This window comes from Lissotriton helveticus, chromosome 6 (assembly GCF_964261635.1).
Source record: "Lissotriton helveticus chromosome 6, aLisHel1.1, whole genome shotgun sequence".
In the NCBI taxonomy this organism is placed as follows: Eukaryota; Metazoa; Chordata; class Amphibia; order Caudata; family Salamandridae; genus Lissotriton; species Lissotriton helveticus.
Genome location: NC_136067.1, coordinates 27605150 through 27749328, shown reverse-complemented (window position 1 = coordinate 27749328; position 144179 = coordinate 27605150). Strand labels below are relative to the sequence as shown.

The window sequence follows — 144179 nt, the reverse complement described above, 5'->3', positions numbered from 1 at the left end:
CTGGCTGGTGACTTTAACATGCTCCTCTTCAGCAATGATCAAGACAGCGACCTATTCCAAGAACTGAATGCAGCATGGGGCGTGCCGCCACAAGGCTCAACAAAAAAATTAACTTAACAAAGCACTCGAAAAACTCACTACGTCATCTGGAACAACTCAATTTAAGGGCCATAAATGGTCGCTACGCCTAAGACGACCCCCCGGCAGCCACCTTCCATTCCAACACACAAACTTCGCACCTTGATTACATGTTCATGTCTCTGAATATGTTCTGCTGGGTAACATCATTCAGAATAGATGCGAGCGACTTCAGTGATCATCTACCTCTAGTGGCCGAAATAAGATCCAACTCGAAACTGGAAATCGAACCCTTCATTGGCCCAGACACAGAAGTCAGTTAAAATTTAAGGCGGTTACGTTGCAACCCCAACAACATTGACTCTATCAGCTTCACTGCGAAAATCCTTTTCTCCCAAGCCTCCGGCTCCTCAACTGAGCTGTCGGACGTCTGGCAAAGTTTCATCAATGCCATTAGGGAAAAAATGAGAAGTACTGTGTCTAACAACTTTCGCCAAGTAAAGGGGACCCCAATTAGGAGACATTCATGCCCGGACATGAAAACACAAAAACGATTAATAAACTAAACCCTGAGACGTATGCGAAAGGACCAGGGAAACCACAGCCTGCAAGTAGTTCTGCGGGAAGCGAAAAAACAGCTCAAACGATTGAAATGGGAAAGCCAAAAGCAAAGAAATGAAGATCTTTGGGTAAAACCTCTCTATGAAGGGAAGCAGAAAAACAGCTCTAGGTACTGGCAAATGGTAAAAAGAATACAGCACCCTGACCATTTAAGGCAAAATTCACATATATCAGAGGAAGTATGGACAAAATACTTATTGTCGCACTTCAATAATGATGACATCACAGGAGACACTGCAATAAAGCCTCCTTGCATAAAAACCACAAGGACTGAAAAAGAGGAGAAATTCGATCATCATAAGGGACCACAACTAACATTATGGCACTGTCCCTCCTGATGGCTGCAGCAAAAGCAACCAAGTCACCTTTATTCCTCATTCACGACCGACGACCGACGCCAACGACTCCTTTGCCACAGCCGAACATCTCCATTTCCAGATTCACACCGACCCTAAGACGACCCTCAGAGGCACCCTCATCTACAGACCCCCGGGACCACGCACACAATTCAGCGAAGACATCACAGACTTCATCAGCCCGCACGCCCTCCCCTCCACCGACTACATCCTCCTCGGGGACCTCAACTTCCACCTGGAGAACAACAAGGACCGCAACACCACCGCCCTGCTGGAAAACCTCGCCAACCTCGGACTCAAGCAACTGGTCAACACCCCCACCCACTACGCCGGCCACACGCTTGATCCCGTCTTCTCTTCCAGCAAGTACATCACCTTCAGCCACGCCACCGGACTCCACTGGACCGACCACAGCTGCGTCCACTTCAGCTTCAAAAGATCCACGACCCACCACCACCCGCAACAGGTACCTCACAGGAATTGGAGCAAGATCACCGCAGACCAGCTCACCACCTCCCTCAGCCTGAGCCCACCAGCCAACACAACGGACCCCAACGAAGCAGCCCGCAACTTCACACAGTGGCTGACCGCCTGCGCCGACGACCTCGCGCCACTAAAGAACCCTCCCAGCAGACCCAGAAGCAAGAAGGTATCCTGGTTCACCGACGACCTCAAGGACTCCAAGAAGACTTGCCGCACCCTCGAGAAAGCCTGGCTCCTCGACCGGACCACCGATAACATGCCCACCCTCAAACACGCTACCCGCAAGCACCACCAGCTCATCCGCACCACCAAGAAGAAATCCCTGAAGGAACGACTGGACAGCAACGCCCACGACAGCAAAGAGCTCTTCACTATCGTCAAGGAGTTCTCCAACCCCAGCACCGGCACCAACGGCATCACTCCGTCACAAGACCTCTGCGACTCCCTCGCCTCGTTCTTCCACCGCAAGATCGCCGACATCCACAACAGCTTCGGTGCCCCACCCACGCACCCAACCGTCGAACCAACGCCCCCCACCGCCACCCTTCGCACCTGGACCACGGTGACCACCGAAGACACAGCCCGCACGATGAACACCATCCACTCCGGATCACCGACCGACCCCTGCCCACACCACATCTTCAACAAGGTCGACTCCACCATCGCACCCCAACTCCGGAACAACATCAACGCCTCCTTCAACACCGCCACCTTCCCGGAGAGCTGGAAGCACGCCGAGATCAGCGACCTCCTGAAGAAACCTACAGCGGACCCCACCGATCTCAAAAACTTCCGCCCCATCTCACTCCTCCCTTTTCCTGCTAAAGTCACCGAGAAGATCGTCAACAGACAGCTGACCGCCTTCCTCGAGACGAACGGATCCCTCGACTCCTCGCAGTCCGGCTTCAGAGCCAACCACAGCACCGAGACCGCCCTCATCGCAGCCACCGACGACATCCGGACCCTGCTCGACAAGGGGGTAACAGTGGCCCTCATCCTCCTGGACCTCTCTGCTGCGTTCGACACGGTCTGCCACCGCACCCTAGTCCAGCGCCTCAGCAACAACGGTATCCAAGAGAAGGCACTGGAGTGGATCATCTCGTTCCTCGCCGGAAGAACACAAAGAGTCCGCCTCCCCCCGTTTCGCTCCGAGGCCACCGAAGTCATCTGCGGCGTCCCGCAAGGATCTTCACTCAGCCCCATCCTCTTCAACATCTACATGAAACTTCTCGCAGCCATCGCACGCCAGCACAACCTCAACATCATCTCTTACGCCGACGACACCCAGCTGATCCTCTCCCTCACCAGAGACCCCGACACCGCCAGAACCTGCCTACACGAAGGGATGAAAGACGTCGCCGATCGGATGAAGGACAGCCGCCTGAAACTGAACTCGGACAAGACGGAAGTCCTCATCCTGGGATCTTCGCCCTCCGCCTGGGACGACTCCTGGTGGCCCCCAGCCCTGGGCACCGCACCCAAGCCAATCGACCACGCACGCAACGTGGGCTTCATCCTGGACCCCTCCCTCTCGATGACCAGACAAGTCAACGCCGTCTCCTCATCGTGCTTCAACACCCTGCGTATGCTTCGCAAGATCTTCCGCTGGATCCCGACCGAGACCAGGAAGACTGTCACCCAGGCACTCGTCACCAGCCGACTGGACTACGGAAACGCCCTCTAAGCCGGAACCACAGCCAAGCTACAGAAAAGACTCCAGCGCATCCAGAACGCCTCCGCCCGACTCATCCTGGATGTCCCCCGACGCAGCCACATCTCCAGCCACCTGAGGAACCTGCACTGGCTCCCCGTCGACAAGAGGATCACGTTCCGGCTCCTCACCCACGCACACAAGTCTCTCCACGACCTGGGCCCCAAGTACCTCAATGACCGCCTGACCTTCTACACGCCCACCCGCCAGCTACGGTCCACCAGCCTCGCCCTCGCAGCCGTACCACGCATCCGAAGAGCCACCGCCGGAGGAAGATCCTTCTCTTACCTGGCTGCCAAGACTTGGAACTCCCTCCCCATCCACCTTCGGCTGACCCAGGACCATCTCGCCTTCAGGAAACAACTCAAGACCTGGCTGTTCGAGCAGTAGCATACCCCTCCCCCCAAGCGCCTTGAGACCCTCCCGGGTGAGTAGTGCGCTATACAAATGGCATGATTGATTGATTGATTGATGTTCATCGACTATACTGCTGCCTTCGACCATGTGGACCGCAACAAACTTTGGCAGAAACTATACAATTGGGGTATTCCGAAACGCCTCTTAGATGTCCTAATACTGCTCCACTCCAATACCTGGATTAAAATTAAACTTGGGGCAGGTACACACCTTTCGAAGCCGATTAGGACGACAAAAGGACTAAAACAGGGGTGCCTACTAGCGCCCATCTTATTCAACCTTTTTTTAGCGGATTTACCTGCAGAACTCGATAAATGCCGCAACCATGCACCCAAATTAGGAAAAATCACCCTTTCAAATCTGTTATATGCGGACGATCTGGTGCTGATAAGCTGCTCACCAACAGGCCTTCAGCACCTCTTTAACGCAGCCTACGCCTTCTCAGCAAAGAACGCCCTCCGAATAAACCTTAACAAATCAAAGGTCATGACGGTGAATTACAGGAAAAAAAGGAATCCTTGCTGGCAATTGAATGGAGAAAAACTTGACCGGGTAGCTACATACAAGTATCTGAGTGTTCTCCTGGACTCAAATAATACGTCTAGGGCTCAACTTCATTCCATCCAAAGGAAGGCCACAATGACTTATCTGGCACTAAAATCACTAAAGGCCAAACTCCCCGATCTCACACTCAAACCCTTTCTTGAAGTCCTGCTTTCGAAACTACAACCAACGCTCACATACGGGAGTGAATCTCTTCATGGGAAGGATGCCGCACTGCTGGACACACTCATAGCCAACTCCTATAGGGCTATTTTTAATCTTCCTAAATATGTCTCTCCTGCTCAGATTCGTTTAGAATTTGGCATTCTTAAACAAACATTAGAAAGGCGGAGTGTGTATGTAGCAAGCTGGCGCAAGATCCGCAATGCAGAGGCCGACTCCCTAAATGCCAACGAATGGGAAGAGTTACTCCGGCATCGTATTTCGTTGCCTAGAGACTACTTATTTGAATCAATTGAAGTTCTAGGTTTGTCTGATATCTGGGAAACGTCCATAGATCTCCAGTCCTTCAAAAAATTAGCTAAAAAATCAGCACGTATTATCTCAGCGATTCAAGACAAGAAGGACTTAGCAAACAGAGCGCACAGATGGACAACCATGGGTGATTATGGTAAAACACAGCCACAAGCATACCTCAATACCGTGATGAAAATAAAAGTTAAAGAAAAATTTCTAAAATTACGCCTTGGTGTAATCCCGATACTGCCACACCTGCCCCCATGGTAGAGAACACATGCTTTGCAACAGTGTCATCTGTGTAAGTCCGGCAAGGAGGACATTGTTCATGTGATTTGTATATGCCCCAGACTAAGGGATCTGAGGTATAACCTTTTGCTACCATTCTTTAAATCACATGCTGTTTGGACCTGCAGGCAGGCAGTCAAACTTTGCGTTACCACCAGTAACACCAAACTGAATTGCCAGGTTGTGAAGTTCTTTGACTTAATAAGAAAAAGACTTAATAACGTTTGAAGAACTTTATTATGACCTGAGGCCAACATTGAACTGATCCCAGTAAATCTCGTACCTTTTAAGCTTAATTATAAACAGTTTTTAATGTTTCTATTGGTGTTTTATATTTTTGTAAAGATTTTAATTAATCATGTACAAATAAACAAACATTACATTACATTACATTACGAGTGCAAAGCTGCTGGCAGCTGCATTGAGGGAATTTGTCAGGACATCTAAGAACAATAAATACTCTCCACGCTGTTCTTGAAAAGTAAAAGGTCATTTATTAGGGCAGGTTGTAAAGCAGTAAACCTTAGCCAGAACATCAATTAAAACTCCCCAAACTCAAACATTTCATTCACCTAATCCATTCTCCCCTCACTGTTGCTGTTCACTTCCCATTCCACTCTGTGCCTCTTCCAACTCTCCATTCACATCCTCACTTATCTTTCAACATCCTCTCCTGTATCTCCCGCCAACGCACTCTTGCATCCCACACCTCCATCATCCACCTGTACTCGTGTTTCCGTCCGAGACTCCCCGCCCCTCCAAATGCTGCATAAGCCCATCCTGAACAACCCATCCTAAACTGGCACTCCATACCTACCCCACACCCTGCCCCACCAATTTGTAGGGTGGTATCCATCCCCAGTGATGTTGGGCACAGGAAGAGGTTCAATCACCTCCCCTGGCCCTTATAATCACAACCTAAGACCCCCTTAATCCTACCCCTTCACCCCTCACAGCTTGTACTTCCAGCCTGTCAGTGCGAAAACTGCGGTGGAAGGCTGGTTTGCGACCTGAATCCCTCCAGGGGCCGCATTCGCTAGGCAAGTTTTTCTCTTTTTTTTTAGGTTTTTTGGTCAAGCCTAGTGCAGCGCGCATGTGCTGCTGTATGGGAGTCTTCTTCTGAGCACACTAAACTTATTTGTGTGGGTCCGACTCCTCCCACGCCATGGGTTGGTTGTTGCCTGTGTCATTTACGCTTTGGTAGCCTGAAAATGGCTAAAGGTGGGTGCATGTCCCACCTCTTTATCAAAGGTTAACTCCCACAGAGTTTTGTAGTGAAGCCCATGTTAGATGTCTTCACATCTAACATGGGTTTCGATTGGAATTCCATAGAGCATATTATCAAGCCCATTATCGCCGCTTTATCGGCCGTTTTCGGCCGATAAAACGGCGATAATTTTATCGCACAGGCTTGATAATATGCCCCTGTGAGTGTTGACTGAGAGACTGGTAGGCAGTTGTATTTCTGGCGGGAGTGTGACAACTCTGTTTGCTTAACTAAGCAGGAGTTTTTTTTTCCCAATGCATTTGCTAATGTGTGACCGTGCAATTTGGGCTCAGAGGAAAGTTGTGATAGAGCGCGGTCACCCGACGGTAAATTTACCAAATACTCACCTAGGCCCATATTCAAATAAAATCACAATTTCTTAGATCAGGTAACCTGGACACTGACTATCAGATATTTGTACTTCCTAGGTCTATACCTTTGACTTACACTCCTAGTCACCAGTATCTGTGGACCTATGGGATCAGGGAGTCTAGCATAATGGGTATGGTAGCAATACGACAATATGCACTCATATAATATAAACAGACTCGAGAAGTTTTGAAAACCTTTGTCTAATCTTCATCAAAAGTCATAAGTCAAAGATTAACAGCAAGCAAACTATCAATACTCAGAATCACAAACAGCGTATAACTATGCAAAAGATATATTATGCCAACCATTTAGAATTCTAAAAGGAAGGTAGCAACAAGGAACATACTGAAACGAACTTCTTAGAAATCAGACTTGAAATGATACTTTCTAAAGGACGGGAAAAATAAGGGACATGCTATAAGTCACAGTTTCATCGCTTTCAAGAGGGTGGGTAAGAAGAGGGAACACAAATTATAATGACGTATCTGAATTTACCATGTAACTATAGGGAAGGTAAGAAAATGGAACACGCTAATAATTCAGGATAACCACTTCAGATTTCCTTAAAGGGAGGGTAAAGAAAGGGATCATCTATTTATTCAAAGACGGTACTTAACATCCGATTCTAAGGAAGGGAAAAAATGGAACATGCTAATAAAGGCAAGATTCACGATTTAGTAATTTGTCACAAGGGAAAGGTAAGAGAAAAGAAAATATGCAATTAAGACTTTGGCAAAACTTCAGGGAGGGTGAGAAAAGGACATAATTGATACTATTTGTTTCCCTTACAGATTTATATTTACCTAGAACGGAGTGAAGACCAACCCTGGCCTCAGGTCAGTTAAGGACAGAAACTCCGAAAGTGGCAAACGCCAGTAGGCCAGCAAGTGTAGGTCAGAATCAGGGCAGGAAAGCCAGATTTGGATGAGAACCGGACCACCGAAAGTTGAGACCAGCACCCGCAGTTCAGTTGCAATGCCTGCGCTACTCCCTCTCTGCAGCTATCAGTCAAAACCCTGATTTGGTTATCCAATTCCCCAGCAAAGTACTTCGCCAGCACTTCAGGTCCCAGAACCCCGATTGGGTCAGCGAGTCTTCTGACAGAGTGCTTCGCAGCACCTCTGTTCTCGATGAGATATTGAGTGCGTTGGGTCAGTGACAGGTCAGCTTTTCGGACAAGTCGGACAATTCCTTTAGCTAAACGTAGGCTAGTTATACTATTTTCCAGGTCAGTGTACCACCCCCCAATGTTGCAAGTGTAAGAATCCCCAATTTCGATTGGACAAAAGAAGAGGACAGGTCATCACCCCATCTTAACATTTCGAATTTTCCTGTCTCATATTCAAATTTGCGCTCCCGCCCATCAAATTCAGGTTGACATAACTTCTTTATTTCAAATAACAATGGATGTTCTATTGACAAATACAATGTAATTTTCCAGAGTTCACTAGGTGAGGTTCCCAGGAGCATCTTCTCAGTCAGTCAGCTCCTTGGCTGGATTTCAAAGTTCACTGATATGGAGACTCGCGGATCTCACGCAGACGCAGTTTTAAGCAAGATGGGGTGCAGCATAGGACAATAGGCCATGTTTCAAAGAGCAACATATAATGGAAAAGAAACAGTTTTAGAATACAGAATAAATGAATACACTGTATACCATGGATCTCTACACTATTCCCATTACTTTATAATAAACTATAGCATTAAGATTAAGCAGAACGAACAGCTTAGCAAAAGCAGCAGTGCAAGCTTCTCGCATGTGAGAACACAAAGCAGCCATTTTATCTCTAGTACACCGATGCGAACAGTTTCCCACCAAGACAATGAATACGTCACATGGGTATGACCGACGCATGCGCAGTCCTAATTACCGCGTAGCAGCGGCAATTTTAGATGCAAGCATTTTAGTATTAGTAAACATATAAGCAAGCTTCTCTCGTACACCCAGTATGTACGGGAAAATGTAAGTTTAGTAGGACAAACATGTTGGTTACTTATTAATACTGTTATTCGAGGTTCTTGAATACAAGCAAGTCGCTTTACGTGCGAATCCTTGCTCCATCAGTTGTACTAAAGAAAAATCCAAATCCCAACCTGAGAGTCGAGGGATGTATTTTGTCTGGTTCTTCCCTGAACAATACAGTACTAACTTTTAAGCAATGCGCTACCTAGAACTTTCAGTGTGCAAACCCTCCATCTCGTTTTCCGAGATGGAGGGTTAGCACACAAGCACCCAACAAACGAAAGTGAAACTGCATTCTACATGGTAAAATACTTATATGGTCCCAAAGATGATGCGAGGACCCAATTGAAACCATGTGGGGTGGACAAGCTGCTGTTTACATAGCATTAAGTCAGGCAGCTCCCTGCTAAGGTCCTCAGAATATTGTTTGGCTTGTGCCCAGCTCACTCATGTCCAAGGTCCACCCTGGCCTGGACATAAGGCAGGCATTTAGGTATGGCAGCAGCCCTTCAGATGCTCTATGCCCTTCAATCAATGAATCAATCAGGGTCTCAAGGCATTGAGGGTGGGGGTCCGCAGATCTGCTTAGCCAAAGAATATCGAAGCGTTATGGGAAACAAAGTGCCTCCTCTCTCTTCACATTCTGCGGGAATAAAGGGGGCATCATTTAGTGTTACATCACTGCTAATTTCCATGGTGTCTTCTAGGAGAGACTGCCACATACACTCTTTGATTTACTGCTGCACTAGTGACCAATGTGTCAACATTGGCTCTAGTTTTCCGCTATGAAGGAGCAGACAATGGTAATACCACCCAGGACATTTTTTACCTTGGTTGTGTATTTCTGCTAGGTTTAGAGTGCATGTTTAAATGAGAGATTTAGACACCTGTTACATTGACTGTAACATCCATTCTGTGGGCTGTCAAATCAAACAAGCATTGGCACAGTCAATATATCTCACCCATGGATGAGCTACTATCTTTGGCAATCAGATGGGGTGGCTAACATTGGGGGACGGGGGATGGGGTAAGAAACCAAAATGAGGCAGATGTGAGGAGTATCAGAAACAGGGACAGGATGATAATAAACTGCGCCTGGAGTGCAAGTGGGAAAGGATAAGAAACCAGGGCTTAGGGAATAAGAAACAACTATGGCACTCCTCCTTGTGTGTGTCCCTTGCCAAACCCCAGGTCACTCGGGCCACAACTACTAAAGGTTTAGTAGGAGGGGTAGCCAGTGGCACTACCCATGAGGAGGAAAGTGGTGTAAAGTTGGAGCATAGGCTTGATTCTTTCTCCACCAGTGTACCCCATGAGCAGTGAAGAGTCCTGTTGTGGGGCTCGCCGGAAATTTAGTACAACCAAAATGGGTCAATTTTGTGGTGTTGTACCCCCTATGGATGTGGGTATTCCTCATATGGTTTCAATGCACACAGAAAAGGGAAGGGGAGACTCTAGGGTGGTCTAGTGATCGGGGTGAAAATTGCACTTCTGTGCAAAGTCAAACTATTCCCTATTGACTGCCAGGAAATCTTGGCAATTAATTTTACTTTATACACATGCTTAAAAATGTAACTTTTTATGTATATAATAGTGGACCTGGGTACAGAGGAAACTAGTACTATAGGCATTTTGGATCACATCCTTACTGAATGCATTGGAAATACCCCATTATTGGTAGAGAAGGATTTTAATTTAACTCTTGAACCTCTTGCCCCTGCCCTTTTAGATTTGACTGAGGAGTGGGACAGTTCTTAACTAATTACAGAGTTAGATCTCCCTGTGGTTGGGTGGATAAAGGGAGAACACCAAGTGTTGGCCCTTACATTGCAGCATGCTTTGAAGGCCACAAATGGCAGGATGACATCAGATCCTAATTGTGAAATGACCTTCAATTGACCTGGCTATCCCAGTATAATCAATTACTGTTTGCTTAACCTTAGCCTATGGGCCACTCTGTCCGATATGATAGTGGTTAAAAAATATCACTGTGTCACACCACAGCTGGGACTGCTAAACATCTGGGCAGCGACTGACCTTACTGAAATTGAACAACAGCTGGTGATGCTAGGATACACACTGGTCAAGCGGGAACTGGCAAGAGGGTGGGGGGGGCAACTTCCTCTTCCACTCCGGTATGAGCAAAATAATTAGACAAGTGCATGATAGCGGAGAAGGAAGTATTTATAACCTGAAGGTGCCCCAAAATATGGGAGGGAAATGGACCAAATGGAATGTTTATCGTGGAGACATGTCTATCCCCAATGGTGGAGTTGGAAATGCGCAGAAGCGAGAACAGAGATGTAATCAATTAATGTATATGCTTTGCTTACCCCTGCATAATATTCAAATGTATTAGTAACTGTGCTATCTACAAATCGCTACTATGTGCATGATTGATGTTGAATTCAATAAAAATAATAAAATAATAATAATCTGACAGTGCCCTGAGCCTTTCCCTATTAAATCATGGCGAATGCGAACCTGATATTAGTAGCTAGACGGATGTGGGCAAGATATCCATTACCAATAACCTGAGAACAATTAAATGGAATTGGGTGGAGGAAAACCCAGGGTTTTTGGAAGATGTTAAATCCAAAGTCTTTGAGGAGGTGGAGGTGCTGTCTAAACTTTCAAAATTGGAAATAATATAGAATTTGAGTAACCAGCATAGGATTCTTTATATGCAGATCAGGGAAATCAGTGGCCAATTTAAACAAGCATTGAAAATGCAATCGGTCTCACCTTTGATTAAGTTAAAGCCATTTGCTTTGCTATACAATACCAATAGTTCCCTGTCTTGTGCACTGATGCCCTGCTGGCATGCTCTCTCTCTCTATCAAATGTTAAACATATCGTGAAAATACAAATTTTACCCCAGAACTATCCCTCTTTGATGTACACTGTAGGTTTTCGCAGTTAAACGTGTTGGCTATACAACCGAAAAAAACAAGGTTTCTGTGTACCATTTACAAGTCTTGTCACACAAGCATCATTTCATTCTTTGGTGTGCAGGAGAGACAAGAGAAAGAGACAAAGGGAAAGAAAGGGAAGCAACGGAATTTGTCAAAGTTAAAAGTGGAAAAGTGAAGTAAATGAGAGAAAGGGCTACAAGAGATAGCAAGGAGAGAGGGAATAAAAAAAGATATTGAGAGAGGAGGAACATGAGAAGATGTTATCCTTACCCTTCTCAGGACTCCTTGCAGACTTTCTTCCCATGCTCCCTACAATTAATCACACATGGTGCAGCAGGACATTCGTTTGGCGCACTAACTTTGTGCATACAAAATTCAACATTCCTGGCTTCTAACTTCTTGTCCACAGAAAGAAAAAAAGCATTTCAAATGCAATATGAAGCACTCCGAAAGATTTGGGTTGAGTTTGACGCAAGGAGAAGGGGAATATGAGATGCTATTTCGCATGCCATTACTTTGCATGCTATTACTACATGGTTATTACTTAGCAATAACCGTTACTATCCAAGTTTTTACTCTGCATACACAAAACAAACAAAACACAACACTACAGAAAATACACTACCCTACATATCTAAAACACTAAAACACTACCGAAACACTACACTACCCTACACTACTGAAACAACACAACACATCCCTAAACCCTAAATCACTACCCCCTGAACTAACATACACATTCCCCTACTATGCTCCCTACACTCATTCATTACCCACCACAACCCCCAACACTACACTAAACACTAAAACAATACACTTCACTACACTAGTACTACAACATTACCCTAAACCCCAAAACACTACCCCCATCACGACCCTGCCCCTATCCCCAATCCTGTCCCTACTCCCAAACACTCCCCTGCACAACCCTGACAATACCCTAAACACTAAAACCCTACACATACCCCACAACACTACCCTAAACCCTAAAACAATACCCCCAGCACAACCATGCCCCTAGCCCCTGTTCTGTCCCTACTCCCAAACACTACCCTGTACAACCCCTGACACTACCGTAAACCCTAAAACACTATACTACACTAACCCCACAACACTACCCTAAACCCTAAAACCCTACAGTACACTAACCCCACATCACTACCCTAAACCCTAAAACTGTACCCCCAGTACGACCCTGCCCTTAGCCCCAGTCCTGTCCCTATTTCCAATCACTACCCTGCACAACCAACGGCACTACCCTAAACCCTAAAACACTACTCCATACTATACTAACTCCACAACACTACCCAAAACCCTAAAACACTACCCCCAGCACGGCCCTGCCCCTAGCCCCAGTCCTTTCTCTACTCCTATGCACTACCCTGCACACCCTCGACACTACTCTAAACCTTAAAACACTACCCTACACTATACTAACCCCACAACATTACCCTAAACCCTAACAAACTACCACCAACACAACACTGCCCCAATACCCAGTCCTGTCCCTACTCCTAAACACTACCCTGCCAAACCCTCCAATCGTCTCCCCCTTCTGGCTCCCTCCGTCATGGGCAGGCAGGATATAAGGCTGATTGGGTGCTAGAGGGCAGGCACAGAGAGTGACACTGGGAAAAGCAGCAGCAGACCCCTCACATCCTCACTTGAGCAAATGGCTGCTGTGACGACCTCCAAAAGAGGTGCCAGCCCCCTAAGCATGCGGAGTTACTACACATGCGATGTAACAGCACGCTTACTAAAGGCAATGCGTTGTTACAGCGCATGCGTAGTAACGCTTGCAAAGTAACGGCATGCGCACAAACAGCCACGCACTAATGGCTGTTCACCGGAGAAGGGAGATAGAGATGTGAAATCAGCTCTAAAAAATCTGGGAGGGAAGAAACTGAGAGGAAAGAAAGGAAGGAAAAGGGGCAATGGACATGTGGGTGTTAGGGGGGAGTATCCTCCGATGGCTCTGTGGAAATATTTGCTTGCGTAGGCTCCATCTGCCATCTGCCCTTCTCCCTACAATTAATACCACATGGTGCAGCACGACATTCATTCGGCATACTAACTTTATGCATAAAAAATTCAATGTTCTTGTCTTATCACTTCTCATCCAAAGAAAGAAAACAAGCATTAAAAATGCAATGAGAAGCGCTCTGCCCGTGCTCCCTACAATTAATCACACATGGTGCAGCGGGAGATTTGTTCGGCACACTAACTTTGTACATTCAAAATCCAACTTTCCTGGCTTCCAAGTTCTTGTCCACAGAAAGAAAACAAGAATTAAAAATGCAATGTGAAGCGCTCCAAAAGCTTGGGGTCGAGTTTGCGCTATATAAATGTTAAGAAAAACAAACAAGCCATGTGCACCTTGGAAAGACGCACAAACATGTGGGCGTCCTACCAAAAGAAGCCTGTTAAGAATGGACAAGCGTTCTCAGAGTGCCCAATAAGAGAGCCTGACTGGCTCGTGCACAGCTGCTTGACAAAGCTTCTGATAAGAAACTTCGTCACAACAGCCATAATGCAGGCGTCTGAGCCCTTAGGGGCCGTCCAAAAAAACAAAGGGTGGAAACCAAGAACCCTCCTTTTCAATGGGAAGCCAGCGTTTAACATAAACGCTGACGCTACCCAATGAAAATGAGTGGTGGGGCTCGAGTCCCCTTCTCAAAACTGACTTGTTGACTATTGCTCTCGCAGGCGAGGAGCGCATGTGCGCTCCAACGCCAGGCAAGACCTAAAAAGGAAGCGGTTGGCATGTAAAAAATTGGAGGGAAAAGGCGGGCCCCTATGGCAGACTGGTATAATCAGGAATGTAGAGAAGCCAATGGTAAGCTCCTACAAGCAGTGAAATCTAAGATCCGCTAGATACGGACAGGTATTAGATTATGCAAAAAAACGATGGGAATTTCCCCTATGGCCCCTTTCTTCATAGCGCTCTGGTAGCCAAACACAATAAGTCCTTTTGGAGGAAAGCATCACTATGTCTGGATGGACCTAAGTCTGCTTTGGAGTTTACAGTCTAGCTAGAAGATTTAGTATCCCACTTTGGAGGCCTACATGCTCCAGGAAATAAGGAGGAAGAGGAGACTGTAGGCATGAGAGAGATTGTACCATCTGGCACTGTGGAAGCTCTAGAAATATCCTTTGCGGAAATCTGTGTAGCTATAAGCTCCTGTATCCCAGCCAGAGCTCCAGGCCCTGAGTGAATCCCTACTGACGCATATATAGACGAGGATTTAGAAGTTTGGGTACCATACATTATGTTTCTAACGCCATCCTTTCGGGTATGAACATCTATTTCCTGGAATTCAGCTGAGTTCATACCTATTTATAAGAAAGGAGATAGGGAAACCCTGGCCAGCTAGAGACCTATTAGCTTAATTGACTCTGCAGAACATCTTCTGCAAAGAGTTATTGGCCTGTGTCCAGGACTGGATCTTAGAAAGAAATATCCTGTCCGATTACCAGGCAGGTTTTCACGCCTACATCAGTACCCCGGACTAGCAGCCTGATTCATGAAGGTACCGTTTTGCGAGTCTCTAATAGCGATTCATAGCGAATCGCTATTGAGGACTCGCAAAACGGTATTCATGTAGGAATTGCTAAATAAATAGCGATTCCTACATATTCTCTATTTGCGAGTAGCAAATTGCTAATCGCAAAAAAGGAATAACTCCCCATTCATTCCTATGGGCCAAAAGGCCCATAGGAATGAATGGGGAGTATCCCTTATTTGCGAGTAGCAATTTGCTACTCGCAAATAAGATAGCGATTTTAAGGGTGCCAGGGGTGTCCAAAGGACACCCTGTAGCACCCCTAAAATGCACATTTGAACAGGTGTTGCGCACACACACATGTCCAAGGGACATGTGTGTGCGCAACATGCAACTTAGAAAAATGCTTTTAAAAGCATTTTTCTAAGTTTTTGCTATTTACCGAGAGGTCTGACCTCTCGGTAAATAGCGGCCCAAAATTGCTAATTCGCAATTTTTAAATGTGTCATGAATAGCATTTAAGGAATCTCTAATAGAGATTCCTTAAATGCTAATCCTCGCATATTTGCTAATTCTTTATTAGCGATTTTTGCATTTTGGATTGTGAATCCCAAATGCAAAAATTGCACTCGCAAAGGGCCAGATTCTGAGAATCTGGCCCTTTTGCGAGCGCATTTACCTTCATGAATCAGGCTGTAGGTCTTCTACTTTCTCTGCATTTATTGGAAAGATGTTTTTATAAAGGGGGGGGGGGGGGCTATAAATAGCCTTTGTGGGTTTGTGCATGGCTTTTGACTTAGTCCCTCAATCTAAACTCTAGAAGTCGGTGGCAGAGTTGGGACTCCCTCTCAGTGTATTAGATATTTTTATTTGCACGCAAACTTTTCCTCCAATTCAGATACACGACCCTTCGTACCAAATTGTTCTGGAGCAAGTCGCAAACTAATGTATCCCTTGATGATAAATGTCTGAGCTGTAAAGGTAGCTCTGAATCCTAAGTACATTTGTTATTTTTTTGCACACATTATGAGAACTTGAAGGTCAAGTGGATTATTCCACCGCATAGGCTTATCGGACCTGGCCACTATCTAGATGTGCTAAGAATTCTTGCTACAGTAATAGTCTTCTTTCTAGCAAACTTTTTATTAACTCTATGGATCAGTTACTCAAAGTGTTTTTTTTGTAATAACTTTTTTATTGTTGTTTTTAATTGTATATACAGATTTTACATGCCTCTTATTCTTTAATGATATTTTCAACTGTATTTATAAAATCCCATATTTTTGGGTTTCTTTATAGTCAATCAGGTGTATGTAATTTATACTCGAATGTATTGGGCTGTGATATACTTTGTCAGATCTTTGTGATCGAAATATATAATGATGATGAAACAGCAGGATGCCTATAAGCTGTAGCCTGCATCGAGCAAATCGTCTGCCTTATTTCAGTCTCAGGTCTCCCTGCACTGTACTGCTGTTCTCTCTCCCTTATGTGGCTGTCACTCATCATTTAAACATCATGATGCCATGCCTTATGTTCCCACGCCACTATGTCTGAACTGCCTCCTTCTGAGTTCAGCCAAACGTTTATGAATGAAACCACACAAAATGGCTCTCAACAACTTTCGATAGGACGAGGAGACTTGGCACCAACTTCACAAAATTGCCATCTAGCCAACAGATGAGCCGCACACACCTCCCAAACAAGAAGCCAGACAACCGGTCCTCCTACAAACAAAAGGATTAGAGCAAGAACTCTGAGGCTAACCAGAAGAACTTTCTCTCAGAAAATAAACAACACGTCATCCATTTTTCCATCACCAAATGCATACCCCCCAGTGCATCTGCCCTATAGGTTATGTATACTCATCTAATATTCTGAAAGGCTTCACAGCACTTTTATAAAGTAGCTATTAAAAGCCCATGAATACCACTAGCCTGATTTGCATATGGCTGGCTCCAAACGTGGGATGGCGTAGTGAGGAAAATAAAGATGAATTTAATCCAGCTCTCTTGACTGGGAGTGAATGTTTGATATACTCAGCATTCTTTCCATCTTTTGTTGTTTCTTTTACTTTGCAAAGTCTTCTTTTCTCACATTGTACTCAAGTTTCCTTTTGATTTCGTCATGGGCGCAGGTCTAAAAAGAACGATTTTCTTATTGCATAGTATCATTGTTTCGTTCTTATGTTTAATTGCTGATGCTTTAACACATAACCTTGAAGTACACCCCAATCTGCCCCACTCCGATCTCTGAACTCTAATCTTCCCCACTTCAGTCCCAAACAATCTGTTCCACTTCAATTCAAAACAATCTACTCGACTCTTAAATCTGCCCCACTCTAATCCAAAATGGTTTGACCCACTCCAACCTGACCAATTCCAATCCAAAACAAATTGCCCCACTTCAATCTACCCCACTCAATCCCCATAAACGGCTTCACTCCTATCTGCCCCATTCCAATTCGCTCTACTCCACTCCAATCAGTGTCCATCACCCCAATCCAATCCATCCCCCACCAATCCAGCCCTGTCCAATCTATCCCACACCAATCCACTGAATGTAATCTCCCTCACACAGTCCAAAATCATCCATTTCATTCAAATTCAAAACAATCTGCCCTACTCCAATCCAAAAATGTGTGCCTCACACCACTCCAAAACAATCTGCCCCACTACAATCATCTCCAATCGGAAACAATGTGCAAACTTACATTTGCACCACTCCAGTCTGCCCCGATCAAGCCAAAACAATCTGCCTCTCTCTAACCCAAAACAATCTGCCCCACTCCAATTCAAAACAATTTGCCCCACTCAGCTCCTGTCAGAAACAATGTGCCTACTCAAATCTGCACAACTCTAGTCTGCAAAACTCCAACCCAAAACAATGTGTCCATTCCAATCCAATCCACCTCATCCCAATCCAGTCCACCTCATCCCAATCCAGTCCAGCTACCCCAAATCAAGTCCACCTCACTCAAATCCAGTCCACCTCACTCCAATCCAGTCCACCTCACCACAATCCAACTTCCCCCACCTAGTCCGATCCACCTCAATCCAAAGCACCACATCTGAATCCAGTCTACCCCACCCAATCCACCCAACCACTCAAATCCACCCATGCCAATTCAATTCACCCCATTTAAGTGTAGCCCACTCCAATATAATACACCCAATCCAGTCCACCCGACTCTAATCCATCCCCAGTGCAGTCCCATCCACCCCACCCTACCTCAGTCCACCCCGCCCAGTTCAGTCTACTCCACTCTTCCAATTTTTGCAGCCCTCTCCAATCCAACCCACTCTAGTCCACCACCCTCCACTTTCATTGACATCACTCCAAACAGCCCTACTCTAATCCCATCCACCCCAATCCAATCCACAGCTCTCCAAACCAACCCAATCTATCCCAATCCACCTCACCCCATTTCAATCCAACCCAGTGCAATCCACCCCACCCACTCCACCGATTCCAATCCATCCCACTCAATATAATACACTCTATCCCAATCCAATCTACTCCAATCAATCCACTACCCCAATCTACTCCAAACCACCCTTTTCCACCCGACTCCACTCTATGCCACTCCACTCTGAGGCACTGCACTCTTTGTGACTTCTGCCACTGAACTCTACTCAAATCTACAACACTTTATTCCCCCATGCCCCCATACTCCACTTCCGGACACTCCCCAACACTAAATTCTAGTCATGCTTCCTGAACAGCAAAAGAAACAAGATGATAGACGGAATGTTGCACAATGGCAAAACATTCACCCCAGTCACAGATCTGGGATTAATCCATAGTTATTTTGCTCACCAAGCCACCCCAGTTCATACATGGTTATATGCAAATCAGTCTTGACCCTGTGCCTCATGGGAATAGTCCAGCCAGAACTGCCAAGCCATCTCTTCCCTGCATTTGTCACCCTGAGTGGGACGGGTATGCTCAGACGTGAGTCCTGTGCTCTCCACACCACTGGAGTCAAGCTATCCTGGCTGATGATGGCTGATAGCCAGACACCGGTCCTAGGATGCTTGATTCCGGTCCAGGGAAGACATGGCTTGGCAGTTCAGGCTGGACTGTTCCCATGATGCACAGGGTCAAGGCAAATTTGCATATGGCCATGTCTGAACTGGGGTGGTGTGGAGTGCAAAAAAACAATGTATTTAGGCCCAGATCTCTGTACTGCGGAGAATGTATGACATTGTTCTACATTCTGTCCATCAACTGTTGTTTTTGTATTTTTCACCCCGAGTGGGAGGGGAATGCTCAGACGTGAGTCTCATGCTCTCCACACCACTGGAGTTAAGCTATCCTGGCTGATGACGGCTGATAGCCAGAAACCAGTCCTTGGATGCTTGATTCGGGTCCAGGGAAGATATGGCTTGGGAGTTCGGGCTGGACTGTTCCCATGAGGCACAGGATCAAGGCTGATTTGCATATGGCCATGTCTGAACTGGGGTGGTGTGGAGTGCAAAAAAATGATGGATTTAGGCCTAGATCTCTGTACTGGGGTGAATGTATGACATTGTTCTACATTCTGTCCATCAACTGTTGTTTTGGCATTTGTCACCCCGAGTGGGACGAGTATGCTCAGACGTGAGTCCCTTGCTCTCCACACCACTGGAGTCAAGCTATCCTGGCTGATGACAGATGACAGCCAGAAAACGGTCCTAGGATGCTTGATTCCGGTCCATGGAAGACATGGCTTGGCAGTTTGGGCTGGACTGTTCCCATGCGGCACAGGGACAAGGCTGATTTGCATGTGGCCATGTCTGAACTGGGGTGGTGTGGAGTGCAAAAAAACAATAGATTTAGACCCATATCTCTATACTGGCGTGAATGTATGACATTGTTCTGCACTCTGTCCATCAACTGTTGTTTTTGCATTTGTCACCCCGAGTGGGACAGATATGCTCAGACATGAGTCCCGTGCTCTCCAAACCACTGGAGTCAAGCTATCCTGGCTGAAGAAGGCTGATAGCCAGAAACCAGTCCTCGGATGCTTGATTCCGGTCCAAGGAAGACATGGCTTGGCAGTTCGGGCTGGACTGTTCCAATGAGGCACAGGGTCAAGGCTGATTTGCATATGGCGATGTCTCAACTGGGGTGGTGTGGAGTGCAAAAAAGATAGATTTAGGCCCAGATATCTGTACTGGGATGAATGTATGACATTGTTCTGCATTCTGTCCATCAACTATTGTTTTTGCGGAACAGCAGCTACACTGGTATACAACATGGCAAAAACATATTGCCAAAACCAATAGCTCTTGTATAGGGGAGACCAATTGGCTTTACCAATCTTGTTCCTGCCTATGTCTCATGATTCTGCAAGCAGCAGCACTGACTGTACTTTTAGTCATAGCTTTTAGATCTCGTATTAACCACAGTTGTATTGGGCGATCCTCGCCTTTGGACGAGTTTCCCTCTGCAGCTCTGTCTCTGGATCCCTCCACTTTATTGTCAATGCGGCCACCTGCTGCATTATGGACCATGTCAACTGTTCCTTATGCTAGTGTCCAACAGTGGAACAGTTGAACTGGTGTCCCTGCTCTTGTCCAGCCCTACCAGTCAAGCCGATAGATAACAGAGTCTTGGAAGGACCATGCATATCATTTCTCCAACCATATGGACTGCCCCAGGACAACAAATTGTGATCTGGAAAGTAATCCTATCCCTAATAAATACAGAGAAACCTGCTGTATGATAAGGAAAATGGATATAAAAATACAAGTGTTTTTTCCGGGACACAGTTGATGGTGTATTCTTTACTTCCTTGTCTTCATGTACACTAACTTATCAGTAAGGTCAAGTTGAGTGTAAATAAATCAAAGTGTAGAACACCCACCCTGAGCACTCCCTGGGAAAGTATGCATTTGTTACACTTTATCATTGAACACTGAATCACACCTTTGGTAAAGATTAACATAAATTAACATAGTTCTGTTTTAGACCAAGTAGTAAACCTATCAGCCATTTTTAAACACAGTGAAGGTTACACCGAGGTTTGGGCATTCTATAACTGTGTGCAATGACACAGAAAATGGATTTACAAAGAAAATCTGATCTAGGCACCCTTAGCTGTTATCAATTTAAGCTTGGCTTTCTTTGTTTCATTGCTTTCTTGTGCTATTTTTCTTATTTAATGATAATGATAATGATAATGATAATGACATTTATAAAGCGCACAAATACCAAAAATGGTGTCTCGACGCTAAAAACGAAACCAAGAGTAGAACCTCAAACAACTTATCTCACTGAAACAACCACGTTTTTAAAGATTTCCTAAGATTTAAGAACAATTAGTCGCAATCCCACTGCATTCAAAATTCAGCATCATTCTAAAACAGCCGCGCAAGTGGGCTGTTTATGCAAACATATTATGCATTACATTAAAACATATCTTCCTTGAATGAACAGCTGTAGGCTATTGGTGACAGGGGAAGGAATCACAGATATGTGTTTCATTCTGCAAAACATCTAATGCCACTCCCCCTCACTGCAGATTATTATCAGGCAGTGCCGACTTTATGCAGGGGTTGGGCACCCGCTCTTTTTGTGACCGAGACCGATTTTTCATCACCAAACTTTGAAGCAGAGCTAAAGAGGCCGAAAATGTGCGCTTGAAGGAGGAAGAGAAACCAATTAAATCCTAGAAAAGGGGAGAAACCAGTGGTGACAAACAACTTGTAAAAGTGAGCTACACAAACAGAATTTCTAGGGTAATAGAAGAAAGACGCATGACATGCAGGGTCACTGTAGAAGTTATCTTGTATTGTATTTTAATTGCATTTATATAGCGCTTACTACCTATTTAAGCGAGTAGCACGCTACTCTGGGACCCATAGAGGATTAGTGTTGAATTAGTATAGTGAAACATGCAAGTACATTTTAAGTGGTGGATAGGTTAGTCAGTTATTTGGATTTGAATGATAGCAGAAAGATAGAGGAGGACAAAGGTTTGTATTTATATAGCGCTTTTTACCACTGATGGGGTTTTGCAACACGCTATTCAGGAAGCCCATAAAGGATTAGTGGTGAATTAATATGGTGAAATATGAAAGTAATTTCAGTGGTGGATATTAGTCAGTTATTTGGAGTGAGAAGGATAGCAGAGGGATAGAAGGGGAAGAAAGGTTTGCATTCATACAGCACTTGTTACCACTAATGGATGTAAAGCAGTTTTCTGGTGAGTAGCACGCCACTCCGGAACCCATAAAGGATTAGTGTCGAAAATTAGTACAGCAAAATATGAAGTCATTTGAGTAGTGGATATGTTATTCAGTTATTTGGGTAGAGAAGGGTATGAGGCGGGATAGTGAAGGGAAAGAGGTTTGTATTTATATAGCGCTTCCTACCTATGATGGGGTTTTGAAGCGCAAGTAGCACGCTACTCTGGAACTCATCAGGATTAGTGTTGACTTAGTATGGTGAAGCATGAAAGTAATTTTAGTGGTGGCTATGTTAGTCAGTTTTTTAGATCGAGAAGGGTTGGGGAGGGGTAGAAATGAGGGAAAAGTTTAGAAAGGTTTGTTTTGGGGGATCGGTATAGTAAAAGAGGTGTCAGATGATGCAAGGAGGGGTAAAGCAGGAGAGAGTCTAGAAAGGGTTATTTTAACAATCATAGTAGTGGTATGGGGTTTGGTATAAATGAGAGAGTGGATGTAGAAGATATATTGATAGATGTGTAGGATGAGAGATAGGGTAGTGCATTGTAAAGAGTAGTAGAAAGAAGTTTGAGATGAGTCAGAAGGTTGGGCTAGAAGATATATTGAGCGAAGTATAGGCTGAGAAATAGAGTAGTGCTTTGGAAATGCTAAATTAGAAGAAAGTGGTTACTATATATATCCATATGTAAATTGTAAGTACATAGATGCATAAAGGAGGTATGTATATTGGGCAGCATTTCTGACCCTGGCCCTGGTCAGTCTTGAACAGGCTCAAACAGGCAACTGCCCTTGTTCTCTTCGCCCTTAGCCTCGACGCCAGTGCTGAGATTCCCTAACCCTGGCCTTTTATAGCCCTAGTAATCATGTGAACCTGTCAGCAAATGGGAACCCTAGCCCTATCACTATCCAATCACAACACTAGCCCTAAAAATCTAGAACCAATGAGAGACCAGGACCTTACAGCCAATCTTAGCCCTAGTCCAAGCGCCCAATCAGTTAAAAAACCCTGATCTCGACGTCCATTAGAGGCCTAGCCCTACCAGTAGTCCCAACCCAAGTCAAAGCAACCAATGGCACAGGAGGCCCTAGTCACTACTTCCAATTAAAGGTCGAACCCTAGCCCTAGTCCCACCCTAGTACCAACAACCAATAACACAGGAAACCCTAGTCCCTTCTTCTAATAGAAATCCTAACCCTAGCACTAGTCCCAACCCTACCATGATTGAATCACAGACCCAGAACTCAATCAGAACACTCACATACCCAACCAATGAGGACACTAAACCTAATCCAATAGAAACACCAGATACAACCACCAATCAGTCTATACATGTACCAACCACTAGCAGACCATATAAGGCCCAAGCGACCTCGGACAAGGTTTGCTGGCCAGGGAGTTGGAAGCTGCTTCTCCTTTTCAAAATCTCCTAGGAGACAGACAGGCTCAATCCACACTCTGGACTTCTGCAGGTAAAGGCCTCACAAACTTGAAATCTAACAATACTCTTTGAATAATACTTCACTCCCTCTCGTGGCCAAAAAACAAAGTGCAGAGTCCCTAGTAAACACAGTTTACACAGCTCACAGAAGCACCCTCTGATGTAGAATATCCCTGTTGCTGGGGGGGAGGCAGGTGGGTTGGTTTAACTAGCTTGTGAACACAAAATGGTTGCTGGGGGTGCACTGTTTTAACATACAAGTTTTAGCACAGAGCAAAGGAGAAATTTGGAGGGAAAACTGAATAGTCACCAGAATGAGAGGGAAAAAAACTGCAGAGTTTGGACTGCAAATCCCTCAATTCAACAAGTTAAATGGAAGCAATCATGGTCAGAAAAAAACACGTTTAAAACACAAAACAGGTGATAAAATATGCAATCACAGTCAGCTTAAAACTACAACTTTAAACTGTTACAACCACAAGCAAAGACAGTTATCACAGAAAGGGAAAATCGATTTTTTTTAAACTTTTGTTTTGGGGTAGAGACAGTACTAGTCTGCCTCCTTACCACTTCCTGGACTCTATTCACTGCAAACTGGGGCACAGGTAGGCTACAAATCACAAGATAAGCTCCTGTTCTTCCTCTGATCTCATTGCAGCACCATTTTCTTGTTCAGAACCTTCTCCAAGGAGACAAGAATGTAGTCTCTGCATGTTGCAATGTCATGCCAAGATGGGTGTTGTTTCTGGCCTCAGAGAGCAGGGGTTCCCAGCCCAGGGGCCCAGAAACATGTCTGGTGGTGGCAGCCTGCTTAAAGCTAGCCAGAGACCACACCAGGGTTGGTAATTCTCAAGGGGCACCTCTGAATACATGTTTTAGTTAATCTAACACTGGTACAATGCGGTGGGAGTACATGGGAAGGGAAATACAGTAAAAGAATTAGACTCTTGCCTAAATGCCCAGTTGTCGACTGCAAAGTCGGTAACAGCTCCATCTGTAGTTCTTGTAGGTGATTTTAACTGTCATCTGTGTGTGAACTTAAGACCATTTAATAAGGATTGGTCGCGGTGCACAGTGGAGAAAGGGCCACACTTCCTGCATTCACCGGAAAGAGGGGACTTAGACAAGGTGCTAAAAGGCCACAATTTGGTCCACACCATGGAGCTGATGGGAATGGGTAGTGGCGGGGAGGTTAATCCCACCTTTAAGGGCAGAGGATGTCGATCTTACATTGACTATATCATGGTTTCACCTATACTTAAGGCCTGGGTCAGCAGGGCAGATATAGAAAGAAGCATATTTAGTGACCATAATCCCCTGGTGTTAGAGCTAAAAGGCCCAACTATTAAAAATGTATCACGTGGGGTAGGTTTCGTGGAGACGATATCAGACCAAGGGAGGAGACTTAGATGATCTAAAATAGATGGGGATAGTTTTTACAAAAGCTTAATATCTACAGGGGCAGACGCACTTAATGTATGCCTAGACCCCAATATGGAGGGGGCTGCGGTAGCAAGCCTGGGTGGACCTAAGGGAGGCGGCGGACAGAAGAGACTTGACTGAGTTCTGGAAAATTATAAATAAACCATGTTTCCAGGACTCAAATGCCCCACAGATTTTAAATAATATTTTGCCAGAGCAGTGGTATTCCCACTTTAAAAACTTATATAATCATACAGGTGAAATTAACAATGATGAGGGACAGAGGCTAAAATTGACTGCAAGGCCAGAGATCACCCTGGCAGAAGTGGAAGGGGCCATCCTGGGGCTAACCAAAAATAAGGCGCCTGGCCCGGATGGCATTCCTCCCGACCTATATCTCAGTAAAGTGGAGTTGTGGGCACCCATTCTTACGAGGGTCCTGAACACGGCAGAGGAGGCGGGACTGCCGCGCTCTTGGTCCTCGGCAATAATAGTGCCAATATTTAAAAAAGGAAACCGGGATGACCCCCAATGCTATCGCCCGATATCCTTGATTGATGTTGCCCTAAATTGCCTGACTGAATGGGCAGATACCCACCAGATAATAACGGACACCAAATATGGGTTTAGGGAGGAAAGATCAACCACGGACCAATGTCTGAACCTGTACTTGCTGGTCGCTAAGTATACCATAGCCAGCAAGGAGGCGGTCTACTTGGGATTCATGGATCTCTCTGCGGCTTTTGATCATGTGAACAGGGAGAGGCTATGGGCCCTGATGATAGACCTAGGGGTAGACCGGGATTTAGTCAACATCCTTAAGGCCTTGTACTGGAATACAACTGCGTCTGTCCGTTTTAACCAAAAAGGAAGTAGGACTTCATCATTCCCATGCACTAGTAGAGTGCGGCAGGGCTGCATTTTAGCTCCCTTTTTGTTTTTACTTTATATCAATAACCTAGATAGGGAATTATACAAACTTGGAGTGGACTCTCCTCAAGTAGGCACTCGTCCAGTCCCCGTTCTGCTCTACGCGGACAACGCGGTGTTGCTGGCCCGGACACCGCGGGGGTTAGAGAGGCTGATTGACGGATTTGTAAGTTTTATGTCTACACTTGATTTATCAGCAAACCTGGACAAATCGTATGTCATGCTTGCGAGGGCCAGACCAGATAAGAAATTTTCTTATAAGATAGGAACTCATAAAATCGGCCTGGTCCAGTCCTTTTCCTATTTAGGTGTATTATTTTACGGGCTTTTAAAGTTTAGACTTCTGGTGGACAAACACTGCTCAAAACTGGTGGCTTCATCGGGGGCCATAATGGGTTATGGGAGAAGATTGGAAAGATGATCCCCCGAGCAAGTGTTGAATTTGTATTGATCAAAATGCTGCTCTAAGGCAGCCTACGGGGCTGAAGTTTGGGGTTTTGAGAACTTACAACAGGTCCAGGCAGAGGAAAACAAATTCTTTAGAAGGATACTGAAAGTTCTGCACAGTACATCTGCCTACATTATACATGAAGAATTGGGAGAACCTTATATTGAAGATCAAATCAAGGTCAGGCCGCTTTTGGCCTGGGTGAAGATCTGGTCTAACCCCGAGGCAGGCCTCAGTAGACAAATTATCACAGATTGTCTGAATCGAGACAAAGGGAGCTCTATCCCCTGGTTAAAATATGTAAAGTGCACTTTAGAGGTCATTGGTTGTAAGAACCTCTTCACTGAGCCTGAAGCCCTCACTGCCCAGAAGAAAATGATAGTCAAGAAAATGTTTGGGGAATGGACATCAGCAAGCAGGGCGGCCTCTGAAGAGCGCAAATCCACAGTTGCGGCTTACAGATTATTGAAAATGGAGAGTGGAAGGGAACCCTATCTCTCACTTACCCATAATGCACACGACAGATTTTATATGACCCGTTTTAGGTTTAACCTTTTGCATCATTTATTATCCAACCCCCCCGGTTTTACCTTAACGGTTGAGCAGAAGGGTACCTGCAGCTGCGACAATAGTTCTCCGCAGGATACCCTTCATTTTGTTTTATTATGCTCATTTTATACATTACCTAGGCGCAAGTTCCTAGTGGGAATCTTGAAAAGAGCCAAATTTAAACATGCCTAGGTAGCTTTATTGTTCTTGCAAAAGGCCAATGATGCATATACCCTGTCCTGCATTATGAGTTTTATTAAGATGGCGGTGAGGATAAGGAATTCGAGAGAGATGAGTTGATTTTAATGCCCTGTATATAGGGACTCTGGATAAAATTAAATGAAATGCCATGAATTGAACTGTTTTTTAACGTGTTTTTAATTGGTTTTATGTACTTTTATGGTATCTTTTCAAGTGCCGAATAAAGAAATATTTGATTTGATTTGATTTAATCTAACACTGGCATCTGTTTGGGTTTATTAAGAGGAGTTATTTGGTTACAAACACTTCTGGAGCAATGAAGCAGTCAGGGTGAAGGGGAACTTGAGATGTCAAGTTTCCATCCCATGTACTCTCCAGGGTTTCTCAGGCACCTACAATAATAAGAACAGACCTAAATATTGTAAGGGCACATCTGCACAAGCAGATATGCCCACACCTGTGATAACATGCACCCTGCCTTAGGGCTTGTAAGCCCTGCAAGAGGGGTTACTTCCTCATACCTTAGGTAGTGCAGCTTTGACACGGCACACAGGCAGTGTGACAAATCAACTGTTTTTGTCTGCACCAAGGCATGCAAGCTGCAGTGGAAGTTTGCATGGCCTTGGTGAGGGGTCACTAGGGGATCACCTAATGACTTAGGTACCAGGGGTACCATTTACTAGGAACTTGCTGAGGGGTCTGAAGTTACCATCTGTGGGACCGTTTTATGGAATGAACTCTTGCATAGGGGACTCGGATAACAGGGACACTGTGCACTTTCAATCAAAACCACATTATGTTCCAAGAGAAAAGTGGGGGGCTAACCCTGTCAAAAGAGGCACTTCCTCACAGTGACCCTGAACGAAAGTACTATGAAACCTGAGGAATTGTCTGTGTGGTAGGCAAAATGGAATGTAAAAATATGCATTCTTTAGGTCCAATTCAGTCATGAAGTCTCCTTGTTGGAAAAGTGGTATGACGTCCTAAAGAATGACCATAAGAAAAAGTTTTGAAAGGATGTACCAGTTTAAAGGTCTGAGGTCTAGAATAAGTCTTAGACCTGCATCCATTTTGGGTATAAGGAAATAAAGAGAACAGACTCCTGGCCCTTTTTGTTATAATGGCACATATTTTATAGCTGCTTAGTCCAGTAGAGGCTGAATTTCCGTTTTTAACAGCTTTTGATGATCTGTTGTTGGTGTGAGGTGGAATGATTGAAGTTGTGGAAGTGAACTCTAGATAATAACCATGTGGATAATATCTAACACTCATTGATCGTGTGTGATATTTATCCACAAGGGAAGGAACTGTTGCAGTCCTCCAAGGAAAGGTGTTGTGTGATCATGGGAATGGTGGGTGAGTAAACGCTTGGTGGTAGTGGAGGGTTAGTTAAAATCTCCTTTACCTCTGCCTATTTTATTTCCTCCATAGGATCCTCTATTGTATCCTATAGGAGAAGATGTTTGATTTTGTGTCATCTTATAAGATGTAGATGTGTCTCTGAAGATTGTTTTAGATCTGTAGTGTAGTTCCTATCTTCCCAATAGGCTCTGCGCATTGGAATAATACCTACAGCAGTAAAGGCCTAGGCCAGACGTTAACTAGGTCTACTACTGTCGATACTAGACTTAAAGTTTTGGGTTTGCCAGCTTAGCTCAGAGTTCACTAGAAACTTTCTCGAATGTTCAAGGAGGAATTAACTTCCCTGATTAGACAAGAAGGGATTTAGTTTCTGACAACCATAGAACATGACAACTTTTCTCTCCCCTAATCAAGAGTCAATCTCGAGAGTCGTGTGAACAAAAGGCAAATTATTTTACTCAGTCAGTACGTGCATTCTTAGTCTCATCAGAATGTAGAGAAAAGGAAGAGACGGGCGTGTTCAATAAAAAGGTGTTATTTATTGATCAGTCTCTTTTCTCATACAAGAGAAATGGATCGATATTATTGCAATACTTATAGTTAAGTAAAGTGCATACATTAAAAGCAATAGTATAAAATAATACTGTAAAAACATTGATATGGTTTCTAAGCCATAAGATGTTTTAAAATGAATAAAATATATTACATACACATATACATTTGACTAAACGTACTCAACTGGTGTTTCTAGATACGCCTACCCCGTGTACCTGACCTAAGTCTAATACGTGGGCGGGAATAGATAGTTACAGTTTAAGTTAAGTTTGTTTTTGCCAAGTGAATAACTAAAGAATTCTCTGTGAGGGGTTATTCAGTTCTGTACCTGGAAGTTAGGATGAATGAGGAATGGTATCTCTCTCTCTGGTCTCGATATTCCAGGCTGCCTGCGAGGGCTACCCAGAAACGCCGGTGCTGGATTCTCGGCAGGAGAAAGCAGCGCGTCTCTCAGCGCGTCAGAAAGGCGGGGCTGCTGCCAGCGGGGTCTGCTCTGCTCTTCGCTTCGGCAAGTATGGCTGCTCCGTCTCGTCACCACGCGTGTGTTTGCATATGGCAAGATCGGTAATATTTATACCTTTAAGGTGCCGAGATTGACGTAAGGATGGACATAGATACGTCAATAAGGATGTCATACGCCTTGCTCGTTAGCACATTCTTTTACTAAAGTTCTCGGTGAAATCAAAACAATGGCCGCAGGGTTTTGCCCAGGTTGTCATAGGTTTGATTTGTTATGAGAACTCCGTATGCCTTATCAGGGGCTGGAGGAATATCGCTTGTCTAATTAGATCGCAAGTGTTATGACCTAATCAGATAACACGTTCCTGTGCCGTAGTGTGACTGCGTCAGATAACGGTATCTGCATCATGGGGGGTTTCTGCCTCATGGGCTGACTGCTAGTTAACTTGTTGGTTTGTTTAACTAGAATAGGGTCAGGAATAGGGGGATCGATTCAGAACCTATAGGAATACATGACACCCACTCCACGCTAACTATGGACATATTTACTAATCTAGGCATAGTATAACATAGTACAACATACTATAGAGTAGTGTGTATACCTTACCACCCCAAAATACATAAATGCATTTTGAAATTTTCAAATATACTGAAAAATTGCAGACATATATATATGGTATGCACTCAAGCTGTAGAAAAATGCCAAAGTAATCGCATTTGTATACATTATTGCTTATTTGGTATATGAGAATTACACATGAAATGGTTTCTTAAATACAGAAAAAAGTTTCGAGACCATTCCATCACATAATAAAGTATTTGTGAACATACCTGCGGGCAGCTAATGTCTATAAGCTATGTCTATAAGCTATCTAAAATTTAGAAACCTTAGTTCTTTAAGAATAGTTCTTACTTTAAGCAGAAGATTGTGTCCCGAAAAATATGAAAAAATATTTTGGGGCTGCTGAAAAATTGCTGTCCGTGAACTGGAGGAAAGATTGTTCATGTGACTTTATTTTTAAAGTTGAAGGCCGAATTCAGGGAACGCCGTGTGCGAGCTTGTTCAAAAGTCTCTATTTCTGCTCTGGTGAGAACATCATATCATTTAGGCTTTCGAAGAAACTGTCAACAGCTTCCTGGGAAAGTTCCACTAACTCGGAAATAGGTGTAATCATGCATTCTTGCGCATGATTGTCTCCATTGACATTCTGATTTGCATTACTGACAGAAGGTCGTACCTGTTCGATGCTGCTTTCATCTTGAACTTCACTACCCATCAATCGTAGTGGTGAAGCTTCCACGAATGCCGTCCTCAGGATTGGTAGCCTTTGAGGGCAGCACAAAGCATGAACCTTGATCGGGCTCAACAATGTTTCTGCATCCATCGGCGCATCCGATTGTAGCGTCAGACAGGTGTCTAACACGCATTCTTCTCCGCATAGCAGACACCTCAATACAGGTAAAACACATCTTTGCCACATTGGTCGAAATGATAGAAACCAAGTCATGTTCAGGTCTCTAAGCCGGGAGAGTCCCAGGATTTTTGATATCCGGTCCCGGTATCCAATGGCTAGGATTGTTTCTTCCCTTGTCGCAAGAGTTTTGTCTGTGACATGGGTTGCCATAACGAAAAATAAGGACTAAGAATAGGATTCCTGCAATTAGTCCCAGGATCAGGGGAAGTCCGCCAAAAATCGAATGGACGAAATCTGGAAAAATACCCAGTATGGCTTTGAATGGTGTTAATGCCATCGAAAATACTGTCTTAAATACCTTTGAGACCCCATTGGTATCAGAAATATTTAAGATTTCATTCAGGATTTCCGCGAAATGTACGGGGGAATTAGTTGATAATAATGTATGTATCTCTGCAGTCGTCCTGGCGACTTGTAGATCATACGTTTCTTTTGATGACCAGAGCCTGGTAGGCGTCTGAAGAAGGACTGTTTTCATTCTGCTTAAAGTATCTATTCGAATAGAAGTAATTTTCAAATCGGGCCATGCCCTTGCCTCCCTGTCTGGGAAGAAGCTGGGGAACAATGAGCGTCCACAGCACTTGACCTTCGCAGTAGTAGTTACTAGATAAGGAGTCCCGGGCATAAGACTACAACATCTACGGTCTACAATAAGAATGTAACTCCCATTATAGAGTCTTTGAAAGAATGGTTCTATTTCTGTTGCAGGTGCGCCTTGCTGGTGACATGAAAGGTTGTATGAATTCCCTTCACAGGCTCCATGCAAACTAATTCCGTTACACAGAAGTGTGCCACTTAGTGACATCGCACAATTGTTGCCACTAAGAAACACTTTCTGTCCTTTATTACTGACACATGCATGTGAATAGGGCAGGTTCCATGTTGTTTTAAGGTACCCCTTTCCCAATTTCTCGTACATGCCAGCCTGTATATATTTTTGGCAGTATTGAAACCTGAAGGTTGAGATTGGAATATTTATTATCCCATGTATTATCCATTCACTGACAGGTCGTTCTGACATTGTCATTGGTAATCTTTCTAGTTTTTCAATGCTCAAGATTGTATAATCAGCACCCTTTTGCGCCATACTGATTTGTCTATCAGTAAGGTTAAAGATTTGGAATAATGACGTTGTGTTGATTAGACGCCAAGGCACATAGCCTGAACGCAGATTTTGTAACGTCCAGCCAAGCTGTACAATAGAACGCAATTGTGACTGACCGTGTTGTAATAACAGTAAGTCCTGCGATAATATATCGATTGCTGACGACACAATGCTGTCCAAAGAAAAAATTCTGGAGGACAGAGTCATTAACCCATTGTCCACTACAGAAAGTGATTTTTCCAAATTAATACGGTCAATTTCCCGTATTCTCTCTGCTGTTTCAATTTGAGTAACCTTCCAGGCCTCATTGTATGCTGCATATACAGAGGCTGCTATGAAACGCTTTTGACGCTGTTTGCGTGGTCCCAAAGTGAAATCACGCAAGTCAGCACCATCAGTAAGTAAAGTTAGGTGTTGCTTAATTTCTGCCAGTGTGGAAGTTTGTAGCCATTGAAGGCATAATTTGCCCACACTGTAGGTGGTTATTATCCCTGGGTGATGTCTTTGAGGATATCTAGGGTCTGGCCTGGTCATTTTGAACCCCTGTGTTTTGTTCAGGAATCTATCTTGACAGTTATTAGTATCTGTGGGCCAGATCAACCACTGTTTCCAATCAGGATGTGTTCTGTTTTGGTTTAATATATGGTTTACGTCTATCTCTTCATCTGTATCAGAGTTATTGCTAAACATTGTTGGCTTTGGAATAGACGGTTTATTTAAATCTTTGATTTTGGCTAAGCCAAGACAGGTGGTCTGTTGAACAGTGTCATTTAAAAATATCATTTGTTCTGGGATCATGCAGGCTCTAAACAATGCTTCTATACCCTGTACTTGCCATTCTTTTGTACCCCAAACACTTTTCAATTCAACATTTTTGTCCCAATAATCAAATCCAAAAGTATTCATTTGTTCAAAAAATGAGTCTGAATATAACAATTTTGTGTTGGTTATCATGGTTTTGGTTCCTGTCTTGTTCGACAATTTAAAATAAAATGCTTCAGCATTACTTGTGTTAAAACCTGAAAAATATGAATATTTGTCGTAAACGGTTCTTGAGCTCCCTTTTGGAGGTGTTGCACAATGTTCCCATTGATTATAATTTAAAACATTTCTAGGTTGTGCAGATCTATGTAAAAAGTGGTTACCATAGTGGTTATAGCAATACATACTGTCATAATTTGTAGAACCCTGCAAATAATCATGTTTGGTAAATTTAGCAGACATTACTAAGTCAGACATCATATTATTAATGCTTTCGAAGTCCCAATCATCAGCAAATGAGTTTGGTTTTGCAAAGTCACTCAATGAGATCTTAATTTGGTGTGGATATTTCAGGATCTCGACCGGACCATAAATTTCATAGTCAGTGTTGTCCCAGGCTACCCCACCAGGTATCGGATTGGCTGTGAAGTTGGCTGAAGAAAGTTCTCTTTTCTCGACGTGTGAAGATGTGTGTGGTTTGAGGATCAAGTTGATTTTCTGACTTGCTGTGTCCATTTTAGCATATTTTCCCTCAATGAAGCGTCCCAAAGTTAGTATCATGATGAGCCAAAGTATGAGAATAAATGCACCAAAACCCACCCAAAATTCAATCCATGGGGAAATCAGATATGTTTCTTTCAGTTGTCTCAAAAGTTCCTTAGCTTTGTCTTTAAAGGTTTTTGATGATGGCTGTGTCTTTGATTCGCTGAATCCCTCGGAGGAATCATCGAAGTTTATGAAGTAGCCGGATGCAGTTCTGTCAATTATTCCAATTGGTTCAGGATTTCTGTTTCTTGCATTTTCACTTGGTACTTCATTATAGATTGGTGTGTCTCTGCTAAATGTTTTTATTTGGGTTTTCAGAGGTCTTAGTTCTATTGCATTGTTGCATAGTCCTTGTTGTTCTTCTGTAGGCGTTTCGAATGTGATGAGCCTCTTCGTTAGGACCTCTGTACTGGTAGCAAACCTTGGTGTTCTGCTACTTATTGGGAGTCCACTTGGCCTACTGTTTGTTATCGGCCACATGTTGTGGTTTTACCAGGTCGATTGATACAACTCGGTTCTCCTTTTTTCCAGCAAGTGGCGGTAGTACAACTGATCTTGTCCCGTTGACAGACAAGACAGGAACTGTTTTTCTGTAAGAAGGCCCAAATTCCTTCTTTACCGCGATCTTTTCCCTGACTAGATCCCCGACTTTTGGAATCCAGACAGGTCTTGCTGGGACAGGTGGTGGTTCTTCAGTGGTTGTTGGCTGTTGTTTCAACTTTATGTTGCTCAGGTCTTTTCTTGTTTTGTTTAAGTCCTGCAAAATAGCCAAACGGTCTTTGATATCAAGGCTTTTTTCTTTCACCACTGAAGTCTGACTATCAATGTCAGAGATCATCATCCTAGTTCCAAATAATAATTCGTACGCACTGAATCCCTTCAGAGAATTTCTTGGCAAGTTATTGAGACTACGTTGGACACTTATTAGATGTTTGACCCACCCAGCTCCTGAACCTAATACCTTTGCCGTTATAGATTGCTTTATGTCACGGTTTTTTCTTTCAACAATTCCGTTCCCCTCAGGGTGAAATGGACAAGAGTACCGCAATTGCACGCCCATGCTGACCATGGCCTCCTTATAAGCCCGAGAGCTAAAAGCAGGACCATTGTCCGAATGCAGCATGCCAATTGCGTATGTGCCGATAAAGACTCTCAAATCTTTTATAACAGTTCTGGCGTCAGCCGTTCGCTGGGGCCACATCCATATGAATCTCGTGCATGAATCCACTGCGACCAAGATATATTTATAGTTACCATCCCTTTGTAAGGGACCGCAGTGGTCTAGATAAACACATGCTAATGGTTTATCCGAGATCAGAAGGGGTGTCTGAGCTGGACGTCTCACCGTTGATACTTTCATTCTTTGACATATTTCACATTCTAGAACATAGTTCCTTGTTTGTCTTCTCATTTGTGGCCACCAGTATCTCTGTTTTAATAATGATACTGTGGCTGAGACGCCAGCATGTATAGAAGCAAGCCCTTCGTGTGCCGCTATTATTAGTCCTAACCTATGTTCCATGTTTGGAATTGCCCTATCCCCCACTCCAGGGATTCGAGCAAAAGGAACATTGTTTGCATCAGTTATGTATGAGTATTTTACTGGAAAGCCTTTAGGGAGTGGTTCTATCGAATCCTTTTCTGAAGCGCTGACAGCTTGTAATATTTCGCTGTCTATTTTTGTTTTTGACCGGGTGACGGCAGCTACGGAAGCCGTTTGCACAGCTGCCTTCGCGGCCTCATCAGCCAATGAATTCCCTGCAACGTGAACGCCATCACGTTGATGACTCAGTGTATGTATCACGTGAGTCTTTGGTAGTTCTTTTTGTAAAAGAACTACTTGTTCCCAGAGCATTTTATGCTTGATTGTGCCACCTTTCGCATCCTTGAAACCAATCTGAAGCCAGATCTGCAAGTATTCATTGTAAGATTGAACGCAATAATACGAATCGCACACTATGAGTGTGGGGAATTCTCGATCGGTATTTTCAAGCGCCATCTTGAACGCCAGTAGTTCAGCTCGCTGAGCTGTACAATCTCCTAAAGATTGTGTTTTAGTGATTGCTGGTTTAAATTTTCCTTCGTGCCAGCGACCTTTAACGATCGCGCACGCAGCACTGTAAGCTTGCTTACCCCCCACTGCGGGTTGTGCTGATCCGTCTGTATATATTATACAGCCGTAGTGGTCTAGAGGCAGAATTTCGGTTGGCGGAGGACATTCAAATTCATATTGGAGAAATTCTTGTGTTTTTAAGTAAGGATCAAATTCGTACACCACGTCTGTTGCAGCAAGAGAATTAGCCAATTGTATCCATCTCGGATGGAGTGCTTTAGCATTTGGAATGCTTGCCTTTGTTACCGCCTCTAGGGCTGGTATTGGTGTCACGATTATTATTCGTTTACCTTGTGCCAGGGCTCGTTCTTTTGCTATAGCTGTCTGTGTTGCTGTAAGAATTTTTTCCGTTGAGCTAAATTTCATTTCAGCCTTAGTGTACAAATGTGATTTGAATGCAATTGGTACCTTTTCCCCCTCATTAGAGGTCAGGTATGTGAATCCGCATCTCCCTGGGATGACTCGAATCACAAGATTGCGTGTGTTATCACGTGTTTCTAATTTTGTTTTAATTAGCATGTCTGTTTGTAAGGATCTCAAAATTTCTGTGTGTATTTGAGTCCAATTGGATCTTTTAAAATCTGGTTTAATTAGATCATAAAGGGGTTTGACCCTTTCTGCGTAATTTGCAATGTATGTTCTTCCGAAATTTAGGAAGCCTAGAATCGACTGTAAGTTTTTTAGTGTTCTAGGTGCTTGGAGTACGGCACATTTCTCTAGGAAATTGTCAGCCAGGCTTTTGCCTTCGCTTGATAATTCATATCCTAAGAACAGGACTGTCAGATGGGCAATTCTGGATTTTTTAAAGTTGAATTTGTAACCCTCTGCAGCGAACCCAAGTATTATGGTGTTCACTCTTTTCAAGTGAGTCTCCAAGTCATCATCTGTTAAGTAAATGTCATCGACATAAGATAATGCTTCATCATCATATAGTTGAAGTAATTCTGTTACTCTCGCTGAGAATACCCCCGGGCTGTTCTTGTACCCCTGGGCTAACCGACAGAATTGTTTTTGAGTGCCATTTACTGAGAATGCAGTTAAATATCTGCTCTCTGGTGCTATGTTTTGACAAAAGAATCCATTAGAGATGTCTAATGTTGTTTTGTATTTTTTGCGCACTATGTTATTCATTAGTGCAGCACTGTGTGAGTTTTGCACTGCAAAAGTTTTGCAACATGTGTTAAGGTGTCGGTAATCCAAAACTAGACGATATGAATTGTCCGGTTTGGAGACCGGAAACAAAGGATTGTTCATTTGTGAGGTGCAAGTTTCAATCACCCCCTGGTATTCTAGCTGATCTAGTATTTCATTTACCTGTTTTTTAGCTTCTTGCTTAATTGGGTACTGCCTTTGTGCAGTAGGTTGTGATTTTAACTGGATTTTGTGAGGAGGAGAATCCTCATCCCATCCCACGTGATTTTTATATAAAGCAGGTGCTAGAGCCACTGCCCACTTTCTAGCAAGTGTGTATTTTTTATGAATTGGAATTTGATTTGAGAAGGCAGGCATAATTACTTCTTCGCCATGAGGGCACTCCCTGACAAACTCTGGTGGCCAGTCTTTTTCAGCTAGAAGGATGTCATAACCCTTGGAGAGGTTATCCCAAAATAGTCCCCTTATTTTCCTAGTCTTATCTCCCTCTATACGTAATGTTATCTCGTATATCTTGTGAGGTTTGCTAACCCTGGTGTCTGCAGTTTCCACTTGAAGATATTCATTCGTGTCCACTGTCTCCAGATGATTCATAAGGACTTTGCGAGCTATGCTCACTTCTGCTGCGCTGTCTAGCATTGTCTGAGCCCACTCTCCGTTTTTCAGTTGTGTCCTCAGTATTCTCGGCATTGTTAACTACCTTGATACTGGCTACCTTCTTTTTTGGAAATTGTAATTTCTTTTTTAGTTGAGCAGGTTCCTTGTCTTTGGACTTGGCGTGCTCTTCTCTTTGTTCTGATCGTCCTCTTCTTTCCGATTTCTGCGAGGAAGTCTGAAAAGATTGAGAGGGACGTGTATCAATGTCTTGATATCTATCAGGCTTTTTTATATTATCCCTATTTCTAAGGTTATATCTTTTCCCAGAGGGGTCACTCTGAGGTGACCTGTGTCTTTGGTTCGGAGATTTTTCTCTTCGCCTTGGAGACCTTCCTCGGGACTGGAATTTCTTTTCTTTGGGATTGGATTGTTTGTTTCCATCCCAGTTCTTTTTTGGTGAATTATTATTAAAAAATATTTTTTCTGGACTTTCAGTCAGTTGTGGTTTTACTGGTATTCCACCTAAACTATCTCTGCCTAGTTCCTCATAGGATTTTTCTATGATTCTGGCAATTTCAGCTGGTTGGTCTGCTATATCTGTCTCTTTTAACCTCTGGCGGATCGCCACGTTTGCTGCTTCACCTTTTATGTTGGCTAATAATATAGCCGAGACCTGCTTGAAGTCTTTCAGTAATTTCATACCAAGAGTTAAAGCAGGTTCTGGACCGTATTCGTCTTGAATTTGTTTTTAGCACATCTGGTATCACCGAAATGGATGGAACACCGTGCGTTTTTGTGTAGATGGAAGCAAAGACTGTACCCCAAGTGTCACAGTCCTCTATGTGTGGTGCGATTCCCATTGGGAGACAGATAGTCAGAATCCTGTGTTTTTCTAGTGGGGTGGTGTCAGGAAACACCGCCTCAATTTGGGTAATTTTCTGTGCCAACCAGAATGGTATTTGTTCCCGTTTAGCCGGTACTTTACCTAGGCAGGATTGGATGTTCTGTGGTGTAATTTTATTTGTGTTCCCCTGGTGAGGGGTCAGCTGTGGAAGTTTAATCGCTGGCTGAATTGTTGATGTCCGCATCACATACTGAACTAATTGTCTATGAATTTTTATTAATTGTTTTAGCTGTGTTAACAGGTTAGCTGCAGACATCCCGTCGATGTCTGGATGTGGTGTGTATCCGGCTAGGACCGGCCACGTTGCTCCTGGTCTACCTAAAGGACCGAGCCTGGTGATGTGATTATTATGTTTTAGGGCGCCATCAAATAAGAGCAAATGCTCTTGGAATTTGAGTGGTACTTCCACCTCCTCGAAAGGAGTGTACTCATTAGGAGGTTCCTCTATTTTGTAATAGTGGAAGTACTTTGTTACAGCATTTGCTGCTGGAAAATGTATCCATGAATAGTATACCTCTGTCTGCCGATATTCGTGTGCCTCAATTACGAATATGACTGTGCCACCTCTAGGTGTCAGTCCATTTTCTATAAGTTTAAGGGTATAGATCTCCTTTTGATGACTGGGATGAGTATTATATCCCCGTCTGCATCTAGTGCTGCAGCATCAGCCGCTGCGAGTTCAGCTGCTAATCTAACTGCCTCTCTTTCTTCTTCATTTTCTGACATTTACTGTCCTGAAGGTTATTTTGTTTGTTTGCAGATCAGGTTTCTTATGGAAACAAAGATTAGATGCACAATATTTTGGAACTGTTTATCCTTCAACGTTGACTATACCAAGAACCATACATAGGAGTTCCCTCCTGCGAGGTCTGGCGGATATAACCTTTCACCCACTCCAGACGTCTTTGGAGTATTTGGGAAAAGGGGTCTGAGTGAGAAAGCACGACTGAGTTACTCTAAATGTCTTACGTTAGTTTTATCGCCCTTTCCAAACGCGTTGGGCGCCATGTAGTGTAGTTCCTATCTTCCCAATAGGCTCTGCGCATTGGAATAATACCTACAGCAGTAAAGGCCTAGGCCAGACGTTAACTAGGTCTACTACTGTCGATACTAGACTTAAAGTTTTGGGTTTGCCAGCTTAGCTCAGAGTTCACTAGAAACTTTCTCGAATGTTCAAGGAGGAATTAACTTCCCTGATTAGACAAGAAGGGATTTAGTTTCTGACAACCATAGAACATGACAACTTTGCTCTCCCCTAATCAAGAGTCAATCTCGAGAGTCGTGTGAACAAAAGGCAAATTATTTTACTCAGTCAGTACGTGCATTCTTAGTCTCATCAGAATGTAGAGAAAAGGAAGAGACGGGCGTGTTCAATAAAAAGATGTTATTTATTGATCAGTCTCTTTTCTCATACAAGAGAAATGGATCGATATTATTGCAATACTTATAGTTAAGTAAAGTGCATACATTAAAAGCAATAGTATAAAATAATACTGTAAAAACATTGATATGGTTTCTAAGCCATAAGATGTTTTAAAATGAATAAAATATATTACATACACATATACATTTGACTAAACGTACTCAACTGGTGTTTCTAGATACGCCTACCCCGTGTACCTGACCTAAGTCTAATACGTGGGCGGGAATAGATAGTTACAGTTTAAGTTAAGTTTGTTTTTGCCAAGTGAATAACTAAAGAATTCTCTGTGAGGGGTTATTCAGTTCTGTACCTGGAAGTTAGGATGAATGAGGAATGGTATCTCTCTCTCTGGTCTCGATATTCCAGGCTGCCTGCGAGGGCTACCCAGAAACGCCGGTGCTGGATTCTCAGCAGGAGAAAGCAGCGCGTCTCTCAGCGCGTCAGAAAGGCGGGGCTGCTGCCAGCGGGGTCTGCTCTGCTCTTCGCTTCGGCAAGTATGGCTGCTCCGTCTCGTCACCACGCGTGTGTTTGCATATGGCAAGATCGGTAATATTTATACCTTTAAGGTGCCGAGATTGACGTAAGGATGGACATAGATACGTCAATAAGGATGTCATACGACTTGCTCGTTGGCACATTCTTTTACTAAAGTTCTCGGTGAAATCAAAACAATGGCCGCAGGGTTTTGCCCAGGTTGTCATAGGTTTGATTTGTTATGAGAACTCCGTATGCCTTATCAGGGGCTGGAGGAATATCGCTTGTCTAATTAGATCGCAAGTGTTATGACCTAATCAGATAACACGTTCCTGTGCCGTAGTGTGACTGCGTCAGATAACGGTATCTGCATCATGGGGGGTTTCTGCCTCATGGGCTGACTGCTAGTTAACTTGTTGGTTTGTTTAACTAGAATAGGGTCAGGAATAGGGGGATCGATTCAGAACCTATAGGAATACATGACAGATCCTTCATGGTATGGTGAATGTCGAAAGGAACCCCTTTTTGATTGTGTTTGAAGGGCTTCCATTACTTTTTTTGTTTAATTGTTTTTTGTTTTTTTTAGGGGAGTATCTACCTGTGGCAAAAAAGATGGTATCCTTCAAATGGAAGTGCTGGTAAATTCTGTTGAACGTCTGGTTTAAAACCGAACCCCTCAACCAGGTTTCTTAATATATGGCTGTTATTTATACCTCTAGGAGCTGTGTCAGCAGCATCAAGGGCACATCTTATGTTTGTATTGGGGATCATTTTTCCTTCTGATGCAATTTGGTATGCCATTTTCTTCTCTAAGGTATAGTAGAATTTCTTCCATTTAGTCCTAGGGTGCCCTATTATATCTGGATAAAAGGCCAATAGAGTTGGCAATTCTCCAATGATTAGATGATTGTGCTGCTAGCCTCTTTCCCACTGCATCTATATGTTTGCTCTTTTTGTCTGGTGGAGGAGCTTAACCAGTTGCTTGGCAATTTTATCATTTAAGAGCTGTAGCCACTACCGGTGTTAGTTGACTCTTTATGTATGTAGGGTCTGCAGGGGAATGTTTATACTTTTTATCAACTCTAGGAGTTCGAATTCTAAATTTAACTGAATCATTAAAAATATGGGTAGTATGTCCGAATAAACCTTTAAGTATGGGAAGATACTTTATGGAGCGTTGTGTTTTTTTATCAGGAACAGGAATATCTACTATCTCTTGAAAAAAGTTGACTTTTTGCTGGTTTTACATGTTCCCGAGGGGACCTGGTGAAGATTTTTTCCTGTATCAGGGTGAAGCAATATAGAGTTTTTGCCAAGAATCTAGTTGCTGAGTTAATACCTCGAGTACTGGATGAATGTGCAACTGCTTGTTTTTCATCTCTGATCCTAGTTTATCTCTAGCAACCTTTGTTGCTGAGTTTTACGGATTCCAAAGCCATCTTTTTTTATGCAAAGTCTGGTCGTTTTTCAGGTCCAAAAATGTTGGTTCTGAAAATGTGCAAGTGTCTGCTTTTGATTGTCGTGGTGCAGAAAGTAGAGTCTATTCCAATGTGGATAGTTTTGGATCGAAGACTTTTGCCTTGGGCTTTTGTTTTAGAGCCGAGCCTAGGCCAGACATTCCAGAATCAGCCAATTGATATCCACCATGTCCTGAAGACAGTGGCATCCCAACAGCAGACCTTTGGAGTGTTTGTTTGGGTGGAGGCATACGGGGCAGTTTTTTCACGGTTTGTTTCCCTGATCTGATGGTATCTTGTTCTGCCTCTCGAGTCAGAGCATTGTTACGGAGAGTACCCTCCTCTGCAGCCAACGGATGTGCCTCCATTTCTTTTTCCTGTTCCACCAAACCAAAAATGTCCAGTGTGTCTTCGATGCAGCATCAAGACATTTAAAGTCATCTGAGTTTACGATCCCCTAAAGTCTTCTTTGATTGGAACCACTTGTAGCTGTGTAAAAAGTCTTCTTGATGACAAGGAGATTAACAGTAATTACACAAATTGTGTAAATCTGTGTGTGGGAATTTTGTGTAACACAAAGGACAACATTTGAAAGGTGTCCTGTTGGAAATGGGATCCCCGGCTGGCCAGGGCTTTCGCCAAAGTCAGTCAGAGACCACCACCCCCAAGTCAGGGCAAGGGAGTTACACGCCAAGATAACCCCTACTCACCCTCTAGGTAACGTGGCGCGAGCAGCAAGGCTAAACTTGGAGGCGATGTAAGTTAAGTATTTGCGCACGCACCCCAGCAACAACAACCAAAGGCCCACCACAAAGGAAACTCCACACAAGGTTATATAAAAATAGCCTTTGTATTACACCAAAACACATTAGATAAAACACACACTTTACAATGTGCCAGAGGCACGGGCAGAATTTACAAGGGGATATTTACAAGACAGGGCCACCTGGACCACTGTCAGGAATCAGAAGTAACCCTTTCAGAAATAATACTTTTGCATGTAAAATCACTGTAGCACAAAATAGCACACAACCAGTAACTACTGGTAACAGGACCTCACTAGCACCACCTGTACTAGGGAGAAAACAACCACCTACACATCACAATACCTGTGGGGGTGGAAGCACATAACACATGATGCAATGCATAACATTCATTCAGAGGTGTAAGGGAGGAAAACACATGATGCATCACAATACATTCAGAGGTGTAAGCAAAATGAACAATTGCGCCAAACTCACAAGTCACCACCTGTGACTGTCCATGTGTCCCAATGTCAGGGTCCTAAACGTGGCAGCTGCCCACGAAGTGCTGGGCAGCTGGAGATGAGGATGGGGCCAACGCTGGAGCCTCGCAGGCTCTGCAGAACTAAATTGTCCCCCTGAGCCTCTCAGGGCTCTAGCACACGGGTGGGGCAAAAGGAAATGCCCCCTGGAGCCTCCTCTGGGCTCTAAGTAGATCAAAATGCAGCGCCTTTCTATGGGAGTCCCCTCTCTGGGGACTCAAAGTGACAATGCCTGCCAAGAGCCTCGCTGGGCTCTAACTCACTTGATGCCCCCGGGGCACCTCGTGGCTCCAACAAACAAAATGCGCCGTCTCTTAGAGCCTCTCCGGGCTCAACAACACAGGTAGGGCCCCCACGAGCCTTTCACTAGGGCTCTCGGTAATAGGGGCCGCCCCTCTGGGGCAGGAGGGTCCCTCACGGGGGACCCGCGAACACGTGGGGCGCCTTTGGTGGGAGTCCCCCCCTCTGGGGGACTCGAGATTCCGCAAGTGCCCCCTTGAACCCCTCGGGGCTCTGCACGAGTGCCGCCTGGAGCCTCACGGGCTCACAACCACTCGGGGCCTCGTACTGGAGGGGAGGGACGGGCACCGTCAATGTGCCCCGACTGCCCCCTCCCCTTTTGCAGACACTCACCGGGCTCGCGCTGTCTCCTCTGCCCGGCGGCTCTTCACGGGAGCTCCCGCTCCTCGGGGGCTCCCTTCCCACACTTCTCCTCTTCTTGGGCGGCGGGGCTCTCCTCTCCGCAACGGGGCCCGCCTGCACCTTTCCGCCGCCTCTCCTCGCTGCTGGGCTCTCCTCTCCTGGCGGCGAGGCGGGACTTCCAGTTGCTTCTCCCGGGGCCGCGCACGGATTGGCCGGCCGGCCCTTCACTTCCGGGTCACCGCGGGCAGCGCGGCGGCCCGATTCAGGCAGGCAGGCGGGGTGTAAACAGCCAATGCCGGGTGGGCACCGGCTCTTTTAAAAGGGCAAATAAATCGAGGTGGCACTCGATCTGAGGGCAGCAATGTCCCTGGCAGGGTGGGCACCTGCCAGGGGACTTCAAAATCGGCAACACGGGGCAATCGCCGGGTGGGCACCGGCTGAAACAATAAAGCGCCCCGAGGCGCTTGCAAGAAATAGGGCGCGCTCTCAGCGCTAGGGGGCAAATCTAGCACCGCAAATCAAGGGAAGCGCTCCCAGGCGCTCAGAGGGAAATCCACAGCGCTCCTAGCACTAGCAATAATCCCAGCGCTTCCAGGTGCCCTCAGCAGGGCAGGATCACAAGGAAAGTTCCTTGTGGAATGTAGGGGGGGCAAGGCTGGGCCCAGAGCCAGCTCACTGGGTCTCCAGGCAGGGAGACACCCCAAGTGGCGGTCCTCTGGCCCAGCAGCAGCAACAGCCCCCTCAGGATCCTGGAAGAGAACAACATCTGTGGGGACACAGCCCCATTTTTATACACCATTTCCCTTTGTCTGAAGGTGCAGGGTGGGGGCGGAACCAGTCGCAGCTGGTTCTTGAGTACTCTGTTTACCTCAACCACCCTCTCTATTCACTGGCAGGGCTTGGGTCGTTAGACACACCACAGGGGGGCGGAGCCAGCATTGTGTTGGGAAAACCCAGCCCATCCAGGACACAGGTACACTCCTCCCACACATCACTCATGCTAATCTCCCACTCACCACCGGGCAGACCCATCCAGACTTCCTGGAGCCTGGCATGCCAGCCAGCTCCAGCCAATCACACGCCAGCACCCTCACAGCACACGTACAGCCATGTCTAGAAATGGCGCTTCCTTACTAGACACATACATGCTGCATACACCATCTCGCAGCATTCACTCTCACGAGTTCACACATACCAGACTCAAGCCTGTACACCCCACGCATCAGGAACTACCAGGGACACATACATTCCCCATGCATTCCTATGGGCGGGCAGGCCTAGCTCAGCACATGCACTCAGAGTGCGCACGCACTTTCCACTGGGACACAGTGAAAGTGCGCAGAATCCCAAAAATCACCATTGCCAGGTCACCATTTCACGCAAAAAGTCTAGGGGTGAACCTGCCCTAAGGGCCAAAGTCCAACACAACCCCCTTCCAGCCAAAACGCAGGGTAGACCAATCACCACCGTGATGGACTTCCCTGCTTGGGGCGATAGAACACGGACGCGGGCCCACAACTGCAGGGACACCCTCCTGTTCTACGCCACGGTGAACCCATGGGATTCCTTCTAAACACACTGTCTGGACCAACTGGGCTACCCCACTGGTACTCCCGAGCTGTCCGCGGCCAGGACCAGGCCCTGGGCCACCCAGGTGCCACTGGTCCTTGCCAATTCGCAGAGCGGGGGGTAGTAACCCCTGGCACATAGCGGCCATTTTCCACTCTTCCTGTCTGCAAGACAGGACTAGACTGCCACTGGTTCTCCAGCCTAGGGTCTACACCCTCAGGCGGAGCAGGAGTCTCAGGGAAGGCTCTCCTCCCCCTACCTCTTCTTCTAGGGTTCCTCCTCCCTCTGCGAGGGGTACCCTTACAACGCCATTCCAACCCAGGGTTTAACCCCTCAGGTTGCACCGGGGTCAGAGGTGGGCTCTCCCACCCTCTGCACCCCCTTCCAGAGGTCTGCCCTCTCCCACCTGGAGAAGTTCCTTTGGAAGAAGAACCGGTCAGGACACTGGTTACAGTCGTCCTACCCTTCAGGTCAGGCTGATCCTGAACCTGGCCTTCCAACCTCTGGTCTAAAACCTTCGGTGGAACAATTGCCTGGCACTCCAGGACTTCTGGGGACTTACACTCCATCCCCCTGAGGCTAACAAATGAGACATATGTTGTGTGACTGTCTCTCTGGCACAGATCTCCCGTCCCCTGTCCACCTGACAGTGCGTGACGATCCCCCAGACCAGAAGTGGCGCCACCCGGGTCCCCCCAAGAAGATCTAGCCCAACTGGCTAGTCCCTGGTCCACTGGGGCATCCACTGGGAAACTCATCCCCCAATCACTCCTCACGCTGGACGCCTGTACCCTCCCTACCGGAGCGGTACTGCCAGCCTCTAGAACCACAGGAGCTCTGGTTACAGACGCTCCAGGTCCTCTACTCATTAGGAGATCTTCCTCAAGTGGACTAACAGGACAGCCTAGTCCCCAACCTGGTGTTCCCTACAGAAACCATCCAAGTCCTGAGGCAGGGCTTCGGGCGTCTGGGGAGCCTTGGTCTCCCCCTCACTCCTGCTCCACTGAGCCAGGCAGTGAGCCCCTACACCCGCCTCGCTATCCTGGGACCTAGCTGGGCTACACTGAGCCTCTTCCACCACGCTGGGCTGGAAGATACCTGAACCACTACTTTTGGAGTCACTCACCAATGACTCTAGAGAACCTCTAGCACTCTCCCAGCGCTCTGCTTCCTCAGCAAGCGCCCAAGGACTAAAGTATTCAGACTTCAACAGGTGCTGGCGCAACTCTGGACAACAAACACTGAGCAACTACTCTTTGAGAAACATAGTCACCACTCCGTCCTCCTCATCGTCCTGGTTAGCCGCCAGCCACTCCCACATTGCCTCCCAACAGTCGTCCACAAAATACTTCCACTGCTGGTGAGGTGGTTTCCTAAGGTTACTGAACTTCAATCTGTTCTCCTCCTCTTGGGAACTAGGTACCATGCTCTGGGTACTGGGAATTCCTACGCTGAAATCTAGATAGCTGCCACCACTGGACTCAGCCCTCCCTGGGGAATCCAGAAAATTAAAACTGCGCGCAGGGGATAGTCTATCCTCCAGAGCTACTTTGCCTCTGGTGGAGGCCCTCTCAGCCTCCTCTATCCTTTCCTGCGCTAAGACCCTCTCGGTCTCTAGCTGTTGCTTCCTAAGCTCCAGCTGCGCCATAGCCTGGGCATGCTCCAACCTGAGCTTTTCTAAAGCCAGCTGGTGCTCCCTTTCTCTCCTCCTATCTTCCAGCTCCTCTGGGGACAGGGAAAGGGATGAGGCGCTGCCTCCTACGCTGGACCCAGCAAGGGACTCCCTATATATGGGGTCCTCACTCTCTACTGGCATCCAGGTGCTGTCATCTTCTTCCTCCTCTTCTGAATCTTCAGGGCTCCCCACAGACCCACCACCCTCCTGGTGTGAAGCCCGGGCCCTTTCCTCACTGCGCTCAAGATCCCATTGATCCTCTTGCCATTTGACCATGCATCTCCTAAGTGCATACCAGCCTGACTGATCCGCCCCTATGCCTCTCTCTTCACAGAACTTTCTCAACTCCCACACACCGTATGTGGCTAGATCATTGAAATCAAAAACCAGCTCCATTCTGGCAGACGTTCTAGAGAAGAGATCACACAGGGAACCTAGGGGTCTGAGCTAACACAGGAGTACACAATTCACAAAGGTATCAGCAAGCTCTCTACCCCAGAGAACTCACACTCACTTGCCTAGTGCCACACACCATTCATCCACACACAACCCTCCCCTCGGACTGGTAAGGCAGTTTCTACCACCCCTGATTCCTCAACCTGACCACAAGTGACACAGGTACCGACTCTGGGCGCAGGGCAGGGGACAAATGTACTGACACAATTGCACAATGATACCTTCAGGAGAAGAAAATATGAAACTTCCAAAAAAAACAATCCCCTAAAATGTGGTCATCTAAAATGCAGAGTTTTGTGGTGCAGCCAGCTGCTACTAAGGTACAAGGCAAACACAAATCCTTATCCTCACCGCTTGCCGCCAATGTTGGAAATGGGATCCCCGGCTGGCCAGGGCTTTCGCCAAAGTCAGTCAGAGACCACCACCCCCAAGTCAGGGCAAGGGAGTTACACGCCAAGATAACCCCTACTCACCCTCTAGGTAACGTGGCGCGAGCAGCAAGGCTAAACTTGGAGGCGATGTAAGTTAAGTATTTGCGCACGCACCACAGCAACAACAACCAAAGGCCCACCACAAAGGAAACTCCACACAAGGTTATATAAAAATAGCCTTTGTATTACACCAAAACACATTAGATAAAACACACACTTTACAATGTGCCAGAGGCACGGGCAGAATTTACAAGGGGATATTTACAAGACAGGGCCACCTGGACCACTGTCAGGAATCAGAAGTAACCCTTTCAGAAATAATACTTTTGCATGTAAAATCACTGTAGCACAAAATAGCACACAACCAGTAACTACTGGTAACAGGACCTCACTAGCACCACCTGTACTAGGGAGAAAACAACCACCTACACATCACAATACCTGTGGGGGTGGAAGCACATAACACATGATGCAATGCATAACATTCATTCAGAGGTGTAAGGGAGGAAAACACATGATGCATCACAATACATTCAGAGGTGTAAGCAAAATGAACAATTGCGCCAAACTCACAAGTCACCACCTGTGACTGTCCATGTGTCCCAATGTCAGGGTCCTAAACGTGGCAGCTGCCCACGAAGTGCTGGGCAGCTGGAGATGAGGATGGGGCCAACGCTGGAGCCTCGCAGGCTCTGCAGAACTAAATTGTCTCCCTGAGCCTCTCAGGGCTCTAGCACACGGGTGGGGCAAAAGGAAATGCCCCCTGGAGCCTCCTCTGGGCTCTAAGTAGATCAAAATGCAGCGCCTTTCTATGGGAGTCCCCTCTCTGGGGACTCAAAGTGACAATGCCTGCCAAGAGCCTCGCTGGGCTCTAACTCACTTGATGCCCCCGGGGCACCTCGTGGCTCCAACAAACAAAATGCGCCGTCTCTTAGAGCCTCTCCGGGCTCAACAACACAGGTAAGGCCCCCATGAGCCTTTCACTAGGGCTCTCGGTAATAGGGGCCGCCCCTCTGGGGCAGGAGGGTCCCTCACGGGGGACCCGCGAACACGTGGGGCGCCTTTGGTGGGAGTCCCCCCCTCTGGGGGACTCGAGATTCCGCAAGTGCCCCCTTGAACCCCTCGGGGCTCTGCACGAGTGCCGTCTGGAGCCTCACGGGCTCACAACCACTCAGGGCCTCGTACTGGAGGGGAGGGGCGGGCACCGTCAATGTGCCCCGACTGCCCCCTCCCCTTTTGCAGACACTCACCGGGCTCGCGCTGTCTCCTCCGCCCGGCGGCTCTTCACGGGAGCTCCCGCTCCTCGGGGGCTCCCTTCCCACACTTCTCCTCTTCTTGGGCGGCGGGGCTCTCCTCTCCGCAACGGGGCCCGCCTGCACCTTTCCGCCGCCTCTCCTCGCTGCTGGGCTCTCCTCTCCCGGCGGCGAGGCGGGACTTCCGGTTGCTTCTCCCGGGGCCGCGCACGGATTGGCCGGCCGGCCCTTCACTTCCGGGTCACCGCGGGCAGCGCGGCGGCCCGATTCAGGCAGGCAGGCGGGGTGTAAACAGCCAATGCCGGGTGGGCACTGGCTCTTTTAAAAGGGCAAATAAATCGAGGTGGCACTCGATCTGAGGGCAGCAATGTCCCTGGCAGGGTGGGCACCTGCCAGGGGACTTCAAAATCGGCAACACGGGGCAATCGCCGGGTGGGCACCGGCTGAAACAATAAAGCGCCCGAGGCGCTTGCAGGAAATAGGGCGCGCTCTCAGCGCTAGGGGGCAAATCTAGTACCGCAAATCAAGGGAAGCGCTCCCAGGCGCTCGGAGGGAAATCCACAGCGCTCCTAGCACTAGCAATAATCCCAGCGCTTCCAGGTGCCCTCAGCAGGGCAGGATCACAAGGAAAGTTCCTTGTGGAATGTAGGGGGGGCAAGGCTGGGCCCAGAGCCAGCTCACTGGGTCTCCAGGCAGGGAGACACCCCAAGTGGCGGTCCTCTGGCCCAGCAGCAGCAACAGCCCCCTCAGGATCCTGGAAGAGAACAACATCTGTGGGGACACAGCCCCATTTTCATACACCATTTCCCTTTGTCTGAAGGTGCAGGGTGGGGGCGGAACCAGTCGCAGCTGGTTCTTGAGTACTCTGTTTACCTCAACCACCCTCTCTATTCACTGGCAGGGCTTGGGTCGTTAGACACACCACAGGGGGGCGGAGCCAGCATTGTGTGGGGAAAACCCAGCCCATCCAGGACACAGGTACACTCCTCCCACACATCACTCATGCTAATCTCCCACTCACCACCGGGCAGACCCATCCAGACTTCCTGGAGCCTGGCATGCCAGCCAGCTCCAGCCAATCACACGCCAGCACCCTCACAGCACACATACAGCCATGTCTAGAAATGGCGCTTCCCTACTAGACACATACATGCTGCATACACCATCTCGCAGCATTCACTCTCACGAGTTCACACATACCAGACTCAAGCCTGTACACCCCACGCATCAGGAACTACCAGGGACACATACATTCCCCATGCATTCCTATGGGCGGGCAGGCCTAGCTCAGCACATGCACTCAGAGTGCGCACGCACTTTCCACTGGGACACAGTAAAAGTGCGCAGAATCCCAAAAATCACCATTGCCAGGTCACCATTTCACGCAAAAAGTCTAGGGGTGAACCTGCCCTAAGGGCCAAAGTCCAACATGTCCGTTCTACCACCTTTTGGTAATTTTGTTAGAAAAACATATAAGAGAATTTTCGCCCAGAAGGGCGCGATCAAATCGAGTCCCCCTGGACAAATTCAATGTTAATTTAATATGTCTTAAACCAGTGATGAATCTCAATCAAAAACAATACTAACGGTATTTGAAACAATCCTAATGGCAGTGTGTGTAGAGCACCTTCTGCCACAGAATCTGGTTGGGAAAAGAACACATGCAACTCAATGGATTGATTGGTGTGGAAGGCAGAAACAACTTTAGGTAGAAATGTATGGTTAGTGCAAAGAACCACTTTGTTTTGGTGTACTTGTAAAAATGGTTAATGTCCGAAGCTCACTCATTCTCCTCAGTGATGTAATGAAATGAGGAAAGCAATTTCCAAGTGAGAAATTGCATTTCGCAATTATGCAATGGCTCGAAGTGTGAACCCATTAGTCTGGTAAGGACAACATTAAGATTCCAGGCTGGGGCCAGTGGAAGTCTGGGAGGAATAACTCTTTTGAGCCCTTCCATGAAAGCTTTAATAAAAGGCACTCTGAAAAGAAACAGTTGTTGTCTATTTTGAAGAAAAGCAGCTATTGCAGCAAAATGAAAGCGTTTAGATGTGTACGCTAAATATGAGCGTTGTAAATGTAGTAAATAGCAAATGATATCTTGAACGGAAGTATCAAGCGGGTTGATATGGTTATTACAAAAACAATGAACCACTTCCATTTTGCTGCATAGCATGCTCTTGCAGTAGGTCTTCTGGCTAGATTGCAAGGTTGAGAGGCTTGGGGTCTGGATGTCTTACCTCTCCATGGCTCTGAGTGAGGAGAATGGATGGGAGATGTAGTTTTTGATGAGAAGCTACTCAGAGATCCAACAGGGTAGTAAACCAGGGCATACGGGCCCAAGTGGGAGCTACCAGGATAAGTTTGAGGGATGTTTGCTTGACCTTCAGAACCACTAGTGGATTGAGTGGGAGAGGTGGAAAAGCGTAAGCAATTATCCTTAACCAGTTCATCCATAGAGCATTGCCTTTGGATAACAGGTGTGGATACCTTTGAGGCAAAGTTTGGGTATTTTGCTTTCTCATGTGTGGCAGACATATCTATATCTGGGAAACCACACATCTGAAAGAATGAGAGGAGAACTTGAGGGTGAAGTTCCCACACGTGGATCTGTTATCTATGAGTCTATCGGACATTGAGCGTTATGGTCCGATAGACTCATATAGGTTATATGACCTCATGTCTTTTATATTTCATTTTTTTAATTACAGTATTATTGCCAGGGTATAAAAGCATTAAGATAACAACAGACTCAACTTCAGTATTTACAGCAAGGATTAAAAGTCGAATATACTCGAGGAGGTGAGCTTTTCATATGTGAATATAAGAAATACTAATTGACCAAATGTCACCTGCAGGATAGATTTGGGATATTTGATAACAGTACTGTCCGAAAGGGGTCACTAGGATCCAAGTTTCAAGTTTGTAGGATTTCTTTACTTTGTATAATAGAAATATTTTCCATTCAGACAAATGTTGGAGTATCCCAATTAGGACTTAAATGGTATGAATCCGATTTAGAATTGTCAGGTTTCTCCTTTCCTTTGGAATGTTAATTCACTAAAGATACGGGTTGCTGTACTGATGTATATTTCAATTTTAGAATGTTCAATAGGTAGACTGGGTATGTGATTGGTGCTTTGTTAAAATAAAGTAGACTGGTTGTATTTATTTCTGTACTATCTATTCTGTTCTTTTTATAATTTTTATGATATATTGTTTTCCTTATTTTCAGCCCTGATGATGTCCCAAATGGGGACGAAACGCGTTGGCTGTTTATTGTGTTGTATCTGTAATAATCTTGGTTGGAATCTGACTGACATCATTCAGAATAAAGAAAATTAATTGAACATGTGCAGCTTGGAGGACTTTTCTTTGGAGTTAATATCTCTGAATATAAGTTGTGAAATTGTATAATGAGAGGAGAACTTGAGGGTGAAGTTCCCACACGTGTATATTTTTCTTTGTCTTATATTTAACGCTCCTTCTGTATATTGTTTTTTACACTAAAAGTAGTATACTTACTCCAAAGTTTAAGTTACTTTTGTGAATCACGGCCACACTATACTGGTCTGAGACAGGTCAGAAAACCTCAGTCACATCTATCAAGTTCATCAAGTTCAATCTTTGCAGCAGTTTATGGGCAGATTTGTCATATGGGGTGGTAGGGATTAGTAATAGAAAAACATTACTATGACCTAACAACTGAGCCATTACCACAGTGTTGCAATCACTGAATTGGTTACTGATACAAAGAAGATTGGCTACATTTGAAGGCTGAGATGTATGGAACCTTGTGTACAAATGTGTTTTGCAGGCGCAACGTCTGCAAGTCACAAAAACACAGAGGTTATGAGTGCAACATAACATTAAAGCCCTTTTATGGATCAGAAAATGATTAGGCTTTATGCAAACTTTTACTACTCACAAATTAGAGGGAACGTGAAAGAAGTTTTCATCTTCTGTTTGATGTTTGTTATTGAATGTGTTATGGACTTTTATGCACCGTTGACATGGCAAACCATTAATAAGCCTGTTGCCCTGGGTTGGGGGTGGTTACTGGTAAGCAAGGGGAAGTTCTTCCCAGGTCCCTTTCAGGTCTATATACCTGCATTTGCTCCCAAGAACAATGAGTCGCAATTACGAGAATCCTATTTAATATTCATTAAGTAGGTTATTTTGCGAGCCCCTGCGAATGTACAATTTGCAATGCAGCATGATATTGTAAAGGTCACATCCAAATCCACATGCACTATCCCAATCTGCAACCCACGCATTAGGCCAGGCCATTAACTCTGCTGTTGTGGCTCATGCACCTATGTATGTTTTATTACTTTATGGTTATACTGTGATCTATGGGAACTATCTTTAGTGTGCATTTAGGGTATGATACTGAAATCTTACTATCTGAACGAATTACAGGTCTACATTTTCTTCCTTGTTTTGAACATCAACTAAAGTCCTATGCATGTGCTTACTATGGACATTGTTTATGAAGGTATATATGCTATGGATGCAATGCATTAAGAAGGAGGCACAATATACTTAAAGTGCGTCCACAGCAGGGCAGGGCACAAGCCTAGTTGAACGATGTATTGCACTGGCATCAGAAGACTCCACCATATGCAGTATATTTTTGGATCATCGTTTGTGAATGATTATTAACCGTTATTGTTCTCTATGTCTGGTTTTCTTAGTTGAGTCAAGGATTTACAGGATGGGTGCAGCAAACTTTCCAGAGCACCCAAGAAGCATCCGCATCCCAGAGTCCTTGTGCTGCTGATGAGAAGGTCACAGACCCTATTCCAGAGGACTCTCCTGTCTGCTCATATAATGAATGGGACCCATTAGAGGAAGTCATTGTGGGAAGAGCTGAAAATGCTTGTGTGCCTCCTTTCTCACTGGAAGTTAAGGTAACAATCTGAACCAATGGATGTAAATAGGTTTGCCTTTATCAGTGAGTTGTTTATCCTTCAGCAGATATGATAAGCGTATGAAGTAAAGTTAGGGCATCATGTCGAGATAAACAGTGACTGTACCTCTGTAAGAAAATGTCACATCCCCTTAACTCTACGCTCTCCACCATGTTACAAGGTTGTGAGAAGTCATGTGGTCCTCAGCCATCCTGATGGTGGAGCGTGCTGCCTGCCGGAAATACCGTCAGCCAAACTGCCTGGCGAGAGCTGGCAGGTATGTCAGCAGTTTTGGCGATACCGTCCCTGAAGGCAGTGTTTGTCAGGTCATCTCAAATATTCATCGAGTGGGGCTTCAAATAAGCGACATCCATCGAAGCTAAAAAGCTTTCTTATTTTCACTCTGGCGGTGACTGCACTTGTTGCGGTGAGTCTCCCTACCTGGATGTATAAAATGGCTCTCCAAATCCTTCACTGCTGGGCCACACTGTAAAGCGTCTGACATTGAGTGACCCACTCAATGTCAGGCCCTGTTCAGTGCAGCACAGTAGTGCCGGATGGTGTAACTACAATGTATTAGTCTCCTTAATCCTATCGGGTGACGTAACATCTTTTTAGATGCGATTTGGCAGTTTCATTTTCTCAATTTATGAACATTAATCCTTAATTTAAGGTGTAAAATAATGTATCATCCATAGACATTGTTTATCTGTAGTAGGCACACATTGGCATCATCATACAACGTTGTGCCTTTCATTGGAATTTTAGATATTGCTCCTAAGAGGGACAATCTTTGTTGTCCTGAAGAAGTTGGTGCTATATTTCATTTCCACTGAAACTCGTCGACGCAATTACTGTACTAAATTTGTGGAAAAGACTCACATTAGATAAGGAGTTGGTTTCCACTATGTGCATTTTCATCGATTCCCACAAATTAGTCCAAAGCAATGACAAATGTTATTATATGTTTTCTCTTTTTCAATTATTGTGTCCATGTTTGTAGGATTGTCTGATTTCTAAGTTGTCATGAATTGTTTTTTGAGTTTATTGTATTCTATTTTTTGATACATTTATTGAATATATATATTTTTTTAATATTGAATTGTTCATGCAACCTCTTACTCAGTTAAGGTTGGGAATAGGAATGTCCTAGCTACTGTAACGGAACGTTTCAATTCTATTTAGGACTCAGATTATGCCTTCTTTCTTCACTTTATTTCGAATAGCAGCTCGCTTTAACAGTTATAAAAACTATATTTCCCATGAACCCTTGGTAAAAAGTAGTTTAGGAAAAACATGGTAACAACATATCAGGACATTATACCACTGTCCAATCATGTTGTCATGGACCCAACATAGTCCTTTCTCACTGGCCCTTCACCCTCTTTCGTTGTGCGAAGTCAGCCGTCGCATCACCTTCATGCATCCTGTCTGTCTGCATCAGAACCTGCAAAGATAGAGAACATATTACCATCTGAACACAAATTACAAAACCTGCAACAGCTAGCAGTGAAAGTAGTGAGTGCGCAATAGAGCAAACTTGTCCCACCAAGCCCCTTATAGAAAAGCAAGATTACTTACTTAAATATGGAGAGGGATGTCCTTCTTGGAAACCCTAGAGTGGTATAATCCTTGCCTTTAAGTCCATAATAGAATTGAAACTTTCTGTTAAGGTACCTAGGACTAGAGGTGAAGAATATGCTAGTTAACAGCTTGCTCATACAAGGTAAGCCATGCCCAGCACTGGCTTTAAATAGAACTTTTTTAATTTGGAGTCCAAAGACCAATCTGCCGCGTTGAGAATATCCTCCAAACAAGCACCCAAGCCAAATGCCATTGTCCCCCGGTGTCAAATGTGCCCCAAAGTACCAAAGGCTAATGCCTGCCTCCTGCATCACCCTTCTGACCCACCTAGCAATGGCAGGAGATGATAAAACCTTAAAAGTCTTATGGAGTGCAATGAGTAGCTGCCTTTTTCTTGGGAGACAAAACACCTCGTCATTTCTTCATAAACCTTGAGGCATCTGACAAAACACAGTTTTGGAGAGTCTGAAAGTACTGTGAAGGAAATAGCCCTAGTGTGACACTTCATTCTTCAATTGAAAGTGAACTTCACTCCATCAGGTGTAAACATTCCGTTTGTGATGTGTAGAGCTTTGACATCGGAGACTTGCCAGCATATGAGACAAAGGCGCGTAGCCAGCTTAACCAATAACTCTTTCCTTGAGAGAAAACGGTTCGGCTACCAGGACAGAAACAAGTTAAGCACTTGTGTAATGTCCCAAAATGTGGAGTAACAAGGCTTTGGAGGTAAAGAAAGCCAAATACCACATAATAACCTGCAAACCATTGGGTGTTCACCCACAATTGTGCCGTTAATTGGCATACGGCCAGAAGAGATGGCTGACAGAAATAGTTTATCGACCTGTAAGCTATCCCATTGGAAGCTAGTTGTGCCAGGAAATTCATACCATGCACTACATCTGTGACCCGGGGAGTAAGACACCACCGCATACACCAATGGAACCATCTGCCCCAAACAGATCTGTACGTCTTGACAGTACTGTCTGCCCAAGCCTTGGAAATTAAGATTTCAGCCTCCAGCGAAATGCCTTGGACCTCCCAATATCCTCTGAAATCCACCACGCCATGAGCCACAGTGATTTTGCTTGAACCAGAGGGTGTGGAGCCCTGTTAGGACTTAAGAGGATAGTCAGAAACTAGGGGAATAGGATTGGAGAATCCCAGGAAAGTTCCAAAAGAATTGGAGACCAGATTTGCGACCTCCAAGGCGGGGTGATCATGACTAAATCCGCCCACTGTTATCGACCCTGTGCTGTTCAACTGATTGCTGCGTAGGGAGGAAAGGCGTACCCCTTCTCTGAGCTCCAGTCCTGGAGGGAGGTATCCGTGGCCACTGCCGGAGGGTCTGCCTCTAGCTGAAGAAGCGGGGAAGTTGATAGTCCAGTGTCAAGGGAAACAAGTCCACAGAGGAAGGACCTCAGCGGTCACCAACATCACAAAGATGTTTGGGTCGAGCTTCCAGAGGCTAAAATCTCTGAAATTGCGGGACTGAAAGTCCGCCTCCTGGGTCTCTCATCCTGGCAAGTATTCCACTGTGACCAAAACTTGGATGTCCATGCAGTACTGCCAGAAACTCGCAGCTAAGTCTAAAGGAGCTCTGGATCTGGTGCCTCCCAAGTGATTTATATATTGGACTGCCGAAATGTTGACCATCTTGAGAGGGACGCATGACGGAACCGAGTCTCTCATTCAACAACAGACGGCAAAGTAGCCTGCCAGAAGTTCCAAACAATTGATATGCAACTTCTGTTCTTCAGGAGACCACAATCCTCCCTTAGAGAGGTTGCTGCACCTGGCTCCCCAGCCTGACCTACTGGTCAGATCCAGTGCCAAAATGAAAATTGCACAGCCGTTCCAGGCCTCCGTGTGGTACAACCACCAGTTGATCTCCTGCCGATCGGGGAAACCTTGTGTGAGTAGGGATACCCCTTGCAAAGGTAATATGCCTTGAGGCCCAATAGTGGAGCGGCCTTCGGACGATGGCCTAAATCAATGCAGATAGGAGGCCCACCGCCTGAGCAAATTGGCGGAGAGACACCTGTGTCTGGAAAGGGTGCGTCTTAGCTCGTGCCGGATCTTTGCCATTTTCCTGGAAGGAAGCGTTATAGAGGAAGAGGGGGAGTCTATTACGAACCCCAAAAAGGTCACAGACTGAGAGGGCTTTAAAAGTGACTTTGAGAACGAAGCCTAAACTCTGAAGAAGGCAAACCGCCATTTAGAGGTAGGATGACAGCTGGAGAGGGCTAATACCCATTAGTAGCAGGTCATCCAGATACACAATCATCCGTATGCCACGAGCTCTCAGGAACTCCACCACTGGCTTGAGGACCTTGGTGATCACCAAGAGGCTTAGGACAGGCCAAATGGAAGATCTGTAAACTCGTAAGTCTGGTGGCACCAGATGTACTGGAGAAACCGCTGATGAGGCAAAAAAATCAGGATCACTCTATAGGCATCTTTGAAGTCTAGACACACCATCCAATCCAGAGGATGTAAGACATCTCTGAGGTGGTGAATACTCTCCATTTTGAAATGGCAGTAAACCAGCCACTTGTTGAATTCGCTTAAATTTATATCCGACCTTAGGCCCCATCGGTCTTGTCGACCAAAAATATGTTGCTGATGAACCTCCTGGGGTGTGGTGAGGAAATGGAGATGGCACCCTTGTTGAGGAGGGATGAAACTTCCTTGTCTACCAGGTTGGCGTCTTTGAGGGAAAACTGAATGGGATGGAGTCTGGTCTGCTGGGTGGGGATCCCATGATGTTCTATGTGGAAGTCCTGCACTGTCTGAAGTACCCACGCATCTCGTGATGGGAAAATCCAAGACAGGAAAAAATTTGCCAGCAGCCCCCCTATTTTTAGTTGGGAAGAAGGGAGAACACTCACCTGGACTTGCGGAAGGCGCTACTCCTCAGAAACCTATGCCCTTGCCACAACGTCCTCTAGTGGGGTGGAAATTCCTGAATCAGGACTGATCCTGATACTGGCCTGTCTAGAGCAGTGCCCCCCTTTGGGAGTTCTGGTGTGACCGGCGACCAGTCAAGCGGTACCTACCACGACGGCCCCATGAAAAACATGAGGGAACACCCTTTTAATGGTTGTTTGGGCCTAGTCAAGTGACGTGAAAGTATTGACAAATTTTCCTAATTCTTTTACGAACGGCTCCCCAAAGAGACCCCCTGGTTCTATGGTGCCAGCATCTGAATCCTCCAGGTCCCCCAATTTTGGGGTGACTTTAATGAGGAAGGAGCAGCAGCGCTCGGTGGACAGGGAGTATTTAGTGTTGCCCAAAAAAGTTATGACTCTCTGGACCCACCCTGATGTGTCTGGAGAAATTATGGAGCTTGAATCCTTGTCCACATCAGCCATATCCGAGATTTTTGTCATGGGCCTAAGGCATCCAGGAGCCATAACCTGTCAATACCCTTCTTACGGTCCCTGATGAATTTATGCAAGAAAGTGGCCATGCGAGGGTCAATCTCAGGGGTAAGTGCCACCTTCCCCTCGAGGGAAGGGTAGGGACACTTCGCCCAGAGGCAATTACAGGCCTCCTCCTCCAGTGGCCTACGAATGCGACCCGCCACATAATTAGCAACCTTGTCAGCTGGGGCCCATTTGGAGTAATGTTGGTGTATGAAACTATCAGGGTCAAGCATGTCTGATGCATTCTGGGTAGTCTGGGAAGGGTGAGATGGAAGCCATGGCATGGATGGGCCTGGCTCCTCATCTGCATCCCCTGCAGCATTTATATGTTATTACCAGTGGTGGAGTAGGGGAATTTCCTGCTGGCAGCACAGGTTGACTGTGTAGGAAAGCCTGTTTAAGCCTGGCAAAGGCATCTAAACCACCCAAATCACACTACCATTTGGGTAGATCCAGGCTGGTTCCCCTTGCTGTGTCCATTCGGGATAGAAGTGGGGGGCTTGGTGGATTTGGGCTTTAGCCTCTCAAAGGCTTGATCAATCTGGGAGGAGAGTCTAGCCTCTAACAGAGTCATATCCTCTGCCACTGCGTGGTAGATTCAGGTGTCTACTGCCTCAGGAAAAGGGTCCTCCATGTCCTATAAGTCCTCTTGATACTCCATGTTGTAAAAAGTAAATTGGAGGGTCCGGCACAAATTAGGGGTGTCTGGGTAACAACAAGGTTAAAGGTAAGGTAGGCAGTTAAAAAAAATCTTGGATGGCCATGGCAGGAGCAGGAATGAGCCAGCCTCCACCTTTTTTAAATGATCTGGGCGAGCCTGACATACCATGGAAGAGGTGGGAAGGTATTTTCAAGTCTTACCTCATAGCGATAGGGGGAGGTAATTACAATAATGTGAGAAAACAACACATATTACTACATAACTTGGGGATTCATGGCAGGAAGGTCTTTGAAGACATAACAGGTAGACAGGTAGACGACGAACAGGAGGAGGTAGAAGGTACTAATGTCTATGAATACACTTTGAGGAAATTGGAGGAACATTTTAAAGTCAAGCTCAATGTGGTACTAGAAAGACACAAATTTTACAAAAGGGTGCAGAAGAAAGATGAGAAAGTCACTAATTATGTTGCTGTCCTGAGGGGTTTGTCTGCTACTTGCGAGTTTGGGGCGTTAACGGATTCGATGATAAGGGATCAGATTGTAAGATGTACAAATGATCCTAGAATACAAGAGGAACTTCTCACTAGAAATCCTGATCTGGAAGAGGCACTAAGTATAGCAAAGGGTTTAGAGCACACGGCGTTGTGTATGAAGGAAATGAGAATCCATGAGGTTGTTACCAGGGAAAGAAATGAGAGCAAAATAGTACATGATGGTGAAACAGTTGTAAGGTGGGCGAAAAAATGAAGCGCAATCCACGCAGTAATGTACAAGGGTTATTATGCTATAAGTGTGGCAGTCCTAATCACTTGGCAAATAATTGGAAGTGTCCAGCCAGGGATGTGTTGTGTAGGAAATGCAACAGGAGAGGCCATTTCTCAAACGTTTGCAAGAATATCAATCCCAAAGTACACATGGTTGAAAATGTAGAAATTGCAAAAGGGGGTGAGAAAACATTCATATTTCAAGTGGGGGATGATGATGCAAATGAAAGTAATGATTATCCCAAATGTGAGATTACTCTGGATGGAGAGAAATGTGAGGTCTATGCTGATTCATGCTCCCCTTATACTTTGATTGACAAGAGTTTATTTGATGGGAAATTTTCAAAGTACGGGGTGGAGTTAGAGAAAGCTGACATCAGTCCAGTTGGATACTACAAGGAACGTATTCCATTAGAGGGTATGGCAAGAATGAGAATCACATTTAAGGACAGGCACACAGTGGGGAAAGTGTATGTAACCACAAGGGGATCTAGCCTCCTTGGGTGGAAGCACCAGAAAGAGTTAGGGATAAAGCTGGATCCCAACAACAAGGAGCAAGTGCTGTTAGTGGAGCCACCTAATATTGCTGATAACTTGACCACTGAGTTTAAGGAGGTTTTCAACGAAAGACTTGGTGTTTTAAAGAACTATATGCACAAAATCACCCTCAAAGAAGGAGCTGTACCAGTGGTACATAAAACACGGTCCAAATCCTCTGCGCATGAAGGAGCCATTGAAGAGTGAGTTAGAAAAGCTTGTTCCTCAAGGGGTGATAAAGGAGATTGAAAGCTCAGCATGGTTGGCTCCGGTGGTCATCACGACCAAGGATGGAGGGAAGAACATTAGGCTATGTGTGGATTTTAGAGACCTTAACGCCAACATTCAAGTAGACAGATGTCCTCTTCCGAGAATTGGAGAGATGTTGAGCACCATTCAAGGGGCAAAATTCTTCAGTGTTTTGGACCTATCATCGGCCTATCATCAGATAGAGTTACATCCTGAGTCACAAAATCTGACAGCCTTTACGACCCCTTTTGGTAATTTCAAATTTCTGAGGATGCCTTTTGATTGACGTCCGCGGCTGCGGCCTTCCAACGAGTCATGCAGCACATCCTCAAAGACTGCACGAAGGCAATGTGTTTCCAGGATGATATCCTGATCTACGGATCAAATGAGATTGAACACAATGAAAACGTCAGGGGAGTGCTAGGAAGACTGAGAGAAGTTGGTTTCACCACCAGAGTGAGCAAATGCAAGTTGGGGGTGAGCTCAGTGGACTACTTGGGCCATACCATTTCTGAAGATGGCATCAAACCAAAGTGCGACCTAGTGAATGCTGTTAGAGATGCTCCCACGCCACAAAACAGAGAGGAGGTGGTGTCATTTTTAGGACTGGCGGAGTACATGGCGAAATTCATTAAAGATTTCGCCACTATGTCTTATCCATTAAGAGAGTTGGTAAAAAAAGACAGCATCTTCAACTGGGGAAAAGACCAAGAGATGGCGTTAAAAGAAATTAAAGAGGCAATCATACACGCTCCTTTCATAGGAAAATTTTATCCAGAAAGAGACATAATAATCTCGACAGATGCCAGCAACAGAGGAATAGGCGCTTCTTTAGCTCAGAGAGTGGAGAAGGATCTAAAGGTAGTGGCGTTTGCTTCCAGGACCCTTACCGCACCGGAAGCTAATTATTCAACAGTGGAAAAGGAGGCCTTAGCGGTATACTGGGCAATCAAACATTTCAAGTACTTTGTGTGGGGAGTCCAATTCGAGGTACATACAGATCACAAGCCTTTGGTGCCTTTGTTTACAAAAAAAAATATGGAAGAAATGACCCCGCGAATAGCAAAATGGGTATTGGGCCTACATGGTTTTAATTTCAAAGCGGTATACATTCCCGGACTACAGAACAAGGTTGCGGATTTCCTCTCAAGGGCTCCTATCCAGAGTGATGCAGAGGAGGAGAAAGTGGACGATACCATTCTGGAAATAGGTTTGGCAGCAGTGGCGAAGGAAGATTGGGAAACTCGTATGGAACAAGACGAAACCTTGAAGAGGGTGAAAAGATACATCATATCAGGATGGCCAAATAGATGTAAGGAACTGGATACCGAAATTCAACCCTACTGGAATGTAAGGGATGACTTGTCGGTGGAAGGGAAATTCATCTTGGAATCAGGAAAAATAGTCCCACCAGAGGGGTTGAGGAATCAGGTGATCATGCTGGCCCATGAAGGTCATTTGGGCAGAAGCTTATGCAAATCAAGGTTACGAGCAGACTACTGGTTCCCAGAGATGGATCGACAGATGGAGGAAAAAGTACGCAACTGTTATGCGTGCAGCCTGAGCGATAAGTCAAAAGTAACCAAACATTCTCCTATGATCCCGGTGGAAGTACCAATGGCACCCTGGCAAAAGCTGGGTTTTGACATTACGGGCCCCATTCATGGTAGAGGCTCACAAGACTTGTACCTGTTGGTGTTGATTGACTATTATTCTAATTGGATAACTCACAAGATGGTATTCAATATCAATACCAAGTCGTTGATTCACTTCTTAAAGGAAGTGTTCTCAAGAGAAGGTCTTCCTGCAACAATAATAATGGACAATGGCGTACAATTGATCTCGGAGGAGATGAAAGAGTTTCTAAGAGACTGCTCAATTTTCCATATCTGTACACCTCTATATTGTCCCAAGGCGAATGGAAAAGTAGAAAGGGCGAACCGCCTTCTGAAGGAATGCATGAATCTGGCCAGCAAGTCGGGGAAAAACGTAGAGGAAGCCATCATGGAAACGTTGTGGGCATATCATACTACTCCAAACTCCACTTCAGGACACTCACCATTTGAGTTGCTGAGACGAAGGAAGGCAGGTTCGAAGCTTTCCCCAAATTGGATTAGCAAAAATGGTCAGGTGGAAATTGATCAAGAGGAAGTGAGAAAGAAAATTGAAGACAAACAGAGCAAATACAAAGAATGGTACGACAGGAAGTGGGGTGTCAAGGAGAAGAAACTAGAAGAAGGACAGAGGGTGTACATCAGAAAGCCTGGGGGGTTAGGGAAAAAAGGAGAAAAATTCTACGCCCCAGGAAAAATTAAGGAGGTGAAGAGTAATGTGGTAGTCATGGAAGATGGAAAAATGTGGAGCCAAGACCAAGTAGTTCCTGTTACAGTTAGGGACAACAAAACAAGTGGGGGAAATGCTGAGATAGGGGTGAGAAAGATGGAAAGAAGGTTCCAGACTAAGAACATCCCCGTTCTGGCACAGGCAGTACAGCAAGAGCTAACTGTTAGTTGCTCCACACCCCGTATAGGATCCTGCATTCTGTTTCATTGGTCAAGCTTGCTTAGGGAACCAGCCTGTGGCCTTATGTTCAATACCTCTAACCCAGGGTGTTTGCTGTTCCCAACCTGGGTATTGTTATATTTGTATTGTACCTTGTTCTCAATTTTTCCCCCCCTTCCCCCCTTGATATTCCTTTCCTCCCACCTCTTTGTTTTCTTCCTAGGGAGGATGATGTGTTGTAACTTAACCTTTGGTACCTCCCGTCCCCCCCTGCCACCCCTTGCCCTTTCCCCTGTTGGTACACTCCGCTGTCTCCCTTGAAGGCAGCTATAGAACATTGAGACAGGCACTGTTACCTGACACGACAAGCTGGGAACACCTTTGCTAAGATACTTAAATAAATCTCCCATGAACTTTATTTGAGTGGACATTATTCTCTACAGGCTGGTTGTCAGCCTGTTCTTAGTGCGAGCATCTTACAATATTAGGATGGGTTTCTAGCCCCTAGGACACTCATGCTGGTGTATAACCAATTTTTATCAGAAAATTATCCCTGTCACTAGGAAGCCGGTCTGGGCAGTGTCTCCACAGGCCTCTAGACCTCAATAATACAGACCCAATTCAGGGTATATGAAAAACAATGGTACATCCTCTGCTGCCAACTCAAAACTGGGCATCAGCGTGTTTATTGTCATTCAAATCGATCGGCTGCTAGGAGAGCTGCGCAATCACATACAGACACAGCAGGGCGTCTTTCCTCAGACGAGCATCTCATAGGGGAATGCACAACCTGACAGGAATTTCCAGAGAGACTCTCTGAGGGATTCAAATCATTGCGCTGCACACCGCGTTGGCGCCCACGTCCCCTGGCGGTGGAAGGTCAGCGCTGCAAGCCAAACACCAGCACAGCCTTGTAGGAGTGAGGAACGCTTCAGATGGTGTAGATGGAAAAGAGGCTATTGAGGGAACAACGGCGCAATAAGTAAATGACAGCGGCGCGAGCACTCGGTAATAAACAACGCGCCTCCTACAAACAGTGGCAGCAATAAGAACAAGACGCGTTGACATGTGCGAATCAAGGTAACAATTATTGGCACCATTTCCTGACAAGCACCAAAATATAAGCACAATCTCAATAAATTAGGCACCAACAGTAAGACAAACTGAAATGTACTTATCTCGGCTGCATAGCAGTGAACAAAGATGGCAAAGGGCCAGTGAGAGGGGACTATGGTGGGGCCATGAGCCCCCTGATTGGACATAGTTGTACTGTCCTAATTGGTTGTTACCATGTTGTTCCTAAACGACCTTTCCCAAGGGGGGTCATAGGAAATGTAGTTCTCGTTACCTTTAAAGTGAGCTGCTATTCCACATAAAGGAAAGAAAGAAGGCAATATTCCTCCCCTTCAATCCTGACATAAAATTGTGCAGCCTTCAATCCTTGAGACTCTCTCCTTGTAGTTCTGTACAGTTGCAGGAGCCATGTTTCCCGACGTTTCTGATATCACATGTTAGCTGTCCTACAAACTCTCTGTTGTCTACACTTGGTAACACAAAATCCCTTTTGTCCATCTCAAGCTTCTTTACTCAACAAGACCAGTCTTCATACCCCCCATCATTTCATGATACACTGCCACTTTAAAGGATAGAACGTGGAGAATTCATGTTTGTAGAGACAGGCACACACAATCATTCTTCCCCTCCCCACTAGAATAGCGCACCCTCCAGCCTCACATTTTTAGTAGAGTCCAAGATCCTCTGCTTCTCAAATCAGACAATCAGATTGTCTATAGATCTGATTCTCTCACTCTCTATGTTAAGTCTTAGCGAGAACAAGTACCTTCTTGTGTCTGCTTTATCGAAAAGCTTATATAGTGCCCAGATGAATGTATGACGTTACAACGAATTCCGTTGTAACGCATGCCTTTACCACGCATGCGTTACAACGGAATTCGTTTACTACGCATAAAATTTTCCTCGATTGCTTGCGTGGTGACGTCATACGTCGTTAAGAGAAAGCGGAAGTTTATTTTCCGATTTCTCTTAAACGACGCTGATTAAATACATAACCCGACGTGACATCAGGTGAGTTTTTTTTTAGGGGGGGAAACCCCCCCAAGCCCCCCTTTTTTTTACTTTTTACCTTTACCACATATACCTTTACTACAAACCTCGTAGTAAAGGTATGCGTGGTAAAGGTTTTCGTGGTAACCACGCATGCGTTGTACTGCATGCGTGGTTAACGATTTCGTGGAAACGGCTTCGTTGTAATGGCCGTTTCCCGCCCAGATCAGACTAGGTAATGAGAGCCACCTAATTTTAAGCCTTATAACCCAGTCAGCCTTTTGGTGACTGCTGCAGGCATGCCTACCGTAGGGGCAGGAGGGCATGCCCGCCTCAGATTCTTGCAGTGGTGGCTGCTAATATTTGAAAATGGTGAGGCATAACAATTGTGGATGAGTTTAAAGTAGCAAGTGAGCAATGGGAGTGAACCTGAGTGACTAAAGCGGGGTTTTCAGGCTTCTTCCCCTGGGAGACCAAATGGTGCATTTTATAGCAATTTTTAATAAAGAATTTAGTGACAAATCAAGGTGCTTTATATATAAACACATTCTATACCGCCTCCCAAACTATTGAATTAAATATGCTAAACAGCTACTGTAATGTGCAGATTGTACACTGTGACCACTTCAGACTCTTAAAAGTGTGTTCTTGCCCAGTGTCTTGCACTATGTGCAGAATTGACACATTTGCACTGAATCACAATTAAAACTGGAATACCTGACCATTGCCCTGTGTGCTCTACACAGAGGGCACGGATAGGATGGCTTGTATCCTAAACACTTTTTTCACCCACTGGCAGGCACTATGAGGCCTTCAGCCTCAACTCCAGAACTCTAATTTCTGGCCAAATTATGAACAGCTGGAGGCATTTCAGTTTGACGTATGCACTATTTAAGAGTGATATTGCAACACGCAAAACTTTTCATTCGTGGATTGCGCACTCACAAACACTGGCTTCTCAGTTAAAAGCATGCATTAGACAAGAGTAATATTCAAAACACACAAAACACAGAAACGCAAGATCTTTTAAATATAAAACTCCTAGTGAATGCAAGATACATTCATGAAATGTAAATGACAGGCACTAAAACGCTAAGGATTGCTTTAATGTTATTAGCATTCATTGTTTAGAAGTTCTTCAGTGTTGTTGCCCGGCAAGACTTGACTGGCAAAAAAACAGTGCATGATTTCTGAACATTGAATGTTTAAAACTTTAAGTATAAGGACATGAAGATAGTGCCCGAAAGGGACCCGTTTACCTGTCAGTTTTGAATTGCTCACATTCCTGGGTGAAGCTCAAGACAGGAAAGCCTTGTCCTCCATCCAGTCCGTGCAGTCTTGGGCAGTCCAGCGCCCAGCAGTAGTCAGTGGTTACTGTACACCAGTCCAGTTCAAGAGTCCAAAGCACTCTCTAGCTGAAATGCTCTGAACAGACCCATGAGGCACAGTGGAAGCATGCTCCATGTGTCTGTTTACAGCTTCTGACGGAGTGACATCCTGTCACTCACAGACTGGTATGTCCCATTGCAATGACAGCCTCTGGTAGCCCCTCCATTTCTCAACTCCTCACAGGGTTGGGTGGGTGGTGTCAATATTGCGAGGAGAGGTGTGGCGCCGCAGCAAGGGCGACTGACGCTGGAATCTGGGATCACGGTTTGATCCCCGGCTCCGGCGGCAGGTTAGCCCAGCACCATGTGACTCTGGGCAATAGCTCGCTTAATCTCCCCGATGGCCCCCAGCGCCTAGAGACCCTTACGGGTGATTGTGCGCTTTACATATGTGGATTATTATTATTATTATTATTATTATATTATTATTATTATTGCTTGATGACCACACTGAGTGACGACTTGGGAGCAGGGTAGGCTAGAGGCAGCTAAAGCAATAAAGGGACCGCCCCGGGAGGACAAGGCTGACACTTCAAAATCTGATGCTTCTTAGTGTCATCAGTGGGTGGTCCACAAGGACCCTCAAGTAGTGATAGCCGGGGATTGCTTAGAAGTCACAATGACTGGCATATGTACAATTAGACATGTGTCTTGGGAAAACTGTCTGGCTTGTGTGACGGCATCCGTGTTAACATGCGTCACATCAGGCAAACACAGGCAATGTTTTATTAAAGAAATATGGATGGTGATTCATTTTTTGCAGTTGCAATCCACATATCTGTAAAACCTTGGATGGGTGTGGCCATTACCAGCAACTGCCCCAGGATTCTTGATTGAGTCACAACAGTTTCATTTACAGGTAATGACTCTAAACGAAACTAAATTGCTAAAACAGTGATTAGCCTGAAAATCTGGGATGAAACCTGCCCTTCTGAATCTAAACCGGTCACCACTCTAATGGCTTCACATACAAAAGCCAGTTAGTTACCCTCAAGACTTTAGAGTAGGAAAGCAAACTACTCAAATAAGCAGGTCAGATTAGAGGATGGGTACTTAGGCTAAGATTCTTTTTTTCTAGAACAGTTTACCCTCAAACATTTATGAATTTAGCATTGCTAACCCCACCATTTACCTGGAATATAAATTTAGAACCATTACATGTCTAGAGCTTTTTTCTAGATGAACAGTGAAAAGTAGTCAAGAGATATTTATGGGATAATGTTATTTCTACAAGCTGTAGGTAATATAGGAAAGACCGATTCACTTTTCGGGGTTTCTTTAAATTCTGAGTTACAGCAATTTTTTAAATGCGACTTGCATTAAACTTATTCTAATATCTTTTTTCAACAAATATCTTCATTTTTAGGTACTTTATTTTTGCATTTATAACAGTGGCCGTCAACACTGTAACGGTAAACTAACATATAGAAGCAAAGAAAACAAAAAACAAGAGAACAGCCATAAGAAAAAAGTTGTAGGTAGATGAAACCTGTGCATATAATGCAAATCAGTGACTCATGAAGATATCCCCAATACTATTTCACAAGTGTAAACTGTGGTAGTAATACAGTTTGCAAAAAATATCTAACTGCTTTTTACTGGGTTTAATTTTTCACTTGAGATTCTAATTGTGTTCTTCATGTGTTATCTTTATATCTATTGTATTATATATATATATAATATATATATATATAATATATCTATTATATATATATATATATATATATATAATACATCTAATATATCTTCATAAAACAAATATCCCATTATTTCAAATGAAGGAGAACCATATCAAGGACTTAAGTGGAATGTGGAAAGTTCTTGTTTGCAGTTATATGTAGCATGAAAATGGCCCAATGGCATAGAGCTCTTTACATCAGCACCGGATTACACTACACAAAGGCAGGGTTTTTTTAGGCACAGATATAAAGGGATTTGCCCAGAATCATAGAAAATTGAACCAAAACCAGAACTCTAACCTGGTTCCCCATTTTTTAGAGTCAGCAGGTCTGGCCATAACACCCTATGCCCTCCCAAGTGTTATGGTGAATCCTTGCATTCTAAGGAATAAAGTACTCCCTGATGTACATTATAAGGGTATTTTAAATCATCTCAGAGTTTCATGACCATATTAAGGAACCTGGGCTTTTGCCTTGTTTCACTGTTAGGTCATACAGCAGGGGATACTTTATCCTATAAAAATTGACCCCTCGGGTTGGTGGTGACTTTATAATATACAGAGCTGAAAGCTGGATGGTTTGTAAATGTCACCAGAACCTTGAGATAGCAATATAAGAATGTTTCAAAAAAGTTACCTGACATATATGTTGTATATTACATGTTATAGTGCACTTAGTATAAATGATTTTCCTAAACAGGGTAAGATTGTTTGAAGGCAGCTAGTAAAATACTAAACTATATTGATTGTCTGTAGTCAAAAGAAGAGGGAATATTTAATAATGTAGCTAAGAATAATACATGGTTCCAATGTTTGCTTTCTTAAAATTCTGACTATACGAATCAGAGATTATTGAGCCCTCTGTCAGCATTCTAGAACTAACAAAGCCTTGATTGCTTTCACTGTGTTTTGCTTTCAATAATAGCATTAACCACTTGGATGCTAAGCCAGTGCCTGGACATTTAATGTAATTTCCATTGAAATCAATGGGCACTCCATGACGAGCTGAGCTCGTCATCAGCATGGAAGTGGTTTAGGCTATTGATTAAATAATATGCTGTGGTTGTGCTGAGAGATTCTTTAGGCTACTTCTGCAGCATTCAACTAACAATGGGCCCTCATTGTATATAGGATTTTCAGATTTTGCTTACCTTTCACAATAGCCTGCTAACTAAACAATAAACATTTACTAAATTCATAGGTGTTTGAAATTTCTCCTGGGACGTTCATTTAACAATGAGCAATGATTTCAGTTTAAATGATCTGCTTTTGCTTCAGCTTTCATGAAGAGTTTACAAATTAAACAATGGGCAATAGCCCATTTCTTCAGAGGCTGTCATTATGTCTTTTCCTCAAAACATTGAAAAATCTCTGTCCCTTTAAAATATGGTTTTTGAAGCAATTGCATTTTAGTGCAATTAAAGCACTGAAACATATAGACTGTTTGTGCACAAAAAGAGAAAATAGCATTTTAGAAAACATGCTTTGCAAGATAGTGTTCCATTGATTTAAGATGTTGGAGAGAGAACTTTGACTTTTTCTTTTTTATTAATATGTCCTATTCTCTTTTAGGCAAACATTCATGAAAAACACTGGCCATTTTACCAGAAGCATGGGGGGCAGAACTTCCCTTGTGAACATGTCAAAAAGGCTGTTGCTGAGATAGAGGAAATGTGCCATATACTGAAAATGGAAGGGGTGATTGTTAGGAGACCAGAAATAATTGACTGGTCAGTCCAGTATAAAACTCCGGATTTCGAGTCTTCTGGTAAGCCACAGTGATATAACATAGATACTTCCCAAAACACCTAAAAGAGCACCAGTAAGGGATGGTTTGCAGTTTCTGAACTCGATATTTAATGGGCCCTTTAACATTCTGTTATTCAAGGGTGTGATGACATGTTTGGTTGAGATGCAAAAGATCGAGGGGCCGTGCATCCTGGTGTTTGAATCTGGTCTGCAGGTTTGCCATTATAATACATTAATCTGTGTGGATTTTTATTTCTTCTTTTCTTTTCTTTTTAGGTCGAGCTGTTGTAATTGTGGCTTACAGCTATACTCCTGCTTTTGATTTGTTTGTTTCAGTGTCCTCCAAAAATCCTTGCTTGCCAATGGTCTGTCCTGCCTCTTTGTCCCTCCTTTTTCTATTCTGTTCCTCCCATGCAGCAGGAACTAAGAACTATTTCATCACACTACAGTTATTTGTCTGTTCTCAGGGGACTACGTTTTTCTTTGTTTCCTGCTCTGTTTCTATTTGCCATAGCTGATTACATTTAAATATAGTTTTCCTCCCTCCCACCTCCTCCTAATTCCAGAGTTGTATTGGGAGTATGTCTTTTGCAATGATCCTCTTTGTTGGTTTCAGTTTCAGTTTATTTAGCTTTATTCGATTTTTAGACAAAATCATGAAAGCACATACATACAATATATTCAATAAAATAAATTCAATTAATCAGCAAAGTTCACAAAGATATACTACATTCCCAGCAGTGTACGTATTGTTACGAATAACAAGACATACTGAAAAGCTAGCTAATCTAATATCACATAAGTTAAATAAAACAGTTAACGCGTATTTTAAAAACAGATAAAATTCCTTATATTACATAAAAGTTGTTTAGTGTAAGAACAAGATTAAAAAGGTCACAGTAAAAAACATTAATTTGCTAACACTCTGAACAATTCTCCTGAGTTACATGGTCTTCCTCAAGGCAATCAAAATTCTTAGATAAGAAGCCACTGCTTTGACCTCCAGGGCTGCTTCCAGCTGCTTTAATTTATAATGCACTGCCCGGCATCCTCTTATGCCCCAATTTATAAAGATTGGTTTCAAAAACAATTTCCTGGGTGCCTCAAAAAATGTACAGAAAAGAATCGAATGAATATTCGATTGCTGTGAACGACCGTCACAAGGGCATTTCCCCAGATGTTTTGACCAGTCATTACGATTGGAGAATGTTATCAGTCACAAAAAAGTGTCGGCCTGAAACCTGGTCAGTAGCATTCTCGAAAAAGGACTAGGGTCCAGCAATAGATATGGCTGTAAGCCTGTGTAGTAAAGTAAAACCCTGACACATTTTGGCAGTGAGTTTGTGTTTTACGGAGAGCCATCTTTTATTATCTAAGAAGTCCATGATCATCTTTTTCAACACCCGTCTTAGGACAAATTCCAAACACAGAGGATTCTCAAAATATTCTATATGACCAATATCTATTGCTATAGTTTTTACATGTTGTAGCCATTTAATATTTCTCCCTCCATCTAACTGTAAGCAGTCCGAGATAACCTCTCTATTAAGTGATGTTTCTGGGGTAACCCAGATTTTGTACCACAGGAGGAGTGGAGCAGATTTAATTGTATCTTCTATGTGTGCAATGCCCAGTTCCCTATGGCTAAAAAAAATAGACATAGATGTTGGTGTCGTGAGCAGGTAGCGAATAAAATCATTTTCTGTTCATTGTATCTGGTCGGTTTTAACAAAACCCCAGATACCCGCTCCATAAGTGCCAATAGGGATACACTTAGCTTTATATATTTGCAAAAGTTCTTTGACGGGGCGACCACCTAACTTCCTTGAAAAGTTTATCAAGGCTCCCTTTGCTCTAGTGATCGCCAGATTTCTGGCCTGTACCGCCTTAGTCCAGTTACCCCCACTATCGAAGGTTACTCGCAAGTAGTTCAAATTAGTAGTATTTTCGATTTTTCTTTTATTCAGGTAGATTGCCTTATTAGATTTTAAAGAGGTACCACATCTCATGGAGTATGTCTTGGAGACATTGATCTCTAGCCCCCGCATATCCATATAATCTGAGAACTTGACCACTGCCCGTTGGAGACCAATAACTGTTCGTCATATAATAGCGGCGTCATCCGCGTAAAGGAGAATGGGGATAGGAATCCCCCTCACCGCCGGGTAATCACATTGGAAGGACTTGAGGTGCCGGCCCACACTATTAATATAAAGAATGAATAGGAAGGGTGCCAGAATGCACGCGTGCCTTACTCCTCTTTTGATGTTAAATTTGTTAGAGCATGCACCATCTCTCCCATACCTTACCCTCGCACCTGCGTTCCTATATAGTTCTTTAATGAATGTTATAATCTGCAACTCCATGCCTATGTCGGCTAATGTCTCCCATAGCATGGAGTGGTCTACGCAGTCGAACGCGGAGCTTAAATCCACGAACGTTATGAAAAGGGCTTCATTTTTTGCTTGTGTGTATTTTGCTGCTAGCAAGGCTAAGTTAAGGCCCTGTTCAATCGTCCCTTTACCTGAGCAGAAGCCATATTGTAAATTAGAGATAATCTGATTCTCTTCCACCCACTCCGGTAACTTGTTAAGAACGATCCTGCCTGCTACCTTCATTAAAGCGTCCAAGAGGGATATTGGTCAGTAGCAGGCAGGATCGTTCCTGTCTCCCTTTTTACAAATCGGCACCACTATAGCCTCTGGCCAAATTGGAATAAAGCCTAAGGCATTAACACTATTTAAGACGTTAGTTATGATAGGTGACCACAATGCTAGTTCCGATTTGTATATATCAATCGGGACGCAGTCTGGTCCCGGTGCCTTTCCAGGGGCACTTTCTTTAATGGCCCTTATTACCTCCTTATGGTCAAAAATAATCCCCAAAGGAAACGCCTCTGAATTCTCTTGATTATCAATGGGATTATTATGCAGCCTTGTGTCAGATCTTTTATACAAGTTAGAATAATGGTTAACCCATACATCTCCTTGGACTACTACTTCAATGATGTCAGTGTGTCTTTCTGAGAAAAAGGGAGCATTTACTGCCCTTCATGGAGGATCTGCCAAATTTCTTGATTTAGTTCTAACTTCCTGTTAGCTATGACATCTCTGTATGATTTTCTTGCCTGTCTGACTAATTCCAGTGACCTTGGGGATTAATGTAAAGCTGATATTAATTTTTTGTGGGCCTTTGAGCAATTTCCCTTTAGGAGGGCGGTTTTTGTAGGTGGCAGTCAATAGATTCTTTATCTCGCCCGTAATCACCACAAAGGATGCAAGGATTTGTTGATGACCTTCAGTTGCAGACAAACAGATGAACAAATGCTCAAAAACTTTGGTGACCAGCCTCTCTAGCAAGATTTTTGGGTCAATTCTCCCCCACTTGATGGTGTAACCAGCCTCTCTAGCAAGATTTTTGGGTCAATTCTCCCCCACTTGATGGTGTAACCATTTGTGCAACCTAAAGTTATAGGCTTGTGATAAGTCATCTTGTTAGGTTGGGCCTGTGCCTGAGATGTCAGGGAGACCGCTATTGGGTAATGATCACTATATGCAAGATCTATAGTCTCCCAGGATTGCACTAATAACCTGTGCATACATAACAGAAGGGTAAAGTCAATTATCGATTTTACCCCTCTTCCATGGAAAGTTGGTGCAAAATCCGCCATTGGGGTGCAAAATTCGTTAATAAAACCCATATCGAACTCATAAATCAAACTGTTCAACAGGTCCCCTATCCCTGAGTGAATGAAGTGGGTCAACGCTTCTTCTCTATTATCCTTCAGAGGGCATGTACCTGTATTATTGCTGGTACAAATAAAACTATTGAAATCGCCCAGCCACAGGAGAATCAAATCACTGCCACCTAATTGCTCTAATGTTTTTATATGTCTTCGTAAGTTAAAAATAATGCCGTCCCATAAGGGAGCATGGGCGTTGTTATAAAAATTTATGATAGCTAGCTATTTTATTCCCGGCCAGCTCACTAATATAATTTGATAGTACTCTGCTGAGATAAATTTGAGAAGTGTTATGTCGGATGTGTTTAAGGTATAGGTGCACAACCCACCTTTATTTCTACGGTTATACTATTTTTGCTTGGGGTGGCTGGTGTATTGAAGGTTCGATAGCCCCTCAGATGTAACTCATAAGCCAGCCACGTTTCTTGGAAACACAGAATGTTATATTTAAGATATTGCATCTTGCCATTCCTGATCTCCCATTTTATTCCTTAATCCAGCGATGTTCCAGGAAATAACTAATTGACTTTTGTGTGTATTATTTACAATATTACCTGCCCCTTCCACCATGCTATTTACATTAGTTTGTTCGGTTTTCTTACTTGCTTTCTTATCACCTGAGATAGGGAGGAGTCCACAATCCCTCACAATGTTATCACTACCTGACGGCAGTCAGTCGACCCCCTCCATCCCCATCAATGAAGAGAAGCGATTTGAGGTAGCGACATTAAACATGGTGGGCATATCAAAGCGGGTGTTACAATTTCTTGGTCTCTGTGGGTTTCCCATTAGGGCTTTTGGGTAAAAACAACCTAAGTCTCTGGTAGATATCCCTCCCTCGCAGTCTCCTGGGAACCAGTCTCGGATGTAGTTTGACACCCAACGATCCCTAAAGTTTATAACAATTATATCCCCCAATACATCCTTCGGTCTTTTTCCCATCCAGTCCAGCCTTCTGACATGTAGAATTTCACCGTCCAGATTGGGCGGTAAAGGCCTATTAGCTCTTAGCCAGTACATGACTTTGTTTTTAAGAGTCTGGTAATTTTCAAATGATCCTGCCGTCAGCTGCGGTACCCCGGTAAGGACAATAACAAAGGGTTCAGCCTCCGGTGGGAGGTCTATGTGCTGAGCATGTCCTATGATCTGTCTCTCTTTGTGGGTATTCTTCTGATTCTTACCCTGTATTTCCTGATTTATCAATTTGACTTGCATTTTTTCTGATGTTTCCCCAAGGGTGATAGGCTTGGGGGCTGGGTTCCTTGTATGAGCGCCGGTAATGGTTTCAACATGTGTTTTGGGCTGCAGCTTTCTATTAGCTACATTATTGGGGGCATTTGACACTATCGTTGTCTCCGCTACAGTGGGGGTGTTTCTTTTATTTGCCATTTCTTTCAGTAGATTAGAGTTGGCAATTCCCATGTCTGTAATGGACCCTATTTGCTTAGTCATACATTTAATCCTCTCAATTAGAGGCAAAAGCAACGATCTAATCAGATGTTAAAAATTTTTCATGAAAACTTGCTCAAGATATGTTATAATGTGACCCTGGATGGATTCACTTGTTTCTACGCTTTTAGACTTGATGGGCGTCCTATCAGCTTGGCAAGCTTTAGCTCGACTTCCCTTTTGTTTTGTCCCACCTCTCTTTCTTTTCATGGGGACAGGCAGCCCTGGTTGTTTAATACTGGTCGGCTTTTCTAAAGCCTGGCTACTAGGAATTGATATTAACGAATCTTCCGGTGAGGAAAGAGATATAGTGTCCAGGCTAATGTCAGTGCTAGCAGAATCATGTTGGTTCAATAAGGATGCTGGGAGATCCTGTAACTGAGGGGGAATACCTATAACGCTAGTTAGTACAGAGCGGGTGCTAACAGGGCCGGACTGGGAACATAAACCGGACCTGGCAAACTGCTCAGCTGCCGCCCCCCCCCCCGGGTGAGCGGGAGTGCAGCCGAGCAGTTTGCGAGGGTCAGTTCCGGACAAATTTGTTACCCGGGCCGATATTGCTGACCCCCAGTAACAAAAATGGCCCCCAGGGACCCAAAACCGGCCCCTGCCCTAGCGGCCTACCGGGGAAACACCCGGTGCCCGCTATGGCCAGTCCAGCCCTGGGTGCTAACATGCGTTGGGGTTTTGACTGATTGAATAGTCCCTATAGATGAGAGTTTTCTCTGCAGTTCTAGGGATATACGTCGCTCAGTTAACATCATTTTTTTCTCTAAAACTGAGCTAGCCCTTGTGATAAATGCGTCCAGAGTCCCTTGCGCAGATCCTCCTATAGAAAATCTTTGTCCTAAGCTCAGGGTATCAGTCATGGTGTATGTATAGATTCCACCACGTAAACCTTGAATAAATGTCAAAAAGGCTTACCTCCATGTTCTGTGTTGGTGAATAGTCAAGGGGGGTGGCCCAGCCCAGCCCATCCGTCCCCGGATGGCTACAGACGGCCCGCCCTTTGCCCGGGCCTCACCCGGCGCTGCCCGCGCACTCCCGCGACGCGGGGAGTCACGCTGATCTTTATGCGCCTCCTGGCGAGATCGACTGATGCGCGGCTTCCGGACGCAAAGGGTGCTGGGAGTTGGAGTCCCCTGGAGCACCTGGACCCGCTCTCCGCACAGCGGCCGCACTCAGGGTGACAGAGTGTGCAGCGGCGGGAGGCAGGCTGACGCAGCGGCTCCGGCGTCTAACAAGCAATTTAAGTGCCACAGGTAAGATCACAGCAGTTCCAAATGTTTCCGTGAAGGTTATATTTGTTAGGCTTTTAACAGTTTTTTTTTGTTGAATGTCATTTGGGCTTTTTTTAGTAAGGTGTTAGTTGTTTTGGGGCTTTGTTTTAAGGAGTATGGGACTTGTTACTCTTGTGAAGCTGCTACTGTAGTGCCCCCTCTGTACAAGCAGCATGCTTTATAGGCGCGAGCACTAGGCACTTGGTGATGAGAGCGTGCCCAACCCCTTTGCTTTTGTGCAGGGCAGTCGCATCGCTCAGCCAACAGTCTTTAGGTATGAGCAGCCTATATACTTGAATGCAGTGCAGGCTGTTCACTCTGGGCGGTTCCCATCGCGTTCTTGCCTTCAACAAGTGGCAAGGTTAAAGGTAATCTAAAATTAGTTATACAGTGAAAAATAAACAGTAGACCTCTTGATATAAACAGAGGCACTGAAGTCCCTCTTTCAGCTAGGTTAGCGCTCTCCCCACAAAACATTTGCCCCAGGTGCGATACTCATATCAGTGTTCAGGCTTTAGGGCACTCCTTCTTTTCAGACAATCCTCCCCCAAGCATTCACGCTTTGTGTATCAGCTGAAAATTCCACGGTTCTGGTGGAAACACGTGTCTTTTAGAACTTCAGAAACGTGAGTATATATTTTAAAAAAGTCTTAATTAACAGTTAATTAATTTTTGTGGGCACAGGTATGCAAATTTATACCATGTTTTTAAATAGTTAACAGTTGGTAAATTTTGGGAGGTGCTTGTTGAAGGTTTTTTTCAGTAAATGGTGTGAGGTTTTAAAGACAGACGGCACGACTCCTAGGTTAACGCTACCGTAATTCAGGATATTCTCAAATATTTGCCTGAGACGCATTCCTCACATCCGTTTTCAGGCTCTCAGGGCAAGACTACTTTTCACACAATCCTCCCCCAAGCATTCACGCTTTGGGTATCAGCTCACGACTGCCACTAAAGAGGTCACATGTCTGCGAGAAATACGTTTTGGAACTTCAAAAACATAAGTTTACCAAAAATCTTCTTTTTCACAATTATCAGTTGGTCAATTTTTGCAAAGAGTTTGGAACTCAGGGGCATATTATCAAGCAATAGCGATAATTATCGCTATTGCTTGTTTAGAGACAAAAATTTACCGCTGAGCTGCGGCGATTTTTATCGCAGATAAACCTTGGTATTACCAAGGTTTATTGCAAATGCGATAAAAAACGGCCGCAATGCATGAATATCGCTGAAAAGTCAGAGATATTCATGCATTACCGAGCTAATACTCTTAGCCATGTTATCCACCTCCCATTGGATAACATGGCTAAGAACTGCTCAGGGCAGGTGTTAGCTTTTGGAGATATATCTCCAAAAGTTGGTAATAGGAGATAGCGATGTTAGCGACTGTTTTCAGTCGCTAACATCTTGGCACGCCCACTTTGCATGTCATTAGTGATAAATATCACTGACATGCAAAGTGGGGCCCAAGATGGTCGCTATCTCCTATTAGCTGTCACTAACTGGTGTTAGCGACAGCTTGGTAATAGGGAGATAATTTTATCTCCGCTTTCTTGGCTTTTAAAGCCAAAAAAGCGGAGATAAACCCTCTTGATAATATGCCCCTTAGTTTTTTTGACAGTAACTCGTGTGAGGTTGTTAGACACACGGGCTGCTTTCACTTTACACATCTATTTACTGAGTTGGTGAAACGGAGTTTAGTTAAAATGTGCTCCGCTTTGTATCTGTTGATTATCCTTTTACGCTTGCTTGCCATCTAAACAAAAGAGAGAACGTTGGGGCATATTATCAAGGGGCTTTATCTCCGCTTTTTTGGCTTTAAAAGCCAAGAAAGCGGAGATATAATTATCTCCCTATTACCAAGCTGTCGCTAACACCAGTTAGCGACAGCTAATAGGAGATAGTGACCATCTTGGGCCCCGCTTTGCATGTCAGTGATATTTATCACTAATGACATGCAAAGTGGGCGTGCCAAGATGTTAGCGACTGAAAACAGTCGCTAACATCGCTATCTCCTATTACCATCTTTTGGAGATATTCGCGCTAAGCGCGAATATCTCCAAAAGCTAACACTTGCCCAGGAGCAGTTCTTAGCCATGTTAGCCAATGGGAGGTGGATAACATGGCTAAGAGCATTTGCTCGATAATGCATGAATATCGCTGACTTTTCAGCGATATTCATGCATTGCGGCCGTTTTTTATCGCATTTGCGATAAACCTTGCTAATAGCAAGGTTTATCTGCGATAAAAATCGCCGATTTGCGGCGATAATTTTTGTCTCTAAACAAGACAAAAATTATCTCTATTGGTTGGTAATATGCCCCGTTATCTTGTTGCAGCTTGTTTGATAATGGGCCACTGCTGCCAGCTCTGATTGTCTCATTCCACAGGTGATTTACTCCAGCCGGCATACTGTTTACTCAGTGCTTGTCAGGCACACACTACACTGACCCACGCACATCTTGAAGCCTGGGCAACGCAGCATGTCAGCGTTAATGCACATCAGAGTTGTTTGAAGTGACCATTCATTTATTTTTCAATAGTGTGGGGTGCAATTAGGCCTGTGACCCAGTTAGGTATTTATGATTGTGACACTAAATATTTAATACAAACAGATTGAAAGGGTGAACACTTAACATGCGGGCTGCAAAGTGAAATAAACAGTGATCACTTGCATTTTAAATGCATGTCACATTTCACCTCTCTTACTCATCTAAAAAACATAAACTGTAATACACACTGAAATGTCCCGGGCATTGCATAACTCCATCACTAGAAGTTAATTTATTGTCAAACATAATGGCTACTGAGAAGTGCACATCTCTAAAAGTTGCCTTACATTTCACAGACAGAACAGAGAACCACAGAATTTAGGCTAATGTGCTCAAGATCTCACATTTTGCTCCATAGTTTTTCTAATGTAGCCAGTCTGAAATGTCTTTTTTTAGCAATTTGAAATAAACAGTCTTGAATCTTGGTTTCGACACAGCACATGTTAGAATAATGCTTTTGAAAACATTTGTTGCTGAGAGGGCTGCTGGAGAGCCAGATGGTCTACTCGCTTTGACTAGTTCATTGAATTCAGTTTTGGAAAACAGTTTGAAGGAGCTTAAGGATTGGTGGTTGTTTTTGTTCCGCGGGTTTATGGCTTTTGTGGGTTGAGCTCTTTTTTGTTTTATTCTGGTAGCAGTTCTCCAATGTGTTTATTCTGGAGATAAGCTAGCCGGTAATTCTGCCAAAGTAGTGTTAGTGGTGGTGCATTCTAGGCTGCAGAATTTTTTTTGCGGGGGAAGGATAGCTGCATTGATCAAAATCAGTTTCTATGGTTTTGAGTGCTGATTTGTAATATTGTGTTATAGGCAGTTAGGTGATTTATTTCATTCTTGTTGTTGGACTACCTTGATTTGAATTGTAGTGCAACACACTCAAACCTTTGGTCATGTTTTAAAAATATATATATATTTCTTGGCTGAAGTCATGGCACAACACATCAGCTCACAGTTTTCATTAGCTCTGGGGTTCCTGTATCACTTAGGGAGCTGCTCTAGCAGCTGCCTGTTGGACCCGGCCTCATGGCGTGGTCCTACCCCTCCCGCATGGAGGGCCCAGGCCGACATCGGCCCTCCACCCAGTACCGGGCAGCCCTTTTGCACGACACTACACGCCCCAACATTGCTGGTCCGGTCACCATCCCGGACCCCCCCTACCGGCCTGGCCCCATCGTGGGTCCCTCACGACCTCCGCACGAGGCCGCGCCCGACTCCATCTTGGGCCCACCACGTCACAACCACGTGGCCCCGGCCCCGGCCCAGGCCCCAGCGAAGCCCCGACATCTAGGCGCCAAGATCTACCCAGGCGGTCGAGTGGCGACTCGACAGATACCCGGAGGAGGGAAGTTTCGATGGGCTTCCAGCCGTCCCCGGACACCTGGTATCTATCACCCCCGGCATCCCTGGGTGCTGGCTCCACCCCCCTGCTGGGTGTCTGGACACCATCTTCCCGGCCCCTCTGACCCCAAGGCGCGAGGGTCCGGACATCAAAGAACTCCAGTCCTATATCTGGGCCAGCCCCGGAGTAGGACGGCAGTTGTATCCTGGACTGGAAAGCCCTACTGACGCTGTCACGGCCGACACCAGAAGACTCATTACCTGTAACCTGACGAAACCTTGAGAGCCTGCTGGTGCTGCCGCGGCCCACCTTTGCCGAACCATCTTGAGAGCCTGCTGGCGCTGCCGCGGCCCACCTTTGCCGAACCATCTTGAGAGCCTGCTGGCGCTGCCGCGGCCCACCTTTTGCCGAACCATCTTGAGAGCCTGCTGGCGCTGCCGCGGCCCACCTTTTGCCGAACCATCTTGAGAGCCTGCTGGCGCTGCCGCGGCCCACCTTTTGCCGAACCATCCTGAGAGCCTGCTGGCGCTGCCGCAGCCCACCTTTTGCCGAACCATCTTGAGAGCTTGCTGGGGCTGCCGCGGCTCACGTTTTGCCGAACCATCTTGAGAGCCTGCTGGCGCTGCCGCGGCTCACCTTTTGCCGAACCATCTTGAGGGCCTGCTGTTGCTGCCGTGGCTCGACCTCTCGGAACCCCCGGCTCGAGGATTGAGAGCTGTGTGCAGGGTATCCCTTCCTGCCCCCATACCGAGACTGTCCCGCTACCCTGTCCCTTTTACGAGACTCTACAGATCCCTCGATCTGCCTGTATATACCGCTGAGACCCAGCCACCTTTATTCTTGATAAAGCCTAAGAACTTAACCTCTTGTGTGGTGTCCGTTTGTAGTGCTGTGGTTATCCTGCTGTACGATCCAAGGAGAGGACCCTCACCCAGGAGGCCTCTCAGTAACGCTCGGCTACTTCTTGACGGAGAGGTGGACCTAGGGGTGGCCAGTCAGACATCTTCTGCCTCCCCCGGGATCGCCTTTCTAACATTGGTGGCAAGCGACGGGATCCGAGCCGACGCAGATCGTACAGAGAGTAATTCACTCACTACCGAGAAAAACACACCGCGACCATGACTACTCAGGAAACCAGACCGACGGCGGAATTCCAGAAAGAAAAGATGGAAGATTACAGCCACAAGGAATTAAAACATTTCTGCAAGGACTTAGGCATCGCTACCACGGGCCTCAACACCAAAGAGGACTTTAAATCAGCCCTGCAAGCCTGGGCGGACGCCAATGACGCGCCACCCCAGAATGAAGATAACCCGGGCCCGAACGGACGCCCGGAGACCGACACGAACCCAGCGGGGGAAAGACCCGCAAACTTGGACACGGGCCTCCCCCACGGAGACGCCCGAGAACGAGAGAGGAACCGGCTCCACGAGTTGGAGCTCGCCAGACTCCGACAAGAAGGAGAGATACAGCTGGCAGAAAGGAAATTAGCCCTCGAGCAACTATGGCTGGAAGGAGACCTAGAGGAAAGGCGAAGACAACGAGACCTCGAGGAAAAGAAACTCGTGCTCGAGCATGAGCGCGGCCTCAAAGAACTGGAAATCAAGGCCAAGACAACCGAAACCAGCACCGCCGGGGGTAAGACCTCACCCCCGCCGGTGGACACGAAGGTGCACATATCCAAGGAGGTCGTCAAAGAATACTATAAGAACGACGACATCCAACAGTGGTTCAAAGCCTACGAGGTCGCCATGACAGCCCATCGAGTACCCCTCAAAGATTGGGGCGCCGGCCTATGGGGAAAGTTCATCAACGAGGGGAGAGATGCCCTGCTAGAGCTCCCCGACGCCGAGATGACCTCGTACGAACACATGAAGACCGCCCTCCTCACTCGCTACTGACTCACCCCCGAAATGTACCGGCAGCGATTCCGAGACTGTAAAAAAATTCCCGGTACCACTTGGGTGGAGTACGTGAACTTTTACAGCAGAGCCTTCGAAGGGTGGATCAGAGGCTGCCAGGTCACCACCTACCAGCAGTTGGTCGACCTCATCCTATGGGAACATCTTTCCAATAACTGCTTCATCGAACTCCGGCAGCACCTTCTCGACAGCAAATTGACAGAGCCACGAAAACTCGCTGTCGAGGCGGATAGATGGGTGAGCAACCGAGTTCCCCGGAGTCCGATGGGAGACCACGGCCGGGGATCCCCGGGGAACCACCGACCACGAGGTGGCGGAGGAGGCCAGAGCAGGGGCCGAGACACCCCCACGGGGTCATCCCCTACCTCCCCGTCGCCATCCCTGGGTTGGAGGGGAGGCCCCCCAGCAAGACCCGGGCCCCGCCCGAATGTTACGTGCCACCGATGCCAGCGACAGGGCCATTATGCGAACGACCCTCTCTGCCCGATGAACCAGCGACCCGGCACCACCGGTCCCCCGAGCCGCCAGATCGCGGCCGCCGCTCTGAGTGCAGAGGGAGGCGAAGAAGAAGGCGACGACACCGAGCAGGCCGAGTGGGAGCCCGCCGCCATGATCTTAGCATGCCTGGGCGATCGAGACATGATCCCCCGAGACCCGATCCCAGGTAACACCCAGAAATACTGCCAATGGGTCACCATCAATGGACGCCGGGCCGAAGCCCTCCGAGATACTGGGGCCAGCGTAACGGCGGTCCGCTGCCACTTGGTGACCTCCGAACAAATTCTTCCCAACGTCTTGTGCCCAGTGCAGTCGGCGGACAACTCTGAGAGTTTGTGCCAGATGGCCCGCATCCCCTTCGAGTGGGGAGGGGTGTCGGGCGTGCTGAAAGTGACTGTCCGAGACGATGCCCCCGTGGACTGCCTCCTCGGGAACGACCTGGAAAGTTCCCTCTGGGCCGGCGTAGAGCGGAGAGAGCATCTGGGGATGCTAGGCCTTCCCGAGTGGGTTTGTGCGACCACCCGCTCCATGTCCGCCCGGGCCCTCACCCCGACGGAGGAAGCCCCGATCGAGGAGCCGGAGTGGCCCGCACCTCCACCGCCCGCCGTACCCGAGGACGCCGACCCTGCACCCGGCCCCCAGGGGCCCAGCCAGGAAGAAATCACCGAGCTCGGCCACCTTCCAGAACTAGCTCAATGGCGCCAAGAAGGTGGCCCCACCCGCGAACAATTCCGACAAGAACAGAGCACCTGTCCCTCCCTCGAGGGAATTCAACGACAATCCGCCACTCAAGCCGCTGGAGACCCCGCGGGGTCCCACTGGGTCTATTGGGACAACGACCTTCTCTACAGTGAGCAGAAGATTGCCGAACTAGGGGCCAGCCGGGTGCTGGTTGTTCCCCTCCGATTTAGAGACTTCCTTTTGAACTTAGCGCATGATGTGCCCCTCGCCGGGCACCTGGGGCAGGACAAAACTTACAGCCGCCTGGTGACTCATTTCTACTGGCCGAAAATGCGCAACGATGTACACAATCACTGCCGATCCTGCCCGACCTGTCAAGCCAGCGGGAAGAGCGGGGGGAAAGTCAAAGCCCCGCTCCAGCCCTTTCCCGTGGTCACCACCCCCTTCGAGCGAGTGGGGATCGACATCGTGGGGCCCCTGGACCCCCGCACCTCTCAAGGGCACCGCTTCATCCTCGTTTTAGTAGACCATGCCACCCGCTATCCGGAAGCCATCCCCCTCCGAACCATCACGGCCCCAGTAGTAGGCCGAGCCCTAATGGGGATCTTCTCCCGAGTCGGCTTCCCCCGAGAAGTCATGAGTGATCGGGGCACAAACTTTATCTCCAAGTATATGCGATCCCTGTGGCAACAGTGCGGGGTCACATATAAGTTCACCACCCCGTATCACCCCAAAGAGAATGGACTTGTGGAGCGGTTTAACCGAACACTGAAGGGAATGATCAAGGGCCTAGAGGAGCCACTACGACGCAAATGGGATGTGCTGCTGCCTTGCCTCCTGTTTGCATATCGCGAAGTACCCCAGAAGTCCCTGGGGTTCAGCCCCTTTGAACTATTGTATGGGCACCCGGTCCGAGGCCCCCTCAGCCTGGTCAAAGAAGGCTGGGAGACGGCTGTCCGAGCTGCGCCACCAGATGTCTACCAGTACCTCCTGCCCCTCCGCAACCAGACTCGGAAGTTCCGGGAACTTGCTGAAGCCAACCTTGAAGCCAGTCAGGAGGAGATGAAACGCTGGTATGACCAGAACGCCTCGTCCATCGAATTCGAACCGGGCCCGCAGGTCTGGGTCATGTCCCCGGTTGAACCTTGTGCCCTCCAGGACAAGTGGACGGGGCCCTTCAAAGTGGTGGAGCGCAAAAGCCCCGTCACCTATCTGGTGGACATGGAGTCCCCCAGGAACCCCCTCCGGGTTCTACACGCTAACCGGCTCAAGCCGCACTTTGCCCGCACTGAACTAAGTCTGCTATTAGCGACCGATGACGGAGCTGAAGATGACTCCGAACCTGTGCCAGATCTCATGAGCACCACTGAGAAGGACGGCTCCATCGAAGGGGTCATGCTCTCCTCCACCCTGACCCCCGAACAGCACCATGACTGCCGGCAGCTGCTGGGGCAGTTTGCAGATCTGTTTTCCCTCACCCCTGGAGTCACCCGGTGGTGTGTCCACGATGTAGACACCGGAGACAGCCCGCCTGTAAGACACCGAGCTTTCCGAGTGCCTGACCGAGTGCGGGCCTGCATCCAGTCCGAGGTGGCCAAGATGCTAGCGCTGGGGGTAGTCGAACCCTCCGACAGTCCGTGGGCCAGCCCAGTTGTCCTGGTCCCTAAAGCCGCCGCACCCGGCACGCCCCCGGAGCTCCGGTTCTGTGTTGACTACCGGGGGCTGAATGCCGTCACCAGGACCGATGCCCATCCCATCCCCCGGGCGGATGAACTGATCGATCGTCTGGGGGCCGCCAAATATCTCAGCATCTTCGATCTCACGGCCGGGTATTGGCAGATCGGCCTCACCCCTGGAGCGCAAGAGCGATCAGCCTTCTCGACCCCTGATGGCCACTACCATTTCAAGGTGATGCCCTTCGGCATGAAAAACGCCCCGGCCACCTTCCAGAGACTCGTGAATAGAGTGCTGGCCGGGCTAGAAGAGTTCAGCGCCGCCTACCTAGACGACATTGCGGTGTACAGCCTCCACTGGGATGCGCACCTGACCCACCTCCGGGAGGTCCTGTCGGCCCTCCGACGGGCCGGACTACCAATAAAGGCCAGCAAGTGCCAGATCGGCCAAGGGTCCGTGATGTATCTGGGACACCAAGTGGGGAGCGGCCTGGTGGCTCCCCTCCAGCCAAAGATTGACGCTATCCAGGCCTGGGAGCCCCCGGTCACCCAGACAGCCGTCCGAGCCTTCCTGGGGCTCACAGGATACTATCGGCGCTTCATCAAAAACTATGGGAGCATTGTGGGGCCCCTCACAGAACTGACCTCCAAGAAGCTACCCCAGAAGGTATGCTGGACCCCAGAGTGCCAAGCAGCCTTCGAGACTCTAAAGACTGCCATGTGCACCGCCCCTGTGCTCCAGGCCCCCGACTACAGCCAATAGTTTGTGGTCCAAACCGACGCCTCGGAGCACGGCATTGGGGCGGTCCTCTCACAAGTGAACCCTGAGGGAGTCGACCTTCCCGTTGCCTTCATCAGCCGGCGGCTGCTAGCCAGAGAACAGCGCTGGAGCATCATCGAGAGGGAAGCCTTCGCCGTCGTGTGGGCCCTAAAGAAGCTCCGGCCCTACCTCTTCGGCACCCACTTCCGGGTTCAGACCGACCACCGGCCCCTGCGGTGGTTGATGCAGATGCGGGGAGAAAACCCAAAACTGTTGCGATGGTCCATCTCCCTGCAAGGGATGAACTTCACTGTGGAGCATCGCCCCGGCAATGACCACGCCAATGCTGATGGCCTGTCCCGATTCTTCCGCCTCGGCGAGGAGAATCCCCAAGAAGATGGGTGACTCTCCCTTGCCTTCAGCTGGGGGGGACGCGTGTTGGACCCGGCCTCATGCCGTGGTCCTACCCCTCCCGCATGGAGGGCCCAGGCCGACATCGGCCCTCCACCCAGTACCGGGCAGCCCTTTTGCACGACACTACACGCCCCAACATTGCTGGTCCGGTCACCATCCCGGACCCCCCCTACCGGCCTGGCCCCATCGTGGGTCCCTCACGACCTCCGCACAAGGCCGTGCCCGACTCCATCTTGGGCCCACCACGTCACAACCACGTTGCCCAGGCCCCGGCCCAGGCCCCAGCGAAGCCCCGACATCTAGGCGCCAAGATCTACCCAGGCGGTCGAGTGGCCACTCGACAGATCCCCGGAGGAGGGGAGTTTCGATGGGCCTCCAGCCGTCCCCGGACGCCTGGTATCGATCACCCCCGGCATCCCTGGGTGCTGGCTCTACCCCCCTGCTGGGTGTCTGGACACCATCTTCCCGGCCCCTCTGACCCCTAGGCGTGAGGGTCCGGACATCAAACGACTCCAGTCCTATATCTGGGCCAGCCCCGGAGTAGGACGGCAGTTGTATCCTGGACTGGAAAGCCCTACTGACGCTGTCACGGCCGACACCAGAAGACTCATTACCTGTAACCTGACGAAACCTTGAGAGCCTGCTGGCGCTGCCACGGCCCACCTTTGCCGAACCATCTTGAGAGCCTGCTGGCGCTGCCGCGGCCCACCTGCGCCTAACCATCTTGAGAGCCTGCTGGCGCTGCCGCGGCCCACCTTTGCCGAACCATCTTGAGAGCTTGCTGGCGCTGCCGCGGCCCACCTTTTGCCGAACCATCTTGAGAGCCTGCTGGCGCTCCCGCGGCCCACCTTTTGCCGAACCATCTTGAGAGCCTGCTGGCGCTGCCGCGGCCCACCTTTTGCCGAACCATCCTGAGAGCCTGCTGGCGCTCCCGCGGCCCCCCTTTTGCCAAACCATCTTGAGAGCCTGCTGGCACTGCCGCGGCCCACCTTTTGCCGAACTATCTTGAGAGCCTGCTGGCGCTGCCGCGGCCCACCTTTTGCCGAACCATCTTGAGGGCCTGCTGGCGCTGCCGCGGCTCGACCTCTCGGAACCCCCGGCTCGAGGATTGAGAGCTGTGTGCAGGGTATCCCTTCCTGCCCCATACCGAGACTGTCCCGCTACCCTGTCCCTTTTACGAGACTCTACAGATTCCTCGATCTGCCTGTATATACCGCTGAGACCCAGCCACCTTTATTCTTGATAAAGCCTAAGAACTTAACCTCTTGTGTGGTGTCCGTTTGTAGTGCTGTGGTTATCCTGCTGTACGATCCTTGGAGAGGACCCTCACCCAGGAGGCCTCTCAGTAACGCTCAGCTACTTCTTGACGGAGAGGTGGACCTAGGGGTGGCCAGTCAGACATCTTCTGCCTCCCCCGGGATTGCCTTTCTAACACTGCCCCAAACAACTCCCTCCGCGGATGGCAGTACTGGGTGCCAGGGTACCTTACTTTGTTGCTGTTTGAGTATACATCTTCTGTACTACACACCATTACTCGTTCTCTCTCTAATCACTATACCTCTCAGTTCTCTCTTCAAATATGGCAAATTGTCTCGCTTACTCAGCTCTCTCTCATTCTCTTTCTATATACTTTGTCTCTTTCTCTTCACTTTACCTTTCCTGTAGCATTTATACTTCCAATTTGTTTTGCACTCTATTCCAGGGCGCTTTATATATTACACATCCTTCCGTTCACTTTATTTTTTGGTTCACTTTTCTATGTTGATCTTTATCCTGGTTCTCATTTTTTTCAGTATCCATTATCTTTACTGATACTTCTCTATGTCTGCTGTCCCACTGTCTCTCAGACCTCCTGGCTATGCCCCTTTCTCACTTTAACCCGATATCTCCATGTCCCCATGCATCAAGGCTGATTCTTTCTTCATTCTGGGTGTGGGTTATTTGCTCCGTGAATACTGACTTTTAAACTTTGGGCCAATCACCATTGAGTTTTGAAAGGCAATCATATGATTGGAGGTGCTCTTTCTGGAAGGCTGATGTGCAGCGTGCAAAGAGATGCCATTGTGTTGGGATTGTGGAAAACATTTTCAGAAGCCCCAAAAAATCTGCCTTGTCGGAAGCTATTTGTTCATTATCTACGTTCCTATCTTTTAGAAAACTGAACGAGGAATCCCCAAACAAATGATAAAATGGAGTGTACTGTTTGTATTTATTAGAGAAAAATCTGCTTATAGGTCTGCATTATTTTACAACTTTGTTGGAAATGCGTTCTATTTCTTGAAAAAACAGCACACATTATGGCTTTAGCTTATAAAAGAAAATGCACATTGGTTGTGTTTAAATGCTCCACACATTCTCTTTAAGCGCTGGTTTAAATATTCTATGTGTACAAATTAAACAAGGTCTTACTTTTGCACATGATAAACACACGTTTTGTTTTGCGCAGCACGGTTGGGTACACTTTACTGTATTTAGTTTGCACTCATGGGCTTCAGAGCTGCAATTTCAAATTTTCCAAAACATGATATGTTTATTTACTTTCAGTACCCAGGGTGTGTGGGACAAGTTGCCTTTTTTGGATTTCCAATCCGATCCACTTAATGGAAATACAAATACAACAAGCTTATACTGTGCCATTTCCTCACTTTAAACATGCAGTAAAAGTATTTAGAAGGTGTCATATGCAATGCATACTCTGGATTCGGTTCAGGCTTTTGAGCTATGGTTGAACAATCATCAGTGATTTTGGCCACATAATACGCTCTACTCTATACCACATAAATAAACTCTTCAAAACTACACTCTATGCCATGTAGCAACACTCCACATAAATAGCCTCAACGCCACACTGCATTCTTATTGTTATTGTTATCTGGGGTTTATATAGCGCCAAATCACCGTCAGGTCTCTAGGCGCTCATGACACAAACAGCTAAGTGAGTAAGAAAGTACAGATATAGGAGCAGTACTTCAGATGGAACAGAATGTCTTCAGTGACTTCCTAAAATGAAGAAGATGTGTTTCTTTGCGGAGGGACTCCGGCAATTTGTTCCACATCTGTGGAATTTGGACACAAAAGGATCTCCCTCCCTTGCTTGTGATTTTGAAGCGCGGACATAACAGCAATTGAGAGTTGGAAGATCTCAGTGCACGTTTAGGGTTGTAGACCTCAAGCCGTTCTTTTATATAGGCAGGCGCTTGCCCATAGACTGCCTTATGGGTGATGCATAGACTTTTGAAATCCACCCTTTGCTTTATAGGGAGCCAATGTAGCCTGCACAGTAATGGGGAGGCATGGGTCTGTCTAGGTAATCTAAAGATCAGCCGCGCTGCATCATTCAAAATAACCTGCAGGCGGTTAATTAAGATTTTTGGCAGGCCTAGGTAGAGCGCATTTCCATAATCAATCCTTGAGATTATGGTCGCCGAGACAATGGTCCGGAGCATATTTGGGGAAAGTAGGGGAACTAGCTTGCGTAGCTGCCTGATCAAATTAGTACACATCCCAACAACAGAGGATATCTGGCTGGCCATTGTCAGCTCATGGTCGATCTTAATACCAAGGCTTTTTACATTGGGGCACGGTTTTGGGGTGGGGCCAAGCTCTTGGGGCCAAAACAAATCACTCCAGGGCGAGGCCGCAGTTGAAACCACTAGAACCTCCGTTTTTTCGGGGTTTATTTTCAGCAGATTTACCGTCATCCAGCTAACCATATATCTGAGTATATTCAGAGCTTGGTCTGTGCGGATGCCGTGTTGTCAATACTCAGTAACAACTGGGTGTCATCGGCATAGTTAAAAATTCTACAGCCCATGCTTGCCAGGGAGTCTATCAGTGGTTGTAAGTAAAGATTAAATAAGAGTGGTGACAATGCAGAGCCCTGCGGGACTCCGCACTCCAGAACACCCACTTCAGACATACAATCCCCTAATTGAATCCTCTGGGTCCTCCCCAGCAGGAAGGATTTTAGCCATTGAAATGCTAGATCCTTTATCCCAGAAGCGGCTAGTCTGTCCAAAAGCAGGGCATGACTGACAGTATCAAACGCCGCTGAAAGATCTAAAAGTATCAGGGCGCTTGGTTTCTTACTGTCAGCCATGCCTCTAAGCTCATCCAGCACGGAGAGCATTACTAACTCGGTGCTGTGATGTGCGCGGAACTCCGCTTGACGCTCCTGGAGTAGATGGTGTGACTCCAGGAACGAGGACAGGGACTTTAGCACATGTTGTTCCAGGATCTTGGACAGAAAAGCCAGCTGTGATATTGGCCTATAGTTTTTCAAGATAGCCGGGTCTGCCCCTGGCTTTTTTTATCAGGGGCTTGACACGTGCCTCTTTAAAACCACCTGGTAGAAGACCAGTGTCTAACAAGTTGTTTAAGAGGGAGATGATGTGGTCCTCTAGAACAGGAAGCGCCAGATAGAAAATTCCAGGAGGGCATGGGTCTGCGGGGGAGCCTGATTTGGTTCTATTTATGAGCTGTCCAAGGATTGTAGAGTCCATACCTGGAAACCTAGAGATGGTGGATTTCGGGGGTGCTTGGGAGACCTGTGGTGCAGGGGGACCATTTGAACTGTCCATCTTAATATCAGACAGGATAGTTGCCACTTTGTCAGTGAAGTAACGTTGGAAGGTGTTACAGTCTATTGTTATTTCCACTTTTTCATCTTTCTTACTCAATTCTTTTAGAATTCTAAAAGTTTCTTTCTGTACATTAACTGCATTGTTTATACGGGTTTCGTAATATTTCCCTTTGGCTGACACAATAAGTTTTTATATACGTTCAAAGATATTTTGTACTGTTCTCGGTCTATAAAGTCCTTTGTTTTCCTCCAGCATCTCTCAAGATGGCGAAGCTTTTTTTTGTGATCCCTTAGAGATGGGGTAAACCAAGGAGCCCCTTTTTCAGTACCCTTTATTTTTTGTACCTTTTCAGGTGCTATCTGGTCAATAGCCTGTCTAAGATTCACCGCTATAGTATTGTAGTCCTGGTCTAAATCACCATAAGGGACCATAGATTGTACATATTTAGGAAGGACGTCAGTTAAGGCTTTTGAGTCAACTTTTTTCCATTAATGCACTTTTTTTGTTTTAACAGGTGGTTTGGCTAGGACGTTATCTAAAGGAATATCACACAGGAGTAGGTAATGGTCGGACCAGATACAGGGTACGATACTAGTAAGGATCACCTCTGGAACAGAGGTCCAGATTAGATCGAGGGTATGACCCTTGATGTGCGTTGGAGCCTCCACGAGCTGTTCTAGGCCTAACGAGGTCATAGAGGACTCCAACTGGGGGGTTGTCAAGTCTCTGCATTCCCTGTCCCAGTGGACATTAAAGTCTCCTGTCACCAAGACTTTTTTATATCGAGTACAGACATCTGAAATGATGGGGGCAAATAGTTCATTAAACGCTGGAGTGCATTGTGGTGGACGGTAGACAGTTAGGATAATAAGACATGAATTGTTCATGGTGATCTTTACTCCAAGTATATCTGCTGAATCTACTGTTTCGGCTAATAATTTGACCACAGTAAGATATTTTTTAAACATAATTGCAACCCCCCCCCCGAACATTATCTGCACGATTATGCCAAACAATGTCATATCCATATGGGAGGGCAGCTATAATATCGGGGGAAGAGTTGTCGCCTAGCCACGTTTCAGTGAGAGTTAGTACATCTATAGCCTCATCCTGAAGAAGAGTGAATATTTCAAGGTGGTGTTTCTGAAGTGACCTTGTATTCAGGCTAGCGAGCTTCAGAGGGGGCGAGTGTATAATGGGCTTACAGCTAGGGGATCGAATGATGTTAATCTCCTTTAGTGTGGTCAGCGTCATGGGGTTTAAAGTCTGCCCACCTAGGTCTAATAGGAGTAGCTCACACGCAGTGTATGTCAGTCGCCCACCAGAGGTCCTGGTCCCTGGGCCCGATCGTGCGCGGACGGGCGCAGACGGGCAGGATTCTGGCACGACTCCGGCACAGGTCCGGCGCGTCCGCTGCGCGGAGTCATGGTTCTTTCCTTATAAGCGCTACTAGAGCGCGTCACCCGCCCGGCCCACACCCAATATGGCCGCCAAACCCGGGAGACCGACCCTCGGCGTCAACACTCAGCTGAGAGCGGTCCGCGGGCGGAGGGAGTGGGGAGGAGGAACACGGGATACAAGGGGGCAGCAGGAAGTCTCTGGCTTCTTAAGTCAAGCCGAGAACAAGTAAAGTTAAAATGCGCTGTTTCGATTAAAAGATGCCCAGAGATCGGCAGGAGAGACCTCCCCGCTTCCGCCTCAGGAGGGGAAAAGTTACTTCTGTCAATTACCTCATGCGCAGCCTGGCAGGCTCCTTATAAGCGCTACTAGAGCGCGTCACCCGCCCGGCCCACACCCAATATGGCCGCCAAACCCGGGAGACCGACCCTCGGCCTCAACACTCAGCCGAGAGCGGTCCGCGGCCGGAGGGAGTGGGGAGGAGGAACACGGGATACAAGGGGGCAGCAGGAAGTCTCCGGCTTCTTAAGTCAAGCCGAGAGCAAGTAAAGTTAAAATGCGCTGTTTCGATTAAAAGATGCCCAGAGATCGGCAGGAGAGACCTCCCGGCTTCCGCCTCAGGAGGGGAAAAGTTACTTCTGTCAATTCTGCATGCCAGTCTATTTAACTCCACACAAATGCATTCTACACCACATAATTCAACACCAACCCACATAATTCCACTCCACAACACAATTCCACTGCAAACCACATATATCCGATTCACAACACATAATTCAAGTTCTTACCACAAAATTCAACAGCACACCACATAATTACACTCCACTATATACCACTCAACAATATAAAATACCATTCCACATAATTACACTCCATGACACACAATCCCACTCCACATAATTCAAGGACACTCAATACCACATAATTACTATCCACATAATTCCACAGCCCCAGATGCCAGATAATACCACTACACAAAACAACTCCACAGCATTCAATGCCACACAATTACACAACTAGCAAAATCAATCCCACCCTCATAATTCCAATACATACCACATACATACACTCCATAATACATAGGAAAAAGACTTAGCCAATTACAATGACAATAGCTATTGCATTTCTAATGCTTGTTTTTTATTATTATTATTATTATTTTTCTTAACAGTTTTATTTAGCGCAAACTTGACTTGAAGGTATTGGGTAGCAGAGTGTTTTACACAAGAACCAGTTGTGTTACATGAGCACACATTCATTTTTGTTAGGCACTGGGAGATTAAAAGTGATTTTTCCAGAATCACAGGCTTTTGTAAATTCATCAGAGTAATTTAGCCGCTTAACCGTGGCATGAATTGAGCTGCGCTGCGGCAGTTTGAATAAGTGTGCGGTGCCGCATCTGCCAATGGACGTGCGCAGCACTATGGGGGTAGTGCTCACAATGGCCGTTGGCCGGCGGGCGCAGCGAAGGGGTTAGTCTTGTTTTAAGGCTTTCTGCCTAGTAATGTACATGCTAGATCCAGCTCCCCTGTTGCATATCTTATATTTTTAGTGTTTGATTTCCACTGCTAGACCGGTGTCTTGGTGCTCATTTCACAAGTGACTAGCCTCTCTGCCTATCTGGTCATGTAGATTAGTCCACACATGTAGTAAAGTGCACCCTGCCATAGTGTTGTAAGGCCTGCTGTGTGGGTAGCTTACCTATACTGCATGCAAAGTCTGCAGGAATGGCACACAAGGGGTGTGCCATATTGTGTTTTTACTTTTCTCTGCACAATGGCACATAGTCTGCAATGACAGTGTGCATGAGGATGCTGAGCGGTCCATTAGGATGGCACAATACATGCTGCAGTTGTTAGAGACCCTCTTTACTCTCCTTGCCCTAGGTACCAGGAGTACTATTTACGAGGGATGTACAAGGGGTGATAAAGGTATTGCCAAATGGGGAAACAATTGTACAGAATTGGTAAAGAGATCTGGCACATGGCAACTGGACAGCAGGAACCCAGTGTGCTTTCTGTCAAAATTGCATCGGGTACCCTGCTAAAAAGTGGCACTTTTCTACAGTAATCCTGCGCATGGAAAAGGGTGAATCCTAGAGATTTCCTTGCAAGTAGTACCATTTATGAAGTTTGTGAGAGGAAAGCTAGTAGAGTGCAGAGTCAGTGATGCCCGACTTGGCACAATAGTGAATAGCACATCATGATCAACTGCTTGGAGGTTGAGAAGGATGAGGATGGAGGAGAGATGATTATGTGCAAAGGTTATGATCTATCAATGTTGGGTTTGGACCATTCGGACTTTTCAGATTGGGGTGACTTTGGAATATTTGTAGCTGGTAGGCAAAGAAACTATGAGGGAAAGAAGAGACGTATAAGAGAGAATATCCCCCTTGCGTCAGCAACATTCTGAAATTCTTTTTTGTAGCTTCGCGCCAACGCGGACGACGTCATAGAGGCAAGGCATCGCGCACGACTCCGCTGACGTCACCGACACCATAATAGGCCCACGCCGGTGTGATGACATCAGTTCCGCCCTTTTTTCCATGCCTTCGAGGCACACGGACAGACCAATGACAATAGATATGTACACAGTATACAAAGTACATAAATGTCAAGATAACACACACAGTGTGAAGCAAATGCAGGAAAGCAATTGAAACAAAACATTTCCTTGACAATAAAATATATATACATTACATTACAGCAACTCAGGTATAGAAGAGTGGACAACGGGGAGGCGGGTGGGTCAGTGAGGAATCCACAGGCAGATACTGTATCTACCAGAAAAAGCGTTACCGAAGGTAAGTAACTTGTTCTTCTGATAGATACATCTGCCTTGTGGATTCCTCACCTTGTGAATAGAGTCCCACAGCCGTCCCCACTCCCAGAGGAGGGTGTCCACTCTCTTATACCAGAAAATCCTGGAGGACAGAGCGCGCAAAGCGGCCGTCCCTCCTCACCTCAGCATCCAAACAGTAATGCTTTGCAAAAGTGTGGAGGGAGGCCCAATTAGCCGCCCTACAAATGTCCTCAACAGGTACACCTCCAGACAAAGCAGATGTTGCTGACTTTGCTCTAGTAGAGTTAGCTCTTATACCCTATGGAGGGTCCTTACCCGCCAAGGAGTAGCAGATCTTGATGAATAGAATAATCCATCTTGAAAGAGTGCGCTTGTGCACCGCTCTTCCTTTCTTGCTGCCAGCAAATCCCACAAAGAGCTGGTCATCCACACGATAGTCTTTAGTCCTATCGAGATAAAAGCTCACCGCCCTCTTAGGGTCCAGACAGTGTAGTCTCTCCTCCTCCTTGGAAGGGTGAGGGGAGGATAGAAGGTAGGAAGGGTAATAGACTGTACTAGATGGAAGGGAATTATCACCTTAGGCAGAAAAGCAGCCCTGGTCCTAAGAACCATTCATTCAGCATGAATGGTCAAGAATGGGGGCTTTGAACTAAGAAATTGATGCTCACTTACCCTCCTTGCCGAGGTAATTGCGACCAGGAAGACCGTCTTAAAGGACAAAAGTCTCATGGGTCACTTGTGCAAAGGTTCAAAGTGAGAACCAATCAAGTAGGTTAAGACAAGTTTTAAGTCACATTGAGGCACAATAAAGGGAGTAGGAGGGAATTTATTAGTGAGACCCTTAAGAAACCTTAAAACCACAGGAGATTTGAATAGAGACGGCTGATCTGGCAAACAGAGAAATGCCGACAATGCCGAAAGATAACCCTTGACTGTACCCACAGCAAAACCTTGCTGTGGCAAAGAAAGTGCAAACTGTAGTATATCAGACAAACGAGCCTTCAAAGGGTCAACGGATTTCCCTCCACACCAAGATACAAATTTAGACCATCTGTACGAATAGATAGATTTAGTGGAGTCACGCCTGGCCGAAAGAATGGCATCCACCACATCGTGTGGGAGAGAAAAGGAATTCAGGTTGCCCCGTTCAATCTCCAGGCATGAAGGTGTAACGTCTGGAGGTGGGCGTGTAGAACCTGCCCCTCCATCTGAGAGAGGAGATCTGCCCTGAAAGGGAGACGGAGGCGCGGGCATGAGGAGAGTTGGAGAAGATCTGTGTACCACACCCTTCTTGGCCAATCCGGGTCGATCAATATAACTTGGGCCCGGTCCCAAATCAACTGAAACACGTCCCCCAAGGCTCCCCGCATCGGATACTGAAGGCTGCAGAATGACAGGCAGTGAGCATTCTCGCGAGTGGCGAACAGGTCCATCTGAGGACACCCCCATGTCCGAAATACGTGACAAACCACCTCTGGATGAAGCCTCTACTCGTGGTTGGCCGAAAACTGCCGACTGAGACTGTCTGCACGCACGTTCGGAACCCCGGCCAGATGATTTGCCATCAGACAAATCTAATGGTCCTGAACCCAGGACCAGAGACGCAGAGCATCTCTGCAGAGACACTGCGACCCTACTCCTCCCTGCTTATTGACATACTACATCGCGGTGGTGTTGTCCGTCAGGACTTGAACCGACCAACCGCGAAGGGAAGGGAGGAAGGCCGTGAGCGCCAAACATATTGCCCGCAATTCCAGAAGGTTGATGTGAAGCAACCTTTCCTTTGGAGACCAAAGACCCTTGACCTCCAGATCCCCCAGATGAGCACCCCAACGTAGAGTGGATGCATCCGTTATCACTGTGGCCACCGATGGAGGCAGTTGAAAAGGCTTTCCTTGAGACAGGTTGCCTTCCACTCCCCACCAAGCTAGATCCGCTGCCGTTTCTTTCGAGATCCTCACTGACTCCCTGAGATCTCCGTTGTGTTGATACCACTGCCTGCGGAGGCACCACTGGAGCGCCCTCATGTGCCAGCGTGCATGGTTGACCAACAGAATGCAAGAAGCCATCAGACCGAGCAGGCGAAGGACCTTCAGAACTAGAACGACCGCTCCATTGTGAAATAAAGGAATCAAGTCCTGTATGTTGCGAATCCTTTGAGGTGGAGGGAATGCACGACACACAGTTGTGTCCAGTATCGCACCTATGAACAGGTTGCGCTGGGTGGGCACCAGGTAAGATTTGGGTACATTTATCGAAAAACCCAACCTGTGTAACAACTGAGTTGTTTCTTCCAAATGATGGAGCACTATCTCTGGGGATTCGGCTTTGATCAGCCAAACGTCCAGAATACCGGTATCCCCAATCTTCTGAGATGTGCCGCCACCACAGCCATCACCTTGGTGAAAACTCGAGGCGCAGTAGTAAGACCAAATGGTAGTCCCACAGACTGGTAGTTCTGTGAACCCACCGTAAAACGGCGCGGCTGTTGAAGGAGAGATCTAGGAGGGATGCTCAGCGCCCCTTGGAAGAACAAATGTATAGTGAGGCTGAGGCTGAGGCTGAGGCTGAGATGGAGGAAGGTGAGCTTCAAGATGATTGTTTTGAAGAGAATGCTCACTGCCTGTCATTCTGCAGCCTCCAGTATCCGATGCGGGGAGCCTTGGGGGACACGTTTCAGTTGAGTTGGGACTCACGGCTGCTTTAAGCGTTTCCCCCATACCCTTGATTCCTCGGGTTCTGAGGAAGATTCGCCAAGACCAGGCCCAAGTTATATTGATCGCCCCGGACTGGCCAAGAAGGGTGTGGTACACAGATCTTCTCCACCTCTCCTTGTGCCCGCCGCTCCGTCTCCCTTTCAGGGCAGATCTCCTCTCTCAGATGGAAGGGCAGGTTCTACACCCCCACCTCCAGACCTTACACCTTCATGCCTGGAGATTGAACGGGGCAACCTGAATTCCTTTTCTCTCCCACACGATGTGGTGGATGTCATTCTTTCGGCCAGGCATGACTCCACTAAATCTATCTATTCGTACAGATGGTCTAAATTTGTATCTTGGTGTGGAGAGAAATCCTAACCAGCAGCGTTGACCCTTTGAAGGCTCGTTTGTCTGATATACTACAGTTTGCACTTTCTTTGGCACAGCAAGGTTTTGCTGTGGCTACAGTCAAGGGTTATCTTTCGGCATTGTCGGCATTTCTCTGTTTGCCGGATCAGCCGTCTCTATTCAAATCTCCTGTGGTTTTAAGGTTTCTTAAGGATCTCACTAATAAATTCCCTCCTACTCCCTTTATTGTGCCTCCATGGGACTTAAATCTTGTCGTAACCTACTTGATGGGTTCTCCCTTTGAACCCTTGCACAAGTGTCTCATGAGACTTTTCTCTTTTAAGATGGTCTTCCTGGTCGCAATTACCTCGGCAAGGAGGGTAAGTGAGCTTCAAGCTCTTAGTTCAAAGCCCCCATTCTTGACCATTCATGATGAACGAATGGTTCTTAGGACTAGGGCTGCTTTTCTGCCTAAGGTGGTAACTCCCTTCCATCTAGGACAGTCTATTACCCTTCCTACCTTTTATCCTCCCCCTCACCCTTCCAAGGAGGAGGAGAGACTACACCGTCTGGACCCTAAGAGCAGTGGCGGTGCGTCCATTGTGGGCGTTGGGGCGTTGCCCCACTAGCCATGGACGACCGCACTGCCAACACATGCAAATAAAAAGGATTTTTTTAAATAAATCTGAGTAAAATAAATCTCAGCGCACTGCTCCCTACCGGCCCCGGGACAAACCCGACAGACTCGGGCATCGCATAGGAAGTGGGCCATGGGGGGCGGGGCTGCGGCAGAGAGTGACAGGCAGCGCACAGGCAGAGCAGAATAGCGGAGTAGTAGACTTCACTGCGCATGTAAAATACTCGGTATTTAGACTGGCCCGCACATGCGCACAGTGGTAGACCTTCAGACTCTGTCAGGCAGGGACCCGGGGCTCCGGTCTCATCTTGGGGCAGATAGTATCCTGCTCTTAGCCAATCCTGGCGCAGTGGTGCTGTTAATGCTGCGCCAGGATTGGATGCTGCAGCAGGATGGTGCCGTGCGTGGGTGTTGGTTGCTCTGCTGAGGGGCCGCACTGTATGGCCAATCACATATGGCTATATCCAGCCATGTCGAGGTGATTGGCCATTTCCTACATCACCGCGCGTGGCGCCCACTGCTAACACAACAACTAAAGTGAAAGTAGAAGAAGTAGATGACGAGTCAGAGTCTGAGAGAGCGTGACCCCAGGCCAGTTTGTCGTCGTTGTTGTGTGCCTACTACGGAGTCCGGATGGTCCGGACAGCCTGGTGCTTTGTTGTGAATGTGTGCACCACTCACTGTCTGCACTGCCACTGAGTCTGCAACTCTGCCTCGTTGGCCGGAAGTCGGAAGACATCGAGTAGAAGTCGACGTCATCATGGTCACCACCGAGTCCACGTACGTTTTTTACTGTGCCACCAGGCCTCCTCTGAGTCACTCTGACAGACCTTTGCATTGCCATCCCTAATCAGCATTGGACCAATGCTACTCCAGTCCAGCCGTTTTGGAGAGACGAGTAGAAAAAATTGAAGTGATAAGAGCCCAGAACATAAGTGTGAGCTGACGGCTAACCCTACTTCTATGTCTACTTCACTGTTTTTGGTTCTCTAATTATGGTCACCTTATTTATGGTGTTAGCGGTTTGTGGTTTTTTGGACCCCAGTGCTCATGGTGTTTGACAGAATTTGTTCATGATGTTAAAGAGCGGCGCTTGATTTATGGTTTTGGAGTCAGACCCCAGTGTATAGCAAATGGTGTTGGACAGAAGTGTTTCGTTTGTGGGGACAACACAGTGCTTTGCTCAGTTTGTTGGACAGTAGCACTTCATGGTGTAAGACAACAGCAGCTTCTTGCGGTATTTGCTAGCGGCGCGTGGTTGAGTGCTTTGCACAGCAGGCCTAGTGCTGGCCCAGTAGAGGTTGTCTGAATGGGTTTGTGCCGCACAGAAGCCAGAAGAGTATGTGGGGTGCAAGATAATTTTCGGAGGAAATCAAAGCAACGCGATGTAAGGCAATCATCCTCATATCCAGGGAGACTGAACCACACCTCTTTATTCTTAAATTAAATGCTGCCCGTAAACACGTTTGCTTTTTCAAAGAAGGGCTATTTGGTTTATTTATTTGTTGCACCTCAAAGAAAAAGTGCGCCCATGGACTGCAACTTGTATAGTAAACTGAATTATGTAATGTTTAATGCAACTGTATATTTAAAAGTACTTTCTTCTGAAATTAAATGCTGCCCTTAAACACGTTTCCATCTTCAAAGGAAGGCTATTTAGTTTATTTATTGAACTTGTGCATCACTCAACAGCTCGCGGTAGGCGGTGTCACCATCATGGGCACTGGCAGACTCATATCCCCAGCACCCTGTAGCCTTAACCAATCATTGCTCTTCTATAGCCCCCGGGCCCTAATGGAAACCCCATCCATCTATTTATTGCTGATACTAAATGTGCTTCATTGAAAGCTTGGAGTCCCATGCTGGGCCTAAAGGAACCCCGGGTCTAACTTACTGACTTATAGGCTGTGTTAGATCAGCATAGCTGCTATGAGTGTGACCGCTGCCAGCAAAGGGAACTTCTGCCGGAAGCTTGCATCCCCGTAGACAGGGCAGGATGGGTCACGTGTAAAGGCAGGTACTGGGGAAGAATCGGGCAACTTGAAGGCAGGTACAGGCCAGTTCTACCTCCTGCTCACCATTTCGAAGTTCTAATTTCATGACAATCGCTCATTTAGTTTATTTGGAGCGAACCTCAGGTCAGGAAAGAAAGTGTGCACATGATTATGACAACACGGTTCAGCAGCAAGCAAGCCAATTATGCTTTTGCCTATCTTTTTGTGTGAATGTTCGGTGTTCAGTTTATTTATGTTTGCACTGTACCAAGTACTGACCTTGGCAGGATTGTGCTATTTTGTGTTGTTTATGTTTAGTGAGGCTTGAAACAGGATGATAAAATTGACCTTGGTGTGGGTGAGGCACAGGGAAGCACTGCTGCCAGTATCATGCTAGCTCCAGAGCCCTAACCTTCCCTTTCCAGTGCTTTCTAGCCCAGTGCCTCACTAGTGGCAATTTGAAAAATAAAGTATGCACTGTGTTCTCGTAAACAGGCCTGTGAGTTAGCATAGCAGTTCTCTGATTATACAGAATAAGCAGTTACCACCGACATTATCATAGGAAATATTTTTATTGATATCATAACTACAGTTTCACAATTGCTTTATGACTCTTCTTGCTTTCTAATTTGTACTTGAAAATGCACCATTTGCCCACACATTTTACAAAATGTTCCCAGGGGAGAATCCCTGGAACCCTTGTAATGACAGTCAGGCTCACTCGCTACGCTTGTGAACTTTTACGCCCCACCACTTTCAAATGTCACCAGTCGCCACTGCCTAAGAGGGCGGTAAGGTTTTATCTCGATAGGACTAAAGACTATCGTGTGGATGACCAGCTCTTTGTGGGATTTGCTGGCAACAAGAAAGGAAGAGCGGTGCACAAGCGCACTCCTTCAAGATGGATTATTCTATGCATCAAGATCTGCTACTCCTTGGCGGGTAAGGACCCTCCAGAGGGTATAAGAGCTAACTCTACTAGAGCAAAGTCAGCAACATCTGCTTTGTCTGGAGGTGTACCTGTTGAGGACATTTGTAGGGCGGCTACTTGGGCCTCCCTCCACACTTTTGCAAAGCATTACTGTTTGGATGCTGAGGTGAGGAGGGACAGTCATTTTGCGCGCTCTGTCCTCCAGGATTTTCTGGTGTAGAGGAGTGGACACCCTCCTCCGGGAGTGGGGACTGCTGTGGGACTCTATTCACAAGGTGAATAATCCACTGGCAGATGTATCTATCAAAAGAACAAGTTACTTACCTTCGGTAATGTTTTTTCTGGTAGATACAGTATCTGCCTGTGGATTCCTCACTGACCCACCCGCCTCCCCGTTGTCTACTCTTGTATACCAGAGTTTCTGTAATGTATTTATTGTCAAGGAGTTGTTTATTTCAAATGTTTTATTGCATTTGCTTCACACTGTGTGTGTTATCTTGACATTTATGTACTGTTTATACTGTGTATATATCTACTGTCATTGGTCCGTTCGTGTGCCTCGAAGGCACGGAAAAAAGGGCGAACTGATGTCATCATGCCAGCGTGAGCCTATTATGGTGTCGGTGACGTCAGCGGAGTTGCGTGCGATGCCGTGCCTCTATGGCGTCGTCCACTTCGGCGCAAAGCTACAAAAAAGAATTTCCGAATGTTGCTGACGCAACATATTTACGATAAAAGGAATTCAGGTTGTCCCGTTCAATCTCCAGGCATGAAGGTGTAAGGTCTGGAGGTGGGGGTGTAGAACCTGCCCCTCCATCTGAGAGAGGAGATCTGCCTTGAAAGGGAGACGGAGCGGCGGAAACGAGGTGAGGTGGAGAAGATCTGTGTACCACACCCTTCTTGGCCAATCCGGGGCGATCAATATAACGGATTGGTGTCACTACAACGCGGTTTTTTACAACGCATTCCGTTACATCGGAATTTTTACAACGCAGGATCCATTACATCGGATGCCATTACAACGCATGGCATTACATAGCAGATGCTATTACAACGCATGGCATTACATCGTAAGTATAGGTAAGTATACCTTTTTAAAAAAAATGTAATTAAGTTAATTTAATTAATTTAATTAAAATACATTTTAAAATAGTAATTAATTTAATTTAATAGATTTAAATCTATTTATTTAATTTAATTTTAATAAAAATTGTAATTAATTTTAATTAATTAATATAATGAAATTAATTTAATTTAAATATTTTTAAAAATGTAATTAAATTAAATTAATTAAAATAATGTATTTAATTTAATTAATTTAATTAAAAAATGTAATTAATATAATATAATTAATTTAATTTAATAAATATATTTTAATTAATTTATAAATGGTAAATATAATTTAATTAGCCCTAAGCACAAACCCAACCCTGAACCCTAAAACACCCCTGTACCCCAAAACCCAAACCCTACCCTGAAACCTAAAAACACCCCTGTACCCCAAAACCCAAACCCTGCCCTGAAACCTAAAAACACCCCTGTACCCCAAAACCCAAACCCTGCCCTGAAACCTAAAAACACCCCTGTACCCCAAAACCCAAACCCTGCCCTGAAACCTAAAAACACCCCTGTACCCCAAAACCCAAACCCTACCCTGAAACCTAAAAACACCCCTGTACCCCAAAACCCAAACCCTGCCCTGAAACCTAAAAACACCCCTGTACCCCAAAACCCAAACCCTACCCTGAAACCTAAAAACACCCCTGTACACCTGTACTTATTTAAAAATTACTTTAATTAATATAATAAATAATAAATTAATAATATTAAAAAACATAAATAAATATATTTAATTATAATTAATATTAATAAAATTAAAAAAAATTAAATACTTACCTATACTTACGATGTAATGTCATGCGTTGTAATAGCATCTGCTATGTAATGCCATGCGTTGTAATGGCATCCGATGTAATGGATCCTGCGTTGTAAAAGTTCCGTTGTAAAAGACTCCAGTTGTAAAAGTTGCGATGTAACGGTGCATCACCAATATAACTTGGGCCCGGTCATGGATGCAAGAAAAGATGCCAGACAAATGATTGCTGCTTCAGATCTCTCACATACTGGTAAAGCGGACAAAAGGAGAACACGTGGAGTCATTCACAAAGGGTTAAAGCAGGGGCTGCTTTAAATTGTATTTTCTCTCTAAAGACATCAATAGTACAGTCTTATCTTACGTCTTGTCTATTTATCATCTTTCTTTATACCTCACCTTTACTACTAGGTCACTTGCTGTCACATAAAATCGGGAGAAAGGTTCAGCGAGGAGAAGAAGACCTGGTAGAAGTCAGGTGTCTTGCATTTCTTCTCAAAAGCCTCTCTCAGAATTATAAGAGAGCTAAGAAAGTTCTTCCCGTCAATACAGTTGTGGGCCTTCCAAGAGTCCCAAGACTCTGCGCACAACACTTAGGTGCCATGTATGAACCATGAATTATCCATGAAGTGAAAATTGTTATATCAATGCCATTGCAATGATATTCAGCACCATAGTTCAAACGTCAACTGTAAGGAAAGAGAGTTCCACAACCTGGTCTTAAGGAGCAGTGGACCCTTATTGAAAAAAGAGCTTTATGATGTGATTACATGCTGTTATTCCCATGTATTTTAAATAGGATTATATTTGTGATGCAGGCCTTTATGCTGCAATGCCAAGAGACATTCTACTAGTGGTTGGAAATGAAATAATTGAGGCACCTATGGCGTGGCGTTCTCGCTTCTTTGAATACAGAGCATATCGACCTCTTATCAAGGAATACTTTCGCCGCGGTGCCAAATGGACCACTGCCCCAAAACCCACGATGGCTGATGAACTGTATGACCAGGTATCTCAATTATTTCTATTTATGTGCACGGTGGTGATTGACCTACATACATGCAACCGTTTGGATCATTATCAGTGACCGGCTTCTAGCATGTCCAGTCCTGGGTTATAAACTACGCAATCTAGGGTTAATCACATCCCTGAATGTCTGGAAAAGGAGTAAAAGAGCAGAATTGGACCATACTATCCATGGCAGCCTGGATCTAAGGCCAGCTCCAATCTTGGTTCAACGCTCCTTTTATCACCGCATGGGACGCTATCAAGAAAGATTATTTTTAGGATGAACCTAGTGCAGTGACAGCACCCCAACGGTGCAGCACCGCACGCTTCAAACCCTCTACTCTTACATATGCCCTGTGTAAAACTGCACAAGTAAACTGCAAAGAGAAATACACCAATTCTACCCTCTTCCCGCCGTCCCCACTTCGTAAGGTAGGCAGTCGCCTCTCCCTAGATGGTCTCTCTCCAGCATGGCTTTCATGTCCCCACCAATCACAGCCTGTCTCGCCTGTCACCTGCAGAATATACCCTGTCGCCCACATGTCCTCGTGCTGTGACGGTCACTACTCTGTATTCACCAACCACCCCGTGCCCAACAGTCTTCGCTGCTCGTCTCACAACCTCCGCCTCACTCTTGCTCTCTCCTCCTCGTTTAAGTTCCTCAGCTGCTCTTTCCTCTCATATTCAGACTCGTGCTAGCCAGTGTGCCCGCCCCTCTCTCTGGCTGGGCCCCTCTCCTCCTCAAACTTGTCTTCTCTCCCTGTACCGATGTCCCCCTTTCATCTTGCGTCACATCTCCCTCTGTGTCAGTATCTCTTTCCCCTTTCCAGTGGACCATCAAGCATCATCTCAGATTCCTTCCTGGAAAGAGTAGGCACTGGGGTGGAGTCACAAACTACCAACAAAATAAATTACCAAAAACCACACACAATTCCACCCGCTCCACCAGAGGCTCGATATGTAGGCACAAAAGTTAAAGTTCTGTCCCATCTTGGTGGGTGAGCTCTTATCACTTACATACATTTGACTGTTAATCCTATACTTTCTAAAAGTCACTGCAACAGCCCAAAGTGCAGCAGTCTACTACTGTACTTCAAGGGTAGACATGTACCTAACAACGTAGCACTTGAACATACTGTGGGGCTTTCCTCACCTTTTTATCCTGGATGTTTGTCTGGGTCAGCGCCGGATTTCCAGATATACTCAGTAGGTAAGCAATCTCCCACCCAGTGCTACCCGTAGTAAAAAGTGTAAATGTTAACCACCCAGAATAATGTGCTGCACGGCGTAAAACTTATAAGGTCCCAAAGGCAAAACCTATTGGCTATGCCAAAGCTTGTTTTTGTTAACTGCGCTTTATTCACTTTCACTTAAATCAAGGGACTATCAGCCTGATTCATGAAGCCGAATTGCGCTCGCAAAGGGTCAGATTCTGAGAATCTGGCCCATTGCGAGCGCAATTATTGCATTTGGGATTCATCATCGCAAATACAAAATTCGGTAATTGCTAATTCGCTAAATTGCGAGGAATTACATTTAAGGAATCTCTATTTGAGATTCCTTAAATGCAATTCATCAACCATTTTTAATTTGCTAATTCGCAATTTCGGGCCGCTATTTACCGAGAGGTCAGACCTCTCGGTAAATAGCAAACACTTAGAAAAATGCTTTTAAAAGCATTTTTCTAAGTTGCATGTTGCACACACACATGTCCTTTGGACATGTGTGTGTGCAACACCAGTTTCAATTTAAATTTAAGGGGTGCTACAGGGTGTCCTTTGGACACCCCTGGCACCCTTTAAATCGCTATCGTATTTGCGAGTAGCAAATTGCTAATCGCAAATAAGGAATACTCCCCATTCATTCCTATGGGCCTTTTGGCCCATAGGAATGAATGGGGAGTTATTCATTATTTGCGATTAGCAATTTGCTACTCGCAAATAAGGAATGTGTAGGAATCGCTATTTATTTAGCAATTCCTACATGAATACCGTTTTGCGAGTCCTTAATAGCGATTCGCTATGAATCGCTATTAGGGGCTCGCAAAACGGCCCGTTGATGAATAAGGCTGTATCTTCCATGCTTCTTCGCAGTGTCACCCGTAACTGCCAGAAAAGCTAACCTCTTCACATGTCAAAAAAAGCAAAAACGTTTCTTGTCATTATGTTGCATGCAAATGTTAACTTTTCTAATCGCTTTGTTTTAAACTTGCCAATACTTGTTTTATTTGATGCTAACAATTATTTTGAGATGTATTTGTACTTTGTTTCCTATTAAGACGAAAAATACCAATTCTTTAGTTAAAGTATTCAGGCTCTGGCCCCTTTTTCTCTCAACAGGAAGACTATAGTCTACTGAAGAAGTAGTTTAATTCACTTTATGAAAATTATTTTACAGCACTAACACTATTAAATGTCATACAAACGAGGAACAGTTTAATAAAACCCGTGGTATTTCTGCTGCATCTCTAATAGTACAGCTCACATTTTGCATTTCGTGGCCGCACCCTCGCTTGTCGTGACCCAGTCATCACCTCTCTGAGAAATCCAGGCCTAAACCATCTATTACAGCAGATATTATGTTATACTTGGGTTCTGATTTCTCTTGTTGCCCTTGAAAACATGGCACCAGGTTTGCGTTTTTAGTCCACTAACTATGCTTCACTGGCTTTCTTTACCCATTTGTTATTTCCAGGATTATCTAAAACGCACTGTGGAAGACAGGCATAGACTAGCTGCTCAGGGAAAATTTGTGACAACCGAGTTTGAGCCGTGTTTTGATGCTGCTGATTTCATGAGAGCTGGAAGAGACATTTTTGCACAAAGGAGTCAGGTAGAAAGCGAAAGTTTGTATGTATTCCTTAAAATAATTCAAGATTCAGTATGTTGCTTTTACTATATTTACACTATGTTATTGCTCATTTAAAAAGAAAATGTTGACCACACGGAAGCAAAAGGTTATTCATTTTAGTTATGGGTTATGTGGAAGGTCTACATCGGCAGTTTTACTAGTGTACCTTTCAATTAGTTATTTGGAGCTCTGCAAAGCTTGATCAAAGCAGGTGATAGGCTTTGGCCGCTATTCCAGTAGTCATGTTAACTGGAACAAATCCGTATTATTTCCTCTCACAGATGCCACAACCCCCTTTAATTCTGACTACCCTTTCATGTGGTCCTCCGAGCCAACTAAGTATCTGGGCATTTAGTTGACCAGTGACGTGGATAAACTTTAGATAGCCAACTTTGGCCACTCTGTCGATTGGTTAGAATCCAAGATCCCTCTTTGGAACCACGGCTCTCCAAGATGGTGATGCTCCCAATATTGTTTTATCTCTTCCTCAACATCCCCATCCCTCTCACCGCTTATTTCTTTCGCAAGGTCCGCTCCTTGCTTATTACCCTGGTTTGGGCGGGGCGATAACCTAGGATCGCTTACAACACCCTGACCCTTCCAATGGTGCGTGGCGGGCTGGGAGCCCCGGATTTTAAGCTCTGTGCTCTTAGTACTTTCTTCATTTCTCGCTCCAACCCATGCCGTTTCAACTAACCCTGTGAGTAGTTTGCATAGTAGCTCTACGCATAGTTACTCAAATTGCACTTCACACTGTGCATTCTATGCGTAGCTACGCAAACAGCATAGTTCACTGTGCAAAATGCTGTTCGCACTGATTGCAGTGCCGGTGCTTGTCCGCACTAGGCAATCAGTGCAAACTGCATCTTGCACAGTGCAAGCGGTTGTTTTCTGCTGCTCGAGTAGATTTGTACTTGAGCGGCAGCTTTCTCAACGTGGACTGGTAGTTTCTCATCGTGAGTGGTCGCGAGCAAACGCGACCACTAGCAATGAGAAACTTGACCTCCCCGCATTGAGAAGCTCGCCGGGAGGCTTATTTTCCACGCTCGCGATCGCAACTTGATGTTGCTGATGGCAAACGAGGAAAAAGTCTCACCTGGATGTCTTTTAGCTCACTCGCAGTCGCCAACTTTAAGCTGAGGACCTCAAGCAAGCAAAAAATTACTGCTACGCTACGCGTGTTTGCACTGTGCTACGTGCAATTTGCATAGTGCGAAGTAGCGCAAACTTCACAAACTACGTGAGCGTAGCGTAGCACTATGCCCAGGGTTAGTTCCAACCCAATGTGGCAGTGGAGGCCGACCTTGCCACCCATTCGCCGCTCACAACTGCACTGTTTGCCCCGGCGAAGCTCCTGCGCACTGAGATCGATTCGGTCGAGAACTTGCGCTGGACCTGGGAAGGCATTTCTAAGATCTCTGGCTTGGAACTGCTATTCGCAAACTCTATGCCCATTACACATCACACCGCTTTTCCTCCACTCTAGATGTCCGTGATGGCTAAACACGCTGCTCGCCTTGACCTCTCTACAGTTTCAAACTTTTATCCTGGGGACACCTTTTTTCACTTGGCCTTGACGCTGGCCCCTTGGACACTCTGTTATTTTACCAGCTCTGGGCTGTTTGCAGGAAGCTTCACTCCACCTTTCCCCAACCTCCCCCCTTGCTAGCCACTCTTGATCTACTCTATGCTTCTTCCTCACCCAAGAAATTGGTTACTAAAATGTACGCTTAAAAACTAGCAGCGTCCTTCATTTTTACGAATTGGGCGCACACTGCATGGGGCAAGGGCCTGGGAATCGAGATCTCACAAGCGGATTGGCTGTACTGTTGCAATCAGATCAAATGCCTTTCCGCCAACTACCGCTTGCATCTGATACACTTCCAATACATACACAGTCAGGATCGCACCCTCGCCCAACTCCATAGATTAGGCCTTGTAACAAGTGACAGATGCTTGCGCTGCTCCACGCCCGTGGCTGATTTTGCTCATCTCGCCTGGTTGTGTCACTGAGTCTCGGCATATTGGCTGTAGGTTTGTGCAATTAGCTCTGAAATCACCTCTTCACCACTCCGACATGACTCGTGTTCTGCCTCTTCGACTTCATAAAATTTGTCCGGACGTCTCCCGCTGTTTGACTGCCATGCTTTTGGTCCTTTCACGGTGCAGGGTCTCAATGTCTTGGGGCAGTACGCCCGCGCCCAAGGCAACACTATGGCTTGAAGATGCATCCTGCTGGAAAACCCTCCTGTCTGAGTTCTGGGACGTCTTGCCAGCCAGGTCTCGTCTACTGGATTTATGGGGTCCACTTGTTACCTACCTCTCTAGTCATGACCCTCAGCAATCTGAGACTTCTGCCGTGCTCCCCGCCGGCTCTCCAGCAGTAGCGTCCGCCGGTATTAGTCCATGAGCTGTTCCCTTCTAGTCCACAGCCTTTTCATTATCCCTGCCTTTCTCCTCTATGTCTGGTGCCTCCCCTGATCATCTGCGTTTGCCTCACACAGGAGTTTATGATAACTCTTCACGTCAAGTGTGCACTTATCTCTGCTGTGCTGCAATGTATTGGTGTGCCTAATTTTCTGCATTTGGGGAACTATGTAATTGTACTGTGCAATCTTTTTCAAATAAAGGTTTTTGAAAAAAAAAAAAAAAAAAGAAGATAACCTTTAACTTCAAGGACATACACACATTTTTGCTTGCAAACCTTTTTCATTTGGAGAAATCCTTTCCCCTACACTCCCACTATTTTCAGTAGGAGGCCGGGGGGTTCACGTATATCTTTCCCCTTTCTTCTCTAAAAATTAATTTACTTCAGCTCTTGACGCAAGTCCAACTCTGACCATTACTAGGATGAGAAGGGATCATATATAGATCACTGTTTGTTCTGCTGCCGTTTTCTCGTTTATTTCGTGTTGTCCGCACGTTCCCCCCCACTCGCCACCCCGCTCCCGCCTCCCAGCTGCTCCTCCCTCGCCCCGCCCCCCCACTCTCCTTATGGCAGAGTGTATGCGTATGTGCAGCGGGTGCGCCGATTGCGCCCCGAAGGCGCGCCAAAGGTAAGCCTGTCTGCGCCCGTCCACGCCTGGACCGTGCCCTGCGCCAGAACCCCTGGCCCCCGCAGAGGCCAGCCGACCCGCCGGACCTACGACGCAGCCACCCTCAACGCACTCAACAACGGCCTGACCCCCGGCTGCCACCGAGCCACCCCTGGACGCACCCACGGACCCTTCACCTGCCAATCCTGCAAGTTCTCCTGCATCCGGACCTGCACCGCATCCGCCAAGCCAAGCACCAGCAGCAACCACCTAAAGTGCATCCTGCTGAACACCCGCTCCGTCCACAGACATGCCGTCAAACTCTGGAACCTCCTCGACTCCACATCCCCAGACGTTGCCTTCCTCACGGAAACCTGGTTGAACGCCTCCTCAGCGCCCGACATCGCCATCGCCATCCCGGACGGATACAAGATCACCCGGAGGGACCGTGTCAACCAGACAGGAGGAGGCATCGCCATCATCCACAAGAACACCATCCGTATCACGACCAGCTCCGACGACACCTTCGCCGCCGCCGAACACCTGCACTTCCAGATACACACCGACCCCAAGACCACCCTCAGAGGTACCCTCATCTACAGACCCCCGGGACCACGCACACTATTCAGCGAAGACATCGCCGACTTCATCAGCCCGCACGCCCTCCCCTCCACTGACTACATCCTCCTAGGGGACCTCAACTTCCACCTGGAGAACAACAACGACCGTAACACCACCACCTTGCTGGACAACCTTGCCAACCTCGGATTCAAGCAACTGGTGACCACCCCCACCCACTATGCCAGCAACACGCTTGACCCCGTCTTCTCCTCCAGCAAGGACATCTCCTTCAGCCACGCCACCGGACTCCACTGGACAGACCACAGCTGCGTCTACTTCAGCTTCAGAAGGACCACGCTCCACCACCACCCGCAACAGGTTCCCCGCAGAAGCTGGCACAAGATCACAGCCGACCAGCTCACCACATCCCTGAGCCAGAACCCTCCCGCCAGCTCAGCGAACCCCAACCAAGCTGCCAACAACCTCACAAGGTGGATCAGCAACTGCGCAGACGACCTCGCACCACTGAAGACCCCCACCGCCAGACCCGGCAACAAGAAATCATTCTGGTTCACCGACGAACTCAAGAACTCTAAGAAGAACTGCCGAACCCTCGAGAAAGCCTGGCGCAGAGACCCAACACCACACAACATGACCATCCTCAAGCTCGCCACCAGAAAACACCACCAGCTGATCCACACCACCAAGAAAACCGCATTCAAGGAACGACTAGACAACAACGCCCAGAACAGCAAGGAACTCTTCAACATCGTCAAAGAGCTCTCGAACCATAGCGCCGGAAACAACAACATCACCCCATCGCAAGACCTCTGCAACTCGCTCGCCTCGTTCTTCCACAGCAATATCGCAGATATACACAACAGCTCCAGCACACAGCCGATGCACCCTACTACCACACCAACGCCCCCCAGCACCACCCTCCGCGCCTGGACCCCAATCAACACCGAAGACACCATCCGCACAATGAACTCCATCCACGCCGGATCACCAACTGACCCCTGCCCTCACCACATCTTCAACAAGGTCGACTCCATCATCGCACCCCATCTCCGGGACATCATCAACACCTCCTTCGACACCGCCACCTTTCCAGAGAGCTGGAAACACGCCGAACTCAGCGCCCTACTGAAGAAACCATCAGCGGACCCCACCGACCTCAAAAACTACCGCCCCATCTCGCTCCTTCCTTTTCTGGCCAAAGTCATCGAGAAGACCGTCAACAGACAGCTGGCCGCCTTCCTCGAGACGAATGGATCCCTCAACCACTCGCAGTCCGGTTTCAGAGCCAACCACAGCACCGAGACCGCCCTCATCGCAGCCACAGATGACATCCGAGCCCTGCTCGATAATGGGGAAACAGCGGCACTCATCCTCCTGGACCTCTCTGCGGCGTTCCGCACGGTCTTCCACCGCACCCTAGTGCAGCGCCTCAGCAACATCGGAATCCAGGAGAAGGCACTGGAGTGGATCAGCTCCTTCCTCGCCGGAAGAACCCAGAGAGTCCGCCTCCCCCCATTCAGATCAGAGGCCACCGAAGTCATATGCGGCTTACCACAAGGATCATCGCTCAGCCCCACGCTGTTCAACATCTACATGAGCCCCCTCGCGGCCATCGCACGCCAACACAACCTCAACATCATCTCCTCCGCCGACGACACCCAGCTGATCCTCTCCCTCACCAACGACCCAGCAACCGCCAGAACCAACCTACACGAAGGGATGAAAGACGTAGCCGAGTGGATGATGAACAGTCGCCTGAAACTGAACTCAGATAAGACAGAAGTCCTCATCCTGGCATCATCACCCTCTGACTGGGATGACACCTGGTGGCCCCCTCCCCTGGGCAGCGCACCCAAACCAACGGACCACGCACGCAACCTGGGCTTCATCCTGGACTCCTCCCTCTCGATGACCAGACAAGTCAACGCCGTCTCCTCGTCTTGCTTCAACATCCTATGCATGCTACGGAAGATCTTCCGGTGGATCCCCACCGAAACTAGGAAGACGGTCACCCAGGCGCTCGTCACCAGCCGACTGGACTACGGGAACTCCCTCTACGCCGGAACCACAGCCAAACTTCAGAAAAGACTCCAGCGCATTCAGAACGCCTCAGCACGACTCATCATGGACATCCCCCGACACAGCCACATCGCCGGACACCTGAGAGACCTGCACTGGCTCCCCGTCGACAAGAGAATCACGTTCCGACTCCTCACCCACGCACACAAATCTCTACACAACCAAGGCCCCAGATACCTCAACGACCGCCTGACCTTCTACACTCCAACCCGCCAGCTTCGATCGACCAGCCACGCACTCGCCGCCGTTCCCCGCATCCGAAGAGCCAAAGCGGGAGGAACATCCTTCTCCTACCTGGCAGCCAAGACGTGGAACTCCCTCCCCACCCACCTCCGCCTGACCCAAGACCACCTCTCCTTCAGGAAGTAACTCAAGACCTGGCTGTTCGAGCAGTAGTGGACCCCCCCCAAGCGCCTAAAGACCCTCCGGGTGAGTAGCGCGCTATACAAATTCCTTGATTGATTGATTTGATTGGTTTATGAATACAACACACATACGCAAATCATAAACACATATGACTGTGCCTGCTCACAAACTCCTAGCTCATCTGCAAACCAGAACTCCAACTTCCCACAGCCAACAGGATATTTACTCATACGAAGTCTCCTTGTAAGTAAATCCTTTTACTAGTGCCTAAGTATTATGAATTTCAAAAGGAGTTGTCACTCATAAATTACTATTTCAACCTTATTTCCAGCTTCACATGCACAAAGAAATCTATGTGAACCTGCCTCCAAGTGCCTAATGACTTCCTACAAATATGGAATTGTCCTAAAGTCTCATTGTCTTGTGCTCCAGAGTTTCTCTGCTCCACTCAATAGACACAATCATCTGGGTCATGTTCAGATCCCACGTGGAGCTTGATACCAGGGTCCAGACCGGTTTTTCCCTCTTCTTCTTTAATGGATCACACATAATTAGTCTGGAAGAATACGGCATACCTGTGTCAAGGCCAGTCTCTCATGCTTTTCTGCCTCTGCACTGAGTCAGTGAAAATGTTTCTGGTACTGGGAACTGCCAGCAGCACACTGTAGGCAATTGTTAAGTAGGTAATAAAGAAAGAAAAATGAGTTGCTGAAAGAGTTGATTTCCACTAATTAGAGCATTCAGCAAAATACCTTGAGCAGGACCTTTGAACTCTAACAAAAAATACATTTTCTTCTAGGTTACAAATTACCAGGGCATTGAGTGGATGCGAAGACATCTTGCTCCAGAGTACAGAGTCCACATCATCTCTTTTAAGAATTCTAACCCAATGCACATTGATGCTACCTTTAATATCATTGGACCTGGCCTAGTGCTTTCCAACCCAGACCGTCCTTGCCACCAGGTACAGTTTTACACCTTAGATTATCTGAAGACCAGTGCAGCATTAAATCATGGTGAAGAATATATATTTGTGAAAGTTGTCACTAGCTTTATATTTTAGGGGTTGTTTTTTTAGATTGACCTCTTCAAGAAGGCTGGCTGGACTATAGTCACTCCTCCACCCCCCCTTATGCCTGAAGGTATTCTTTGCTTATTTCTGAAATTTAAAATCCCAATATTTGTTTTGTGAGTCCGTATCAGCATCTCTAATAGTGTTGGTTTTCTGGTTTTAGATCACCCACTTTGGATGACTTCCAAATGGCTCTCTATGAACATCTTAATGCTTGATCAAAAGCGTGTGATGGTGGATGTCAACGAGCACTCGATCCATCAGATGTTTGAAAAATTAGGTAATTAGTGACACTGATATTCGTTTTCACACTTGCACCTGCCTTTCCACAGAATCACAAACACACAAAGCACTGGGCTCAATTAATCACCAGGATTATAGAAAGTGTATAGGACCACTATTAATAGACGTGCTATCCCTCAGTATACCAGATCCCATTGTACTGGAAGATAAAACAAACCAGGGAGCTGACAGGATACATCTGGATCACCAGCTATATAAGAGTACAAATTCGGACGATAACCTAGTACAAGCAAGTCAATAACAGTAATCTGACTTCAGCTACAAAACACTAAAATAAATTATATCAAGTTCAAACAATAGATTTCAATATTGTGTATACACCCCAAGAAATCCTAATAGCTTTGTAAATTAAAAGGGATATTTAGATGGTAAACGTTTAAAATTGTGCATGCCAATATAAAGAAAGTGATTCAAATATCCCATGAGTTAGAGAATAAAACTCAATGAAAACAAGTTAGCGAGGTGCTAAGAAGGATAATGACATTTTTATCAAGAAGAATTATCGAATAGGGACCAAGAGTGTTCATGAAGCATGAAACCACACATTTTTTCAGGTCCAAATTGTAGATAAAATTGCAGTGCTTCGTAAATATCAACATGATCTGCAGTAGCAGGAGATGGTGATCTGTAGTCAATACTGCTGGCATTTCTAGCTAAATGGAAAACAGTGAAAAGAATCCACGCACAAAGATCCTTTTTTTTAACTCTTTTTTTTATTATTGCAGGAAGAACATCTTCATCAAATTTCAATACAACAAAAAGAAAATACAATTTCTCCTTTAACAGCTAAAGCAGAGAATAGACATATATAATTTCAAAAAAATGCCTTTTAGAAAAGCGTAATTGCAACAGCAGATTTGAAACTGGTCTGTAAACATATTTACAATTCAAAAAAAGTTCCCCAGATTTTTTCCTTCTTTGTCAAAGCGTTAGGACCTCTAAGTCTTGCTAGAGAGAGTTCCATAACATTAATTTCATTTATGAGACTCCACCATTCCATTACACTAGGAGGGTCTTTTGAGATCCAAGATCTCGCTATGACTAGCCTAGCACATGCATATACTATAGTTAATAGATCCCTATGTTGGCTATGGTTATCATGAAGATCGAGTAAGATCAACTGTGGTGATATCGGCGGAGTATTAATTAGTTTCTTCGACAAAACGTCAGTTAACCCATTCCAAAATATAGACAACTTTGGGCATAGGACCAACATATGTTCAATACCTGCTGCTTCCGTATCGCATTTCGGACACTTGGTACAATCATTGGTCTGATTGTCACGTGTCCAACTAAATATTCTTTGTGGGGTGTAGTATAACTGAGTGACTGTTCGATATAGCTGGAGCCTCAAGTTGGAAGAATGGACTACCCGGTTTATTTGGCATAATGAGGCTGAAATCTGTTTAGGGTTGATGTTGACGCCTAATCTCGATGACCATTTAGCTGCTAGTTTCTCACTATCGTCCCTTTTGTTTGCAATCAAATGGCCATAGCTTGAGCTGATAAGTGATTTAACTTTATCTGAGTAAAGACACGTTAAAAAGTCTGAATGTGATACTTCTACAACCTTCATCTTGCGGAGTAGAAAATCTCTGATTTGGATGTATTTAAAATACATATCATCATTTAATTCAAAAATAAGTTTAAGTGTGTCAAAATCTAGAAAACCATTCGGGCCATAAAGGTCTCCCAGAGTGGTAATTCCATGCCTAGCTCATGTCTTCCCCAAACCATCTGAAAAAAGGCAGCCCAGGATTACCCCACAGTCTGAGCTCAGCATTATAGTAAGAAATATTTCCTAGAATCATGATTTGGTCCCAAATTTTCTTAATGTGCCTAGCGGTCTTGAATTTGACTCTTTTGAAGTAATTTGGATCGTGTACACGAAATAAAAATTGATTGCAGTCAGATCCCAGCATGTAGCGGTGGTAGAATAAAGAACTCTCATTTTTCAGCAAGCTCCGTATACGTAGAAAAAAAGTGGCAAAATAATATAATCTAAAATCAGGAAACATCAAGCCTCCCTTTTCAATTGGTAACTCCAATAATTTGATGGATCTTCACGCTTTTTCATAGCCCTATACAAAGCTACTACAGATGCCTTCTAGTTTCTTAAAGAAAAGTGTGTTAATTTGCAAGGGGATTGATCTAAATAGATATAATAATTGGGGCAGAATCTTCATTTTAATTAAATTGATTCGCCCCACTAGGCTGAGCGGTATCATGTACCATTTTTTTAAGAGTAACATAATTTCCTTTAGCATAGAGTCATAATTCATAGTTATCACCTTGTCTATATTAGCTGCCAACTTGATTCCAAGATAAGTCGCGCTTTGGCATAAACCCAAGATTGGTTCCAATGGTTTGTAGTTTGCAATAACTTGTGTCTTGCTTACATTAAGTTTATAGCCGGACACAGCTCCAAAATTTTCAGCCTCTTGTATTATTGCCGGAATGGCTGTAACCCAGTCAGTAGTATATATCTCTATATCATCTGCGAAAGCAGTTATCTTCAGATTTTTACCACCATGTTGTACAGGTATAATATTATCCTGAGCTGTCAAGGCATTTAAGAAAGGCTCCAAAGATAGCGCAAAGAGTAGAGGGGACAGAGGACAGCCTTGCCTTGTTCCCCTCTCTATCAAGAACGTAGCTGACTCCATTCCCCCGTAACTGATCTTCGCCCGTGGTGAATCATAAAGCGAGCAAACCCAGTCAAAATAGGGGCTGCAGGGTTTCTAGGTAGTCAACATTTAGGCATGATTTTATCAAATATTTCTATACTTAGTCTTAATTCATTTCCAGTGAATTTTATGGATGGACAAAGATCCATAAAATTCACTGGAAATGAATTAAGACTAAGACTAAGTATAGAAATATTTGATAAAATCATGCCTAAATGTTGACTACCTAGAAACCCTGCAGAATGCATTTCAATACTCCACATTTCAAATTAGAGTAGGACATGTCAATGAGGAGTTGGATTATGTAGAAACATTGTATTTGGCGGCAGCGGAGGGCACCAGGCTCAGCAAGAGTGCTGTTCCCCCATCTGCACTGCCCACACTGATCCTAAATGGGTTCGGCTTTACCCATACTTAATCCGAACTATTCATTTTTCTGTCCAAGACTCTTTTATTTCGTTGTTTCAGATCCAGCTTTCACTGTCTAGCCAACCTCATGTTTTCCTAAGAGTGCATACATATATAGAGACATTCAGTCAAATGTTTCTTGCCATTTGTCTATTCAAATGTGATATTTATTAATTTCTATAGTGCTGAATCACACCAAAGGGGTATCTGCGCTTAGAAAGGTGTGCTGCAGCCAAACCCAAGGGACTAAAAAATAAAGGTCTTTAAAAGCTTCCTGAATTTAGAGAGGCTCTGACAATCACGAAGCTGGATGGGCAATTCGTTCCAGAGACTAAGGGCAAAATGTGAAAATGTGAAAATGCTTTGCCACCTTTGCAAGCCTTTTTAGTTCTATGGGTACAAAGAAGAATCTTGGAGCCTGATCGAAGGGGCCGTGGGGGGGTGTACTTGGTAAGTTTGGCAGACAAGTAGGAAGACCCCTGTCCATTGAGAAGCCGGTCTGGGGAGGGCATTTGCTACTAGATGAGCGGCTGCGTTCTGTACGACTTGTAATGTGTTTAAGGAGGCTTTGATGGCCAAGGCTAGCTGTGCGTTACAATTGTCCAGATGACGTAATACTAGGACTTGCATAAATGTGTTTTTAGTGGAAGACGGCAACATGGGGAAAACTCTTCTGAGCAAACATAGGGGCCGATTATGATGGCGGACGGACTCAGTCCACCACCATAGAGTAGGAGGGACCGTCTGCAGGGGTAGCGGCGGTCCCTCTGTGCAAATTAGGATGTGACCCCCACCCTGGCGGTCACATCCTGTATTTTTACCGCGACCGCGACCGCGCATGCGCATTTCTCGTGAGAAATGCGCATGCGCGGCCGCTCGCGCATGCGCATTAGATACACAAGACGGAAGCCATGAAGATAGCGAGCCCCGGGGACGCGGCGGGCAGCGGCGGGCAAGGTAAGTGCCTTTTAATTCTTTTCCGCTTTTAATTTAAAGTATTTAGGGAGGGCGGGAGGGAGGCGGGTGGCGGCCAGCTACGCTCCGTCTGCGGAGCGTGCATAGTGCCGGATTCTACGCCTGCTACGCAAAATGCGTAGAAGCCGGCACTACGCACACTCCATGCACGGAACGTAGCCGCCCGCCCAGGGTTAGTAATGATATGCGTTGTAAAAGTTTTTGCGTTGTAAAAAATTCGTTGTAATGGTAGGCGTTGTAAAAGTATGCGTTGTAACGTCATACATCCGTTTTGGAGAGTGGGTCAGAGGCTTCATAGGGGCTACATTATCTATGGTGGCTTGTACAATGGAATTAAAATGAGCTAGCTGTTCCTCTACACTATAAGTGTTAGTTTCAATGTTCCAGGAGCAGAAAGGGGACAGGAATTGGTTGGGCTTTAGTTTATGCCAAGGTCTATACCAGTGTGTGGCGTGAGAAGTAGGAGTGGAGAAGCTTCTGGGACTCATAAAACACAATGCCCAGGAAGTGAAATGAGTGGCAATTGATTTGAACATTTTAAAAAGTGAAAACAGAATCCAAATTAACTAGAAATATTAATCACAAATAGTGCGAGTGTCATGCATCAGCGTGCGTCCGTTGCACAACTAAAATGCCAGGTTTTAATTAGTCTGTGGGAGCTAGTGTGCTAACCCGCTAGTACCGCCACCCGGAGGCCACCTGAAATGGAATGCTTCACAAATTATGCTCCCTCCCACCACAGCAAAAAGTATAGATTAGTGGATAAGCTAAGCTCAGCATTTGGATGTATTTACTTTGAGTGAATGCATTTTGCTCTTGCACATGTATACAGGCACCTAAAAACTAGTTGCCCAATAAGAGGTCTTTTTGGACACTTGTACTTACCAGTAACTGCTAATACTTTTGTGTGGTAGGTTGTTTTTCCTTTACACTGGTTTTGCAGTAACATGTGTTCATTGTGTGAAAAAATTCCAGAATAGTAGGGTGATCCCTGAATAGTTGTGCAGCTGGCATTACGTATTTGAGTGCACATTCGAATTCCTAAAGAGTAAGGAAAGGTTTAACAGTGGAAGTCAGTGCATGGCAAATGTGATCTTCCAGAAAGTTAATATTACACTTATTGCAATTGTTTGAGGAAAACATGATCCTTGGTGTAAAGTAGTGTTGTATGTATTTTCTCAAGATGTCAATATTGTGTGCCTTTTGCACAAACCAGACTTCTAAAATGTAAGTATACACCCAGGAAGTGGAGGTGTTTTGGGTGGAAGTTCTCCAAAAATTAAGAATTGCCACAGTTTGGGAGGTTCCCAAAGAAGTGCGGACCGTAATACTGGGACTTCTACCAACACTGAAAAATAGAAAACTGAGCAGGAAATTTGTGAATCTAGGCTTAATACTTGAAGAGAGATGCATTGCCATTTAATGGCAAAAACCGTTGCTCCCAATGCTTGACCAATGGCTGAAAGACATGACTGAATGGGCAATCGCCAGGAGTGTCCGCATGGTGCATGTTAGGAGGGATGAAAAACTAGAGGACGACATCCAGGCATGGTCGACAATGATAGTGGATTTATAACCCCCTGGGGTAGAGACCTCACAGACGGGGACAGACAGCCCACAGACTCTTGGGAATACACGACTGGAGGTTACTGAAATGAGTGACTTAGTGATCAGAGACCGCATATGGAAGACAGAGAGTGCAGTTCACTAAACAGTTATCGACTAGGGGGAGAGAGGTGGGGAGGTGGGGAGTTGGGGTTGCAGTTTCTTTTGGTCAATATGGTGCAGGGTTATGGAACAGTATGGACGAAGGGAGGGGGGCAAAATTTGTATTGAGCAAACAGTGTGATGTAACCTGTCAATGCTAAAATGTATACGTGTGAAATTGTTGCAATGTCGCTTTATTGAAAATGCCAATAAAGTTTACATTTCTAAAAAAGTATATACCCACGAAGTGCTATGAAACCATTTTACTTGTCTGAGAGGACTAGTGTTCGTGTAATAATGAAACATGCTTTACATCTCCATTTCACTCATCTGTGAGGACCTCTATTGGTAATATAGTGCAAACTCACCTTTTCATCTTCATTGTACTCTTCTGAGAGGACCACTGTTGGTAGTAGATTGCAACACATTTTCCATTTCTGTTGCACTCTTATATGACGACCTCTGTTGGAATTTCAGCATTCAAGCATTCTTGTGTTCTTCTCTGAGGACAACTGTTTGAATTGCAGTGCAACAAGCTTTCTCCCCTCCATAGTACTCTCCCACAAGGTCCTCTCCTGGCTGTATATTGATGTTTCAGCTTTCCAGCACTTATCTGAGGCTGTGAATATTATGGACCTAGATACAAATTTCTTCTGTATGTATTTCCTCAAGATGTCAACTTTGTCAGCACACACTCATGCCTTTGTTGCGTATGCTGCAAGTATGGTTTCACATTTACACAAGATAGATACAGAGACTACATAATTCAGCCTCCAAGGCCTATGTATGAAGAGTGCAAGAAGGCCAGCTTTATTTTCTTTTTGGTTTCTTTTTGGTCTAATACTGCTATTCCTGTGTATAGTTATTAATGAAATATTGCGACTACCAGATTGCAGTCAAATTGTTACTGAAAGAGCCATTAGGTATGTGTTGGAAATGGCCCTTTTTGCCGGGTCACCCCAAACATTTTGTCTTCCTCATACGTATTTGTTTTTACTGGCCTTAGGACTCTGAGAATTTTACCACTGCTAACCAGTACTAAAGTGTATGTGCTCTCGCCTCTAAACATAGTAATACTGTCTCTTATTCAAATTGGCCTATTTTATTTACTTTTAAGTCTCTAGTAAAGTGCACTGCATGTGCCCATGGCCTGTAAAATAAAGTCTACTAGTGGGCCTGCAGCACTGATTGTGCCACCCACTTGATTAGCCCTCAAACCATGTCTCAGGGCTGCCATTGTAGAGCCTGTGTGTGCAGTTTTAAACTTCCATTTCGACCTAGCAAAATAAACCTTTTGTCATGCCCAAACCTTCCTTTACAATATATATGCCACTCCTAGGGTAGGCCCAGGACAGTCACAAGGTACTGGGTGCACTGTATTTAAAAGCAGGATTTGTACTTTTAAGTTTTACATGCACTATTAGTGAAAAACCCATAAATTCATTTTTCACTACTCCAAAACCAATATCTCCCATTGGTTAACATTGGAAAGATATAACTGGTTCAAGTTTAGTGTCTTTGGACCACTAATTTAAAATCCTAACTGTTGATGAAGTGGATTCTAAATTAAACTTCTGAAAATGCGACTTTTAGAAAGTTAAAAGGAGCAAACCCAGAAAAGTACCCAGAAATACCAGGGCACTACTAACAAGTCACTGTATAATGTACACAAAATTGTCCATAGCGATTATTTATAATACACAATATCTCATTTGTAAGCAACAATAAACCAAACAGTCTTCGAGGAATCCAAAGATGTTAGTAAAATCTTCAGAACATGGAGTTGATTTTAATCTGGTTTATTCTTGATAGTTGCAGATGACGATATGTTTCCAAATAACAAACGATACAGCTTGCAACCAGCGTAAGCGTCGGAGTATCAGAACGCTTTTTACTTATTTCCACTCAAGTGTAAACGCACTCTTCAATAGTCTTGTTTCTTTGCAGTTACTTTTGGTGTGTCGACGGCCTCTGCGTTTTGTCTTTAGTTCACGAACACAAGCGTTAGAGGTATGCTGCACACCATCCGCATCATGATTTATTCATGCACTTTCTAATTTCATGAGCACTTGTGCTCTATTTTGTTCTCGCTTTAATTTGCATATTTAGTTTCATTTCAACACAAATCTGTTTTTTTGCACCAAGCATGTTAAATGTCGGTCTCATGTCACAGCACAAGGTGGAGACTCTTCGCTCGCTTTTTTTCGTCCTGCCCTCCATTGAGCCCCAATATTACCCACATATATTTTTTAAGATTGCTTCAGCTATTGTTGTCAACTTTTCAATAAAATAAGATTATTGATGCCTTGCAGATTTCCCTGACGAAGGGCTCATTACATAGCCCGAAATGCATTGGGATTTGTGAAGTTTTGTTTCTTATGCTGATTACAAGCTGTATTGTTTGCTATTTGGAATAATATTGTTATCTGCAACTATCAAGAATAAAGCAGATTACAATCAATTCCATGTCTGGAAGATTTTACTTGCATATTTGGATTCAATGAAGATTGTTTGGTTTATTGTTGCTTACAATTGAGATATTGTGTATTATAAATAATCGCTTTAGACAATTTTGTGTACACTATACAGTGACTTGTTAGTAGTACACTGGGTATTCCTGGATACTCATCTGGGTTTGCTCCTTTTCACTTTGAATCAGGTGGGCCACAGAGCTCCTCACCCGGTGCACATAGGATTATCTTTCAAGTTGGTAAAGAGATTAATTTGTTTAAATTAGAATCATTGAGTGCATTCCAGCTGCATATTATTTATTACTTTTAGAAAGTTGGCATTTTCTTTCCTTAGCCATTTGGTACCTGTCTCTAATCACATGACTGGTGTAGTTGGCAGTTGTGCATTGTGTATTCTAACATACAGCCACTCGCAATGGGAGCTTACGTGTGTCTCAAAGGACCCTCTCTGGAGGAAGGGGAGGAGGGAGTCGGGCACAGCCTCACTTATACCTGAATCGGCTGTGTCCTGTCTAAACACAAAGGGCTGCATTTCTCCCTGTATTGAGTCTGGAGCCAGGGCAGAAAGGGAGGACATGTGTGCACTGCAAAAGGCATGTCTTTGAAGTCTCCCCCTCTTCAAAGGCATCACTGCGTATAAGTACTGGGCCTCAGACTCCATCACTGCAATACACTTCTGGACCTGTAACTACCCTGCCAGGAAGGATTGCTGTGCTCCTAAAGGACTGCCACTCTGCTGGACTCCTACTTTGATGTGCTAATCTGCTGCCCTCTCACCTCAGACAGAAGGACTGAACCTGTATCTCTTGACCCCTCAAACGAGAATGACTCCAAGGGTTAGTTTGCTGGTCTCCTGATCTGAATCCTCAAGGACATAAGAGGATTTCAACCCCTGTACCTGGACTCTGTGATCTTTGATTGTACCCTGCCGAGTGGTCGCACCCAACCCTTGGAAGTGGGCCAAAGGTGCTGAAGAGCAAAATCGATGCATCTCCACTGAGCAACGAATCGTCAAGCAGAACTTACGCATTACTTTGGCTGAGCGGCACATCCATGAGCAGAAGCAGCACATTGCTGTTGCTGCGTGAATTGAACCCATGGCAATAGACTTGCATCGCCACCACATCCCATATCTTGGGTCCGACTCATTGCCTTCAGAACACCACTTTGTTCTGCATTCCCCAGCGGAGGTCCTCACATATCTCGTCAACGGCAGCCCCGGTGATTGCGTTGAGAATCTTTATCGTATTTATACTGCTCGTTGGAATTGATGCACCTCCTCAGCTGTGCATCACATCCCTACACAGCACTTCGCTTCACAAGACCAGTCAACGGAATCCTCAATGTTGATGCAACAGTACCTTTTACCACAGCCTTGCCACATCTGAACCACTGCATCGCCTCAAGTCTATCAAGCAGGCAACTGGGTCCCGTAGATGGCCTGTGCTTTATCACGCCCCAGCCAAACATCAAACTTGGCCCCAGTCCAGCATGACCAGTTATCCATATAGCGCTTTCTGCTTTTGGTGCAGTTTCACACTATAAAACGTAAACTTCAATAATCCCAGTTCTACTCATTGTAGTTTTGTTATTTTGGTCTTGCTGTATTTATTAAACTCAGTTCTATTTTTCTAACTCGGTGTGGGATCCTCTTTGTATGATGTTTTCACTGTGTTACTGTTTAAAGTGTTGCACAATTACTTTACTCATTGCCTCTAGGTTAAGACTGACTGTTCTGTACCAAGCTACCAGAGGGTGTGCACAAGTTAATTTAGGGTTTGGCAGCCCCTAACCCTGACTACGTTTTTGATCGCAACTTGACCAATGTTGTTACCCCAGTCAACCAGTAACCCAAATTGGTAACAGTGCTCACTCCAGAATGGCCTCGACACTCCCAAAGTGTTGCCATCTTCTGAATTGTACTCCTCCTTCTGCCCTCTTTAGGCATTAGTCTTTTTTAAGAGGCTGTTTAGTGTAGCTCCAGTTTTCTTCACCATTTACATTATACTTTTACGAGAGCATACCTTTTCTTCCCTGTAGTACAATTTCGGTCCTCCATCTTCTCTGAGGACACCTCTTAGTAGTATAAGACAACTGCAGCTTTCCATCTCTATTGTATTTTTCTGTGAGGAAATCTTTGGCTGTGTACTGCTCTGGGTAAAAGAACGACCGTCCTTTTACATCTTTTGGCCACAGGCGGCTCCTCCGCTAAGGCAGAGGAGCATCTCCTTTGCTTTTGTGCATTGCTGCATTTCTGTTTTCTTTTTTTTTTACTTCACAGGCAACATTAAACATTTTACCTACTTTTCCACCAATTTTGGGAGAACTGCCTCAGTTTTCCCACCGTGGCAAGATTTACTCCCTGACTGTTCCAGGGTAGAAGGGAGTCAGTAGTATGAGAATACCCACGGTCTAGTGTGAGGGTGTTTCCAAAATTGCCAAGGAAACAGTGACCTGCAACAGTCACTCTTTAAAGGGGGCTTCCAGTGGTCAGGAAAAACAGCCCATTTTACTCACTTGTACACCTGCACAAATCACCAACATTCAGCATTCCAGAATGGTGCTTGTCTAGAAGGTATTATGTTAAACAATGCGATTTGTACATTTCACAAATATTTCATGATACCTACTAGAATCATGCAAAGTGCTTTCTACTAGACCTAGTCGAATTTAATTTATTCTGGCACAATTAGCATCATTTCTGGAATTTTGAGTTCCTGGAATTATGCCACATTGCCTATTTATGCACAGTTTGCGACAACATTTTACCCGTAGCATGCAGAAATAACACGAACGGCTAGCTCAGAAAATGTTGCTTGTGTTGACTTTTTCATGCTATTTTTTAAACTGCAAAATGTTTCCTCAGTAATTGATGCAAGGGCGCATTGTGTGATTAAATATGGCACTCGATGATTGCATTTTGCGTAATTACGTGTGATTGTGCCTAAATTTCACTTAATTACACCAATTTTTGCAAACCCTCGCATGCTACATGTGATAAAAATAGACAGCTTTTTTAGTATCTGTACAGTAAATGTCCACACAACTCACACTTTTTCCTTTTTATTTTGCACAGGTATATCCACCATCAAAGTGAATCTCCGTCATGCTAATTCACTGGGAGGGGGCTTCCATTGCTGGACCTGTGACATCCGTCGCCGGGGCACCCTGGAGTCCTATTTCAACTAGGCACTGCTAAATAAGTAGCAGCAATTTCAGCCTACACGAATCGTCTTGGAAAAGGAAAAGCGAGTTTCTCTTCGCCTGATGTATTGACTGTGTGATGCATGAACAATGCTGCCACTTTAATGGTCCCCAGCTCTCATTCTCTGCCCACATATTCAATTTCTGTTTGATAAGGGATTTTATATGTTAATAAACCTGTTTCTTCGAACTTGTAGCATTCGTGACATAGTTTTGCAGTTTATAAAGTATCATATTACACCTTCCAGGAGATGGTTGAAATGGAAAAATGCTGTAATGAGACTGCACACGTTACCATCCCTCTTTCAAGATGGCAGCCGACAGCATTAGGTATTAAGCTTTAGAGACTGAGAATAGTTACCATCCCTCTTTCAAGATGGCAGCCGACAGCATTAGGTATTAAGCTTTAGAGACTGAGAATAGTTACCATCCCTCTTTCAAGATGGCAGCCGACAGCATTAGGTATTAAGCTTTAGAGACTGAGAATAGTTACCATCCCTCTTTCAAGATGGCAGCAGACAGCATTAGGTATTAAGCTTTAGAGACTGAGAATAGTTACCATCCCTCTTTCAAGATGGCAGCTGACAGCATTAGGTATTAAGCTTTAGAGACTGAGAATAGTTACCATCCCTCTTTCAAGATGGCAGCCGACAGCATTAGGTATTAAGCTTTAGAGACTGAGAATAGTTACCATCCCTCTTTCAAGATGGCAGCCGACAGCATTAGGTATTACGCTTTAGAGACTGAGAATAGTTACCATCCCTCTTTCAAGATGGCAGCCGACAGCATTAGGTATTAAGCTTTAGAGACTGAGAATAGTTACCATCCCTCTTTCAAGATGGCAGCCGACAGCATTAGGTATTAAGCTTTAGAGACTGAGAATAGTTACCATCCCTCTTTCAAGATGGCAGCCGACAGCATTAGGTATTAAGCTTTAGAGACGGTTTTCTCATTAGGGCGGCAGGGCTCCGCCCCGCTTACATTTCTGCTTCAATTAGGGTTTCCTTTTTATTGAGAAGAATTCCAAATCCATTACACCTGCGACCCTCGCTCTGCGCAAGGATCAGGCAAAACCAGGCACATGTGGTGTTAGAGCGCATGTGCGGGGCGTCGCAGGATTTTAAGAGCTGGCTTATTTCAGCCCCGTCCCCCGGTGGCTTCCAACAATTGAAGTCTCTGCCCTCTGATGACGTAATGCAGCCTCGCTGATTGCAAGCAGCCTGGGCGCTTTAAGCAGAAGCCCTGGGTTTCCAAGTCTGCTTGTCAATCAGGGAGGGTGCAATACGTACGTCACTGCACCCTACCCATTTTCTACCACGTCAGCATGGGGTGGGAGCAAGACTCCATGGCCCCACCCCCTGGGAAGAGCTGGGAAAGGCCTGTGGTGCTCACGACACGAGGCTGTCTGAGGCGACCTGATCTGCATGGGCCCGGTTTTCACGGAGGTATGTAGGACAGAACTAACTTCATGTCTTTTGGGCCTGGTTGGAACACGATATTTTCAGTGGTGCTTGTGCTAACAGCGTCGCTGATATCAAACTTTATGTTGCGCATTATGCCGTCTAATTGCAGTATTTTGCTGAACATCCACGCGTCCTCGCGTATCCATGAGTCTTCATGCCTTGGTGGATGGAGCTTGAGCTTCTGAAGGGTCAGAGGTCTTAGGTATGTACAATACTTGTTATGGTTTTGATTGTATTAGAAAATTAATCATCCAATAACGTTTTAGCGCGGCCTGAGACTGAAAATTACGTAGAACTGCGAGCTGGGCTCAGCTGAACTGACTGTATTGTCTGTCATCAGGAAAGCCCTATATTACGTTTTTTCTGTTTCTCTTTGCCCGCAGAACCCGTTTTTCGCTGACTGGGTAAACAATTTGTTGTTAGGTAATGCTCATTTCGGAGTGCCTACCTAAATTACATTGTTATCTATGTGATAAACGGCGGTCAAACAGTCACTGACCCTCTGTTGGATTGCCTTTAACTATGACAAACTGAGTGACCATACCCACACTGGACACAAAAAATACCGAAGTCAGTTATGGTTTTTCCCTATCAAATAAATGAAGTGCGTGTTTCTCTGATGTTTGAGTTTCCATGTCTAAGATTTCTTAATGCCAAAAATACAAGCTCTCCATTGCTGTTCTTCCTCAGCTCGACTTCACGAACTTCTGTGTCACTTGTCATTACACTTGTCATTCATGCACACTTAGTCTACAGGCTCTGCATTCTGAAGTTCATCTGATCTCTGCAGCATGTGCTTATGCCCACTAGGCCAGTGATTTCAGTCAGTTTACAGTTAACGAGATATGATTTTCTTAATTTACATTTCAAACTGAGACTGGGAGTTAACTTGTTTCATGCAGAACATAAACCACGCCTATTCTCAAAACTGTTTTTTATGAGGATTGGCTGTCCGTTACTACTTTTTACTAGGGCAGTGACCTTCCCTTTTCTGGTACATTACAGCAGTTTTAAGATCTTCTTCAAATGGATGTAATTTCTGATGTGTGTATATATATATATATCTATATATATTACCTACTGGCGGTCGCCAGTAGGTATATATAGTTAGGATTTTTTCTCTATGGGATTTTTGAAAATTCTATGTCTAATAACTTTGGCGTTTGTGGACGGAATTGGCTGAAATTTTCAGGAAAATTGAACATTTTGTTTCTGAGCAGCCCCTGAAAATTTGGGGGGGGGTTTGTCAAGGGGGGGCCGAGAAAAAAGGGGGGTCCCAAAACGTGTTTTTAACATTGAGTTTTCCATAGGGCGGTTGGCCTCACTTTTAGCCCGAACGGCTGAATGGATTTGCACGAAACTTGGCAAAATTGTAGGGACTGGTAGCCCGATGTGCCTTTTGTAGGTCTCAATATATGTGCTCCAGTGGATTTTGAGAAATTAACGTTTAAAAAAAGATATATATCTGTAACAGCGGACCGGGCAGCGCTCCGGTTCGCGGACTTTTCGCGCAACGGAGCTTTGTGAAGCGAAGCTGATTGGTTCTCCGGTGTCTGTCAACATTCCAAACAGTCCGTAGCGGCCGCCATCTTGTCTCTCGGTAGGATTGAGAGACAAGAAGAGGTCAAAACAAAGGGGGAAATAACCATAAGGGGGCATAGTAGATCCTCCCTGACCCCCTAGGTTTAATGTGGAGGTTTTAAAAGGGCCCCGCGGGGCAAAAAAAAATAAAAAAAATTTTGTTTTTTTTGCGTGGGTAGCGCCCGGTAGGCGAACCTTAAGCGTTACGGGAGTCCACCATTTTGTGTTTCAGTCGAATTAAGATACAAAATGGAGGGCAAATAATGTTCAGAATGGGTAGAAGGGGGCACGGTAGACTTATCTTGACCCCCTAGGTTTTGTGAGGATGGCTGAGGAGGCTTATATGTGCGAAAAAAAACATTTTTTTTAAAAATTTCGCGAGGTTAGCTCCTGGTTCGCGTATCGGGTAGCGCCCCGGGGAGCGTACTTTGTTGAAAATTAGTGAAAAAAGTTAGAGTAAAATAATAATTGTGAGTGATCAGATGTAGGGTAGCTCTGAGAAGAGCTTTTGGGTTTATGGTACATTTAGGTACTTATAAGTAGGTACCAATGCACATTCTTAAATTCAGAATGAAAATTCTGTTGCCCTCTGGTAAATATAGTTAGGATTTTTTCTCTATGGGATTTTTGAAAATTCTATGTCTAATAACTTTGGCGTTTGTGGGCGGAATTGGCTGAAATTTTCAGGAAAATTGAACATTTTGTTCCTGAGCAGCCCCTGAAAATTTGGGGGGGGTTCGTCAAGGGGGGGCCGAGAAAAAAGGGGGGTCCCAAAACGTGTTTTTAACATTGAGTTTTCCATAGGGCGGTTGGCCTCACTTTTAGCCCGAACGGCTGAATGGATTTGCACGAAACTTGGCAAAATTGTAGGGACTGGTAGCCCGATGTGCCTTTTGTAGGTCTCAATATATGTGCTCCAGTGGATTTTGAGAAATTAACGTTTAAAAAAAGATATATATCTGTAACAGCGGACCGGGCAGCGCTCCGGTTCGCGGACTTTTCGCGCAACGGAGCTTTGTGAAGCGAAGCTGATTGGTTCTCCGGCGTCTGTCAACATTCCAAACAGTCCGTAGCGGCCGCCATCTTGTCTCTCGGTAGGATTGAGAGACAAGAGGAGGCCAAAACAAAGGGGGAAATAACCATAAGGGGGCATAGTAGATCCTCCCTGACCTCCTAGGTTTAATGTGGAGGTTTTAAAAGGGCCCCGCGGGGCAAAAAAAAATACTTTTTTTTTTGTTTTTTTTGCGTGGGTAGCGCCCGGTCCGCGAACCTTAAGCGTTATGGGAGTCCACCATTTTGTGTTTCAGTCGAATTAAGATACAAAATGGAGGGCAAATAATGTTCAGAATGGGTAGAAGGGGGCACGGTAGACTTATCTTGACCCCCTAGGTTTTGTGAGGATGGCTGAGGAGGCTTATATGTGCGAAAAAAAACATTTTTTTTAAAAATTTCGCGAGGTTAGCTCCCGGTTCGCGTATCGGGTAGCGCCCCGGGGAGCGTACTTTGTTGAAAATTAGTGAAAAAAGTTAGAGTAAAATAATAATTGTGAGTGATCAGATGTAGGGTAGCTCTGAGAAGAGCTTTTGGGTTTATGGTACATTTAGGTACTTATAAGTAGGTACCAATGCACATTCTTAAATTCAGAATGAAAATTCTGTTGCCCTCATCTGAGAAGTGAACTCCATCTCCTCTGTAGATATCTTGCATGTAGTAACGCAAGTTATTGTTGTACAGGGAGCCCATTCCATGGTCTCTCATGTAAGCTGAAACAGATTTGTTTACATGCTTCCTCGACTTCTCAATTTGTGGACAAAATTGGTTTGACCACCTCCATTTCTGTCTTTGGCATATATTTGAATATACCAAGGCAGTCTGAGGAAAAAGTGCCATCAATTGCTCAAAGGTGTCCTTTAAAAGCATTTCCAGACCTACCCCAGTCAAAGTGCCCAAATCATTACCTCCACAGTGCACAATTAACAGGTCAGGTTTGGGCAAATGCATAAAGGTTTTCACGAATGGTATCAATTGGTGACATTTTAATCCTCTGTGGCCAAACCACTTAATTTCCACATCTTGTAAATTGAGGTTAGGTAATTTTCTGTTCTCAGCATACCTGTGAGCCCAGTGGATATAACTATGTCCAACAATCCAGACAGAAAACATGGTGAGAGAAGGTTCTGCTGCAGTCAGATGAAGTGTGGCAATGAAATGGCAGTTGAAAAAATGAGAGTTTAAAATGAAAAAAACTGTGGAGTTTCTGTGTTAATGAAGCAGTAACAGTGATTGGTGGATTTTGATTGCTGAAAACAGAAAGTTAGGGTGCATGGGTGAGTTCTTTGAAAGATGTATTTTGAATGGTCAATAAATAATCATTAAATGAAAGATTGCAGTGGATACGCAGGTGCACTGAGAGTTCAGAGTTCAATTGCAACATTGTTGTGTGAACTTGCAAACACCAGAGGTCTTGCAAGAGGTGGTTGCTATGCAGAAAAGGCATGAAATGGCAGAGGGGGGAAGGGTTTTCATTTGAAAAAAAGTGAGGGAAGAGTTTTGATTGGGTGACATGAGAGATATGTGTGAAGAATTACAGCATTTCTGTGCTTTTGATAGCGGCAGACTCTGGAGTGCATACCTTTTGCTCTGCTGAAGACAAATTGGTGTGTTTCTGAGACTGTTTTCAAACTCAAAGTATTTGCTAAGGTGAGAAAATATTTCTTTAATTTAGATAGAGAATAGTGTGCTTTAAGGAGAAAATTATGAAGAAAGTTGTGTTTTTCAAATGTTGCTTTGTCTCAAGTGTTTTACAAATAGATTTTGTTTCTTTGAGAAAATGTAATTGGAGAAAATGTGAAGTATTAGTACTGACAGGGTGTTTTTCTGCATTGGAGCTGTGGAGTCTTTTCAAATTATGACTTGAGAATCGTTTTTGAGGAAGATGAATGGTTATAATATTTCTGAGAAGGACATAATGGTGTATGCTTCTTTATAATGCAATTGAATGTCTCTGATGTTATTTTTCCCATTTTAATGTAAGACTTTTCTCTGTGGCGCAAATTGCTTGTAAATATGCTCCCACCTGTGCATGGTAAATTTAGATTTTGAATGTTTGTGTTACATAGCCATGTTAAAAGTGATACAAACATGCTGCAAAGGCAATCAAAAAACGCTTTTATGTGTCTTAAGGACATTTAAAGTAATTTTCCCATGTGCAGTGTTTTGAAATTATGATTTGAAAATCGTTTTTGGGGAAAAGGAATTGTTTTTAAAATTAATAACAAGGACATAATGGTGTATGCTTTTTTATAAGGCAATTGACTGTCTCTGATGTTATTTTTCCCATTTTAATGTAAGACCTTTCTCTGTGGCGCAAATTGCTTGTAAATATGCTCCCACCTGTGCATGGCAAATTTAGATTTTGAATGTTTGTGTTACATAGCCATGTTAAAAGTGATACAAACATGCTGCAAAGGCAATCAAAAAACGCTTTTATGTGTCTTAAGGACATTTAAAGTAATTTTCCCATGTGCAGTGTTTTGAAATTATGATTTGAAAATCGTTTTTGGGGAAAAGGAATTGTTTTTAAAATTAATAACAAGGACATAATTGTGTATGCTTTTTTATAAGGCAATTGACTGTCTCTGATGTTATTTTTCCCATTTTAATGTAAGACCTTTCTCTGTGGCGCAAATTGCTTGTAAATATGCTCCCACCTGTGCATGGCAAATTTAGATTTTGAATGTTTGTGTTAAATAGCCATGTTAAAAGTGACCCAACCATGCTGGAAAGGCAATCAAAAAACACTTTCATGTGTCTTAAGGACATTTTAAGTCATTTCCTCATGTGCAGTGTTTTCAAATTATGATTTGAAAATCGTTTTTGGGGAAAAGGAATGGTTTGTAAATTTATGACAAGGATATAATGGTGTATGCTTCTTTATAAGGCATTTCTGTGTCTCTGATGTCATTTTTCCCATATTATATTAAAAGACCTTTCTCCGTGGGCCACATTCATTGTAAATATGGTCACACTTGTGCATGTTAATTTTGGTTTTTACTGTTTGAGTTACATAACCGTGTTAAAAGTGACCCAAAAAAATTGCAAAGGCTTTCAAAAAACACTTTCATGTGTCTTAAGAACATTTTAAGTAATTTCCCTGTGGGCAGTGTTTTCAAATTATGAATTGAAAATCGTTTTTGAGGTAATGGAATGTTGTTAAAATTTATGTGTGCCATATGCCCCCAAATTTCTTTTTCAGGGGTGCAGCAGGGTGTTCTTGAGACACACATGCACCCTTGGAAAAATTCCTAATTTGCGATGAGCTAATTGCTAATCGCAAATTGCACCTTCATTCCTATGAGCCTCCTAGCCCATGGAAATGAATGGGTAATTTGCAATTAGCAATTTGCTCATTGCAAATTAGGAATGGTAAAGAATTGCTATTTATTCCTTAAAATTTGCTATTTTGGAAATGCAAAATAGTTATATGATACATATGCCGGTTGATGTCTAACAAGATAAGAAGCTTAGGGATACATTTATGATGACTGGCGCAATGAAGTGGACATTACTTACTTCATTGGTAGAGCTTTACATGTATTATGTCCTCTGTATTCTTCATCAAGCGTAACTTTAATCTGCAATCCTGAGTAGGCCTCACCTTAAACAAACCTCTGGATAGGCCACACCTTATCGTCATCATGAATTAATCATTTAAAATGCTAGGGACAGATTTATGATAGGTGTATGCCTCTTTTGCGCCACTTACAAAACACTGTCCACGGGGAAATGACTTAAAATGTGCTTAAGACACATGAATGTGTTTTTTTAAAGCGTTTGCAATTTTTTTGGGTCACTTTTAACATGGCTATGTGACTCAAACAGTCAAAATCTAAATTCACCATGCACAGGTGGGAGCATATTTACAAGGAATGTGCTCCATGGGGAAAGGTCTTATAATGTAATATGGGAAAAATGACATCAGAGACAGTGAAATGCCTTATAGAGAAGCATACACCATTATGTCCTTGTCATAAATTTGCAAACCATTCCTTTTCCCCAAAAACGATTTTCAAATCATAATTTCAAAACACTGCACATGTGGAAATGACTTAAAATGTCCTTAATTCAAAATTTGCTATTCCTTATTTTGCGATTGCACTGAAGGATTTGCAAATTTTGCGATTTCTTAAATGCAATGTATCAAACAAAAAATATGTAAAAAATGACATTAAGGATTTGGAAACTACCACCAACTTCTAGTTTGTGGTAATTTGCGAATTCTTTTCAAAAAGAATTTTTTTAAAAAAAACAAAAGGTGCCACATGACGCCAATACATGCCCTTAGGGCATGTATGTGCGCCATATGCCCCCAAATTTCTTTTTCAGGGGTGCAGCAGGGTGTTCTTGAGACACCCATGCACCCTTGGAAAAATTCCTAATTTGCGATGAGCTAATTGCTAATCGCAAATTGCACCTTCATTCCTATGAGCCTCCTAGCCCATGGAAATGAATGGGTAATTTGCAATTAGCAATTTGCTCATTGCAAATTAGGAATGGTAAAGAATTGCTATTTATTCCTTAAAATTCGCTATTTAGGAAATGCAAAATAGTTTGATGGTACATATGGCGGTTCATCTGTAACAAGATAAGAAGCTTAGGGATAGATTTATGATGACTGGCGCATCACGATGTGCCAGTCATCTTGCGCCGCTGTTCCGCCACCCATGGTGTGCTGCATTTACAATGCGGCGCAGCATGGGGCAAAAATGGCACAGATGCGTGACGTATCTGTGCTGTAAAGGTGGCGCATTGCTGGAATTGTATCGCAAGTGCGATGCAGCTCAAGCAAGGCTCAGGGGTGCCCCATCTCCACAATGTTGCGTCAAGACCTATGCCTGCTTAAAGCAGGCGCAGGGTTTTGACGCAGCTTTTTCCTATCTGATTGTAAATACGGCACACCATGGGTGGCAGAGCAGCGGTGCACGTTAACTGGTGCATGCCTGGGGATGTGCCATTTAACATAAATCTGCCCCTTTACATTTAAGTATGTGCAGGGGACACAGAGTTGGTGAGGCTTATCCAAGGTTAAGAAGAGATGAGTCCTGTTCACTGAAAAATTAGACATAGGCTTCACCTGCTCAGCATCGCTGGACATGGCTAAATAATAGCTGCAAAATGTTACTCTTGTTAAACAATTTTACTATTATAATCTCTGAGATTTGTCTCTTACTCTGCAACATCTCATTGTTGTTATCTTTCTTTAAAGATAAAGACAACATCAACATGAGCGACAATCTGCAATCAGTTGATTTTGACCTCATCATTGAACTTGTAATTGAAACATCAGTGGATGTTGATCCCTTGGATGATTTAAATCCTGAGGATGAAGAAGAGCGTGATGAGGATGCAGATTTGTCCGAATTATATGAGATAGGGTGGGAAGCTGACCTGCTTGAGCCTATGGAACTATAAACATTTATTTTTAAAATTTATAATAAATAAAAAGTAAAAGTGTAAACCGTTTAATTTAAAAATAAAGACACCTTCAAAAACAGGTTATGTGTAGTGTCTTCAATAAAATATTAAAATATGCTCATAAAATTAGATCAGATTCACATATAAAATAGCACAGGTAACATGAATATAAATTCCATTTCTTTTCTACTATTTCTGTATTGTAAATTTGCCAAGGACTAAAAAATCTTCTATTTAAAATGTCAAGTAGTGTGTTAAGTTTTTGATCACTGTTATTGATTTACTGTTTGGTAATAGTGGTTAATAACATTTTTTAATATATTTTACCACAGATTCAACTGCAGATCATTTCAACATTTCACCATGCCAACGAAAGAAAGAGAGAGAAAGGCTGCAAAACGTCAAAGACAGCAGGCCAATCAAAAGAAGCAGCAGTCCTCTAACAAAAAGATTTGTCAAGTCACGAAGAAAGCACCGGGTAAGAGTACAAAAACATTCATAAGAAATATGTGTAGTAAAAAAAATATTACTACAGAAAATGTTTCAGTCCATAAAAAGAGAAGGAATTCAAATGGAAAGGAAAGGCCAATCAAAAATGTTACTGCTAGAGCAAGAGATAACTCTGTGCATGATAGTAGAAGGAAACAACAGTTTAGGGACATTCGTAAACGAATGTTCCGCAACAGGATAATTGGCAATTTGTTAAAAAATATTAAGAAAGGTCAACAGAAAGTGGTTTTTTATAAGAGAAAAAAAAAAGTTGAGAAAGTTATTGATCAGGCATTTGAAATTAAACGTAAGTTATTTATTTTGATAATCAATAGAATTAGGAAGCTAAAGAAGGCAATTTATGATTTCAAAAGAAATAGTAGATGGAAGAGAATAGTTAATTGTAGTAATTTTTGTGAAATTTTTTCTGGAGAATGGATGCATAGTTCAAGCTCTGAGGCATTTTTTAATGAGGAGAGTTATTTCCAGGATAATGATTTGGTGCATGCAGTTGACACCAGTGGTCGTGCTTATGAAGTGAAAGATGGTTGTCCAGTTGAAAAAGAAAAACTTGTGACAACAGAGGCAGAAGAGGTGTTAGGTAATGAGGTTTTAGGAAGACGTGCTAAGGGTCCTGTGTACACCTGGAAGTGTAGTAGTATTTGTAGTGTGCGACATGATTCCATCAATTTGCTTTTTGATTTTGTACGGTCATTTAATAAGAAAAGTTTGAAGCAGAAAATGATGTTGTTGCAAGAATTAGATCCTTGCAGAGTGAGAGAAGTGACAGGTTTGCATGGTCATTCACTGGCTTGTCTTTCCAGGAGAGTATGCCAGAGTGTTTTTCATCATTTCAGGATGCTAGCAGTGCATCATAATAAAGTGAGGAAATTAGTTAGAATGTTGTATTATGCTAAGAGTCCAGCAATTATGCTTAAACAATTATGTGCTGCTCTTTTGCATGGTTCTGAAATAGATGTGAAGAATATATGTGAAGAAATTGAGTTTTGTTACTTTGGAAGTAAAGAGGAGAATGTTGAAATTGACCAAGAAGAAGCGGGTAATGTGGAAGATAGTGTACAGGTTTCCAGTACAGATAATTTCCAGAGGGAAATTGCGACGTTTCAGGTCAAATCAAGTGAGAGGCCAAATTTCACTTGTGTGTGTTGTCGACGCACTTATTATAAGAATCAGACTAAGTTAGTGGATTTATATGCAAAAAGTGAAAGGGAAAATAATAGTGAATGGAAGGATTTCACAACATACTTGATGGTAGAAAATTGTTTTGATTTGGGATTGGATCAACGTGTGTGTACTTATTGTTGTAACAAATTAAATCAAAACCAGATGCCTGCTAGAGCAGTTCATAATAATCTGGAATTGATTGAGATTCCTTCTGAATTGAAGGATTTAAATACTTATGAATCTATTTTGATTCAAAGTATCCATCCCTTTCAGGCTATTGTAAGAATGGAGCCAAAGACACGGAAATTGCCTCCATCAGATTTACAGAGAGGATTAAAGGGAAGAGTTGTTTATTTGCCTCTAGATTTGAAGAAAAACATTAACACAATTGGAGTAGAAAAAGTGGACGAGGAACCTCTGGTTATCTTAGTTAATGGGGTTCCGACAAAGAATAAGAAAATATGGCAAGATTTAGTAGATGTTAGGAAAGTTAAAAAGGCAACATTGTATTTGAAAAAAAATAATAAATTCTATAAGAATGTATATGTTGCAGAAGAGGAAGTAAGTGAGGAAGAGGATAGCGATTTGTGTGCTGGTCAAATTGAGAAAGTAGAACCCTCTACTAGTGAAGAAATATATGAACATTATAGTGTTCATCCTTTGCATTCCAAGGAAGTCATGGGGAATGCTATTGAGTTGTTTCAAATGAAACAAGCCAAAGGGAGTCCCATTAGTGTTTGGGAGGAAAGTTTGGAAGCTCGGTGTTTCCCACAGCTTTTTCCAACAGGTCAGGGAGGAAGATATGATGAGCGACCTCATCAAATTCCTGCTTCTGAATACCGGACTTTGCGATTGTATGCAGGAGATGCTAGGTTTCGACAATGCATTCCTTATTTGTTTCATCTCCTGTTTGAAAGCGATCTGTCTGGACTGTCATATGCAGTGAACCACATCTTGAAAAGTGGTATACACATGCAAAACATCTCGGCAAGTGACTTTATGGATAAAGTCAATGTCCAAGACAGTATTTTGGATTCTCACCTGATTAATCTCATGGCATGTCAGCGTGGTACTAATGAGTACTGGTACCGTCGTCATGGTGATTTAAAATGTATGCTGAGGAACTTAGGTACTCCCACATGGTTCCTCACTCTGAGCTGTGCCGAGTATGGCTGGGAAGACTTACTTGAATTTCTACGAGAGGCAAATGCTAACGTAGATAACATCGAATTCAAGACACCCGGAGAACTGTGCTCTTTGGATCCAGTCAATGTATGTAGGTACTTCAATCATAGATTTGAAGCTATGATGTCTTTCATCATGAATAAGAAGAATCCACCTCTTGGAGAGGTGTTGGATTTCTTCTGGAGAAAGGAGTACCAAGCAAGAGGTGCTCCTCATATACATATGTTGTTGTGGATCAAGGATGCACCTAAATTTGGAACGGATCCAGAAGACTCAGTGATGAGTTTCATCCAACAGTATTCTACGTGTGCTGTTCCAAACGCAAAGGAGAAGAAAAGCCTAAGAGAAAAAGTTCTGCGTTTCCAAAGCCATCGATGTGGAAAGTACAGCCGTCGTAAATTCCGAAACAAGGACAAGTTCTACACCAAATGTCGTTTCGGCTTTCCACGACCGGTGATTTCTAAAGGAAGAGTAAACAGTTTGATGTCTTCGCTGCGACATAATGTGATGAAGAAATCACCTAAAAACACATACAATTTGAAGAGGAACGAAGAGTCCAAGTACATCAACGACTACAACCCGGTGATTTTGTCCATGTGGAATGCTAACATGGATATACAGTTTGTGGCTGATAACTGTATGGCTGTGGCTCGGTATGTGACATCTTACATCACCAAAAAAGAGAAGACAGAATTGAAGGATATGTGGGAGGACATTTCCCATGAAAAGAGCCTCAGCAAGAAGTTGTACAGTTTCAGTCTGAAGATGTTGTCGCATCGAGAAATCGGAGCTTACGAATGTTCTGACCGGTTGTCTTCAGCAAGTCTCTATGCCAAGTCCAGGAGTATCGTTTGGGCGAGTGTTGGTCTTGCTGCAACGCGTAATCGAGTTCTGAAACCTGTGCGGGAAATTGAGTATTTGGCGGAAAAGGAGCCAAACAGTACCGACATTTTGAAGAGCAACATGTTGGATACATATTATCCAAATCGAAGCAGTCACCTCGAGAATGTTTGTCTGTATGAGGTTCTGCAAAATTACATATTCAAGAGGAACATCAAAGAAGATACTGAGAAAGGAGTGTATGCTGTAATAGGAAGTGAGGGATGTCTGGTCAAGCAAAGAAAATGCCACTTGATAAACCATCGAAAATTGAGTGGCGAATCTCCTGAAAAAAAGGAGTTTTTCTATTTAGCACTTTTGCAACTTTTTAAGCCATGGCGTGCAGAAGAGGAACTGCTTGGAGATTTCCTTTGTTACGAAGACTCATTCAATGCTGCCAAGGAGACCATAGAATGTCCTGCTTTTCCCAAATATGTAGAAATGTTGAATGTGGAAATTGAGCAGGAAGCAACGATTGCAGCCGAGATTGCCAGAGACAGTTCTCAGGACAGTCAGAGTTCTGCTTCATTGAGTCAGGATCCACCAGGAGGACCTCTTATCGAAAATGAAGCTGCCACTGCTATGAATGAAGTGGAAAGAGCCATGGCACATGCTCAGGAGGATGCGGTTAACTTAGAAGAGTTGGAAAGACAACTCAACGTTGAGCAGAGGAAAATATATGACGAACTTAGCATGCAAATTGATCATGGATTAAGTCATGACAAGAAAGAGTGCTCATGTACGTCGTTGAAGCCTGTCCGACTGTATGTGAGTGGAGAAGCAGGAACTGGAAAAAGTTTCCTTATTAAAGCAATTTCATGTTATTTGCAGGAAAGGACAGAGTCATCGCTGTCTTGTGTTGTCACCGCTCCAACTGGACTGGCAGCACATAACATTAAAGGGATTACTTTACATCGTTTACTGATGCTGCCAGTGGAGCATGACAACAAATTAGAATATCACAAGCTATCTGGAGATGCTTGTTTTGAAGTTTCAAGAGTCTTGAGGAAAATGAAACTTCTTATCATTGACGAAGTAAGCATGGTTTCCAATGTCATGCTTGCCTTTGTGCATTTGAGAATGCAAGAAGTTCTCAAAACAGAGTATGATGTGTTATTTGGTGGCAAACACATCATTGTTTTCGGAGATCTTCTGCAGCTAACACCAGTGAAAGGGCAACCTGTGTTCAAAATGCTCACGCATGAAGATACCAGGAAGTGCTTAGGGAGCATTGGCAACGTCAATATATGGTTAAACTTCAATTATGCTGAACTGCATGAAAATATGCGTCAGGCAAAGGATGAAGTTTACAAGACTATTCTACAAGATGTTAGAATTGGAAAAGTGACCGAGCATGGGAAAGAAGCTTTACATGCACGATTACTGACAAATTTATATCCAGACGAAGATGTTGTGCCTGAGAATATTTTTCAGAAAGTTACTGAGAAAAAATCTGGAATATGTTTGATGCCAACTCTTGCAGAATGTGCCAAATTCAACAACAAAATGTTGCATTTAGAAAAGCAAGAGATTGTGAAACTGGAAGCTATTGACAGAGTAGAGCATATGGGATCAACAATTATTTTGTCTGAGAATCTGAAAACAAAATTGGATTCATTAGAGAAGAGTATATCTAAAACTGCGGGTTTTGAAAAGACTCTGAATGTGTGCTTGAACTGCCGTATAATTTTAAGAAGGAATTTACATGTTGAAAGAGGTCTGGTAAATGGATCAATGGGTAATGTTGTTGATTTTGTGAAATACAGAAATAGAGATGGAATTGAATTTTTAAAAATTAAATTTGATGGCATTGAGGAAGTACAGCTAATTGCTCGTTGTTCTGCTAGATTTTTGCTTGTAAAAGACTTATATGTTCGTCGTAAGCAGTTTCCTGTTTGCTTGGCATATGCGGTGACAATCCATAAATCGCAAGGTTTAAGTGTAGACTGTGCATTGGTGAATATTGGCAGTTCTGTGTTCAAGGAGGGTATGGCATATGTGGCATTGTCACGAGTTAGAACTTTATCGGGATTGTACTTGATTGAGTGTGATGTCACAAACATTTGTGCGGATCTAGATTGTGTTAAGGAATACAATAGGTTAAGAAGAGAGTATGCGCCACATTTGCCTCAGTATCCTTTGTTTGAGAAACGTGTGGTAGGCCGGAAACGAAGAAATGTGACCAATACTGGGGAGGTTTTAGCAAAAAGACGAAAAGTCGATGAACCTGAAATTATAAGCAGAAACAAAAAGGATTCTGTTGAAGATGTTGTTGGTTTTCAATTTGAAAACAGTTCTGGTGTCAACTGCTATGCTAATGTAGTGGTTAATGTTTTGTTTTCTCTAGAAAATGTAAAAGAAGAGATTGTGGTCAATTCTGATCAAAGATTTTGCAGTTTGTTAAATTCTGTGTTAGAGAAATGTAGCACTGATAGAACAAACATAGAAAGTGTGTCTGAAATTCGAAATCTGTTAGACAGATGTTCAGGCCAAACACAATCCTCTCAAAATAGTCAGCAAGATTGTCAGGAGTTTTTAATGTATATGCTTGATGTATTGCATGATGAAGGTGTAGATGTAGATCACCTGTTTGGGCTTTCTTATCAATGGCAGCATGACTGCGAGAACTGTAGGGTATCAAGTACTACTAGTGTAGACTCAGAAAGATTTATATATTTAACTTTGCCAGACAGTAAATCCGTCTCTTTTAATAAGCTAGTAAAAGCAGCTGATCACAACATGGAGTGTAGCCAATGTAAATCTGAAATGATGTCCACATTATTTATACGAACATATGGCCAGTATGTCATTTTAATGTTCCAACGATGTAGGCCTGATGGAACAAAATTGACAACTTTAATTAAAAATTTTGTGGCTTCACAGTTGTCAATATCAGGAAGGACTTTTGTAACTGTAGCAATTATATATCATGATGGTCCTTCAATAACATCAGGACATTATACAGCTTATTTAAAGTGTAGAAATGGCTGGTCATTCTGGAATGATTCTGTTTTAATTTTAAAAAAAAAATTGCCGTATGACCTTAAAAACTCTTACCTGGTGTTTTTAAAACCAAAATTTTAGGGAAAGAATCTCGGGATGTGCTCTGAGGAATTTCAAGAAGTTCTAATGGCTCCTACACGATTTGGCCTTGAGGATAAGTGTAGTACAGAGACATTAGTTCTTACCATAACACTGGACGTCATGGAGAAATACGTGCACTTTGAATGAGTTCAGAAAAACTGTTTCTTTTTATAAGCTAATTGAAGCAGCCAATCAAAACATGGAGTAGAGGGAATGTAAGTCTGCAATGCTGTCTACTGTTTTACATTGCTTTGTCATTAAAAGTGATGTAGAGAATTAAATAATTGTACTAGTCATAAAGGTAGTGTAAGTCTGCTTCATAGTAAGCAGTATCAGTGTGATAGGAAATGTAGAACATGATTGAGCAAGAAGGGGAAGATATTACTAGTCCAGGATTGTGAAAATGATCTTCAACATTTTAATTGTGAAAGTTGCGGAAATACAACATGACGGGATTGGCTTAAAAGAATTCTAAGAGTTATAAATGGCTCAGACACGATTTGGCCTTGTGGAAACGTGTGGTAGAGAGCGAGAAGTCATTTATTGTATGTAACATGTTTTTGAAAACGATGGAGGTTTTCTTTCAGAAAGTGGCGGGTTGAAAGTAATAACAGCACAACAGAGTGTAAGCTGTTCATAGGACATCCTTGGCCGTCATGGAAAGTAAGTTAACTTTAAGGAGTTCTGAATTCTGATTTGTTATGTTGTATGGGTTTTTTAAACACAATCATTTTGATTGTGTTTTTCTTTCCCCGCTGTTATATGATGAATACCTTCAAGTCACTGTTTTAGTGAAATTTGATACATTCTGAGAACAGCAAAAATAAACCATTTAACATGTATAATTAATTCTGTTCTGTTTGCATTTATGATGTACATGTAGAACTGTGTAGGAGGCATGGAGAAGGTGAGGCTTCTGTAAGTGTCAAAGTTGT

The 144179-nt window shown here is 45.0% G+C and overlaps 1 protein-coding gene across 1 annotated transcript; it reads left to right on the top strand.

The window, feature by feature from the left end:
* The first annotated feature begins 70507 nt into the window (after positions 1 to 70507).
* Positions 70508 to 127028, top strand: LOC144761198 (glycine amidinotransferase, mitochondrial-like). The gene is made up of 7 exons (XM_078646695.1): positions 70508 to 70604; positions 104976 to 105166; positions 107860 to 107997; positions 114877 to 115041; positions 115156 to 115219; positions 115313 to 115429; positions 126777 to 127028. The coding sequence occupies exons 1-7, from the start codon at positions 70508 to 70510 to the stop codon at positions 126887 to 126889; spliced, it is 885 nt and encodes a 294-aa protein (XP_078502821.1). The 3' UTR covers positions 126890 to 127028.
* Positions 127029 to 144179: the final 17151 nt, after the last annotated feature.

Excerpts from the sequence above, each read along its gene's own strand:
- LOC144761198 (XM_078646695.1), top strand. The coding sequence starts at position 70,508 with ATGTGCCATATACTGAAAATGGAAGGGGTGATTGTTAGGAGACCAGAA. Across the intron at positions 115,042-115,155 it reads CAGACCGTCCTTGCCACCAG|ATTGACCTCTTCAAGAAGGC; the intron begins GTACAGTTTTAC and ends TTGTTTTTTTAG. Across the intron at positions 115,430-126,776 it reads TCAGATGTTTGAAAAATTAG|GTATATCCACCATCAAAGTG; the intron begins GTAATTAGTGAC and ends TATTTTGCACAG.